A 144,179-nucleotide genomic window follows, 5' to 3' on the forward strand; every position below is an offset into this window, starting at 1 on the left:
AGGAGTCAGGAGGGCGCATGTACAAGCAATCAGCAACAAAGCTCGTGGGAGGAGGGGCAGGTAGGGAAGAGGGAGGGAGATACAGAAGGAACCCCATCCTATACAGCCACTCTCCAAGAGGACTCCATTGGACTCCTCTCCAAATACAGTCTTGCTACTTTCCTTTTGCAGGTTTTCTTTCACTTTCAAGTAAACTTGCTTGGTTGGCTTTAAACTCTTTCCCATCTTTTAATTCTTTCAGGAGTGGAGAAAATGATTTCATACCGCTAGACAGCATCAGTAACTAATTTATAAATTTAACTTTGTTACAGGTATATCTGTAAAGGTAAAATAACATATTATAGACCAGTAAGTATTACTCACATTTGTAGTATCTGTGGACTTGGAACTATAAGGGGGTGTGTGGTCCTGCCATGTGAGTAATGTCCGTCTTACATATCTGGGTCTCCATATCGTAACGTGTTACATGATACCCAAGTAGGTTTGCAGAAGCTCACCTTTGAAGGACTTTCTACAACTGTTCTTTCCCATCTCTTGATCTGAGCATTACACAGAAATCCATATGGGAAAAAGGTAACTGTATTGAGGACCCCAGCAATCTCAGCCTCTTCCTCTTCCTTTGGTGATATGTGAGGACCATAAAAGGTTAAGATGGCAGGAAGAGTCTGGCAGAGGCAAACAGTGGCAGTGCCAATGAAATCTGTTTCACAATAAAGCGAGTTTTATTTAACCACGCGATTTTAAAAATTGGCAAAGTTGAGTTAATGCGTGTACATAAAATGACAGCATAATTGCCTTTCAGAATGTAATAAGAAAAAAATTTTCATATGGAAGAAAGCATATCTAGCTTGAAAGTTTTTCAGAATCACACAACAGATTCCCCACAAGGTAAAACCATGCAAGCTTTGTTTTCCTAACTCCACATCATCTAACTTCATACATCTTAATAAAATTTGGTGTTGAGTGAAAACAAATCCCTAAAGTGTAACCAAATATATCTGCTCGGGCCAGACTTAAGCCTCAGCGGAAGGTTCGTAAGCTCTTGGAGTTGAGGTGATCTTTCTCTTCCTCCTGTCAGCATCTAAGGGCATCTGGGTCAGCAGAGCAGCAGCTAACAGACTGAGCTAGGGAAAGATACAAAGGGGCCCCAAGATACAAACCCTTAATCTTAATGCAAATGTTCTGGCCAGAGGCCATCATGTTTCTATTAGTTTGTGTATGGCCAGGGCCATGCACATAGTAGGCAGTTTGTAATTAGTTGTTGAAGGAATGAATACATTCTGTAGTATGACAGAGGACAGTGTGATTCAGTTCATTAAGTTGAACCCTAGTATTATATCACAAAACCATTATTTCTAATAACGTTATCATTGGGTTTCAAAACCAATTCAATTGTCACAGCATTGTTTAATGGAGGACAGAGACTATGAAAGAAAATGTTGAAGTCTCTCATATATCTTAAAAACAAACATTTTGCAAAGCTTTGTTTTATATACATACACGTATCCACAAGTCTCGAGGAGAGAAAGATGGGGGGGAGACAGAGAGAGACAGAGAGAGAGAGACAGAGACAGAAAGAGAGACAGAGAGTGTTCTTTTTTTTAATTAGTCATGGGGCTTGAACTCTGGGCCTGGGTGCTATCTCTGAGCTCTTCAGCTCAAGGTTAGCACTCTACTACTTGAGCTACAGTGCCACTTCTGGTTTTCTGGTGGTTAACTTGGGATAAGAGTCTCATGGACTTTCCTGCCCAGGCTGGCTTTGAACTGAGATCCTCAGATCTCAGCCTCCTGACTAGCTAGGATTAGAGGTGTGAGCTACCAGCTCATGGCTTGAGAGTGTATTTCTGTAAGATCATGATATAAGATTGATTTTCATGCCTGTTGAGAGAGACTGAAAGTTGTTGATGAAGAGGAAACTATTGGGGTTTGTAATCTGGATTTAATTCCATTACCATCACAAGTCCCTGAACATATTACTTCAATCTGGGTATAGGTATCACCCTTGTATTTAAAGTCTCTCACACTTTCTATTCTGCTCAGTGGGAAGATATAAAAAGTGCAGTATCTTATCTTTCTCTAGCACTTTAAGGATCTCTGCAACTGCTTGATGAGTAGACAGGCATTAGAGTCACAAGGGCTCTTGGAAAGCTCAATGCTGCCGCAGGCTCTTCAGTGTCCAGTGGGATCCAGTTTTATTCTTTCCTTTTGTTTCCTGTCTTCTGAAGAATGGTGTGCGTTCAATATCAAGTTCTCTTTGCAGGCATACAAGGAGATTAAGTTCCTCTCGTGTAAACTTGCAGACTCAGAAGAATGTCAAGAGCTCTGTCTGCTCTGTCCACTCATCCTAAGACACACAATATTCAGTTGACCAGTCAGGTCTTTTTGGGGGGCTATAAACATCATTGCTCTCTTCACACCTACCCAGGCATTTCTTGGCAACTCCTTGCAGACAATTGTAGACTAAATGAGCTGTGTGCTCCCTTGGTGTCTGCAGTGGATCTCTTTCTATTCCCGTTCCTTTTCTCACAACATCTCCATATTCACTCAGTGACACATACTCTCTACCAGCATTGCATTCCAAACCAACCAACATCCATCAGTGACAAGGACATGCATGAGTGTCATAGGAGGTGGTTCCATGTTCACAGTCTCTCTCCATAACAAAGGAAGGCTTTATCCCAGCAAAAGATATTTAATATGTTTTTGTTTACACTTGCAGGATACTTGGTGTGACAGAGCAGAGGCCTTTACGTGGCCTTTAATAAATCTCACCATGAGACGGATGAGGTCATAGTGAAGATGATATAGAATCAGAGTAGACCGTATGAGATTATGAGAGCATATACCATTTGCCAGAAAGAGGTGGAGGGTCATGGTGTAAAACACATACTAATGTAAACAAGCTTGTTCCCCTTTTGCTCCTCTATTAAGTATCAGTCCCTTGATGTGGAATCTTCTATCCCAGGGTCCTTTAAGTAGAATCATTCAGCCACTCACTCTGGAGCTCCGCCTACATGATATCCTTATACCCTAGGCTACTCCTCATCTCCTTCTCTGTATCACCAAAATTTGTTGTGTGTCCCATTCTATCTATAGCCTTTCCATTGCCACACTAAGGAAACTATACTTAAATCATTATATTTAAAGAGATTCTACTCCTAAGGACGTAGAGAGGATTGTAACTAAGTGCTAGGAAGCTCTGGGGAAATATAGGGTGGAAATTAGTTGGTAAAGCCTTTATTTTCCAGTTTTTTCCAGTGGTTCAGTGTTAGGTTTTCTTGAGGTAGACAATCCCTTGGCCTCAGGAGTTTATAATTAGGCAGTACAGGATTGGGAAGTCTCAGATGCCAGGCATTTTTGTGTATCACTTTAATTATACCCAATCATGGTAGATAATAATCCTACCTGTTTAGATAAGAAATCAAGATTCAGAAAGGCAAACTGGTTTCCCCAGGTCTGATACAGACAGAGACTGTGGCATCAGACTTTGAACTCAGGTATGATCTAGGTCTGAGATGAATGCTTTTTCTAGCACAGTGTACCTGTATGAAAATGGATGACAAAGGACCATGCATGTATAGATGCAGAGAACATGAAGACATGGGGTGGGCTCTGAGGAGTTTAGAGGAATCTAGAATCCCCAGAGGGCTCATAGGAAAAAGCTTTTCAGGAGATCTGAGGACTGGCCCTATGTTGAGGTCTATGGCCACGGGCAATGACTTATTTATTCCCCAGTAGCTGGAAGACATGAGATCTTCTAACCTAGACTATTTCAGGCAAAGGCTTGGGGGAGCTGAGCACAAATATATTGAAGACCAAAATGGTAGATACCCATGAAACAAAGGAATCCCTTGTGGGCCACCTGCTCTTGGATGTCCTCATGATTCAGCAGAGGGGTACATGAGCCAGAAGTAGGACAATGAGTCCTTTAAAGGGGACAGTGGCAAACTAGATCTCCTCACAATGCACCTGGAGCCATTGCCTTAGTAGGAAAGTGTTGACTCTCCAGCTCCTCAGGCTGGGGTCCTGCCTTCAAAAGTCTCCAGTGGGTACCAGCCTCTGTGGACTGAGTTTGGGTGTTACTGGCATCAGGTGATTCTTCCCTTTTAGGAATGCTGGCGAGTCTCAATTTACATAACATGGTTTAATCCATAGAAACGAGAGCTGAAAGGCAGGCTTTTTTTTTTTTTTCCTTCCCTTCTCCAAGACACGGAAACCTTTATTTTCTCCCTACACCACAAACCGGTGCTGTTAAATAATATTGGATAATTGCACCTGTCGCACTCCCCATATTGTGCTGAGGAAAAATAATTGCTGGTTTTCTGCTTTGCCGTTTAGCTGTGACTCTGTCATTTGACTCGGAGCATGTCATTTTCTCCCATTTTAGACTGTGTACAGTCAAACCGTGTGAAAGGACTCCCAGATAGCGGCCCTGCATGTGTGAGTGGGCGCAGGCCTCATTCAGCAACGATTTCTAATTTATACAGCATTGAAAATCCACGGCTATAAATAAACAGTTCTGACTGGCTTTGCTGCCTACTCAAATGCTTTATTAAAAAAAAAAAAAGGCACCAGTAACTGAATGAGAGAAAAAAGCAAGGCTGTCTGGTTAGGATTTCTGAGTCCTGGGATGAAGGAAGCTCTGGCCTCTTCTCCCTAGTCCTCGCTTAGCCACCCCTCCCTCCACCTTCCCCTTTTCCCCAGCTCCCCACATGTGAACGAACGTGTGTTTGAGGATTACAGCATATGAAACCGGCTTCCTGTTATGACAAATACTGTGAGTGAGTAGGCGCATCTGAGCTCAAAATAGCTTGGGGAATGTATGACCCTTTGGAGGGGAGGAAGAGGCGAAATGTATTGTTTAGATAATAGATACATCTTCTACACAAATTCAAAATTGATTTTACATGTGGGATAGTAGCCTAGGAATGGAGTTTTAATAGGAGCCAGACCTTGCTTTGGGAGAATGGAGGAGGTCTCTGGTATTGCTCCTCCCTCTGCCTGGATAGGGAAAAATGTCTACCAACTTGAAGATCCTTGATTAACTTTTCTTGCCCAGCTTTGCAGTATGTGCGTGCACATGTGTGTGTGTGTGTGTGTGTGTGTGTGTGTGTGTGTGTGTGCGTGTGTGTGTGTGTGTGTTAGTACTGGGGCTTGAATTCAGGGCTTGGGCTTTGTCACTTAGATTTTTGTTCAAGGTTGGCTCTTTACCACTTGAGCTACAGCTCTACTTCTGATTTTTTTGCTAATTGGAGATAAACGTTACAGGAACTTTTCTGAGACTGGCTTTGAACCTCAATCCTCAGATCTCAGCCTCTCATAGCTCATGCTATGGTCTACAATTCTGTTCTTAATAAAGGCTTTCCAGTGAGCACCTGTTTGCTCTGTAATGAAAAGGAAGGAAGTGAGTTGGGGAATCAACTTGTTGTGTGGACTTGAAACTGTCATTTCCCTGTTCTGAAACCAGAAGTGTGTTGGATAGAGTCTCTAGAGAACCAAAGGGTTGGTGTGTACATCTCTTCCCAACTCTGCATTTAGTAATGTGTTGGTGACTTGGAAAAAGCCTGTTTTGGAATGTTTACACCAAGGAAAAGGGCAAACACTGCTTGTAATTTAAGCTTAACTCCCCTTTCCCAAGTTGGTTGCTAAATATTGACCAGCACATCACCAGCAGGTCAATTTATTTATTGCAAAATGAAAATACCTTATTTTTGTGAAGCTAAAATAGATGAGTGATTGTAAATTACATGACACTATACACATGTCATTGCTATTATCATCATTTGGTTTCTACTACCATCATTTTTTAAACTACTTAACTACTTACAGTGCTACACAGGCAGCATATGTTATCAAATATTTGTGTGAATTGTTTATCCCATGTTCATTATAGGTGTTTTGTTGCACATTTATCTTAAGCCATGCACGTGTGTGTGTGTGTGTGTGTGTGTGTGTGTGTGTGTGTGTGTGTTATGTCTGTGTTTAATGGGAAAGTATTCTGAGGTGTTGGAATAGAATTTTGCAATGTCTGGTCGTGCTGGCAATCAAGGTTAAATTTGGTCCGTGGGAGAGTAAAACCACACGTATAAAACAACAGGATCATCTCAGCCAAGTGTATAAGTTGCATCTGAGAAGTATGTGGCTCCTATCATCTTCAGGGTATGGGAAATGTGGGTGATCCCCTATGGGCTTCACATCTGGGGAACTTCCTCTGTGACAACTACTTCGGGGCTTCTGCTGAGGCCAGATGTTCACATGAGTTAAGAGCTGCAGCAGGTGTGAGGAAGAAAGGGAGGTGTTCCCAGCTCAAGCCAAAAGAGACCCCCTGTTAGTGGGGAAGGAATAGGGCTGAGCAGGTCTGGTAACATCTGCTCTACCTTGGAACATGTCATGTTGGACTATGCTGTTCCTTTTCTGAACCTTGCTCTTGGTGTTCATTCTAACCAAATTTCTCCTGCATAATGTTAGATCCAATTAAAATTCACCATAGTATCTACACCCCAACCCACAAGCATAGTAGTGACACATTAGAGGCTCAGTCATGTTTTCCTGCCACTAGTCATTGGCCCATTTGTGTTCTTTTAAAAATAGGCCTATAAATAAAGTCTTGGAGTAAGCCACTTAGAAAATGGACAGTAGGTTCATGAGTTTTTGTTAATCACCTGAGCATCGGTTTGTAAAACTATATACTTTCTCAGCCAAGTAACTTGTACCATAGTAATCTCAGGAGCATCAAAATTATATCACTTTCCATGCAGAATTACTATTTGTTGTTTGTTTTTGTGCCCATTTTGGGACTTGAAGTCAGGGCCTGAGTACCTGTCCCTGACTTTTTGTGCTCAAGCATAGTGCTTTACCAGTTGAGCCATAGCTCTAGGCCTTTTTGGTGATCAGTTGGACATAAAGTCTCATAGACTTTCCTGCTTGGGCTAGCTTTAAACCATGATCCTCAGGTCTCAGTCTCTGAGTCGTAAGGATTACAGGCTAGAGCCAATAATTCTGGCCTAGCCAGAATTAGTATTTGAGTGGGAAAGATTTTAATAATGTCATTATGTTCGATGTTTGTATCAAACCCCAAATATTTGCTCTGCGAGAAACTTCCCAAGATTTGTTAGAAACTGTTTGCACCTTGTGCTGATTAATTTGTAATTGTACCAGGTAGACAGACAACTTGAATAGCATTCATTTCTTTACATTTCTAAAGCAAGAAAAGGAATAGACATCAAAAAAAACTGGCTTACTAAAACATGTATTTTTAGAGAACTGGAAATACTGGGCAATGGCTTAGATCTTGGAGTTAGGAAATCTGGGAAGCAGGAGTCAGGTCTGCATTTAGACCCCCATGACTGCTATCTGGTCCTCTCCATCATCTTCTGGAAGGTGAACTATTTCGATGATTCTAATTCCTCCATCCTCCTCTAAAACTTACTTATCATGCCAAATTCATAGGCATTTCAATATCCATGTTTGTTCAAGAGAACATTCCTGGTAGAGGTCATATAAAGATACAAATTCTGAGACAGCAGGAGTTGTTTCTAGACCAGGCTTTCCACCTTTCCAAAAATCTGCCTTCTAGTGAAGTTACCATTATAACCCTGTATTAGTTAAAGGCCACTCTCTGCCCTTTCTACTTATCTACCTTCCACCCCTCAGCAATAGAGATAATATTGGTTCTTAAGAGATTAAAGACTCTAGTTTTCTCTTCCTCCTTGGCTCTTAGGAAGTGGTGTACAATCACTTCTTCTTCATCCATGGCTGCATCATGCCACCTGTACAAAGAAGAACAGAAAGTCATCTCAGATTTCTTGTTAGTATATAGTTTTTCATTTTTCCTTCTTCTTTGTTTTTTCTTCCAGTACTGGGGATTAAACTTAGGGTCTGGCTTACACTAAGCTGACATTCTACCATTTGGACCACACCTTTAGACTGTTCATCTCAATTTGCTTTTCTTTTTGTGACAGGGGCTCACTAACTTTGCCAGTGCTTGCAATCCTTTCTCCCTCTACCTTCCTGAGTAGGTAGGATAATGGGTATGTGCTACCACATCCTATCTAACAGGTATTTTTATTTGATGCAGATTCTCCCTGAGAGGCAGTGGAAATAAAAGATACTCTTTTTTTCCCAAGGAGAGAAGAGTTCTGGGAAACAATCCTCACCCTGTGAGGACAGGGGATGCTCCGCTTAGCGAATGGTTAGCCCTGAGTTGATTGCCTTCAAGTCCCTCTCCAGATTACATTCTGAATGCTGTGAACTTCGCAGTGTTCACCGTCTTTATCTGAGACTTCTCAGATAAAGGCACAATGCCAAATGAGAGAGTAAATAGAAGGATGGATGTTGACTAATTGGGATCATTCTATGTACTCTCACCAAATCAATCTACACCAACCTCGGTTGGAGAAATACTGATATATGGATGTGTTTCGGGCAAGCTATTATAGGAGTAATCGTCTACTGAAATTATGGTGTTAAATTTATAGCATAACTTCCATTCCGCCAGGTTTGTACTTCCATATTTAATGATCACACACCTTTGCATAAGCTTTAAAAATGATAAAGTTTCATTCACTCATTATCTTTCTGTGAAGTTGCCAAATACTGCGAATCCTGCTTTAAAGCCTTTCTCAACTCAGTGTGTGTTCTCCTTCATGGTGGGAATGAATGAGAGACCCGAGAGTTAGGGTCTGGTAACATTGTTGCAATCTCATACTCCTACTTCCCGCCTGGATGCACCCTTAAGCCCCTGATACCTGTACCAATTCTGTTCTCAACAATAAACATAGTATAATCGTCTCATTTTATTTTTCTGATGCTTCCCGTCTCAGAAGTCATAGTGACTTGATGTTCTACTTTGTCTCTTCACTTTGATTTTCTCATACCACCATCTTCTGATCACACAGGCCTCGTATCCATCCCTGCAACATCTTTAAAGTCAGAACTCCCTCTTCTTCTACTGCTCATCAACCCAGCCTGTTAGTGTCTCCAGATAAGCCTTAGTATTTATCTAGCCTAGCAAGCTTCACATTGCTTCATATTCATTTATGCTTCTAGCTTAGGTGTGATAGGTGAATACCTACCCATTAAGTCTTCTCTATGTCAGTACCACCATCTAGGTGGTACTTCTTTCTTCTGCAGTGTTTGCTTTGAGTCTTTAATGACTTGTCAACTAAATAACTAAATGACAAGTCATTAAAGACTCAAAGTAACATACATGGGTTTATTTAATATAAACGTCTCCATTCTGTTTTGTCTTCAGTTTCCTCTGAGAGTTCCTGAAACTCTTTATCCATGGGGTTTACCAGCCACCAGACTTGAGTCCAACTGTAATCATAACCTCTTCCCTCAATTCCAAGAATCAGAGATTCCCTTCTCTACATAGAAAGCATAGTAGAAAACAAAGGCTCGAAGAGAAGCTGAAGTGATGGTATAATGTACTGTTGGGAGAAAGCCTTCTTCTGCTTCATCGATCTTCTTCCATCTTGATCCAATCAGCTACGTAGAATGGTTAAAAATATGACTCAGCCTTCTTCCATCTTGATCCAATCAGCTACGTAGAATGGGAAGGTGGCTCAGTGGTAGAGCGCTTGCCTTGCATGCATGAGACCCTGGGTTCGATTCCTCAACACCACATAAGCAAAAAGAAAAAAAGCCAGAAGTGGCACTGTGGCTCAAGTGGTAGAGCACTAGCCTTCAGCTGAAGAGCCGAGGGACAGTGCCCAGGCCCAGAGTTCAGGCCCCACTACCAGACCCCCTCCCCCCCAAAAAATGACTATGTAATCACTGCAGTGGCCTGGATGTGGTTTGAATGCTCCTCCACAGGAGTGTGTTGTAATTAATATCTTGGTCACAGCATGGCACTCTTGGGAGGTGGTGGAAGGTTGTGGAGGTGGAGCCTACTGGGAGGTCTTTAGGATGTTGCATCATGTCCTTCAAAGTTAGTTATTATGGGCCTTGTTGAATCTGGCCCCACTTAGACCATCCATCTCCTGGTTTGAGATATAATCGGTTGCTGGTTCCTACATTTCCACCACAAAATGCCATGATCTGCTATCTTCATTAGAGGCCAAACCGTTGGGGCCATGCAATCTTGCACTTCTACCACCAATACTATGAGGTAAGTAAAACATATTGCCTTGTAAAGTGCTGCCTCAGGTGGTTTATTACAGAGATGAAAAGCTCAGATACTCATCAATATACTACAGAGGGCACTGTTCCCAAACAGCTCTTCGTGATGAACAACTTTTTCTTTTTTCTTTTCCTGGTAGAGTCTTATATGGTAGGAAAGATCATGTTTTTCTTTATGCATCTAGTACATAGCATCATGAGGTGGCTGCTCATTTTTGAATTCTCACAGAATTGAGCAAATCTTAGGCTGTTTTGAGTCCCCAGAATTTGTCTTTGACTATGTTTCTAAAGTTCTTGGGAACTGTGACTTAGAAATAGATCATGTATCTTACCTAAACCAAATTCACACAATAGACTTCAAACTCTGATTGGGTTGTAATTGGTTTGTTATGTTTCTTGATTGAAGGGAATTTTTCTCCCAGTGGAAAGTTTGCTAATTGGCAGCTAGAGTTAGATACATGAGTGATTTATTTTTAGTATTTTCTTTATTCTCCTCAGATGTGCCAAGAACTGGAGAGATTTTGAGACAAACATTTACTGTTTATCTTGTGGCATATCAAAGAAGCCATTGTTTTATTCGATATCATTATAGATATCACATATTATATGCTTTATTATTCAGTAGTAAATAAAAATACAGTATTCACAAAGATTTATTCTTACATATATCTACAACAACAAAAGCTACTGCTAGACTTTGAAAGAAAAAATGTGGAGAATATTTGTTGTTTTAGTGGGCTGCCTTAGACAGGTAGACAGGTAGCTTTGGGTAGGGCCTTAGGTATTAGAACAATGCACCATGCGTAAATAGTAGGAAGGAGAAATTCTTGTAGAAGAAGAAACAATAAACCAGAGTATATGCTCTTTGAACTTAGGGAGTTAAAGGTTAGGAGAGTAAAGTGAAAGGAGTTATCTTTTGTTGCTCTAGTAGAATCATGATTATGTGGAATCACTTTATGATAAAATCATTTTGAGAAACATTAGTGATAATATGTACGACAGATAGGCTTATTTAAGTTCTTCATGGACAGAACCAAGGCGCTAGACCATAAGACCTCTATGCAACGTTCAACAATAAAATCTCTTTTCATAAAACTTGTACTATAATAAATAACATTAAGGCAATCTTTTGGTTTTGTTTAAAGAAAACTATAACGTTTTCTACCCAAGGTTCCCTCACAATATCACTTTGTCGGATTGTGATTTTTAGTTTGTAATTGTTCTTAAGAGATTATTTTCTTAGGCTAAGGCCTCAACAAAGGATTGTTTTCTAACAAGTGCCACTCATGAATCAATCATGAGTCCTGTGTGAGCCAACTGTCTCTTTAGCCACTTTCACATTTCAAGTACACTGCCATTTTGGCCTAGAAGGGCATAGTTTTTTTGTTGCCTTATGTCTCTTTCTGAAGGACTTGTGTCACCTGTCCGCATCCTTTTGTCCTCTCATCAAGGAAACAGAAGTAAAATTAAGCACTTAAGTGGCAAGGGTTGGCTTTCAGGTGGGAGGCTATGATAACCACCTCTGGAGAAGACTCTGCCTGGGACACCTGGACAGGGTCAGACATGGTGGACCAACTTGCTGTTGCCTGCTTCATTGTCTTCTGTTACCGTCAGACACCCATGGTCTAGTTCACTCTGCTTCAAAAGTAGAAATTGAATCTTTCTTGGTGTGTGGCTCATCCTGAAAAATGACCTAGTATTTAAAGCATTTGCTTTTCCCAATGCATGAAGCCAGATCCTTGCACCAGTGGGGCTTGGAGCACTTTATCACACACCTTCCAAGTTGCCATTGAATTCTGGTTAGCGTTTCTTATTAATACCCTTATTGCTGTCTGTTTTTTCTATTTACCTGGGTGGGACTCAGGGAGAGGAGGTCAGTAGACATTTAGCAACTGTGGCCATCTCCACTGACACCCTTCTCTAACCAACAGACATGGAAGCATACCACACTGCACAGGGATGCCTGTCACTAGAATGGTCTCTATTGGTAGAAGTCTATGATCCTGAGATATATGGAGTCTCAGACCATCAGTCTTGCACCCTCTCTGTGAACACTTTACAAAGGCAGAACCCATAGACACATCTGAAATCTACTGAATATTATTTTTATCAATCATGGGGTTTGTTTGCTTTCCTTTCTTTCTTTCTTTCCATTCTTTCTTTTTGCCAGTCCTCCTGGTCCTTGAACTCTATGCCTGGGCACCAGTTCCTCAGTTCCTTTTGATCAAGGCTAGTGCTCTGCCACTTGAGCCACAGTACCACTTCCTGGGGTATGAACTCAGAGCCCAGGCACTGTCCCTGAGCTTTTGTGCTCACTTTGGGTTAAGTGCCACTTCCAGTTTTCTGGTGTTCATTGGAGATAAGAGTCTCACAGACTTTCCTGTCTGCACTGGTTTCAAACCATGATCCTTAGATCTCAACCTTTTGAGCAGCCAGGATTACAAGTGTGAGCCACCAGTGCCCTGTGAGAATCTGTATTTTAAGAAGATCCATAGGCTTTCCAAGATGGTCATATGATTCATTAGCTTATCCATGCTTTAGCCACTGCTGTGTAACAGTGGCTGTTGACCCTGGCTACCAATGAAAATAATCATTAAATCTACATCTCCAAAGATAGAGAGGTAATTGGTCTGGGAATAACCATGTCTAAACCACCTTTAAAATTTCTATGATATAAAACTGGTCAAGAACTGTTGCTAGGAATGCACCTGCCCACTTAAGGGATCAGCTTGACCACTTGGGTGCCTGTCTGGTTATTCCCAAGCAGGCCACAGTCTGTTACAGGATTTCAGAAATGGAGATTCTAATGGATTCTGTGCTCACTTAGCATAATCTCATCTTTCACTGTAAGTTCTTGAGTGTATGTACCATCTTTGTCCATTTGCATTCAGTTAGGTAGTCATTACTTTTAATTGCTTTCAGCTGGGAAATTGGTAATTTATGCATAAAATTGAAGGGGAAGATGGGAATATCATACAGAGAAGAAAGGGGGCAATTTTGCTAGAGAAGAAAAAGATTACAGCAATGGAGACTAAAGACTCTGCTTCAGGCATGTGACTCTTAGCAAGTCATCTGAGGACCTCCATCATCCTAGGAAAAGGATAAGAGTACTGTTTCCACAGTGATAAGAGAAAATCCAGAGACCTTAAAAGGCTTTCTTGGGCTCACAGACTATAACTGTTAGGGCTAACATTTCCAACTGCCCCTTGGAAGCTCACCTTTGAGTTTCTACTCTGTCAAAGATTGCTCAGACTATGGAAGGAAGAGAGACAATAGAGTTAGCTAGCCACCTGCATGTTTCCACAAACCCAGAAGAGAAAATCTGGAGATGGGCTCACAGATAGAGAGCCTTACAATTGATTGGCCAAATGACAACGTTTAAGCTTCTGGTCACAGCAGGCCAGAACTGGGACTATCCTAGACAAACTGGTTTTCTTACTGAAATATTATCTTACATGAAGAGTTGAAGTGAATTGCCATAAGTTTGCACAGCTGTTTCGTGGCCAGGTGAAGCCACACTCCAGCTTTCTTGATCTTTATTTCAATGTCCTCCTCCTGTTTTATATCACCTACCCTAACCTGGGCCTATCCTTCAACAATTCCCCAGTACACCATGCCCTCACGCTGCAGTACTCTGAATTCCTAGTCCAATGCCCTATTCTACAGTTCTTAGAGTCAGCTTTTTGTCTATTGGAACAAGTTTGCTTCATACCTACATAGAAGTGCTCTCCCTCCCTTCCTCCCTTCTTCCATCCTTCCCTCCTCCTTTCATCTCTTCCTCCCTTCCTTCCTTCATCCTTCCCTCATTTGTTCTTTCCTTCCTTCCTTCTTTCCTTTCTTCCTTCCTTCCCTCCCTCCCTCCCTCCTTCCCTCCTTCCTTCCTTCCTTCTTTCCTTCCTTCCTTCCTTCCTTCCTTCCTTCCTTCCTTCCTTCCTTCCTTCCTTCCTTCCTTCCTTCCTTCCTACCTTCCTTCCTTCCTTTCTCCATTCCTTCCCTTCTTTCCATTCTTCCTTTTTTCTTTCTCTCTCTATTTCCTGTGTTCCTTTCTCTTTCCTTCTGTACCTCTCTCCTCTTCCCCTCATAGATTTGGGAAGGCATCATGAATTTCAAGGAAGGAGCCAAAAACAGATAGGTACACATCCAAATTATCAGCATTATCAGCATTTTTTCTAGATAATTTTCTGTGACATGAAATTCTGATTTAGGGCATCAATTATCATCACCATCCTTCTATTTGTATGTGTTTATTCTCATAGAGAATAATGCCTTTGAGGTTTTTCTTAATCAAATTCTCTGGGAGCAGAAAGCATGTGACAAATCCAGGTTGCATGCTTGCTTCTCCCATATCTCGGGGTCTCTTCAGAGGCACACTGTAGCCCTAAGCCTGCTGAAACAGAACAGTTTGCACACATGAGCTTATATTTCATACCTATTGGTGTAATAGGCAGAAGGTACTATTTCTAATCCTAATTTCTGGTGCCTGTAGTTACTTTTCTAACAAAGACATATTTTGGAAGTGAGATGAAGAGGGGTGCAACAAGGAGGAAAATGGAATCCTCTCTCTTATATGAACTAAACTGGGATTTTTTTTGGGGGGGGTCCGGTCGTGGGGCCTAAACTCTGGGCCTGGGCACTGTCCCTCAGCTCTTCAGCTCAAGGCTAGCACTCTACCACTTGAGCCACAGCACCACTTCCGGCTTTTTTCTTTTTGCTTATGTGGTGCTGAGGAATCGAACCCAGGGCCTCAGGCATGCAAGGCAAACACTCTACCACTGAGCCACCTTCCCAGCCCTAAACTGGGATTATTATTATAAAAAAAACCCCCATCATGCTTCTACCCAAGTGATCAAGAAAGCTGACATATGAACATTGCCTAGAACTCTGTGCTCAATGAAAATTTCTATCCCAAGCACAATGTGATTCTATCTGATAATTTGTTTATGAAGGTTGAGAAGCAGTCTGATGGATTGCAACTCGGTTACATTGGCACTCCTAAGAGGGTCAACTTGGATCCACTTCCTTCAAAAAGGAAATTGGGACATCTCTACAACTCATGTCCCTGAAGTCCTCACTTGGGCAAAGGATATGCACACACACACACACACACACACACACACACACACACACACACACACACACACACACGATGGACAGTCAGTATCTTATTCTCTTGATCTTGATCTCTCTAGACACAATTTAGCTTTTGTTTTAAATGAGATGTTGATTGAGGAGGAGAGAGGCGATTTGACAGTCTTGAGAAAAATCCAATGTACCCCAAGCTTTTCCTTTGACAACTTTGGTAGGACCTATCTGAGTCCTCTGGACAGAGTCATCAAGCACCATTGCCTTCAGTTTCTAGGAGGTGTGAAGAAAGGGTAAGAAAGCAGTGGCTTTGTGGATAAGAGGGACCACTGACCCCATTTCCAGTAGTTGAGCTTCTCTCCAAGCAGGTAGATGCTGGCACTCAAGATGTAGCTGAGAGAGAAGAAGGCTGCTATTCCCAGGGGGCTGAGTGTGGCAAACAAAGGATATACCCACGTACCGGTCTGAAAGTGGAGCCAGATGACCCTGCAGAGAGCAAGTCACAATCATTAGACAACAGACACAAGGCAGCCATTTCCCCACCTCAGGATCAATGCGGGTACCTACCCAGGTGAGTCTTTTCTTAGTAAATTTACTAAGACATTTTGTTCCATGGGGGTAGGCAGGGCTTCTACTTGTACTCCACTAAAATCCAGTAGTAGTTAAAGGACAGGCGAAACATACATCATTTATTTGCCAAGGAGAAGATGTGACTACACGAATACATTCTTCCTTTCTCTGAGATGGATGGCTTGCTAAGACATTAAACACAGTTAGTGGGGTTCATTTGTTGGTTCTCAGCCAAAGAAAGGAGACTTGCATGCTTTCTCCTTGCTTTGGTGCCCATGAGTGAGGGACAGCTTTCAAATAGTTTACCATGTCCTGTTGGAGGAGGAAGAGCAGAGATGGAGCCTCATTGATCTAAGATGGTATGCCTGGGGCTAACTAACTCTTGGCCTTGATTTTAGCAGATGCACTTACCTAGGAATAGAGTATTAATTGGGGCAGATAGATTTATGTGGAGGCTCAACTCTTGTGAGCCAAGAGAAGAAAAGGGGATTTTAGGAGGAAAGACATGATACTTTCATGAAGCTTTTCTGGAAGCCAACTGTATTAGATGCCGCCAAATTTTGAAATAATTAAAAAAGATAAAATATGAGGAAGACATCATATTAGCTATGGTTTGTATTCAGCTTTGGTGGTTCAAATCCTAGTTCTGCTACCTATTAGCTTTGTTACCATCAGCAATATATTCGACCTTGCTGCAGTTGATGAGATGGGGATCCATTAAATAGCACACACTTCTTAAGTCTGTCTCAAGAATTAACACACGGTAACTTCATGCACATGTTCTGTATAAGATATGCAGGACAGTCCCTGGCACATCACTGTCATTTAATAAACATTCCAACGTTTCTGTTTCTGCAGAGGGATGGCATGATGGAAGTATTTGCAGAAACCTTCCTTGGATGCTGCTGTTTTCTTGTAACAATGATGACAGGTCAGCCCAGGATTCCAAAACAACCTTTGGAAGGGGCTATCCCAAGTGGATAAAGGATTTCAGATGAAAAAGAAAATGAAGTGCTTAAACTTTCAGAAATCTAAGTGTGGAAGAGACCATATGTTTGTGACCCCTGTAGTACGAAACTCTAAGGTTTATTGGGGGCACTAAAGGACACATCTAAGACAATCAATGTGCAAAGGCTGACTATATTTGCAAGTCATGTATCTAATAAGGGGTAAGTAGGCAGATAACTGATATAACTGAACAAATCTTCTAAGAAGCCTAATTTAAAGCAGATAAGGAACTTGGATGTTGCTCACCAGAAAAGATAACCAAGTAACCAGCGAACACATTAAAAGACACTCAGCCTCACTGGGGATGGACTAGATTAATGTACATCAAAACCATAGCATGATACCACCTCATCTCATGCATTAGGATGGCTACTATCACACATATACACAGAAAATAACAAGTGTTAGTGAGGATGTGAAGAAATTTGATCCCTTCTGCACTGTTGGTGGGAAAGTAAAATGAGATATCCATTATGGAAAGGTGTAGTGGTCGTGACTCACTATTACCATAGGATCTAGCCACCTCACCTCTGGTTACATACCCAGAAGGTTTGAAAGCAGGGAAAAAGAAAGGCTGTTTGTGTTTCTATCAACATGATTTACAACAGGCAAAAGATGCAAACACCCCAAGGGTCCACTGATGGATAAATGGATACATTTCAAATGTGCCATAAAACATTAAAATATAATTGGACAGATGCTACCACAGATGTGTAAATCTTGAGATTAGTATTAAAAGAGAAACAAGAAAGTCATAAAAAGGACGTAAGCTATATAATTCTATGAGGAGTAAGTGGTGACTGATTCATGGAGAGAAAAATTAGTGAATGGTAGCTTTAAGAGGTGGGAACTGGGGAATGGCATTATCAATGGACTCAGTGTTTCTGTTATAAAGAAACAAGTTGTGGGGATGGATGGTGGTGATGGATATACACCATGAATGTACCTGATGCCACTGAATGTACTAACAGCACTTATAGTTGAGAAATTACATGTTGCGTACATTCTATCACAATTAAATTTCAGGAGGCATCACTCTCAGAGTCATAGAAGTAGAGAGTCAAAGTTTGGTCCCTAATCCTAGACCTGATGGTGTCACTATTTGAAATCTGTCTAGAGAGTCTTCTCTGATTGATGATAATATGACTAAAAGAGAACTAATCATCATCATCTTTATTACTACTATCAGAATTCTTTAAGATGCTAATCATAAGGATGCATTCCAGAAAGATCTCCACAGTATTTCTTGCCTGAATGACTGCCTCTCATGAAGAGGCAGGAGAAGTTACAAGGGGCAGAAAGTAAATGCCACTGGATAGAAGTAGAAGCAGTGGTGTGGGGCCAGTGAGATCCAAGTACACTTCAAACAGGTTGTAGTAACTAGTTTCTCTTGTCTACTTAATATGCTTGAAATTAGGGTTTCCTAATTCCCATGCACATTTATATAAGATAGTCTACAAATAAGGACACCCTACCCCTGGAGGCCCGGACTGTTTCCATTTATTTCAACATAAGACTTGTAAAGGGAAGTTCCCAAGTTTGAGTTAATGACTTGCGTATCTTCTCAGAGAAAGTGTTGACTGTGTTAGTTAGATGTGTTAGCTGACAGTAAGAAGAGTAATAAAGACACACATAGACAGAGAGGCCAGATTGCTATGCTTTAATGAGAATCATTCAGCAGAGAGTGTGAGGGGTAGAGGAACGGAAGAAAGAAAGAAAAGGAAGAGAGAGAGAGAGAGTAAAGCAAGTAGGCAGAACAGTGGACAGAGGAAGGGAAGTTGTTACTCAGTCACTTGCAATCTCGGGCAAAGCCAGGTCGTCCGCCACTCGACTCTGCATTCAATCTTTTGAAAATTAGCAAAATGTCCTTTCAGTGCACACATTTCACATATACTCCATTTCCCCTGTTCTTCTGTCCTTGTCTCTCAGCTGTTTCTCATCCTCCAATCCACTTTCCACACTACAAGCAGCCAGGAATCTAAGTGTCTCTCTGGAGACACTGTTCATAAGCCCTTTTTCTTTTGTGCATCTTCACTGCACCAGGAAAGCACCTCAACTCTGGAACCTTGCAAGCATCCTTGGTCCTGCCTGTCCACTGCCCACCCCCACTGTTCACCCATAGTGGACTCTTTCTGGTTTTGAATGAACCATGCTCTACAGTTTCTGGCTCTTTACCCTTGTGGTTGTCTCTGCCTGGATCACCTTGAGCCTTGTTTCCTGGAGGATGCTTCTCCTTGCTCTGTGCCTGGCTGAATCTTATCCATGCTCTGAGTATCAATTTAACCCCTACCCCTCTCTGGTTCTTAAAATTAATGACAAGCATGTAAACCAGGTTCTGTTTGGGGTAGAAGAGAGAAAGGAGAAGGTAAGGGAGAATTAAGTATGGTTGAAGTGCATTATATGCATGGATAAAATAGAACAATGAAACCTACTGATGTTGTTTAAGAAGTGGGGGTAGGTATGAAGGAGAGGTTTATAAAGTGAGTGAATTTGATTAGGATGCATTATTTGCATGTATGAATATATCACAAAGAACCCCTCCTGGGCTTGAACTTGGGGCCTGGGTACTGTTCCTAAGCTTGCTTCTTTTTTTTGGTCATCGGTCCTGAACTCTGGGCCTGGGTGCTGTCCCTGAGCTCTTCAGCTCAAGGCAAGCACTCTACCACTTGAGCCACAATACCACTTCCTGTTTTCTGGTGGTTAATTGGAGATAAGAGTCTCATGGATGTTCCTGCACAGGCTGGCTTTGAATAACCATTCTCAGATCTCAGCCTCCCAGGTAGGTAGGACTACAGGCATCAGCCACCAGCCCCTGGCTTGTCCCTAAGCTTTTGTGCTCAAGGCTACCACTTTGAGCCATTGTGCCCCTTCCAGTGTTCTATGAGTAATTGGATATGAGTCTCATGCACATTACTGCCTGGGCTGACTTTGAACCATGATTCTCAGGTCTCAGCCTCCTGAGTATTACAGGTGTGAGCCACCTGTGTCTGGCTGAAGAAACCTTTTTGTATAACAAATATATGCCACAAATGGAAACAAACAAAAACCTACTTCTCTAGAAAAGACTTCCCCTGGCATTTCCCCTGTAGCACAGAAGCCCGCAAGGGTAGCAATGGTGTCTATAGAACATCTCAGTTTCCAAGTATCCAGGACACAATCAGCTCTATTTTTAAACAAACAGCTGTCTAGTGGATATGCTAGGATTCATGGCTTTCTTTAAATCATTCACTATACAGACAACTCTCAGCTGCTGGACCTATGCCGTGCTTGAAAAATTGGTCAATGTACCAGTTGTCTTCCAAGTTTGGATTTCATCTGATGCTCATTGCAAATACTTTAAAGAGATCAGGTATACTGCCTCTCCATTCACGGAATAAAGGGCAGTGTATGTACTCAAGCTGTCTGCTATAGGGATTTAAAGGCAGACATCAAATGGGAGTCTCAGAGTAGTCCTTCAGATTCTTGTCATTCTAACTATCACAGGATCCATATGGCAGAAGTGAAATGTGGATCTTCTATCCTTATCATTGGGGAAATGATGCAAAGCTGTTGTGGTTAGCAGATTATCTAGTTAGAATGGAGTTTGTGGGCTTTGACACATCATTCTTGAGCCTTGTTCCATATTTATAGCCCTACACAATGGCTCAAATGAAAGGAGTGAAGATAGGTATGGCTTTGAATATGCAGGAGTTTAATCCCTGATGTCTTACATAAATGAGTTTAGGAGTGTAGACAATCTGACTGTGGTGTTTAGCGTGAGAAATATTGGGAAGTGATTAGAGTAGGTTGGACTGTTAAAGGACAGCCCCTCTGTTTGAATCCTGGTGATTTTTATATATGGAGAGATATACCTGCTATGATATAATGAATCCAAGGGAGGTCCTGGTGAGATTAGGATATCCCTAAAAGCGGTGAGATGCATAAACTTATTTTCTTTGTAAAGTAGACTTCCTCAGGCATTTTGTTACAGTAATTAACTATGGAGCAAGACTGTCAGCAGATAATTTTCCTGGATATTGACAGTATCAGTAATGATGAGAGTTGTTGAGGTAACCACTTTGGCATAACATTTATATGCATGGTTGCCCTCTCCCTGACACCCTCTCTCTCTCTCTCTCTCTCTCTCTCTCTCTGGTGTGGAGCTTTACTCTCCCTTAGACATTGGGTTCTTGTCTATCTGACCAATTCTCTGCAGCCTCATAGCCAGCCCTTCCCCTCTCTCAGATGAGGCTATTTCTCCAACTCCTTACCTCATGTTTCTACACATAACCTGGAATGAATTTCCAGACAGGAGTTCTCTAGTCAGGTGCTTCTTAACTGTGGCTTAAAATCTTTTAGAAATTGCTTGGGATTTAAAAAAATGCTCAGGATGTATCTTGAACTAATTAAACTAGCAGTGTGTGTGTGTGTGTGTGTGTGTGTGTGAATAAGTTCTAGATATGGGGTTTAAAACTGTTGTGTGTGCTGTGCTCTGTGTGTGTGTGTGTATGTGTGTGTGTGTGTGAGTATTGGGTCTTGAATTTAGGATCTCTGCACTCTCATTTGGCTTTTTCTACTCTAGGCTACTCTCTTCCAGCTGGGCCACACCTCCACTTTAGACTTTCTGCTGGTTAATTGGGGATAAGAGTGTCACAGATTTGTCTGCCCTGGCTGGCTTCGAACTGAGATCCTCAGATCTCAGCCTCCTGAATAGCTAGAATTACAGGCTTGAGCTACTTGTGCCTAGCTCTGACTTTATTTATTTACTACACTACTCAAAATGATTTCTTTCATAATTCCTGTTCATTCTATTAATAGAATCACTGGATTAAACTTCTTAGCATTTTAATTTTCCCTTTTGTATTTTTCCACTACATGTCAATCCACCAATTCTGTTACTTCAATGGTGTCTCTCAGGTATGTGTCTTATTTCTAATTGTATCAATGCTACCTGTTTCAAGCTGCCGTTATTTCTAATTTGTATTACAAGCATTGTGGTTAGACAGAAGCTGGGACTTGAGCAAGAAGGATGACACACTTCATTTTTGCCTCCCAGTCAGCTGGACCCCAAACATTGGTAATAAAAATATGTGGCTTGACATCCTTGTATTTATTTTTGCATATTAATTTACACCAGGTCTAATGAGTATTTCTTTAGAGGATGAAATATTTCTTTAGAGAAAGAATGCACGTCTTTAGAGAATAAAAGTGAAGTTGGATTCCAATCCTCACTGAAATTTGAGGTTATAAAAAAATGTGGCTGACTTTGATGAAGATGTCATTGAGGTTAGCAGTGTCTCTGAGCGGGAGCTCACCAGGAGACATTAACTGTTGGTTCTGGGTATGATCTAGAATCAACCCCCTGCAGTTTTTAAAGTATTCTCAGGGCAAGATGTTTAAGCATATATGTGTAAATGGGGCATAAATGGAAAGATTCTTACACTTGAGGGTATCAAGGAAGCTTTGCTTAGAGACCTCACCCAAAGAACAGAAGAAAAGGATCCCGTTTCTAAGGAAATGGCTCTGCAAACATCTTCACCAAGCTGGGTGATAGCTGCATGCCTTTGGGACATTTGTTCTTGGCCTGCAATATCTTACACACTAGCAGAGTCCATCAAGAGCAGAGTGAGGTTTGCCTGGGCTACCTGGGGCTGTTGGTATGACCAGTAGCCTCCTGCATTGTTGGCCACTCTGGCAGTGGGATCAGCCTGGTGCCAGGGAGAGGTGTCCTATGCAGGAGCCTCAGGATTATGACTTTCTCATTTGTATGAAAGAGGGATCCTCAGGACAGTGTACACCAGGGACATGTGAGAGATCACTGGGATTCTTTAGGGATGGAGATCTTGGAAGACCAGAACATCCAGGCCAGTAGAAAAAAATACACCCCTTAGCACTGGTAAGTGGGATGTTGCTAGAACTATGAAATAACCATGGATAAAGAACAGGACATTGTGTTATGATTAAATTAAGTAACTTAATATCTGGCTTTTTTTGTTGTTGTTATTGGTCTTGGGGCTTGAACTCTGGGCTTGGGTGCTGTCCCTGAGCTCTTCAGCTCAAGGTGAATGCTCTACCACTTGAGCTACAGCACCACTTTTGGTTTTCTGGTGCTTTATTGGAGATAAGAGTCTCACGGACTTTCCTGCCCGGGCTGGCTTTGAATCGTGATCCTCAGATCTCAACTTCCTGAGTAGCTAGGATTACAGGCGTGAGCCACCGGTGCCCGGCAATATCTGACATTGATTTAGGCAGTTGGGGCAGAGGGTTCCCTGCCCCCTGGGAGTCCCAGAATTCTGGGTCTCACACTTTCAAGACAGGCACTTTTACTGCTGAGGCACACCCCCAGGTTTGTTTTCTGCTGGTTATTTTTTTCCTGATCCACCTCTATTATTTTTCTCATTGTAGCTAGGATGACAAGTATATGCCACTGCACCCAGCTCTCCGCTAAGAAGGATGGCCAAGAAAGATGTCCATATTGGTCTCAAATTGTAATCCTCTCAATCTCGACCTCCAAAGTAGCTAGGATTGTAGGTGTGAGCCATTAGCACCTGGCTAACATTTTGTTTTATATTATTCTGTATCTCCTGTCCCTCCAATTCATAGTATTATTGTCAAGAGCAACTTTTAAACAATTTTTTGACCAAGTTATCAATATTTCTTGCTGTTATCTTCACCCCCACAGAAACAAACTTCCTTTGTGCATAGAGGGTCCCTTGCCATGTTTCAACTTTAAGATTTCCTTGACTTTTCAATAATAGCAATCAGCTTTCAGTAGAATGTGTGCTTGGAATTTGGAATTTAGAGCTCTTTCCAAAGATCTGGCAAGAGAGAGCCGTGTGCACAAGATGGGGAATAACTCACACTCTGCAGTGACGCTAACCTATGATGTCCAGTAGGGTAGATGCATTTTCAACTTACAGTAGGTTTACTTTGAGAAGGATTTAGTGGGACTAACCCTGCTAAAAGTTAGGGGGTGTCTATTACATGTCTCCCCTCCTCTAGATGCCAACTGTATGCCTCTGTCAGTGGGTATTTCTAGAACTATTTCCTGTTAGTCTCCTCTTTTAACAGGTCCAGCAGAAGAGAATTGCTGACCTCTATTTTCACATTATCTTGAGCTAGATATGGTGCTCCTGTTGCAGCTCCAGGCTTTGCTGGTTCTTCAGGGCTTAGGCCCAATGCATGCATTCCCACACCATATAGCTGGTGAGCCCCTCCCTTCACTGTGTTCCTATGGCTCCTTGTATTTTTAATGACATGTCATCACTTTCTAGCCCACATTCCTACAATATGTATGCACGGCTCATTTCCACCTATTAAGGATAAACCTCCATGTAGGCTGTAGTTTGGCCTTATATGACTTTGCTTTTCCCATCAGGACCAGCCCTGCCTTAGGGGAAATATGTGTCTAATAAAAGAAGGAATAAGAACCAGCATAAGAAACATTTAGATTTTTCCAGCTCCTCACCACACACACACACACACACACACACACACACACACACACACAGATGAGGTGTTTGGGGTGAGAGCAGGGAGGAGTGAATGAACTACCATATTTATAGGTGACTAATGCTTTCCAAAGGAAATGAAAGATTTGGAGTCATTACTACTCAGTAAAGCGTTGTTTTCCCACTCTGGGGCCAGCCCTTCAATTTTGCAATCTGAAAAATAACAAAAAGTAAGCAGTACATGGTAGACAGTCCCCAGGGGCCCCTTGCCTATTTTTAGGTCATCGTTAACATGGTTTCAGCAGAGAAATGTTTCTTCAGCTCAGAGGTACTGAGTGGTTTGAGTGACTCATGTTTCTCTCTAACACTCATTCTGGCCTGAGCCCATTTCTTTACCTAATTCCTGCCATGCCATCTCCCCATCGGCCTATCTAATTTAGCACATCTGGCAGCTGACCTATGGCTACTTCCCTATGATCTGTATGTGGATACCTACCATTTGTGAAACTCATATGACCGTCTGTATTTCAGGAAGGTCTGTTGGTCCTAGCATGTTGTGAAAGAGTCTCAGGGCCACTAACCATGGAATAGACCAAAATTTGGAAGCTTCGACCAATGGAATAACAGGAAATGTCATCAAATGCACTTGTGTCCAATGTGTTCTAGCAAAAACCATCTGTAAGTCCTCAGTTTAAGCCTGTTCTCTAAAAGTGTCCTTTGTTGAAATGCAAAGGCCCCAGAGACTGGGAAACACCGTAGAGCATTGAAGTCTTGGGGTAACTGTACTGAGCAAAGGCTTTCTTCAAGGAAGATCTTGGGAGCTCAGGGATAAGGGTGAGGAAAAGTAGGGAGCAGCAGATACATGCTGTAAAAGGCCAGGGAGGAGCCAGTATCTGGGCTGTATGCGTAAAGCTTTTGCACAAAGGCCAGCGACATCCATGACACAGGTACTACTGTTTCCCCATTCTGTCCTCCACCCTCAATCCTTGCTGGAATCCAGGATACAGGGCTACAGAATACAACGGTAGAAGATGACCCAGAGTGTAATACAGGAACAAATGGCTTGTGAGAGTCTAGAGCAGAAACAATGACTGCTTTCTAGGCTTTAGATCTTGTGCTCAGCAGGGCCCTCTCTGTAGAAGCAGAGGCACTGTGCTTCCTGGGAGGCTGGAGAAAAGAAAGGAACGTTCCAGGACCTTGGTAGAGATCAACAGCGTGGCTGCAGCTGAGAATTAGTGTCCCCAGGTGATTGAATTAGGAAATCTAGACCAGCTGTTGATTCAGCGCCTAACACTTCCCATGAGACTATTCTGTTTTCCCCAAGGCAATCACCCTAAAGACCCAGCAGAGCTCTAAAGCCAGATGAGAATGCAAATAGACCCATAGTAATTCAGGCTTCAAGAGTGGGCACCTCCTGCCATGTGCCTTTTTAGATGGAATATACTTTCAGCCATCCCAACAGCTTATTTGTAAATGGAAGAATCAAAGATCAACATTTTCTTGGGAGAGCAGAATGTGTGAAGAAGTTGTATGGAGTGTGTGTGTGTGTGTGTGTGTGTGTGCATTGTGCACGCACATGCATGCACACATGCACACACAGGAGACAGGAGTATTAAAATCAAGCCATAAGAAACTTTCTTACTGGGTCATTTAAGGATGGTTAAATCCCCATTAGCCCAATGTGAAGGACTCTGTCAGGATAGGCTTTTCTAGAATATTCCTCAGGCTCCAAAATAACAAGCATCCATTCAGTTTCTTCTTTGCAATTCTTACCTGGTTATGTAACTGAAAACACCAGCAGCCAACAAGATGAGTCCTGTACTTTTCGTTGGATAGTGATGTGGTCTCAGGATGACTTCAACCAATGAGAAAGGCAATATGCAGGTGTGCTGTAGGAGACAAGATGGCAAGTCATAAGGGCAGGGGCCCTGGCTACCCATAATTCCCTCTTCATACTCCAGTCTATCTATATACCGCTATATAGAACTTGCCAGAATTAGGCTTGGATCATACTTCCTGGGTGCCTGAGGCCTTACAATGGTTATTATTCATGATGTTGATCTAAACTTCTCTGTATAAGTAGTGAAGCTCTTGGAAATGGGCTGCCACCCTTGCCAGTCCTGCCTCCTGCACACTGCTTTCCTGTCCTCACATTCATTCACACGCACACACGAATACATGCACATGTACACTAATAATCATATGCACACACATATACAACATGAACACCTATGTAAGCATGCACTCACACACTCTCCAATAAAAACTCTCGCACGTGCACACACTTTCTCATTCTTTCTCGTCTCCTTCTGCCCCCTCTTCCTCTCGATACATAGCTGTGGACACTTTATCCTTTGTATTCCCTGGGCAGCCCTTACTTCCTTGCTAGTTTCCATACATCTCTCCTCTCCTCTCCTCTCCTCTCCTCTCCTCTCCTCTCGTCTCCTCTCCTCTCTGTATTCTGATCAGTCTTCCATGATGTGATCTCTAAATTTTCCTCTTGCTAGTTTCTCTCCCTCACTTCATTGTTATTACACCTGGGGCAATGGAGTCTAGCACCATGCTGTACATCCACAAGACTGTCCCACTGCCTCTGTGTCGCTACACATGCTGTACCACGTGACAGAGCTCAGGCTCTATTGGGGGAGAGTGTTCACCTCCCTTTGAAGCCCTCCATCCCTTCTTTTCCGAAACACCCCCTCCTTATAACCATCTGTTCTATCACATCTTCCAAGTCCTTAAAATTAGATTTTTTTTTTTAAAAAAAGAATGCCATCAAAGAAATTCACCTTTAGGGATAGTAATGTTCATAGATGTGAAAAATACCTTGCTCACTTTTTGGGTAAAGAAGCTGGCCTGAAAAAAGTCCCTGGTGGGGGAGAGGGCTTTCATTTCCTCAAGGCATTCCTGCAACTCTGCATTACTGATACTGTCCAATAAGTGGTCGTGTCTTGTTGTTCTGATCACAGCTCTCATTCCTCCTTCATTCCTGAACTCTTGCAGAACTCTTGACAGATGCTGGAACCCAGAACCTTCACTTTCAAGCTCCATCCAACCTCTAATTCTGAGCCTTCAAGTAGCTGTCAACACTTCGGGGATGATGGTCCCTAGAGCTTGGGAATGCTGTTCCTAGAGCAGCCTGGGTGACTGGAACTCCCCAGTCCCTGACTCCAGAGATCTTTACTCTTAGTCCCATAATTCCAATGCTCAGGAGTCCCCACTAGCAGCTTCCCACTCTCAGTTACAGTAATTAGGGCATGGTGAGGAGACCAAGAAGACCCTCACAATGGGGCCGGGGTTGGGTACGGTAAACCAAGTGTTTAGGACAAGGGTGGGGACCATTGCTGGGTGAATGTTTCCTGGTTGTCCAACCAAGGCCACAGCTCGATGACACTAAACAACTTGCATTCTTCTAAGGGCCCTCATGATCCCATGTCTTAGCAGCAAAACATGAATGACACTGAAGACAAATCACAGTTTTTACAAGACTCCCCAAGCTTGGTGCCGTACATGCTGACTAGTTGGATGTGCAAATGGAAACCTTCCAGGTCCACCCTCATATTCTGTGCCTTTCTTTGATTTGAGGCCGCTGCTTCTATGTCTCTCATTCTAGTACTTCTGAGTCACACTTTGGGGTAGTGGCTAACAATATGTGAATTTCAGCTTTTCTACTCTCAAAAGGGTACAAAGCTGGGTCTGGTGGCTCATGTCTGTAATTCTAGCTACTCGGGAGGCTGAGATTTGGAGGATCTAGTGAGACTCACCAAGGCAAAAGAGTTAAATAAACTCCATCTCCAACAACAACCAGCAATAAGCATGGCTGGCAGCATGTTTGAAGTGCTAAAGCACTAGTCTAATCAAGCAAGAGGCCTTGAGTTCAAATCCCAGTACCACTAACCCATCAGGTAAAGTGCATATGAAATCCACAGAAGCTCCCAGTTAACCTCTGTTGTGGTTGTCATTATTATCAGTGTGATTGTCATCGTGTTGGTTCCTCAGAGTGGGAGGAGGGCAAGGGTCTGAGAAGCCTCCAGGTCCTCTGGCCTGTGATTTGTGAGAGGCAGTGGCATGTACACCACTTGAGTGTTGGAGCATAGCCCTCTTGGGTCATCCTGGGGCTTCTGTCTCCAGTCACCATGAGTCCTGGAACTCCTGGTCATCAATATCTCAGAACCCCAAAGAGGCCACCTCAGGAGGCAAAAGATGGAGCTGTCTGCCCAGCAGAACCACCTGCCTCTCTGCTTGCCTTCCCTCTGCTTGCAGCCAGGAAAGTCCAAGTTCTATTAAGAGCCATTAACAGGCCCATTATGCTGGCCATTGATCTGACAGATTTTATTAACCTTGCCCACAATCAGCAGCTCCCTGTTCTCTACATTAATGATCATTTGGAACAGAATTCCTGTGGTATAATATACTGTGTCTGCTTTAGGACTAAATGAGTTCATGGTGATTAATGCTTTTGCAATAAACAACTTGGAATGCATGACTGGTCGCCTCTACAAGGTGCCTACTCTTTGCCAGTGACATTCAATTGGATTTCCAAATGAACTCTCCCTATGGCTTCTGGGAAATTCACTTCCATGATGTCATTAGTGATGGGCCATAGATTGTGGCTCTGTATGAGCAAAGCGGTCTTTAAAAAAATCACAATTTTCTAGTTGAGGCTGGGGAAGGCAAGAATGAAAGGGGAAGACTACAGCCTATGTGCTTTCTAAACATTGAGTTGTGTATAGCCAAGAGTGACGCGATAAACTAAACGTACGGGCATTTCAAATGCACTGGCATTTCACCTCACATTGACACAAGTGATATAAACTTTGTCAGACAGAGGATATTCCGAAAAAAGGAGACAAAATCAGTAAGAGAAAAAAAAATCCAATATGTTTTCTGCTTCCAAAAAAATCTAATAATTAGGCTGGGATTGACACAAATTAGAATGTTGCCAACAATTACTGAAAACAGTGACTCATTCTGTATTTCAATTAACAGTTTCTCAGTTTCCCTTATAAACACTGAAGCTGACAAAAATTAATTATCTCCAAGGGGGTAAAATATTTCCTTCCAAAGTAAACAAAGCATCACGGGCTGAAACAGTAGCATGCATAGACAGAGGGCACAGGGTACAGTGATCTTCCCTTGCTGTGGAAGACATCATCTGGGTGCATCTGCCTTTCAAAGTCTCTCACCAAATACCTTGACCATAAAGATTGTGCTGTTCTTTTCCCATCCTTTATTCCTCCTCCATTGGCTCTTCCTCTCCTGTCCTTCCTATAACGCCATCTTCTGTCAATCTCTTCGCGATGGAAGAATAATCAGGAAATACCAATTCAAGTATTAGGACAATCATTGCACTTTAGATTCTCTGGTTGCAAGATAGCCTTGTAGATAATCATTCCAATAACTATGTAGGAAAATCTATTTACCCCACATCAGTGGTATGAAACTATGATAGACAATTTCCCTGCACTTTGTGTTTGGCTTAAGAAAGGCAAGCCTTATCTTGGGAGAACCTGTGGAGACCTATGTTGTCAGATAAGCCAATGACACTTACACTTGAAGGTTCTAGGGGGCTGATTTTAAAATCAGATAGTAACATTATAGAATACAAATTTTGCCTTTGCCCTTTTTCTTCCTAAACACTGTTGGGTTGATCAAGTTTAATAAGCCAACTTCTATGTCCCTGGACTCTAATCAAGGGGTTTGGTCCTTCAGATGGCCTGTCTAGTAATGAGCTAACATAGGGTGAGCCACTTTAATGCACCTTGGTTTTGTATTTTGAGGGGTTTTTTTTTGTCCTCTCTCTGTTCAGGAAACACTTGGACCTGAGACTTCATTCTTGTTATTGGCTTTTCTAAAAGTGAGATCCTTTCCTTTAAGTCAGAAAGATAATGCCTTTGATTTGATCATGGATTTAATGGACAGATACTTTTAAGTGAAGTTTTAGTGTATTAATATGATCTCCTTTCTGGATATATGGAGGATCTGCATGCTTATGATATAGAGATATATCATCTTTTATTTAAAAAGCGGAGACCTTGACAACAGCTCCTCAGGGAAAATCATATGGTCAAAACATCAGTTATAGTTTTAAACATGAATGTAAGAAGCAGAGAAGTGGAGAGAAAACAACCTTAATAGGATGTCAGCATATGCAAGCTTGTTGTGATGTTGCTGGATCATATTCCTTAAGCTGGAAAATTACAAGCAGTAAAGACTGGAAGTAGTAGTTTTGTAAATCCTGATAAGGCAACCCTGGTTTTTCTAATAATCATTTCATTTGCCGGCTACCCATGTAAACCCCCTTTTCTCTCAAATTTCCTGGTTGTCTAACTCCTTATGGTGAAAGTCTTGCACATACTTCCCACTTTGGTGGAAAGCTTTTATCCAAAAGCAGTATCCGTTGTAATTCTCTATACAATTTCTTTGTCAAAAGAGTAGTTCTACTTTAAGTAATTCTGATACAGAGAGATTCAGAAATGTGTGTATAGGTGATAGAGTTTGTATTTCCAGTGGCCTTTTTTTTAAAATTTGTCTACCTAAGTTACCTTCAGGAATGTTTGTCAGTCTCAGATATTAAGTTTTCAAAGAGATTTGTATTTGGGGGAAAAAATTCTTTTCACTTTCTAAGAAACCACCCAAAAGATTCCAGTGTAATTAAAGAGTCAATGTTAACACGGCCTGGGGGAAAAAGGGGGAGGAGAATGGAGTGATAAACCATTCGCAGACAGGGCTCCAGCCTTCTCTTTGATCCTTACAAACACCCAAGTTGCAAACAGAAGTCCAAACTCTTGGTTACTGTACCAAATACAAGGTGAGCTAATATGTGGCTAGATGGACAGATTTATGCTAAGGCAAAAAAGATCCAATTATTCACCATGGACTGTATGTATGAGAGACACAGGTGTTCAGTGTAGACGTCTTTTAGTCTTGTTTTATGTTGAAAAATGGTCACAACAAAACATTGAGGGAAAGTGAATAGTTTTTAACTGACCTGGAAAGAGAAATAAATCATCCATTGGGTGAAGGGGGAAAAAAGAACATAACAGTATTTGCATCTTGAACAGATGGTTAAATGATAACATTCCAGAACTTCTAAAGGGTTTCTGAGTGATCTTTAACTTGCTGCCATCTTGTCTTGTGTGTGGATATGTAGCTCAATCAGAGCATCATTCTTTCAATAGAAACCTAGTTGGTATGGGAAGGGTCTAACTTGATGAACAAGAGGTCATTAGGATTCAGTCTAGTTAAAGAAGTGGCAAAAGAACTTGGGATCTTAGAACCCTACAACCTGGAATATATTTACCTCCTCCTGACTTTTTCCTCTTTTCCTTCCTTTTTACTCATTGCAAGTATCCAAATTCCTTTCTTTAATCCATCTCTGTCTGCATTAAAAGCCATCCTTCACCTTCATAGCTTCCACACCCTCCCTCCCAGTCAGGTGCGCTGCACTCAGACCAAGATAGAACAAATTTTATCAAAATCCTTCTGTGTGGGCCTGCGTTGCCTCTGCTTAGTCTCTCCATTCTTACCCTAATCTCATTCTTCACATCTCTATGGTTCCTTCTTTTCTGTTCAAAACAATCTCTTTTTTTATTACCTTGCTGTTACCATCTCTTTCCTTACTGACTCTTTCGCTTTTCAGTCTTTTAATCTTTCTCTCTCCACTAGCACTACTCATCTTTCAGAAAAAGTTTGTGTAACATGAGAAGACAGATTGAAAACCAGGGTAACATGAAAACACAGATCTACCAGTCAGAAGGCTACCTATGCTGCTATCATTATTGAGACTCAAGGTTGGCCATGTGCTCAGACAGCCAACATAAAAACAAACAAAAAAAACCATGGAATTGAAAGAATTACCTTCTTCCCCTCTTTTTAGAGAAAACAAGTTTTTCTGTAGTAAGAATGTTGAAAAGAATTTTCTACCATTGAACTTCACTTAGGAGTATGGACCATCACAGTTACTTTCACCTATACAGTGCTTTCACCTAATAAGGACCAAAGTCTCCCAGAGGCAGAAGCAGCTCCAGGCTCAGGCCACTTAATATTAGTGACATTAATGAATGAGTCTGTGAAATGATAAAGTGGAGTCACAGAGGAGGGGGAAGTTTTTATCATAGCTTTGGAAGCTATGAAAACTTATGAAAAATGGAAGCCAGCCCAGATCAGCATCCATAGACACCTGTAGCCGTATATCAAATCATGTCCAGGATGGCTGGGTGACAGAATCTCACTCCAAAATATTCACCTTTCTTCATTCTCAAGGCTAAATATAACATCTAAGTGTTAGAAATTGGCTTCAGAGGATTATAAGGAAGCTTGTGAGCAAGTATGACTTCTGGAAACAATACAATAGCAAGTCAATGATAGACTCAAAGAAGGCCACCAACAAGGAAGAGGCACAGATCTGCAAGAAGCTACAAGGCATGGATGCATCCTGCATAGGTGCCCTTTGGCCATCTTGGGACCCCTTGTTATAAAACCCTCCATCTGCAGCTGGGGTAGAACTCTCTTGCTCTCCCCTCTGGCTTTCTTTGTTTCTCATTTTTATTTTTTTTATTGTAAAGATACTGTACAGAGGGATTACAGTTACATGAGTAATGAGTACATTTCCTATCGAGCATTGTTACCTCCTTCTTTGTTTTTCCCCTACCATCCCTTCCCTCCCACCTCCCCAACTCCCTGCCCCGCCCCAAGTTGTAAAGTTCGTTTTCAACATAGTGTCTTATACGTCTCATTGTTACAATGGCTTTCTTGAATACCTCGTCAAGAGCCCCTCCTCATTATCAATCTGCTATCCTCTCTCCTTCTGAACATTGCCTGGCTCCACATGGTACGCACAGAGACATTTTACAGACAGACAGATGGGCAACTCTCTAGAAAGCTGCTCCAAGTTGGAGATAGAAGACTGTTCTTTTCAACACACAGGAAGTTTAGGAAGCACTGGGATTTGTTTTTCTTGGGAGGCCCTGTGTCTCAGGGCTTCCTCCTAGATATAGAGAGGACACAGAATGCACCTGACACTGGTTTAGCTTAGAGATGAGGATTCAGGAAAGCATGTCTTAAATGCAAGCTCCAGGGTCAACTTCCAATCTCTCCACAAGACAGTGGTCACAGGGACGTTTTTGCACTTTCTCCTTCCTGCCTTTGCCATCCCTTGTGTACCCAACACCCAACTCATTAGAGTCCAGCAGAATGGTTGGTTCACTATTGGTTTTCCTAAATTCACATGATCAGTTGATATAGACTTAGGCTGTGTGTGTGTGTGTGTGTGTGTGTGTGTGTGTGTGTGTGTGTGTGTGTGTGTTAGGGGATACATGCTCAACTGTGGGTGTCTTGCCTGTGGAGAAGGGGATGGCTGATAGTGAGGTCTAGAAGTAAAAGAAAGATGTTTTCCTCAGAAACAACCACATTCAGTATCCATCAAGTATCTCCAAAGACACAGTTCTATTTCAGCGTAGAAGATAGAGTCTTTGCACTCAAAGAAATATCAGTGAGCTTAAGCATATTTATTGCAACCCTACAGTGTCTTCCTAGAATAAAGCCAGTTCTAAATCATGGTGTGGTAGTCTGTAAATGATGCGCAGCAATAGGTAGTCCAAGTTGAACATTTGGAGTCTATAATGGAAGATAACAAGTCCTTGCTTAACTCAAAGAGCTTTATCACCTCTCATGGCTCCCTGGATTAAAATCTTTCCATCCTAAAAGACTCAAAGAAATCTTTCCAAGAGTTTTTGTTGGTCTCTCAAGCCAGGTACAATTATCTCACAGTGTATCATCAACTTGTGCTGTGTTATTTTGAAATAAAAGATAATTCTAGATAACTACATATAAGAAGTATTTTTATGAGCACTATTTTTTCTTGCAGAATCCCTAAACAAAATAAAGGTACAAAAAGATCTATCCATAGGATTTCATACTGAAGCTGTCCAGTCAGACCATAGATTTTGTATGTGAGTTTAGTATTTAGAAAAGAAATCTAGCTGAAGACAGAAACTGGGGAACCATCAGATTATAGATGGACTTTGTATGTATATGTATCAGTGCTGGGGCTTGAACTAAGGGCCTCTGGATCCTAACTGCCTTTTTCTGCTCATGGCTGGTATTCTAACATTTGGCCCATATCTTATTTTTAGGCTTTTACTAGTTAGTTGGAGATAAGAGTCTTATGAGTTTTTCTGCTCCTAACCATGATTCTTATATCTCAGGCTCCCAAATAGCTAAGGTTGTGCATATGAGTTATTTCTGACCAGCTAGAGATATTTAATAACTAGTAAATGTGTAGGACAAGCAGAAAAGGCCAAAAGCTATGTACATATGACCATATAAGTTGATGTTAAGCGAAATGAATCCCAAGATAGGGACACAAGTATATTTTTTCTTTCTTGCTATTGTTTCTAACATATTTATAATGTACCATGTGATTTTTTTTGTTGCTTTGTATGTTCCTCCCCCATGATATAACCCCTGTTTTCTATGTCAATGCCCTGCATCGACATCATATATATATATATATATATATATATATACATATATATATATATATACACACATATATATATATATATATATATATATATATTTCTCTAATTCAGGAAGGGGAAGGGAAAAAACAAAATGCTTAAATAAGGATACAGGTTGACTCACTGTAATAATGAGATATACAAAACACTATGTTGAAAACAAACTTTACAACTTTGGTGGGGGAGGGGGGATAGGTGTGGAGGTGGGAGGGAAGGTAGGGGGAAAACAAAGGAGGAGGCAACAATGTTCAATAGGAAATGTACTCATTACCTTGCTCGTGTAACTGTAACCCCTCTGTACAGCATTTTTTGAAATAAAAAACATACAAAAAAAGCAGTGATAAAGGAAAGACCCAAAGAGAGTGTGGAATGAGAAGAAGAATAAAGGAATTGGGAGAAACACTGTGGAAGCACACAGTCAAGTTAGAATTTCTAAATGTCTACCTTGCTGACATTTTAGAATGGACCATTCCTAGGCTGAGAGTGTGTGGCTCAAGTGGTAGAGCACCTGCCCAGCAAGCATAAGATCCTGAGTTCAAACCCCAGTGCCATCAAGGAAAAAAAGGTTTTTGCCTAGAATAGACCATTTTTGATGTTGAAGGACTGGTTGTAAATTATAGGATACTTAACATCATCCTTGGCTTTTATCTAATAGATATAGAAACCAGCACTCCAGCCACATCCCCTAGATAAGACAGGACAATAAAAACTGTCTCCAGACATTGTGAAGTGTCTTCCTAGAGAGGAAAATCCACCTTGGTGAGACTCTGATTTAAATGATAAAAGAAGATCATTTTGTAAAGGAAATCGTCAGGAATGGTCACAAAGTCTGTAAATACAAGAAAGAAATTATTTCAAGGAAGATGTGGGCAAATGTACCCAGAGTTGATAACAGTTAAAACACCACATCTGATCCAGAGTACAGAGACAAGAGGACTATGTAAGCTCACTCCTATTGCCACATTGTCTTCCTTCCTCCCTCCTTCCCTCCCTCCCTCCTTCCCTCCATCCCTCCCTCCCTCCCTCCCTCCCTTCCTTCTTTCCTCCCTCCCTCCCTCCCTCCCTCCCTCCCTCCCTCCCTCCCTCCCTTCCTTCCTTCCTTCCTTCCTTCCTTCCTTCCTTGCTTCCTTCCTTCCTTCCTTCCTTCCTTCCTTCCTTCCTTCCTTCCTTCTTTCCTTCCTTCCTTTCTTCCACACTCCTTCCTTCCTTCTTTCCACACTCCTGTGGAAGTGTTTTAACTTCTTGTTCACAGTATTCTTAGACATGGACCTTGAGCCTTAGGCAGTGGGAAGGATAACACAGAAACATGCCCATAGCTGCTATTGGCTATCTGTTCTACAAACACAAAGCGTGGACAGAAATTGTATGTTTTCTAGGGAGAAGTTTGGGAACCTACATGGAGGCCATGTTGGTAGCAAGCCACTTGCTCAGAATCCTTCACACTACTCCCAATAACACATTCCTGGGGCATTAAGAGAAACTTCCCCATTGCCTAGAAACTTAGTTCACTCTCTTATAGTTTTCTTAGGGAGAATAAAACCAAAATTTCTCCAAAGATCTCCAAATTCCCTCCCATCCCTTCGTCATAAAACATAGCTTTGAGGAGATGGCAAGTGTATCTGGATACACACAAGCCAGAAATATACAAGCCTTTATTTCTCACCAATTCATAGTAGAGGAGGGCTCTGAAATATCCCCTTCTCAAATACTGTGTGGTTTTATTTTTGGTTTCCAAACTCAGAAAAGAACAAGATAAAACAGAAAAAAATCCCTCTTGTGTATATGTCTATGTTGGAGTGTGAGTGTTTGTGTTTTAGCTTGCAAATCTGAGTTCTTACCGGTAGCATCCATTCCTATCAAGGGAAGAGTCGTGCTAAAAGGTCCTTTACCTTTCTGAGACTTGTTTTTGAATTCTGCCCTCAAACTAAGAGGCTCAATGGTTACTATTGGATGGTTCCATGGCAGCCACCAAAGAACTGATTCTAATTTGACACATGAAAGGATTCACTTTTCACATGCACACCTCATGAGCCCATTACCCAGCCTGTCAATGGGAACTACAGGTTTGGGTGCCATCAACTATCTCTCCTAGGGCTGGCAACAAGGAAGGAAAATGGCCTTTCAACATGTTTGGATAGACAGAAAGAGGCTGTTCCTATCTTCACCCATTTCTCCACTGATTTCCCTTGGCCGCTTCTCTTTCATCTGGTTATCTCCTTTATGATTCTGTTGCTCTTCTTAAGTTCAGCCTCTTCCACACTTCCTCCCTGATTCAATGGCTTTTTGAACTCTCTTTGGTTACACAAATACACAGTTAGCTAATTAGCACCTGGCAAAAGTGGAAACCAAGGACAATGTAAAACCTGGAAAAGCCTGCCAGAGAGCATCAATCTTTGAGTGACAGCCAGAATCACAACAAACATTATTTCTCCTTTGACAAAACAGATGTAATTACTATGTCTCTGAGCTCCTCTTTGAACATAAATCACTATCCAAAATAGCTTAAAAAAAACCAAAGTTCTGTAGATACTTCAAGCTGCCAGGGAACTTTCTAGAATTTTTCTTATAACTCTCTGAACATCGTCAGATTTCAAAGCATTTAAGTTGTCCACAACAGACTCTAACAGGTGTCTGCCTTCAATGGCCCTTTGACCTATACAACACTAAAGAGAACCGTGAGGTCAGCCAAGGAACAATGAGAACAGCAGCGAAAACTTTCATTCACTCTCTCATGTAATAACATTCATTAAGTGAATACTGGATGTGAAGTGTTGAGTAGGGTGTTTATGATGAAAAGGGAAACACATGGGGTCTCTGTCCATGCAGACTTCTCTGACTGATGGGCAATAGGAACATGAAATCATACTATGTGTTCTGATGGAAAACACACAAGAAACTGTGCATCAGAGTATGAGGGTGGGGAGTGTAATTCATGGAAGTAGGCTGTTCTGAGAAATTTATGCTTAAGCTAAGTCCTGAAGAGTAATAGTGTACCATGAAATCGTGAATGGGGAAGCATTCCAGGCAAGAAGTCAAATGTGTGGAAGTCCTGATGTAAGAAAGAGCTTCATAGATTTGCAGAAAAATGGAAGAGCCAAGAATATCTAAAATAAAGCATACTTGGAAGAGAGTGGTTCAATCCGAGTTTGCAGCATTAAGTCTGGTGAAGCAAGGTTTATCCATCCAGGTTGGCCAGCAAGTTTGAGTTTTATTCTGAGTGAAACAGGAAGGCTCTAGAGGGGTGGTGGCAGGGTGGGGGTGGGGGGGGGACGGGGGCAGTAGTTTCCAAACTGTTCTGCTGCTATGGAGAAGAGATTGAGAATAGAAACAGGAAGATGATCTTAGAGTTCAGGTGAGCAGTGAATTTGGCCACCAGGGTACTTGGTGGTAGTGATAAAAAATGAATGGACAAGATTGGACGGAGAGTATGGATAGAAGTAACAAGGTCAATGCTGGCTTCTATCTTGAGCAATTAGGAGGAGAGTGACTCCATTTCCCAAGAAGTCCAAAATAAGTTTGGAAGAGAGAATATATATATATATATATATATATATATATATATATATAAAATAAAAGTCTAGTTTTGAATATGTCAACTACTTATAGATCTGTTTGAAATAGCCAGGTTAGGCAATCTGGAACTCAGAGAATATCTGAGTTAAACATGGAAGATGGAAAGACTGGAAATCATGGAAATGGATGGCTATGTTCCTCAGAAAAGAGCCCTGGAAAAGAAGAAGCCGAGCTGGGTGCTGGTGGCTCACACCTGTGATTGAGATCTGAAGGTTATGGTTTGAAGCCACCCCAGGCAGGAAAATCTGTGAGATTCTTTCCTTTACTTTACCACCAGAAAGCTGGAAGCAGAGAGCTATGGTTCAAAGTGGTGGAGCACAGAGAAGCTCAGAGACAGAGCCCAGGCCCTGAGTTGAAGCCCCACAAGTGACAAAAACAAAAGCAGCAGTAGTCTAGCGCAGGCCAAGATTACCATAGTTTGAGGGTATGTAGTAAAGGCAGACGGTGACCAAGACATGAGGAAAACAAAGAGAGGAGGGTTGGCTAAAGAAACCTAGGAAATAAAACTGGAGGAAAGGAACAGTGTGCACTGTTCAATGCTACTGAGTAAGGAGGGGACAAAAACAGGAGCTTTGGTTTAGGCAGTGTGGAGGTAGCTGTGAGAGGAATGGGCAGGATACAAATAGTATGAACAGGTTTAAGGAAGTGCCTTGGAATCTGTTTCACTTGGAAAGGTTGGTTCTTGGTTCTTTCCCCTTTACCTTGAACAGCAGCAGCCTCCCTGAGGAAACTCTAAATAGCCCCAACTCTGCTTCTTGTGAGTCCTTATGAGAATCGGGAACATAAAATGGTGACTTCAGATGGTAAGAAGAAATACTGGTTATACTTTTTACCTTTATCTTCTCAATGAAGATAAAAATGAGCTGAATTCAGCTGGACATAGTAGCTCACATCTTTAATCCTAGTGACTTGGGAGTCAGAAATGGGGAGAATCAGGATCAAGGCCAGTCTAGGCTAAAGTTCATGAAACTATATTTCCACCAACTTGAAACTATAGTTAAGGCACTGCAGGTTATAAAAATTATTTATTTATCTGAAATTCAACTTAATTGGATCTTTTTTTAGTGTAAAGTACCTGCAGTGACACATATGGAATTGCTTTTCTTTATTTCTTGAATCTGGAGACTCATCTCTCTGAAACTCTGGGACATAGTGATGATCTGTAAACATTGCCTTTACCTCAACTGGGTTTTTGTTGTTGTTGTTGTTATTGTTGTTGTTATCTCTCCTGTTTTATTTTAGCTTTTGGGAATTTCCATTGCTTCCTTGTCTATAAGCCGAACATTCTACATTCAACATTTTCAATATCCTTTTCATATAATGAAACATTTCCCTCCCACACTCTGTATTTCACCATATGGCCAGAAATGCACGACACATAAGACCTTGCTATCTTTGAAAATGGATAATGTTTTGCCTCTTGCCAAAGGTTGCAGGTATGATTTAGAAGATAGCATGAAATTTATGCTTATGAATTTTATCACCAGGGTTCACTCAAAACAAAACAAGCAGTCTGGACAGGAAAGGTTCCAAAGCTTTGGGCTGGGAAGGTGGCTCAGTGGTAGAGCGCTTGCCTTGTATGCATGAGGCCCTGGGTTCGATTCCTCAGCACCACATATGCAGAAAAAGCCAGAAGTGGCTCTGTGGCTCAAGTGGTAGAGCGCTAGCTTTGAGCTGAAGAGCTGAGGGACAGAGCCCAGGCCCAGAGTTCAGGCCCCATGATTGGAAAACAAAAATGGTTCCAAAGCTTAGGCAGCTGCTGGGAAGTACAGGGTTGTGGTGATTGAGCCACTTGTACTGCAAGGGGATGGATGATTGGCAGGACCTCACCAGAAAGACACGGCTAATTAGTGCCCAGGTTTCCATGAATGCCTGCCATTGATCCTGTGCTGTTCATGGGATGAAGTGTGAGATTTCCTGAAGCCTCTGCTATCCTCCTGTCTGTAACCTTCCCATACTATCCACTACTTCCTACAACTACCACTAGAGAATAGTGACCCCCCCCCCTTCTCTTCTACATCTCCTTAGGGGCCTCTGTTGGAAGACTCTTATCTCAACCATTATGGAGAAAAAGATTCCACAGACTACGTGTTGTTCCCAGATTCACCCCTGCAAAGCAGAGGAGGATGGAGAAGGAGGTGATAGTGAGTCCAAGCTGATGACATTTTGGCATCCGTGATTATGTATCACTGGTTGTATGTATCACAAGGTGTAGTGCACATATTTTATTTTTCCCCTAGTAACAAGGCTTAAGGAAAATAAATGTTTTTCTTACTCTATGGAACCCAAGACCCAGGTTTATTAATTTTTCCAAAATCAACAGCAAGATGATGTCAGAAATGGGGCCACCAAAGCAAATTTAACTTGTAGAAAATAGGTGATTTTAATTACTTTTTAAAACTTGGGCATGTTTACACTCACCCCAATCTGACTTCTAAGGATAGAGCTACACAACTTTATTCCTAGTGATTAGCCCAGGAAGATGCTTAAAATATATGAAAGGAAATTTCTGGAGACAGATTTGATAAGTGATTAATTTCCTAATGATGGTTTAATTGTATGGTGCTCTAAAAATCATTACGTCAAAAAAAGTTGGCTGTGATGGCTCATTTCCTAGAACCCTAGCTACTTGAGAGTGGGAAAGCAGAATGCCAGCCCAGGCAAAAAGTTGGAGGGATCCCATCTCAATAAATATGCTTGTATGCTGGCGAGAACCTATAATCCCAGCTAGAGAGGAAGTATAGATAGGAAGATCACAATCAGAGGCAGACCTGGAAGGCCTTATCTGAAGAAGCACTAAAGCCAAAAGGAGCGAAGGTTTGGCTCAAGGGGTAGAGCAAGATCCTAAGGAGTTCAAACCCAATACTATCACATATCAAAGGCTATTTGAATGAGTATCATGCTGATGAATCTCAGGTGTCACTATGTCCCTCCCCCACGGTATAACCCCTGCTTTCATTGTATTTGATGCTGGTATAATTTGTGGAGGGGAAGGGCAAAAACAAATCGTTTAAATAGGGATACAGGTGGACCCATTGCAACAATGAAATGAACAAGTCATTATGTTGAAAAATGAACTTTACAACTTTGGCGGGGGGGTGAGGATTGGGGGTGGGGAGGGAGGAAGATGGGAAGGGGAAACAAAGGAGGAGGCAACAATGCTTGATAAGAAATTTACTCATTATCTTGCCCATAGTAACCCCCTGTATGGTATTTTCACAATAAACACACACGCGCACACGCGCACACACACACACACACACACACACACACACACACACACACACACACACACACACACAAAACCCACAATTCTTTCTTACAGCTTCTGTGATCACAGTGATATTTTAATGCTAGCAATTCTGACATTAGGTTAGTGAACTACTATTTTAAAATATGTCAGTAAGAGTATGCATATTAATTAAAATGTTCCTATATAGGAGCCTTAAGCTAGACTTTCTGTGACAAATGGAGACAAAAGGCCTTTATTAAATACTATTTGATAGGTTAAGTATTTTAATATCTCTGCCAATCATTCGTACAAAATGTTCATTGTTGAGCACAAAATGAGTGAAAGGAAATCTCATGAATCAAATTAAAGCTCATATCCTAAGACAGTTCTCTAACTACCTGTGTAGCAATGGCCACACCCTCCCTCCCTCATCAGATTTGCATCCTGTTTTAATACATAATTAGATGGCCTAGGCTTTGAGTAGATAGAGGGTGTGTTCTTAAACACACTTGGAGATTTTATTGTGCTAAGAGACACATTCTCTGTAATGTCATCTGAGGATTTTTAGTTGTCAACCAGTGTTGAAATATTCCAAATGTACACAGGGCGTTCAGTACAGAATCACTGAGCATAAGAACAAAATCTCAAATTTGAACACATATTTTACTCATGTTTCCCTTAGACTCTGGCCGAGACTCCTGTCTCTCACATAGTTTAACATGCCTGAGCTTCCTGGATAAATACCTTGCCTGTCCACTTTCCCTCACTCCTTTTTACCTTTTCTTTTTGGAGGCTATGGATTAGCCCAGAAAACACATGAAGATGGTAGAAAGGAATAAAGCCAAGTGTCATCATCTGTTTAGTGGCTCCATAACAGAATATTACAGACTGAGTGACTTATAAAGGATGGAGACATGTTCTTCTTATAGTTCCGGAGAGTGGGAAGTCCAAGATTGAAGTATCTGCATCTAGTGAGGGCTTCCTGATGGCAGAAGGTGGAAGGACAAGCCGAAGAAAGTCGAGAGGAACAAGGACAGGGAAAAGCCACTCTTTTATCAGGAACCCACTCACACTTCATTTAATTAAACTTTCATTAGATCTAATTAATCTCTTGAGGGAGTGCTTGTGCTCAGCTCACCTATCAATACTAATTCTATTGAGAATTTTTCCCAACAGAGGTACTTTGGAAGACATTAAACCAGAGCACCAGGGATAAGTAAGGCTAGTATTGTTTTAAAGTGTTGGTGAGATTCAGAAAGGAGAGGGCAAAGCAAGACCTTATCTGTAAATGACTTAACCCATGCATTAGATGAGGTAATTCTAAAGATGATCTGATCATTCAGAAACTCAGCACAAAAGCACCTGAGAACTAAGAATCCGTGTGAGGGATGTGTAACTGTGGCATCAAGAAGATGCCTAGATAACATTCTGCAGAGTTATTCGACTAGTTCGTAATCCAAGGACCCATAGGAAGCAGAATTCCCAGTTAGGCACCAGTAGCTGCTAGGCGGGTAGAGGAGAAAAGGCCAGGGAGGAGCGATGTAGGGGCCCGTGGAAAGGCTATCTACTCCAGGCCAGGGTGAGACTCCACAGATGTCTGAATGTCTGCCTGACAAAACCACCAGAGCTGCAATGAGGGCTTTTCTGGGCTCCGTATCTAATCAGGAGGGGGGCTGGGTGTTCAAGCAAATGTGGCAGAGAATTCTCCCCTACCTACTCATCGTTCTGCGGTTGGACATTTTCACTTCTCTCTCAAGATAAGGGGACTATAGGTTTTTCCGACCTACTTTGGTTTTACCTAAGGTTAAAGTTCTTCTGTTCGGTGTTTCTGCCTCTTGGTGTTCTCCAGCATAAAGTCATCTTTCCCACCCACTGGCGTATTATACATGGTTGTCATGGAAGTGAAGATTAGTTGATTGGCACAGCATGGGGGGACCATTGGTAGATCCTCACAGGCTCTCGACAGCTTCAGATACTTGAATTCCCCCAGTAACTTCTCAGAAGCCAGCCTGATCACCGTTGAAAACCTTTGAACTTGATTAGAAAATGAGATGCACTTTTTTCCCCCCTAACTATTGCTCTTCTGTTTTAAACACAGCCTTTCTGATAAACCACAAGGCATCCGTGAGCAATGGAATTTTGAAAGGAGGTTACTTTTGAGCACACATGGGGAATGCTCTGAATTGGGATGAAAAGGGAAGACAAAACAGGCCTACTTGTGTTTTCCTGCTTCTTGCACTGCAGAGATGAGGAAGGCAGGCACAGTGAATGCTTGATTGATTCTGGTTATATAAAACCTTAAAATGGACCTGTAATCCTTTGGCAGTTCATTGTTAGTCTCTCTTCTGTTTACCTGAAGACTTCCTGTGGGGCAAGAAGGCTTCAGTGTTTTTATTTATTTTATTTTTATTTATTTTTTTTTTCAGGCTACTCTACTGCCTAATCCCAGGTTAGCTTCTGATTTCACTCTGAGTTTCAGGTATTCATTTAACCTTATTCGTTTCCCAGGTGACGTCTGGAGAACAGTCCAACCTACCTTTGGTTGGCAAATGAGTGAAATGAAAAACAAGATGGCTGGAAAGTGTGCCCAAACAGTGGGTTAACTCTTAACACCTTAACCTCTCACTTACCCTGAAAGTCTATCCAGGTAAACACAAGGAGTGGTGAGTAGTTCCCTCCGTTTTTTAATTGTTATTATTATTAAGGGATCATACAGAGTTGTAAATTGTGGTTACAATTCCCATAAGTCAGATGAGTGGTTCCCTTTTCATTCCTGCTCAGAAGCTTTAGTACATATTCTGCAATGCTCTGAACAAAGATCTCTGTGGTGTGGCCTGCCCTGGCTTAATACTCTCCTCTCCCTAGATCACAAGACAAGTTATTTTTCAACATTTTCAGGTTCCAGGAGACATTTTTCTCTTTCCCAGGTAGATCCAGGTGCTACGATTTGAAAATGATTTTTTTTCTTCACCAAAAATCATGTTGAAATGTGGTTGTTAATAAAGCAGGAGGTGGGCCCATTAGCTGGTGGCTCACATCTGTAATCCTAGCTACTCAGGAGGTTGAGATCTGAGGATCACGGTTCAAAGCCAGCTTGGGCAGGAAAGTCCGTGAGACTCATCTCCAATTAACCACCAGAAAACTGGAAGTGGCGCTGTGGCTCAAGTGGTAGAGCACTAGCCTTCAGTTGAAGGGCTGAAGGACAACCCAGGCCCAGAGTTCAAGCCCCATGACCAACAAAAAAGAAAAGAAAAATTAATGTCTTTCTCAGATGACTAGATTTGTTCTCCTGGGAGTGGGCTGATTCTTTTGTGTGCTCACTGATTCCCTCTCTCTTTGACGTGCCTGTTACTATTCTAATACATACCTCCACTTTTGGATGCCATCCACAGGTGATGGGCTAAGAGCATGAAGGCTCTAAGGTACGATCACTTACTCTTGAACATCCCCTGCTAAAGAAACCTCTTTTGTTTATGAATTTCCTAGTCTCAAGGATCCTTTGATAGCAACAGAAATGAACTAAACATTAGTCTAGAGAAGAAAATGGGCAGAGCAGCTTTTAGAGTTTCATGGTACAACAGAGAGAGGTCAGAGAAAACCAAGTGTAAGATGGCTACATTTGAGAATGTGACTCAGAAGTATTTCCCACATCCTATGGAAGGTATTACACTGAGCCTCAGTTTCCCCTTTTGGAAGATGATTTGTTTGTGGAGATGAAAGCATGCTAGCTCTCTGATTTTAGCTTTGTTTGTTGTTGTTGGTCGTGGGGCTTGAACTCTGCGCTTGGGAGCTGTCCTTGTGCTCTTCAGCTCAAGGCGAGCGCTCTACCACTTGAGCCATAGCGCCACTTCCCGTTTATTGGAGATAAGAGTCTCATGGACTTTCCTGCTCCGGCTGGCTTTGAACCGTGGTCCTCAGATCTCAGCCTCCTGAATAGCTAGGATTACAGCCATGAGCCACTAGTGCCTGGGTTTTAGCTTCATTTTTTTTCTTTAGAAAGAAACTCAAGGGAAAATGGTTTTGGGCTGTAAGACAGCAACTAGAACACTAACTTGGACTAGTGGGACACAGAATATTGGCAAATACAATGAAAACAGATATTTTAACTATGTGATAGACTTTTTTGTCCCTTGTTCTTGTCCTGAAAAACAGGACTTAATGAAGGAAATGTAATCAATCTTTCCTGAATTTCTACTTAGAACCTTAAATTCAGGAAGAGCTCCTAATTTTCCTTGTAAATTGTCTTTCTCTTTTATTTACCGTTACAGTTACAGTTACATAAGTCAGGTAATGAGTACATTTCCTTTCAAACAGTGTTACCCCTTTCCTATTCCCCCTCACTCCCTGCCCCCATGACTCCTTCCCCCCCCCCCCCATCAAGTTGCAAAGTTCATTTCCAGCATATTATCTAGAGAGTGTCACTGTTGCATTGGTTCACCCTTTGACCCACCATTTCTGTGAGTCCCCTTCCCTTCCCCAAATCAGATAAATATATATACAAGATAAAGGGTATAGAAATAAAAAAACAGTGACAGCAAGGAATAAACCAAAGTGTGTGTGAGGGAGAGAAAGAAATAACTGCAAAGAGTGTACTAGAAAACCTCTTGTTTCCATTTCCTGGAGTTCATTTTGAGAAGCATCATTTCATATGGTCAATCTACATACTTATTGAGCTATTGTTAGCCTCTGCTACAATTCACCACACATACTGCCACCTTCTAAATCCTCCCATGTTTCACTCTCTAGTTTTTTTTTTAAATTATTAACACTTGTAGCCAAAAACAACTCCAAGTTCAAAACCCTCTGCCAATGTCCCAAATACTTAACATTCACGTTATTCTACCTCTTCCCTCTGTATTTATCGCCTGTTCTTTCTCTCTTTGATATCATCCCTGCTCTTGCCAAATTGAGTGTACTAGGTTGAATAGTGTTCTATTTAAACCTCATGTTCATTTCAAAATCTCAGAATACCACCTTATTTGGAAACACGCAAATGTAATTAATAGAGGAGATCCTAAACTGGTGTCCTTATGAGGAAGAGAGATACTGAGGTACGTGCACATAGAGATGTCGGTACAAAGACAGACTCACATGGGGAGAAAATTCCATGGGATAACAGAGGCAGCGAGTGGTGTGATAAGCTAATAAGCCAAGGATTTCTGGTCACACTAGAAGCTAAGAGAAAGGCATGGAACAGATTTTCTTCAAAGACAGAATGGTTTGAGAGAGCATGGTTCCCCTAGAAAACTTGATTTCAGAGTGTCTGAAATTAAGACTAGTTTACAGATTATGTTTCTGCTGATTTAAACCATTCAATGTGCACTTTGGAACCGCATCCCTGGCAAACTAATATACTCATCTTGTCATGTTTGATGTCCTCAGCTGACCTGGGCTGGGCCACTTCTCTGCTTCTACTTATACATCACTTGCTTCTTTTCCACCTATTTGTAGAAATCTGGTTCCACTCTCTACCTCATCATTCTTTTCTACTCTTTGCAGCAGGAAGTGGTCTTTTCCTCTAAAATGAATGCCCATCCATTTATTAGAACCTTTCTGGAACTTGTTGGCCCACGGTGGTTTCTTTTTTTGACTTTTTATTGTTTGTAGGATGGGAATCTTTGATTTTTTCAACATGATTTATGATTAGTGATTAGAATATAAATGTTATAAGATGGTAAAATAATAACAAAAATCAACATAATGAAAATAGGAGTTTGGGGTAGAGAAATTTAAGAAGTTTAATTTCCTGATTTTTTTTTCTGTTGTTTAAGTAACAACTATACTAGGATCTGAACTCAGGGCCTGAGCTACACTCATGCTCTCCTGCTAACTTCCTGAGTTTTACACTTAGCTTCTCCATGTAGCAACATATAAAATTTAACTTAGGCATTAAAAAGAGATTCTATATTGTTTTGTCCTTTCCTGTTTTAAATTAGTGTGTGTGTGTGTGTGTGTGTGTGTGTGTGTGTGTGTGTGTGTGTGTATTTGTGAATCCTGGGGCTTGAACTTAGGGCCTGGGCACTGTCCCTTAGCTTTATTGCTCAAGGTGACTACTCTAGTTGAGCCACAGCTCCACATCTAGGTTTTTTTGGTAGTTAACTGGAGATGAATCTCATAGATTTTCCTTCCTTGAGCTGGCTTTGAATCTAGATCCTCAGAACTCAGCTTCTTGAGTGGTTAGGATTATAGGCATGAGCCACAGATACCCAACTTTGAATGGTTTCTATTTCAATATAACTTAAATGCTTAGGCTTCTGCTCTTGTTCAGTTGATTTTGTAGCTGGCATAAAGAAATGGGCCCAACAAGATGGGAATCTGTCTTATCCTCTACCACCCTACCTAGTGCCTAGTCTGTGCTTGGTACATTCCTTAAGTTTAATGACTATTGGTTGTTGGATTGTCTTCTTTTTCAATGGAAATGCAGCATCATTCTTTAAAATAAAAGCTCTAGAGCTAGCCATGATAGCTAAGGCCTTCAATCTTAACTACTTCTAGCTGTTTGATAGAGATGGAAGGATAATATCTTGAGGCCAGCTGGAGCCAAAAATAAAAAAGTACACAAGACTCCATCTTGATCAATGGGCTAGGTCAAGTAGCACACATCTATCACCTCAACCTATGGGGAAAGCACATTGGGGGCATCTACCATCTAAGCCATATGGGAAAACAAAAAGAGGATGGCAGTCCTGGGTTCTTGGGCATAAAACCCATGTGATTATTTTCTCTTGAAAACAACCAACAAAGGATTGTCTGGGGTGTGTTGCTCAAGGGGTAAAGCACCTGCCTGGCAAGTGAGAGATACTGAGTTCAAACCTCAGTACTGCAAAGGAAAAAGAAGCAAATATTTACTTTTACTATGTAAGTTTAGTCCATAGTGCACTCGGCCTATGGTGAGGCAGAACACCATAGTGGGATGGTGTGGAGAGCAAAGCTATCAAACCTCATGGCAGCCAGGAAGCAGAGAGACAAGAGAGGAAGAGTCTAGGGACAAATAACATCCTTCAACGGCATGCCTCAGTGACCTGCTTTGTCTTCTAATAGTCCATTCAACCTTGAGCTCATCAATACAACACTCTGATGATCCAATCAGCCATCAATAATACCACCAACTATTGGTCAAGTCTTCAACACATAGTTCTTTGGGGGATACTTCTTACCAAACTACAGCAATGTCATACATGGTGGTGCTTTGCAATCATTCTCCAAGTGAATTAATGACAAACATATTCAGAAACTAAGTAACTGTATTTGGTACTTTTTCATTTAAAGAACCAGGAAAGACTATCCCTAGACAGCAGATAATTTTGAAGCCCCCATTAATATCAGTAATGCATTTTTGTTTCTCTGCCTCTTATTCTGAAAAGAGAGCAGGACAATGGATCCTGGCTGGGAATTCTTACATTTGTTCATGATAATGATTTATACTTAATGCAGTCCTTGGCAGCTTGTAAGGCGCGTGGGCACACATTCTTAATAACTATGCACCATTTTCAAGTGCAAAGGGGCTCTGAAGGGCAGTTCTGATCTATTTCACTCCTCTATTTGGGGATGCAGGGCACCTGAACAATTTAGGTTGATTCCCTAGAGAAATGATTTCTACTGGTCCCCTCAGTTAGGATCTGATACTTTTTTTCAGTTACTAAGAGTTCTCTTCCTCTTATTTAAATCTGTCTGCTCTGGTGCTATCTTTAGCAAGCATTTAGATAAGACCTGAGGAGTTAATGTTTTCCTGGCAAAACCTGGAGGAATACTTTGCTGTTCCTTCCCTTCTTTTATGAAGACTGGAGAATTGCTTAGCAATAAAACAGTCAGGTTGATCTACTTTAGCTAAGGCAGCCAGGCCCAAATGGGAACTCCTCAGTCAGAGAAGACAGCTTTGTTCATGGTAGATGCACGTGTCCCATTCATGTTACTATTTTGGCTGAAACATGTAAGGGTGGGGAAATGTCCACTAGACAGAACAGCCAGTTTTGAAGCATTCTGTTGCAATGATGTGCTCCCAATGAGTTAGAAAAGTTGGGCTAAGTGGATTCCAAAAATGGGTTAGTCATGAAGTGTCTAGAACCACACTGTGTCAAAGGGGAAAGTTCTATTTCTGAACTTGATGACAGCTGCTCATAAAATCCAGGCAGCATTATAAATGGCGCGCACACACACACACACACACACACACACACACACACACACACACACACACACACACACACACACAATTCCAGAACTACAGCTAGAATAGCAAACATAATGAGTATCATGAATGGAAGGACCTTTCAAGCACTGAATGATCCTTGCAATATAAGGAAATAATTATATTGTGAATTGGAACAGTATAGGAACTTATTCCCTTGAAGAGCAGCCCTGGCCTCACACAGAAGCAACTGGTAACAAATGTCCAGTGAGACAGCCCACTGTCACGCTGGATACACATCCTATCCACTCTGTTTGGTTACCATGAAGGGCACAGGTAAGGGAAGAGTTAACAATCTAACCCAATCACCATTTCTTTTTCTGAGAATACTTGAAATAATCAATTTACAGGGAGAAAAGCTTTATTGTGGCTCAGAGTTTCAGACATTCCAGTCTATGATCGATGGCCCCATCATTTTAAGCCTAGGAAGAAGCGGTGCATCGTGGCAGGAATGTAAGGTAGAGCAAAATCTCACATTTCATAATGGCAAGGAAAGAAGCAAAGAGGAAGAAAAGGATGCTGGGATCCCACTAACCTCTCCAGGGGCTCACTGTCAATGATCTAAAGGCTTCCCACTAAGCCTTGCCTCTTAAACTTTCTACCATCTGACAAGAGCATCATTTTTGGAACCAAACTGTTAATACATACACTTTTGGAGAAACACTTTACATTCAAACTATAGTGCCCAGCAGTGATCATAATACAGTAGTTGACACTAATATGTGAGAAACTGGAAAAGAGCATTCCTGAAGGAAGAGAGAATTCAAAAGTGAAGAACAGAGGATGTCCAGAGTAAGGAAGAATCTGCAAGAGAAGCACGACATGCAGCTACAATGATACACAATTTGGAGCAGACACCAAAGGAAAGCAGGAAGTTTGGGGATGACTGCATTAGGGACACCACAAGCCAGTTTTGCTGATACTGATGTTTTCTCCCTCTAGAAATGGCTCTTTGGGGAATTTCTCCAATTAAGTTAAGAGAAATACTGAAGCACTGGTGTCTGACCCAAAGCAGGCTGCTTCCTCTTCTCCTTGAGTCTTAATTAGCCCTACCCCAGCTCCTGCCCCTTCTCCCTAGGTGAGTTGTTTGACCAAAGGGCAATGGACAGAAAGACTCTTTCCATGGTATAAGATATGCTTTGATAATTATTTCATGGACATGCTACATTATCCAGTTCTGTGCTTCAAAAATGATCAACAATCCATATGGTTGTTTATTTAGCAAGGTCACAAATACTGGGCATCACATTCATAACTATTTGGAAGAAATCCAACCATACATCAATGTAAAAACATGGATCCCCAAAGAGGCAGCTCATAGTCATAGCAAGAAAACCACTAGATGAGCTCACAAAGCCTTGAGAATATGCTTGATATAAGGGTTTAGCCCAAATAAAAGGCATTTTCAAGACTCTGCCTTTTAGTTATTTTACTTAATATGTAGCGCAGCGAAATATTTCTAATTACTACACTTTCTCAGAAGCTGACTTATTAACATACAGATGGGAATTTTGGACTTTTTAAAATAAAAATTCTCACTTGACTATGCTAATTTATCAAGCAAAATAACATCCTATTGATTGGTCAATGGTGAACGGAGATGAAACCACAAATTCTGGACTAAACTATGTACCAATGGCAACAAAGAGAGAATTAATCTCTGATTACAGTCCTAGCTGCGTCTTGGATGCATGAGCTAAGTGGATGCAGGCAAGTCACTTGCCCTCACAACTATTTTATTTATAAAAATCAAGATTGTAGTAATTGCTAAAGAAAGGCACATGAATGAAATGAACTCATCACTTAGGGACTTACCTACTTTCTATAGTATGGCATGACATCAAAAAGTAGAAATAGGGGCAGGGAAGGTGGCTCAGTGGGAGAGCGCTTGCCTTGCATGCCTGAGGCCCTGGGTTCGATTCCTCAGCACCACATAAGCAAAAAGAAAAAAGCTCAAAGTGGCACTGTGGCTCAAGTGGTAGAGCGCTAGCCTTGAGCTGAAGAGCTGAGGGGCAGCGCCCAGGCCCAGAATTCAGACCCCATGACTGGACACCCCCCCCCCCAAAAAAAAGTAGAAATAAATGTGGGTATCTCACATTAATATTAATGAGGAATTTGGAAGATGAAGTGGATAAGAGGGGATTCCTGAGAGGTAGGGCTTAGTTAGTGCATAGATTTTGGTCATGAAAACTGAATTAGATTGTAACTAAAGCATTTTATTTGGTCAATGATCAGTAGAAAAAGGAGAAACATATTTAAACTGAAGTAAGTTTGTATTTTTTTCTGGATTGGAGGACATGGGAAAAGTGTTAATGGGCTAAATTACTATTCAGCTTTGGTAATCATGTAAATTTTAAGATGGGCAGAGGAAAGTCTCTGCGTGAACTTGGAACCTTAAAGTACTAATGTCTTGTGATTCTTCTTGCTTTTAAAACACCTTTCTTCCTAGAATCTAAAACCTTCTTTCAAACTCCAGAATAATGTGAATGTATACTTGTTGAATATTGAAAAAACTGAGTTCAGATTTCAAATCAAAATCTGGTGTATTTAGTGCTCAAGAGTTAACCCTAGTCTTCTGATGGAGACCCGAAGAGCCCTCCAACCATGATTGTCTGGATCATTGTTACTGGTCTTAGGATTCCAGTGGCCTAGACATCTCAGAACAGATTCTGTTTACTATTTAACTCATCAAAGCACATGAGTGAATAACTAATACATAACTGAGTAAATGTAAATATATGGCACAGCCCTGAAGAAGAGTCAGTTAAGGAGCCCCTTGCTAAGTGTTGAGATTCTCTTTCTGTATTGGGTTGGGTTTTATTTGATGTGTGCTTTATTTTCCTTCCTAGGTGGAGTTTAATTATTTGTTAAAGGCGGCAGGCACTTCCTTTTCAGGGTTCCAACTACCAAAAGATGGTCTGTCCTTTTGGTTGCATGTCTTTACAATGACCTCCTAAGCCACATGACAGTAATCTGGACATCTCCTCTGCTCTCAGTGGGCTCCCCAGCTATAATAGCAGGTTCTGTTTGTTTTATACCTTCAATGTGTTCTTAAAATAGTGGCAGGTTGAGGAGGAGGAGGAATAGATGGGATATTTGGAGCGGAAGACCACTTTAGAAACATGAATAAGGTACTTCAGAGTTTCAAGTAGAGATGCCATTGGCTCTCTATGTTCCCCTAATTTGTCTTTCACTCACCATTGCATGATTCAGCCATACTGGAAAGATGTTATCCAGGGCCTTGGGGTAAATGAGATTTCGATCATAAAAAAAGAGGCTCCAGAATGCCAAAAATACGAACTGGAAAGTGAAACACAAAAAAAAAATTGCATCATTAGTTCTGTTTTCCAGTCATAGCTTTCTAAGATCACCAAGAAAACATAGCAAAATGAGTACCTGTTTTAAGGCTTGTTGTACACACCTCATAGAAATGTAAGATACAGAGGCAAATGATTATTGTAGAATTGCTCTGTCTGTTCTCTTTGGGAATTCTGGTAGCTACAAGCCTGCTTGACTGCTTGAGCTCTGATTGTAGGAGTCTGAGATTACTGTTACTTGGTCTGAGGATTCCAGAGGGCTAAACATCTCAGAATAGATTCTGTTTACTATTTAAACCATCAAAGTACATAAGTAAATAAATAATACAGGATTGACATGAGTAAATAAAGAATACAATGTTCTGGTGAGTTAGGGGTCCACTTTTTTCCTGGCAGACTTGCTTCTTGCTCCTTCAAGTCTGTACCAAGGATGCTGAGAATGAGGCCCCTGGAATCGCTTGGGTCTTACAATTCTTTGCCAAGTCTCTCTCCGATTTTATTTTATTTTTTTGTATGGCAATCCTGAGGTTCAAATTCATGGCCTGGGCTCTGTAACTAGCACTCTACTACTTGAGCCACAGCTCCACTTCTGACTTTTTTTTGCTAGTTAATTGAAGATAAGAGTCTCACAGATTTTGTTACCCAGGCTGACTTCAAACCATGATCCTTGGATATCATCCTCCTGAGTAGCTAGGATTACAAGCATGAGATACCACTGCTCAGCTTTTAAAGTAGGCACAACAGGGAAAACAAAGGAGAGAGGCTCCTAATGACAAGCTCCTAGAATCATTCACCATCTAGGTAACTGAGGGTTAGATTTCTTCAAGGCTCAGACCTTTGCACTCACCTCCAGCCATGGTACTCCTTGAGAATCCTGTCAAAGCATCTCTACCCTGTGCTAATAAAGCCAATAACATGTTTGCGATGGGGAACTAATAAACCTCTGATCTTACCATTTCTGGAAACTTCATAGGCCTAATTTTTCAGATTTAAAAATGAACAAATTATGTTGTTCCCTTAAAAAACTTGATCTTTAGGAAACTTTCTGTGTATGGAGGTGGAGGTATTCTGCAAAGGAAACTAGATTGCAAGTATTTGCTTTACCTGAGAACTCATTAGTGTTTGGAGTTTCATTCTGCATTTAGTTTTGAGCTCTCAGTGTCAACCAGAGGAGGACAATGGAAAAAGGTAGTCATTTCGAATCACAGGCTCTGCAGGGTAGCCAGAATGCCGGCTGTCTGTCTGTTTCCCTTGTAGCTAACGAATGGGAACACAAACAATGCCATAACTCTGTGGACAACACGAGCTAATAAGCTTACAGTGCCTAGCATCTATCTGATGCCAGCTCAGTCAGCATAGTGAATGAGGGATTTGCTGTCTGCTCTTCACTAGACCATCTTTCTCTCCTACGTTGTCTTTTCCACATGCCAAGTCTGAATGCTTCACATCTTTAATATTCCACTTGATGGCTTTCCACTTGTACAAGTAAGATATGTTTATGGTTGCAAATAAAACAGAATGTATAAAAGGGAAATAAATCACTTCTCTACCCAGAGGCCTCCATTCTCATCACCCTGACAAAATTCAAAGTTGTCTCAGTTGTACAGTCAACCCTCAGTATCTGTGGGGCATTGGCTCCAAGAACCCTCATGAGGGCTCAAGCCCCTCATCTAAAATGGCATAATATTTCCATTAAGTTATTATAGTATGTTGTATTATTACATCATATTACTCTATTCTATTCTTAGTCCTTAAAAATTACCTCAAATTATATTATATATTATTTATAATATTTATCATTATATATATATTTTTATAATATATTATATTATAAATATACCTCTGATTATATTACTCTATTCTATTATTATTATATAAAATAGCATGATATTGCCATTATAACCTTAATAACCTTCTAGAATTTAAAATACCTAATATAACTATTATAGTGTTTTAACTATATTTTTATTGTTGTATTGTTTTATGTTTGTATATTTTGGGTTCACAGTAAGTACGGATTGCTGATTATATTGTGATTAAGGAAGTTCCTTCAAGCCTTCTTATTACACAGCCATAAGGACCTGGCATCAAGATTTCACCAAGATACATGATTAATGATAAAGCTGATGAGAAATAGATTCCTCCAAACCCTGGCCAATGTGGTGGCAGTCCTCATACAAGACACCTATGCCAATGCAGTTGGTCTGGCTGACAGCAATGGGTTTCTATAGCTGCCCTGGAAGAGAGACTGTCCATTTGTACATGTCTATTCAACTCTATGCACATCCTGGTAACTTACGGTGGACAGTGGAAAAGCCAGCGTGGTAAAAAGCAGATCTCTGAAGGCAGTTATGAACTTAATGTCTTTTCTTCCTTGAATTCGTTTCAGCACATCATCCAAGCAGGCGACCCCAAAGAAAATGGCCTGCAAGAGCTAAGTTCATTACAACAAATGAGGACATTTTCATTTGCTTTAATTAATACGTTCTTTGCTGATAGAAACCCGCATTCCTCCGGGAGCAATGTTGGTTTGGGAAAGAGGAGGCTACTGGGCTGTTTTGGTTGAGAGCCAATTCAAGAGCTGGGCTTCCAGCTCATTGGGCCTTGACCTTGCTCACTAAAACTGATTGAGGTAATTTGTTAGGGGATAATAATGTGTACAGTATTTTGTGTAATGGATTTGAGCTGAAGTGAAAAACCAAACAAAGAGTTAGCTTCAAAGGAGGATGTAATGAGATAAGACATCGGTAGGACAAACTCTGTCAACAGTATGTGGGCAAAGCGCCAGCTACAATGCTAGCATGGCCAGGTGTCTGGCTAGAAAGAAAAAAAGCCTATGGCTGAAATCTCACTAGGAAAACATGAGCAAGGGTCAAGGGCATTGGGATGGAGCTGTATGGTGGAAAGTGCACACAATTGTTTCTGGCTTAGCTAGATGAAGAGCCACATTTCCTCGTTCCATAAAGTTGCTGCTTAAAGGCCTTGATGAGCTTTTAAATCCTGTGGATTTAAGTCCACAAGATAGAGCTAGGAAGCTATGATCTCTGATGTGCTAGTCAAAGTTCTGGAAGATCTGTTTAGGCCAAAGGAAGTACGGGTTTACTGTCCTTTTCTGAAGTACTTGGGACAAGAGGTATTCCAGAATTAGAAAATTGTTTTTCAGATTTTGGGTTATTTACATTTACATATACATAAGGTATCTTGGGAAGGAGGTCCAAATCACAAATTTCATTATGGTTTATAGTCTGAAGTTAAGTTTGTACAATAATTTTAATAATTCTGTACATGAAACGATATTTCATGATGTGAAGTCTTCCACTTACGCTGGTCGTGATGTTTGGATTTTGGAGCATTGCAGATGTCACATCTTAAAACCACAGTGTGTGACATGGAAAGCAAAACTCTGCTGATGTTTAGTGTTTTTCACAATCTCATGACTTCTACCTTGAGGCCTACAGAGCTGCAAATATGTAGCATGTGTTGGTTTTGAGTTCTACTCATGTCTGAAGCCATGTAATCTTTAGAAGTTCTGCATGGATATACAAGGGATGGTCTGGGCTCTGTTCTTAGGGAACAAGTCAAGAAAGTGGTAGAACTTACAGGAATCTGGGTGACCCATCAAACTGGCTGTTGGGGAACAATGTCTGAGGTCTGAAATCTATGAAAGATCTTATAGAGTTGGCCTCGTGAAAACAGGGCTGAGGAGCAGGCAGGAGAGGTTAGAGATGGGAAATCAGTTACTCCTTTCAGATGGATCCTAACACCTACAGCAACCACATTACCTGAGAGATTTTCAGAAAGGCAGGACTTTCCCTTTCTCTCTCCCTCCCTGTTCCCCAAATGGGAATTTCACTCTCTGAAATGAGGGTCCAAGATAGTTCAAATTCTCTGGGGGATGATATATAAGCAAAAATCCTAGAACCACTGGATTAGACATAAAATTATCACTGAAACATCTTACTGACTACTTAAAACTTTAATAATTGACTTCTGTTCATCATGTGTTATGTGTCAGACACTGAACTAAGGGTGTGTGTGTGTGTGTGCGTGCGTGCGTGAATACTTGGGCTTGAACTTAGGGCCTAGGCAATGTCCCTTCACTTTTTTGCTCCAGGCCAGTGCTCTACCATTTGAGCCACATGTCTCCTGGCTTTTTTTGCTTGCAGACAAGTCTTTTCTGCATGAGTTGACTTCAAACCACAATTCTCAGATATCTAACCTGGTTAGTAGCTAAGTTTTTAATTCTCATCATAACCTACTAAAGATATGCTATTATCAACCTACTGCATCTACTACCATTTTACAGACAAGGAGACTGAGGTGCAGGAATAGGAACAAGCTTGCTTAAGGTTGCATAGTTTGCATCTGGTTCTTGAACCAGACTTTCATACATGATTGCATGTCTAAGAACAAGTCACAAAAAAGCACTGTAGGAGGTCAGAAGAGAAACAATTACTGCGAGGTGGAAAATTTAACAACTTAAAAAACAGTGATGCTTGATTTTTACTCCCCAAGATTCTTCTTGGTCCTGGGAGTACGGCCTCAACGTCTGGATTTTTAAAAATCAGTACTAGAGTTTGAACACAGGGCTTCATACTTGCTCAGCTGGTGCTCTACCAATTGAGCCACACCTTCATTTTAGCTCCTTCGTGGTTATTTTGGAGATGAAATCTGCAGACATTTCTGCTCAAGGTTGCTTTCAAATGTAATTCTTCAGATCTCAGTTTCCTGAGTAGCTAGGATTATAGTAACAGCAGAACCTTTAAAAACTCATCTGAGGTTATTCTAGTCCTAAAGAGGTGAAATCCACCTGCCTAAAGAAAGCTTGTATTTGGAAATTTATGCCATCAGGTGGGACCAAGTAGATGTAGGGGTTGAACCTTCATTTGGAGTAAGATTAATGAGAAAGAGGGGGAGAAAAGGAGAGGAGGAGGAGGAGGAGGAGGAGGAGAGGAAGAGGAAGAGGAGGAGGAAGAAGAAGAAGAGGAAGAGGAAGAGGAAGAGGAAGAAGAAGAGGAAGAGGAAGAGGAAGAGGAAGAGGAAGAAGAAGAAGAAGAAGAAGAAGAAGAAGAAGAAGAAGAAGAAGAAGGAGGAGGAGGAGGAGGAGGAGGAGGAGGAGGAGGAGGAGGAGGAGGAGAGGAAGAGGAAGAGGAAGAGGAAGAAGAAGAAGAAGAAGAAGAAGAAGAAGAAGAAGAAGAAGAAGAAGAAGAAGAAGAAGAAGAAGAAGAAGAAGAGGAAGAGGAAGAGGAAGAGGAAGAGGAAGAAGAAGAAGAAGAAGAAGAAGAAGAAGAAGAAGAAGAAGAAGAAGAAGAAGAAGAAGAAGAAGAAGAAGAAGAAGAAGAAGAAGAGGAAGAGGAGGAGGAGGAAGAAGAAGAAGAGGAGAAGGAGGAAGAAGAAGAAGGCGACGAGGAGGAGAGGAGGAGGAGGAGGAGGAAAAGGAGGGAAGAGGAGAGAGGAAGAGGAGGAACAAGAACAAGAACAAGAGAAGGAGGAGGAGAGCAGGAGGGAGAGGGGAGGAAAGAGAAGGAGGAGAAAGAAGAAAGGGAGGTGTAGAAAAGAGAGAAGAGAAAAGAGCAGAATAAAAGTTCTTGGAAAATATTCTCATCTAAAAGATGGAAGGGAGCAAGAAAACAGCCAAGAAAGCAGAAAACAGTCAGGTGGAAGAAAACAAAGATTGGACAAGAATCCCATAGACCATAAGGGAAGAAGCAGCTTCACACCAGAAAAAGGTATGAAAAGGCCATGGTTTTAACTGTTGGTTATTGTTGTTGGGACTTTCAATATTCAGCCAAGAAGGACTGTATAATTTGGCTGTGGAGTCATTGGCATAAGAGTGTTGGAACAAGTTCCCCCACCCCATCTCCACCCCCCCAGCTCTCATCCAGCTCACCCCTAGTTTCACTTCTATGTGCTCAGCCACAGAGGCAGCTGCCTTACTCTGGAGTAGAGGCCACAGGACTGGGCCTGGGGAAAGGGGCCTCCTCAGTAGTTCATCATACCCTGATCATCTGCCAGCTCTTCCCTCTTTGGAGGCAAGAGGCAAGTACACGTGACTGGCTGAGGCTAGAGCTCCCTGCAGCCACTGGGAATCAAGAGCATTCTTTTTCTTGCTTTTCCCAGTCAACCTATAGAAATCAGATCAGGGACACACACACACACACACACACACACACACACACACACACATTCCTCTGGCCCTCTGGGGTTTCTCCATCAATAAAACTGGTTCTCTAGTGTGAACTTGCCTCCACCCCTCGGCTCTCCATTGGACCCCCAGGCACCTGCCACATCTTCTGGGGCCAACAGTGTATTGGAAGGTTCACAGCTAAGGCTGACCCATCATCATCTGAACCAAAACAAGCTATATTTTGAGAGCCCCACATCCATGCTCTAGAGAGAGGCATCGGGGTGTTGTAAGTTAGAGCTTACAGCAGCTACTAACACCAGGTAGAGTGAGCTGGAGGATACAGAGGGTGAGATGCCATGAACTCTAAGAGAGACTTCAGTGGACTGGGATTGAGGACAAGTTTAGTTTATCCAGGTCATCACCGGCTTGCTTGTTCTCCAAAACCAATGCAATACAATCCAACACAATCGTAGTGTTTATAAAATGCACAGAGAAAGCCAGGCACCAGTGGCTCATATCTGTAATCCTAGCTACACAGGACGCTGAGATCTGAAGATCAAGGCCCTGATTTCAAGCCCCAGTACCAGCACAGGAAACAAAAACACAAACCAACAGATCAATTTTGAGAGAAAGCTGCCAGAGACTCACAAATTTGGAATCCTAATGCCTTATCAATCACTCAGAATGTAACTCTGTTTAGAGGTAGAGTCTTTTCTTCTCTTTAGTACTTGGTATTGAATTCAGGTCTTTGCTCTTGCTAGGCAAGTGCTCTACTACTTAGACTATGCTCTCCTTTTGCTTTTAGTTTATTTTGCAGATAGGGTCTTGGTGCTTTATCCCAGGAACTGTAACCTTCCTATTCCCCATCCGGCCAATAGCTGAGACCACGCATCTGTACTACCATGCTTGCTCTGAGGCAGGGTTGTTAAAGAGGTAATCAAATAAAATGAATACATATGGGAGGCCCTAACCCGATAGGATTGGTTCTCATAGGACACATAGAGGGAGACCATTAGAAGACATATTCACAAGGGTAGGATTCAGAAGGAACTAGCCTTACTGGGTCATTGATTTCAGACTTGTAGTCTCCAGAGCTGTGAGCATTTTTGAGCTACCTAGCCTGTGGCAGTTAGTTACTGTATTCCTAGCAGTCTACAGTAGCATTGAGTGATAGAAACAATTAGTCTTCTTTTAAAATATCCCTACAAAATTACTATCATCTCCATTTCTCAACTATTTTGATTGCCTGAGGAAGTGGATTTCAGTATATCTCCCTGTTTAAATTTTATTCAGACCTGCCATTCTGATTCACTTTTTCTCCTGATCCTTCCCTAATTCTGCTCCAATGGAGTGTTCTATGCCTTTTCCTGAAATGCTGCTCTTCTAAGTTTGTTCATTTCTGTTGTCGCCTGACATACATACATAACTGCCAGTGACAGAGATGAATTTACATTAAAAAAATTAATGCAATTTAAGGAACTGCAGCTAAGGGCTATATTGGTTCTACATCCTGAGTCTTCATCCTCCACAAAATCTTAAAATTATCATAGCAACATAGCCTTTTTTAGTTTATTAAGTTCATTATTTTTAAGTTTATTATTATTGTGATCCTTGCCTTAAAGCCAAAGCCCTCTTAAACTATCCCAGGACATGTGAACTCCTTCTAATTGCAAAATGATTCTGGAGAGGGAGGTTCCAGAAGTTCTTTGTGCAAGACATTACAATTCTTCGTAAGTGAGTCAACTAATCCAACACCCAGCACAAGGCTCTGTGCCTGACTCCACTTGGCTGGGACTTTCTTTTCCCTTCCTTCAGCATGATGCAATCCTGCAGTGTAAGGCTACTCCAGAACAAAAGAGCAACCAGGGCTGGCAGAGATAAATGGTTCATCTCTCTGTGGTGTTGAAGGAGATGTTTGCTACAGAGGATAGAGGTCTATCTGAATTAATACCTAAAATACTATTTCACTGCTCATTCATGTGCATTTAGAATGAGAAAAAAATGAAATTAAGAAGGCAGGAGGAGAAATAATGTGAAGGACACTCTCTGGAAAGAGGCAAAAACAAATGAGAACAAAAACATCATGAGGAGGGGCACTGGTAGCTCACGCCTGTAATCCTAACTACTCAGGAAACTGAGATCTCAGTATCATGGTTCAAAGCCAGCCCAGGAAAGGAAAATCCATAAGACTTATCTCCAATTAACCACCAGGAAACTGGAAGTGGCTTAAAGTGGTAGAGTGTTAGCTTTGAGTACAAAATCTCAGGGACAGTACCCACAACTGACAGCCCACAACTGACAAAACAAAACAAGTAAAAAATACATATATATATATATAAAATGAATGACAAAAATATATCATGACTATATATATATATATATATATATATATATCATGACAAAAATAAGTATAATGAGGTAGCTTAAGAAGAAATATTAGAATGCTTGGCCAATGTGAATAACTGATGGTAACTGGCTTTGATAAAGTGTCTTGAGACAGAGTAGCTTACAGATGTGGTGGGGCTTTCTAGAAAGTGACTCATACCTATTAGAATCATGCTCTGGCCATCAATTCCCTCAATTAACTTAAATACTCTAATTTCTATTACACACAATCTAGTCCGGGACCAGCTGGGTGTTGATATGCCTTTATTAGAAATGAGGGAATGACAAAGAGGAAGAATAAGGAAAGCAGGAGGAGGTGAAGGAGAAGTGAGAAAGGGATATTTTTGTACATGTACTACTGATATGATTAATTCTCTGGAAAAACAGAGTCAGGGATTCTGAGACACACCTGTGCAGATCTCACTGAGGTTGCTCTGGTAACATCTAGAGAGGGAGAGAGGAAGGGTTAAGCAGGCCAGAGGAAGCTGATGGTAGCAGACATCTGGAATCAGCTGGCCCCTTGGGAAATTCTGGTGCGGAGTGGGCCCTTCAAAATTGTCCTGGAGCATCTGGGTTGATTCCATGTCTTGGCTATGGTAAACAATGCTGCAGTGAACATGGTGGTGCTGGTAGTTTTAGTGTAGTCTGGTTGTGGTCATTTGGTTAGATGCCCAGGATTGGGATTGCTGGGTCATAAGGAAGGCCATTTTACCCCTTATCAATCAGCCATTGGATGCAGCTGCCCAATGAGAACTCTGCATCTTGGCAGAGGTGCTACCATCTGTCTGGGCAATTCTGGGAGGGAAGGTCACTATGAGCCCTCAGGGGCCCCGTGCTCTTTGTCCTAGGAGCTGTGGGATAAATACCTCTGCTCTGGGAAGAAAGGAGGATACAGACTTCTTCAGGCACAGAGAAATGATGTAATTGCTTAAAATCACACAGTAAAAGAACAGAGACTCATGTTCTGCTTCCAGAAGCTAGGCTGTCATTCACTGATGTCTCAGTTATGTGTAAAGACTCAACCACAGTGCTGTCTGTCATGGTTGCTCAATAAACGATAGCTACTTTAGGAAGCCAGGGTGATTATTACTGTTGACCAATCAATCTTAACCCTTCATCTCTGTCTGAGAGTTCTCACATTAGCCATAAACCATTAGTCAATGTGTTTGACAGTCGTGTTTAAATGTCTGATGAATGCATTAACTTGATGGTAGAAATTATGGGTTCCTTCAAATGTCAACGTAGGTGCTATCATATAAATGGAACCCCATCTTCTCACTACTTACAGGCTGCCTTGAAGTTTGATCTATAAAAGGATGTCTTTGGATCATTTCTTCCCCAATCCTTGTTTCTGAGGACCTCTATGACAGACAATGTCATCTTGGGAGCTTGAGGAAAAGGGGTCAGAGCTGCTGACCTTTAAAGGGCAGTCTTTAAATGAGGAGCGGAAGGTCTTATCTCTGTTCCCAAAGGGAGACATTCAGGGGAGATGGGAACTGAAGGGATCACCCCAAAATTTTCCTGGAGATGCCAGTTTATATGATGCCACCTCTGACAAAGTTTCAGAATGAAGTTTAGTTTCAACAGGGGAAATATCAGCAAGCCCAGGAACCTGTAGGTCAAGTTGTTGTGGCTAAACAACCTCCTTGAGTCCTTTACACCTACCATTGTGGCAAACACAAAGGGAGAAATGTCAGCTAATAAGGGTTAGCAAGAACCCAGAAAGTAAAATTCCTGGTTTTGATCAAATTAAGAGTTGAAGACTCTTAATATGGAGAAGGAAATGGATTAGATAATGCTAAACATAAGCAGAGACAGAGATCCTGAGAGGAGAGAGAGAGAGACAGAGATGAGAGAGAGAGAGAGAGACAGACAGAGACAGACAGACAGAGAGAGACAGAGAGAGAGAGAAACTTGGCCTGAAGTTGGTCAGCAAGGACTTTTAGAAAGACTATGAGATTTCAAGGAAAAGAAATGAGGGCAGGAGTCTATGGACCAACACTGGTGATACAGAGAGCTTTCTGGATCAGCCTTCTTGGAGAAGGGGACCTGAGGCTGGGTCATTAGGTGAGCTACTAAATACAGAGTCTAGGACTGATTCTTAAAAGCAGGGAAACCATTTTCTGATCAGCACAGCATAGGTTTCAAAGAGGTCATTAAAACAAATCAACACTGAATAGCGCTTTGGAAAGACTCTGGAGTCTGAGTGATGAATGAATAGGAAGAGAGTGAGTTCAACCAGATAGACATACAGGAGTCTGGAATGGGAAAAACAGAAAGATCAGAGGAGGAGGGATACACCTGCACCTGGCAGAAGGAAGAACTAATGCAATTTGGCAGCTGATTAGATAGGGCAAAAAACTAGGTCAACACCCAGATATGATTGTATCATTGACAAGATCTTAGGGGATGAAGAGCCTTGAGCACTTACGTGAGCTAGAATTAAGACATCAGGGAACTGGCTTACAGTAGAATTAATCTATCACCAAAGCCATATATTTTTTTAAACAATATTAGTAGCCAAGTTTGAACGGGGGGCCTAATGCTTGGCGTTTTTACTTGGATAACACTATCACCTGAACCACACCTCCATCCTGGATTTTACTGGTTATTTTGGAGAAAGACTCTCATGGATTTTTCTGCCTGGCATTGACTTTGAACCTCAGAACTCTGGATCTCAGCCTCCTAGGCTTAGTCACAGTTCTATGAGGTTGAACATTTGTATTGGATTTTTCTACAGCATCAATACCAGCCCTCTTCCATTTAGTTGGTGTGTTTTTGTTGTTGTTGTTGTTTGTGGGTTGTGTGTGTGTATGTGTGTGTGTGTGTGTGTGTGTGTGTGTGCGCTGATCCTGGGGCTTTAACTCTGGGTCCAGATGCTGTCCCTGAGCTTTTATGCTCAAGTAAGATGGGTGTTCTTACACATGAGCCATAACTTCACTTCTAGCTTTTTGGTAGTTAATTGAATAAAAGGGAATCATGGACTTTCCTGTCCAGGCTGGCTTTAATATGGATGTTAAAATCTCAGCCTCCTCCTGAGTAGGTACGATTATAGCCACCCAGATTTTTTAATATAAAGCCAATGAGAGATACAAACTTCATTTAAAACTAAAGGACTCAGCATTCCATAAACATGGGATTTTTTGTTTTATATTCTGTTTATTTTTCTCATAAAATTCTAGATTGGCAGCAAGCAATCATCTTGTATTTTCTAACACCCTGGAGCTATGTTCAGAGCTCAAAGTTTGCAGGGTGAAAGAATGGCATCACCCCATTTGTTAGGAGATGGAAAGACTTGGAAAAAATCATAGTAAGTGAAGTAAGCCAGGCCCAAAGAAACATAGGTCCCATGGTCTCCCTTATTTGCAATAACTAGTATATGTCTGGGACAAGCAGAAAAGGTCAAAAGCTAGGTACATATGGCCAGATAAGATAATAAGCAAAATGAACCCCAAGATAGGAACACAAGTGGTTTTTTCTTTCTTGCTATTGTTTCTAACATATTTATAATGTACCATGTGATTTTTTTGTTTCTTTTTTAAATTTTTATTTATTTATTTTTTTATTGTAAAAATACTGTACAGAGGGGTTACAATTACATGGACAAGATAATGAGTACATTTCTTATCAAGCATTGCTGCCTCCTCCTTTGTTTCCCCTTCCCATACCCCCCAACCCTCCCTACCCTATCCTCCCCACCCCCAAAGTTGGAAAGTTCGTTTTTCAAAATAACGACTTGTACATCTCATTGTTGCAATGGGTCCACCTGTATCCCTATTTGAACGATTTGTTTTTTCCCTTCCCCTCCACAAATTATACCAACATCAAATACAGTGAAAACAGGGGTTATACCATGGGTGAGGGACATACAAAGCAACAAAAAATCATCTTATAAATATGTTAGAAACAATTGCATAAAATAAAAAAACACCTGAATACTTACCTTGGGGTTCATTTCCCTAACATCAACGTATCTGACCTTTTCTGCTTGACTCAGACATACACTGGTTATTGCAAATAAGGGAAACCATGGGACCTATGTTTCTTTGGGCCTGGCTTACTTCACTTAATATAATTTTTTCCAAGCCTTTCCATTTCCTAACAAATGAGGCAATGTCATTCTTTCTGATGGAGGCATAGAATTCCATTTTTTGTTTCTCTGTATGTTCCTCCCCCACCGTATAACCAGTTTTCACTATATTTGATGTTAGTGCCCTGCATCTTGCATATACACTTCTCCAACTTGGTGAGGGGAAGGGTAAAACAAAATGCTTAAATAGGGATACATGTTGACTCATTGGAACAATGAGATGTACAAGACACTATGTTGAAAAAGGAACTTCACAATGTAGTATTTTTACAATAAAAAACGTATTTTAAAATATCATTCGATTTGACCATGAGAAGAAGAGCAATACCTCTAGGCCTCTTTAGTTTGAGCTCTCAGTATTTTTTCTCCTTTGCATTTCAGTATCTTTTTCTGACCCACAGATAAACTCTCCCTGTCAAATGAGGAAGGATTATGATACAAAAGGCCTGACATATTCTGTCCAGTTTCTGAAATCAGGTTAATTCAACAGTATGTGGTCAGCGAGGTTAAGAAGACAAGAAAAGATTGCATTCTAAAATTGGTGTTTAAATGGTTGGAACTTTGTGTTTGCTACTCAGTGGGGGTGATTTGTCCTTTCAGATGGAACTTGAGCTTATAAAAAATTGAAGTGGGGGCTGAGCATGGAAAAAATGTGTTTGCTTTTCTTAGATAAATCTGTTAGTCTGTGTGTGTTGTTAAGATGGCATTATTCTTCCATTGGAAATCACACTTCCTACACAACATGCTGCCTTCTGCCTCTCTGCCTTCTCCTCACAGACTTTCTTGTGTAAGGTTCAAAATCTTTTGTATTTGTAGTCAAGCCAATGGTGAAACTATTACTTTGGTCCCCTATCTGGTTTCCCAGATGAGATTCTTTTCAAAAGAGCATTAACAAGTAGCCAGGGCTAGGGATGTAGCTAGGTGGTAGAATACTTGCTTAGCCTGTAGGAAGCTCTGTGCTGGGTCCCCAGCATTGGCATAAAAATAAGCCACTCCTCAGGCTCCCAAAATCCTATACCAAGTATCAACAGAACACAGGCAAACAAGTCACATAACCCAATCAGCCCAGTAGCTTCAGATAACTTCCAAACTGGATTTTCAGAGGAAAAATAAATAAAAGACAAAATTTACCAACAAGGGAAGCAACAGACAAACAATAGAATTCTGTATTTAGTAAAAATCCAAACATGATATAAGGAGAAGAAAAGTATACCATGGATCAATAAATTGATTCCTGATATGAGAATATAGACTTACCAGATTCAGGAGTGTCAAGTATTTGGACTGTATACCACCTTGAAAGAGTTGTGATCTCTCATGATCTGTTCCATGTTGTGGGATGTAGTAATTGAGAAAAATATACCAGTTTAAGACGAGAAAGTGGTATATGCATGTTGATGTCTTCGTCATGGAGGCCTCTGACCAGGACGCTGTGATACCTGGAGTCTTTTGTGGTGTCCTCTGTGTTCAAGCCTAATGTCTTATGTGGGCTGGAGAGCTGAAAAACACACCCATCTGAGACTGAGTTCCACAACAGTCTGGAGTTTGGTTCTCTCTAAAGCAATTGTCCTGATGAACTTCAAGGCAATTTCCGATACGTGTATTTACATAATGATAGAAAATCTGTAGATTAGGCTTCAAGGAAGAATGAAGCAAATGCTGCCCTTTGTCCTGGGGTTGGTGGCATAATTAGATGACTTTATTATGAAATACCAACAGATTCTGATCATAGAAATGTTCCCTTTTACCTGTTGTTAAGAAACATAGGGTACCTAGGACAGCGAGGATGCTAAGAAGAAAGGAAAAATTGTATTTTGTTCTTGAGATCTCTGAGGCTCTCAAAAGACTGAAACAACCTTTGACCCTCCAGGGAACAAAACCAAGGATCCACCTCTGTTTCTCTGTCTCTATGTCTCGGTCTGTCTTTGATTCCTTCTCTCTCTTGCTCTTATTCTCATATCTTTACATTAGAAAACGAAGAGTTCTCAGATGCTGCATTTATATTTACAGTTCTGTACTCAGAAGGAAGAAGCCTATAGGAAAGTAGCCATGGCACAAATACCTGAGTGTAGGCATTGCTGAGAGGGCATCAGAATGTCTGTGCTGCCCTGGAGATGACAAGGCATGATTTGGCCGGGCAGAGTGCAGGACTCTGCTCCTGCCTCTGGTCTCAGCAGCCTCAGCAGAAGGGGACCAGGAGCACTGTGAGGCCTTGTGACATCATTCACTGGTTGCCCTGGGCAACTGACTCAGCCAGTTGAACAAATTCCTCAGAGAGCTGTTCCCAGAACTGTTCTGTAAGTCTCTACTTGGTGTTGGTGTTATTGGCGATTTCGCCAAGTCTTTTAAGAACTTGGAGAAAGAACTACAGAGGGAACATAGAGGGCTAAAACCAAAACCAAACCCACCTAGTAAATGCCAAACATCAGGAACTGCTCATGAGTTTCTAGGTCTTCATCTGTCAGGGCTGCTATAGCAAAACACACAGTTGGAGGCTTATAAATATTTTATGACAGGCCTGAGGGCTAGAAGTCAAAGATTGAGGTGCTGGCAGATTCCGTGTCTGGTGATAGATAATTTTGGGTTTGTAGATGGGGCTTTTCACTGTATTCTCACATGGAGGAATGAGAAAAACTGCCTGAAGGATCCAATCACTTCTCCCCAATCCTAGCATCTCTTACCATCACCTTAGGAGTGAAGGTTTCAACACAGACATGTTAAGCAGACACATTCAGATCATAATCATTCCCAAAGGAAAGAATGATCCAAAACACAGGTGACATAATAACCTTATGCAAAACACAGCTTGGGCTAAAACTGCAAATGATAATGGTAACAAGTACTTAAAAAAAGGCTTATGACTTGCCAAGCATTGTTGACACATTAATCGCTTTAAGTCAGTACTATGAACTTACCACTGAAAGCATGTGTTTCACGACCAATGAGGATGAGAGCTGAGGTATAGACTCTAATCAGTGTATCTGACTGTCACAAAAAATAATAATAATGGGCACATTGCCTATGCTCTAACTCAATATGCCCTTTTCTGTCCAGTCCCTTTTATTCCTTTATTCTCATCAGAAAAATTCAAGAAAAGGTCAGAGATGTTTTTTGAAACAGGGTACCTATGAGTTATTATGCTGTGTCCTTTAGCATAATTTGTTTTCATTGAGACACAATAGATTTACTGATTTTATCCTTTTCTGTAATAACCTTGAGCATAAGTTTACACGAATAGGTAAAGATTGAGGCAAACATGAAAAAGGAGGGGAGATAAAGACCAAAATCTCTGATATTGTGTCCAATCATGAAGACTGGCCTTTTACTATCAGACAATTTTCTTGTCATTTCTCACAAAGGCAACAGATGAAACCTCTCATTAATTTTGATATGGTTATTCCAAGGTATTTGTAAGAGATCAAATGTTTGACATCAGTTAATTGTCGGCATTTTAATAAATAGTAACATAAAATATACACATAGAATGGCATATAAACATTATACAATATAAACTCAGTATCCATATTTCCTTATAAACCCTTCTATAAAAGTTCTGCCTAAAAGAGAGCTCTAAAATGTGACCATCTTCACATCTATTGTATCCCAGTTGAGTTACCAGATACATTTTTATGAAGAAGTCTGCCCAGCTCTCCAACCAAGAAACCAGGTAGAGTTTTGGGAGGCATACAATATTTAAACTAATACATGTGAAAACCTGCCCATTACCTACCTTTCTCCTTTCTTCAAGAATTTGGAAGACTTGTGTCATATTGAGGAATAATTGGAGTGAAGTGAGCATTGTTCACAGACAAATTTTAAAAAAAGCCTGACACAAATTTAATTATTTTTGTACAGGAAATATTTTAAAATATAAGCCTAAGCATTTTTCCCATTTTGATTTGAACACTTGTAGGTAATTTCCTTAATAAATGTGACTTTCTTTACCATGGCTTACCCTCAAGAGTAAGGAAGACCGGACTTGCTTAAAGGCACTAACGAGGCCAGAAAGATGACCTGGGGTGTAAGAACAATCTAATCCCTAATCTTACGATGTTTATTTTATATTGTGACAGAGGACACAGATAACAAACAAGAAGAATATCAGAAGCTGTTTTGTAATGATGGAAATTTCTGTGCAGAAAAAAAACCCAAACACATAGATGTGTTTGGAGGAAAAAGAGGAGCGGAGGTGGTTGGGAGGTAAGGGAGCCAACCCTTGGGAAGCCTCTTGTGAGCAAGAGAGGCTTTCCATGTACTCCTGACACAGCTAGTCTTGAAGACTTTTCAGTGAGCTCTTTTACTACTTGCTCCTCTATGTTGATAGTTCTCAGGGAACTGATCTAGCTCCAGGCCCTCATGCTACGTATTTGCCTGAGCAGTTGATTCACAGTCATGGTTTCTACCATTCGTTTTTATACCATTCAAATTATAACCCCTAGATCCATCCCCTCCAAGCTTCAAATATACCTTCAGCTGCCTGTAATTGTGAAACTTCATGAATGAGTCAATGCATCTCAAATTGAACATTTCTAAAATGAGTTCATTTCCACCCAATCTGGCTTTCTGTTCTGTCTTGAGGATGGCTCCACCAACCCTTTTGTCTCGTCTCCTCTCTCTTTTGTGTGCCTCAAGTCCAACCAATGACTAAATTCTGACGCTTCATCTCCCATAAGACACGTTGACGGAGCTGGCTAGGTCTTCCATACCTGGCTAGGTCTTCCCCAGTGACTGTACTCTTCCTGCTTCTTCCCCTCTCTCAGCATGTCTGCCTCTCTATCTCAGAATCGTCTTCTAAGATGAAGCTCAGCAGTTTTGTTCTCCAGGAATCCTTCCTCAAACACTTCCTCAATCAGACCATGCATGCTAAACTGGCTCCTCTGTCTTCTCTATAACCCTAAATTGTGTGAAGAGTATGAATCAAACTTTTAAAATCTGCCTTGACGTCTTAGAGTTCATAGATACTGTGTTGAATTCCTAGAACATAGCAGAGTCCTGATCACACAGTATTTCATAAATACTTTGTTGAATAATAAATAAATAACCTGATTTGAAAAAGTGCCAAGGACCCACAAAGAGGCTTCTCAAAAGAAGACATACAAATGGCCAACAAATATATAAAAATTCCTGCACATTACTAACCACCAGCGAAGGGCACACTGAAGCCACAATAAGATATCACCTCAATTCTGTCAGAAAGGCTATTATTTCTCACAAAGATTTTAAAAAGTGATGGTGAGGTTGTAGAGAAAAGGGAGCCTTGGATACTTGTTGGTGGAAATGCAATATTACAGAAAATAGGATAGAAGCTCCTGAAAAAATTAAAAGTAGAGCCATTAGATACCCTAGCAGCCCCAAATACAGGACATAAATCCTACAAAAAGGAAATAAGCATGTCATCGTGACATTCATACTCCCATATTTGTTGTAACATTTATTCACAACAGCCATGATCTAGATTCATGCTAAGTAGCAAGCTAAGTAAATGTGTATGTGTTGCCTATACAATGGAATGAATAGTAGTGAACCTTTATATAGGAAGAAATCCTGCCATTTGAAACAACATGAATAAACCTGGAGGATTTATATTAAGTGACATAAAGCAGACACAGAAAGGCAAATACTACATGGTCTTATCTGAAACATCTATAAAAGCTATAGAAGTAGAGGGTGGAATGATAGTAAAGGCTGAGAGGAGGGATGGAAAGTAGCTGGGAAAGTCGGCTAAATGGCATGAAATTTCATTTCAAAATGAGAAACAAATTCAATAGAGCTATTGTACATTATGATGCCCATAGTTAATAAAATATACACTTGGAAGCTGTTAAGGCAGTAGATTTTTAATCCTCACCACTAAATATATGAAGTAATGCATATGTTAATTATCTTGGTTTAGCCATTCTACAATCTAGTCATATTTCAGAACATCACATCATAAATACATACAATTTTTGTTCATAAATTCAAGAAATAATTATAATGCAGTATCTGTTCAAGAAATGAATCTGTGACTATCAGGTATACCTGTTTACCCAGCTTTACTACAAAGATGGCTCATTCATTAAATGCCTCTTAAGTTCAAAGCGTTCAGCTGTTGGGGGTGGAGGAAGAGGTGGAATATTAAGATGAGTTAAGTCATAACCTAAACCCTAGAGGAACTCAAAGTCAAGTGGTAGAGACAGATATGTAAATAAAAAAATTATAGGATGATGTAGTAAGTACTGTAATAAAGGTATGCATGAAACACTAATGGAGCCTAAATTATCCTGAACATTATTCTGTCATTTTAAAAGTACAGACAATTGAGCTAAGAGTGAATGCACTGAGGAATCAGAGGAAACTTCAGATATCACACAGGAAAAGATAAAGTGATCTAACTGTGTATAGTAGTCATGGCTATGAACAGAACAGTTTTGTCTGGAAGTGGTGCTGTGGCTCAAGTGAGAGAGTGCTAGCCTTGAGCTGAAGAGCTGAAGGACAGCACCGACTAGGCCCAGAGTTCAAACCCCACGACCCACCAAAAATAAAAAGAATGCTTACGTAGTATATTTTTTTCATTGTATTGTCAATCTACCTACTTGGCTAAAATTAAAATGAGTTTCTTTTTTAATTTTTTTATATTTTTTTATTGTGAAAATACTGTACAGAGGGGTTACAATTACATGGGCAAGATAATGAGTACATTTCTTATCAAGCATTGTAGCCTCCTCCTTTGTTTCCCCTACCCATCCCTTCCCATCTTCCCCCTGCTAAAATGAGTTTCTTATATGCAGGATGTAGTGGGAAAATGTGCTTTGTGTTGTTTTTCTGAACAGTCTGGCAATATCTATCCTGTAATTGGTATATTTAGACCATTAATATGTAAGTACTTGTTGGTAAGTTAGTACTCAAACACTTCTATTTGATTGTTTTCTCTGTCTCCTCTGTTTTATACCCTGTTCCTCCTTTCTTTTCTTCCTGTGTATTACTAGAATTAATTTTAGGATTTAATTTAAAATTTTTATAGTGTTATTGATAATATCTTTTGTGTAGTTTTATTAGTAGCTGACCTGGATATGACAATAAATACATGATCTTTTTCTTATTCTACTGCTAAAATTATTCTACGAGTAAAGTTTTGCTGTCTCAAAGTATGATGAAATATGAATTCCTTAGTTTCATTTTAATCCCTTTACTTTTCCCATTTTAAAATATCATAGTCTTGAATCTCAAATGGTGCTATAATTTTTGTATTTATTATTAATCATAATTTAAAAATCATGAGAATTAGTCTATTCCATTCTATTCTAATCTATACCCTATTTCTTCCCTAGACAGTGCTTTGTCTTCCTTGATTCTTCAAGTTTCCTGCTTTCAGTTTGAATTACTTCTTTTGATTATTGTTTCTTTTTATTCTTTTTCTTTTTTCTTTTTTTTCTTTTTTGTCATCAGTCACAGAGCTTGAACTCAGGGCCAGGGGCTGTCCCCGAGGCTTTCTGCTGAAGGCTAGCACTCTATCACATTAAGCCACAGCACCATTTCCAGTTCTTTGGTGGCTAATTGGAGATATGAGTCTCATGGAATTTCCTGCCTGGTCTGGTTTTGAACTGTGATCCTCAGATCTTAGCCTCCTGAGTAGCTAGCATTATAGGTGTGAGCCACCAGCGCTTGGCTGATTATTGTTTCTTTTACCCTTCAATTATTTGTTTGTGACAAAGAATTGCCCTGCAGCCCAGGCATACCTCAAACTTGCAATTGCTATGAGTGTTGGGATTGCAGGCATGTTCCACATTACCTAGCTCCTCTGGAGATAATTTATTGGTGGGTCTGCTAGCAACACATCCTTTCAATTTTCCTTCATGTGAGAAGATCTTTACTCCGCTTTTGTTTCTGAAGAGTAGTTATGTAAGAATAATGCAGCCAGGCGTCGGTGGCTCACTGAGATCTGAGGATCGCAGTTCAAACCAGCCTGGGCATGAAAGTCCGTGAGACACTTATCTCCAATAAACCACTAGAAAACCAGAAGTGGTGCTATGGCTCAAGAGGTAGAGCACTCGCCTTGAGCTGAAGAGTGCAAGGACAATGCCCAAGCTCAGAGTTAAAACTCCACGACCAACAACAACAACAAAAAAAATAGAAGAAGAATGCAGTATTATCTCTTGGTTCAGCATTTGCTATATGCTGTGCCATTTCCTGTTGGTCTGGTGCTTTCAGCTATTCATACTTGTGTGATTTTTCTTTCACTGTTTTCATGACTTTGTTTTTAGTTCTCAGAAGTTTAATTACAGTGAAGTCTTCTTTGGTCTTATCATACATGGATATTTTTTCAGTTTCTTAAATCTCTCTTTAGCCAAATTTGGAGAATTTTTAATAATTATTTTCTCAATCCTACCATTTTTCTATTATCTTAATGGAACTCAAATAACATGATTCTTTATAAAAAAAATGTTATTGTCTGGCTGTCTCCTAAATGCCCATGAATTTTTTCTCAATCTATTTTTCTCTGGTTTTCAGACAAGGAGCATTCCATTGATATGCCTTGAGATTTGTTGATTCTATTTGCTGCCCTTGCCATTCATTTATTTTATTTCATATTTTTCAGTTCTATAATTTCCATATAGTTTCTATTTCTTTACTGATATTTTCTATTTTTATTTGCTTCAAGTGAATTTGTATTTAACTCATTGACTTTTTGAGGATAATAATTCCCTTAAAAGTTTCATCAGATAATTCTGGTGTCTGATTCATCTCTGTTTTGTTAGTGTTTTCTTTTTCTCATTCAACATGTGATTTTTTCCTCCTAGTTTTTAGCATGATTAGGACATTGTAATTACATCCTGGGCATTTTTATTATTATCTATGAATCTCAAGTCCTCCCTACATCTTTTAGTTTAGCAGCCCATTGTCCTGCTTACATTTGGCACATCAATCCTAGCCTGACTTACTAATTTTCTGTACTATTTTCTATGCTATTTTAATATGCTTGGTTTCTCTGATGCCACTTGGACATACCGTGTTATAACCAAATTGTCTTTAGACATTACCAGAGATTCTCTGTGGAGGAAAGTCATCCCCAGTTGAAGACCATTTCTCTCCAGAAGCCAGAAGAGTATCCCCAGTGTGGGCCCAGGGATGGGCCTTCCTCCAAAGCTTGCGTGTACATGGTGGGAATCCATTCTATTGTGTACCAACATGCACAAGGAGTAGAGCCTCATCTTCCTCTTTTCACATCTACCCATACTGTAGATGTAGACTTACCAAGGATGCTAACAATGGACCAGGATTTAATTTACTGTAAAACCCAGATCAAGATTAATCTATCCCTGGAAAAACAAGTGGCTTTTATTAAGAAAGTAGAGTTACCAAATTTCAAAATGAAGTCTTTCTACAATTACATATATTGGTTGCATTTAGCTTTAAGATATGCTGCCAAAGATCATTATCAGCTACATCTTTTTTATTTTTTAGCTTGTTAGTTGGTTTTCTGCTTATTTTTTTTACATTGCTGAAATGATAATCACATGACATTTTGAAAGTTTTTGGTTTTCTGCTTGGAAACATGGGGCAGTGTTTTATAAACACAAGGAAAAGGTTGCTGCACTTGAAAAAATCCCCTTATTTAAAAAAAACGCAAGAGGAAAAGCATAAACAGCTAGACTGCTCATTGCAGTGTTGTTCTCATTAATTTGGTCAAAGGAGTTTTGGTTTATCATTTACCACTCTGTGAGTAAAAGTGCCTTCAGAAAGCTGTTTGAAAGCAGAATGAAATGTCATAGAACATTTGTTTACAAAACAGCTGAAGTTGAAGGTCACACCTATTGGACTGTGGCATTTTTCTGCCTTCCCATTAAAACTGTATTATGCATGTTAGTTATGCATCTGAGATTGTTTCCCCATTGTTAGGTTAGTTGACACCCCTTCATACTAAGCATTTTCCATCAGCTTCCTCTAGCGTATTAATGGTATTTTGAGACTACCCAAAGTGATCTTAATTTGTTTCATTGGTGTCCCAAGCCATAAATTATATAAAATAAAATCAACCTCTTTCTTACCTTCAACAAAAGTATATTTCTTTGGCATCTGTCCACCTAAAGATAAGAATTCCTTATAGAGTATGAATGTCAGGCTGAAATTAAGCTGGTCATTGGCTTGTTAGGCCCTTGATCTCTGGTGCTCAGCTCTGGAGGTCTGTTGTTTGAGGCTCTGTGTCTGCCATCCGTGACATCATTGTGTGGAGCCTAAGAGTAAGCCAGCAAAGGAATGCCAAAGAATGTCTGCAAGCTACTGGGTACATTGAGGGGCTCTCTGTTTACTTCCTATTCATTTGGGGGTGCTGCTGGCCTACAGTGGTTGGACTTCTGAAGAAGTTTGTGTTCCAAAATGAGGGAGAAAATATTTTCATAAGTGGTGAACAGTGTAAGCTTCAAAGTCAGGGTTTTCTACAGCAAATCTTGGGTTCAGCTTTTTTGCACTTGTGTAGCCATGGATGAGTTAATAAACATTTGTGGTTTCAGTTTCCCCAATGGAGATACTAATAACACCAAACTCATAGCATTGCTGCTCCCATTAAATGACAATAGATGTGGGTGCTGTGGACAGAACCAAGACTTACTTGTTTGTTTGTTTGTTTCTTTCTGTGTGTGTGAGGGGGGGGGGGGAGAGAGAGAGAGAGAGAGAGAAAGGGGGAGAGAGAGAGTGTTGGGGGTCTTGAAATCAAGGAGAGCCTTTTGCTCTCTCCCATTACAATTATTGTTCTAGGCTGGTGCTTTACCACTTGAGCCAAAGCTCTGCTTCTGGTTTTTACTGATTCATTGGAGATGGGTAATTAGAGATCACAGACTTTCCTGCCCTGGCTGACTTTGAATTGAAATCTTCAGATCTTAGCCTTCCTAGTAGCTATGATTACAAGTATGAGCCACTAACATCTGGAGCCAAGAAGGATTTAAGTACTCAAAAACACACTGACTTAATGAAAAGATAAACTTATAGAACATTTGTCCCTTACAACCATGCCCTGGACAGAGTATTCATATGGCCCAGAAGTGAGGGTGGGCGTTTCCAGGAGCAACCTTCCAGTGTGTGTGCTGGGAACAGCATGGTGGAGGTCCTAAATCTAACACTAGTCTCTCCACTGTTAACAGCCCGAACTTTTTCCAGAAAGCAGTTGGTGGGAACAATCTCCAAGCATATTTCACAGCTGTCTTGAGGCCAACATTAGCTTTCAAACTGAAGAAAAGTCTTTATTGACATTGGGGCTTTCCATGAAGATTGTAATGACCCAGAATTTCCCACTAGCCCCAGTTAAGTTTCTTAGGAATTGAAAAGGGCAACTGAAATTGACCTAAAGTATAATAACTTATCATCAACTCTCTTTGAGTGTGTGTGTGTGTGTGTGTGTGTGTGTGTGTGTGTGTGTGTGAGTGAGTGCATGTATACCAATTCCTTTCTCCTCTGTGTCTTTATGTAAGGAAAACCTTGATATCATAAGACAAAAAGATGGTGAATCCACATAGCTTGGTATGGAGAGAGTTTGAATGAAATTTAACACTATAAATTGCAACTACTTGAGAAAAAGAATGGAATAAGGAAGGGAATTGAACTTAGCCTCTGTCATTGTTAGACTTTGGGCATTTAAAATTATTGCAATATATTACTTTCATTAATCTGTTGAAATAAATATGCTATTCATACAAATAAAAATGAAGCTTTTGAAATACACCACATGGTTTACTCAGCACTTTCCACAATTCTCTCATCTTCCTTTCTTATAGCAGTCTAAGAGGTCCCTTGTTGTACCTGTCAGCATTTGATGAAGCCACATCTGAGGCTATGGGTGGTTGAATAACTTGAGGACACAAGTAATGGATGATCTGAGGCTTGATGCCACTCTTACCATTCAAAACCCATTGTCCTATACGGATTCTGTATTATATTTACAGCTCTTCCAAAGAGCCTGTTTTTTAACAGTTATTTTAATAGTTATTTTTAGCCGGGTGCCGGTGGCTCATGCCTGTAATCCTAGATACTCAGGAGGCTGAGATCTGAAGATCGCAGTTCAAAGCCAGCCTGGGCATGAAAGAGCATGAAACTCATCTCCAATAAACCACCAGAAAACCGGAAGTGGTGTTGTCGTTCAAGTGGTAGAGCGCTAGCCTTAAGCTGGAGAGCTGAGGGACAGCGCTCAGGCCCAGATTTCAAGCCCACGACCGATGTCGGTGCCCTGCATCAAGTATATACACTTCTTTAATTTGGGGAGGGGAAGGGAAAAAACAAAATCTTTAAATAACGATACAGGTTGACCCATTGTAACAATGAGATGTACCCAGACACTATGTTGAAAATGAACTTTACAACTTTGGCTGGAGGGGGGCGGGGGGGGGGGGGGGGGGGGGGGGGGGCGGAGTTGTGGAGGTGGGAGGGAAGGGATGGTAGGGGGAAAACAAAGGAGGAGGCAACAATGCTCAATAGGAAATGTACTCATTACCTTGTTCATGTAACTGTAACCCCTCTGTGCAGCATTTTTTGCAATAAAAAACCATACAAAAATAGTTATTTTTACAAAATAAGATTCACTGTCTATATTGCTCTACTAAGCTTTCTTGTCCAATACTTTATGAGGGTTTTGCTTTACAAATCTTAAAAAAAAGTGTCATAGTTTTCATTTGAGAATCCTCTCAGCACAAATACTGCCTTATATTTTTCTTCATGAAGTTCTTAGAATGGAGCTTGCCATGGGAAAAGTTCCTGGGAAATGTGGTCCATGATTATCACTCTCCATATGACCATGGTCAAGAGTATTATTTCATACATCATTTGTGTAATAACAGTGAATATGCTACATCCACATTGGACTGTCCAGGAGCAGGGAATGTTACATATTGAGTAACAAATTACTGTGTTCATAGTGATGTTTTTAGCAACAAATCTATAGGTAGGCGTTTTGTCTCTCTTTTCTTACTTTCATTTTTGTGGTGGGGTTTGAACTCAGGGACTCAAACTCTTGCTTAGCTTTTTCATACAAGATTCTCAAGTGGTTCTCTACCACTTAGGCCACAGCTCTACTTCCAGCTTTTTGCTGGTTAGTTGAAGTCAAGAGTCTCAAAGGTTTGTTTGCCCATGTCTGAACCTTAACCATGATCCTCAGATCTCAGCCTCCTGAGTGGCTAGAATTACAAGCATGAATCACTGACAGCCAGCTAAGCTCAGTGTTTTAAAGAATATTAGTTGTAGGTAAATTGAAGAAATATTCTTGGAGGTCAGTACTATCCAATAAGACTTTCTGTAATAATAAAAACACCTATTTCACTATTCTGAGCATATCACCAACCATATATTGCTATTGAGTCGTTAAAAGGTAGCTGCTATGAATAAGGAACTGAATTTCTATTTTATTGTATTTTAATTGATTGCAACGTAGGTATCCCCATGTGGGCAGTAGCTTGCTGGACAGGATAGCATTAGGAGGACCAAGCATCTTCCCTTTCCTGGGATGTGGGACTTTCATTGATCAAGATCTTTAGTAAATTAGGAGAGTTAGGCAAGGTAAGGTGAATTACTTTTGAAAATATATTTGGTAATTTTGGAAATAGGAATTAAGACATCTGGCAGTTACAGTATAGAATAAAAGGGAAGAGATATCCAGAACAGGTTACAGAACTGAGATTTCCTCCTTCAAGAAAAGCACAGATCAGTGTTTTCAGAGGAAAGAGTTGGTGACACATGATTCTGGTAGCTGCAGTTGTCTATGTAAAATTTAGTGGAAGTATGAATGAAAATCACACAGGCAAGGGTATTCTCAAGCCACTTGCAGAACTCAACAGTGACTGTCCTGACTGCATTTCAAACATCATAGGAGGGTGAAAGACTGCTGTTGATGGCTTCACTGAGATATTCGGACTGCCTTGACTTCTTGATCCCAGCCAAAAGTATGGTTAAGAATGACTACAATGTTCCTATGGGGTGATCATTTGCCTGTAAAACGCTTTGTATTCCAACCTTCTATCTACCTGCCAATCAGAAGCTAAAGCTTTCCACTTAAGATTTAAAGATTGTTTTCTATTAAAACAAAACATTTAAGCTGAGCCTCAGTGGTTCATGCCTGTAATCCTAGCTATTCAGGAGGCTGAAATCTGAGGCTTACAGTTCGTAGTTACCTAGTGCAGGAAAGTCTGTGAGCCTCTTATATATATCCAATTGAGCACCAACAAAGCCAGTTGAGGATCTTAACTGTTAAGTCTTGAAGGGGAGAACTAGAGCTATTTGTCTCCAACTAGAGCTATTTGATTACACATTCTTATCGATAAATGTTTTTGAACTGTGTTTCACATATGTGCATACTTATCGGTTATTATGATCAATCCATACATTAATATATTTTGAAAAGACTACTATCATTTTTTAATTTTGTATCATGTTGTTTTACTTTGCTATTCTCACATCTCTGCATCATTCAACTCAAGTTAGCAACCATATGAAAATCCAAGTTGAGTGTCCTTTATCCAAAATGCTTAGAACCAGGTGTGTTTCACAACTGAAGTTTTCCAACTTGGTACTATTTGATAGACTTCACTGGTTGGACAGTTACAGTTCAAATAACTCAGTTTTAAGTCTTATGTTATCATTCAAAAAGCTTCAAATTTTAGAGCATTTTCAACTGGAATTCAGTAATACTGGACACATTGAAATGGAAATGCAGTCATCTGTGTCATGAAAGTTCTACAGCAGCAGGGGTTTAGGGAAACACATATCTTCATTTTAAGTAATGCTTATGCTCAAATGTAAATATATTATTTGTTGCTCATCAAAACCTGAATGTGTGGGATTGGGTGTGTGGTTCAGGTGGTAGAGCCCTTGCCTAGTTAGTGTGAGGTGCTGAGTTCAATTCCCAGTATGAAAAAACAACAAATCTCATTGTACCACAAGAACAGAATCATGAAGATTATTCCAAACACAATCAACAGGACTTTAGACCTAGGATCCAGAGGATTTTCTTCTTTGATTCAATAGGAAAATCTATCAGCAAGAGCATCCCTAAAAATGTCCTAGCATGAGTTGTTGACATGAAGTAGCTCTTCCCTGCTGCCTTTTTCCTTCTAGGATCCCCAAACACTCCACTAAAACTTATCATTTCTTTCACTATACTCACCTCACAGTCTTCAGTGTTTGCCAGGTACCTATGAGCTAGTTTTCTTAAAATTTTATTTTATTGTAAAGATGCTGTACAGAGGGGTTACAGTTACACGAGTATGGTAATGAGTATAGTTTTTGTCAAACATTGTTACCCCCTCCTTTGTTTTACTCTTATTATCCCTTCCCTTCTCCACCTCCCCCACTTCTCCCCCCCACAAAGTTGTAAAGTTCATTTCCAACTTAGTGTCTTGTGAGTCTCATCTTTGCAATGAGTCATCCTGTGTCCTTGTTTCACAGTTTTATTATTCCTCTTCCCATCCCCAAATTAAATAAATGTATATACAAGATGCAAGATACCAAAATCAAATACAGTTACAACAGGGGATATACTATAGGGGGAAGAACATACAAAAGAAACAAAAAAATTGTTACAGTGGATCAACCTGTATCCTTATTTCAGCATTTTGTTATTTATTTTCCCCTCCCCAAATTAGAAAAATGTATATACAAGACCCATTGTAACAATGAGATGTACTAGACACTATGTTGAAAACGAACTTTACAACTTGGGGTGGGGGAAGTTGGGGAGGTGAGGAGGGAAGGTATGGTAGGGGAAAACAAAGGAGAAGGTAACAATGCTCGATAGGAAATGTACTCATTACCTTACTCATGTAACTGTAACACCTCTGTACAGTATTTTTACAATAAAAAGTATATACAAAAAAAGAAACAGCCGGGTGCCAGTGGCTCACACCTGTAATCCTTGCTACTCAGGAGGCTGAGATCTGAGGATGATGGTTTAAAGCCAGCCTGGGCAAGAAAGTCTATGAGACTCTTATCTCCAATAAACCACTAGAAAACCGGAAGCGGAGCAGTGGCTCAAGCCGTAGAGCGCTCGCCTTGAACTGAAGAGCTGAGGAACAGTGCCCAGGCCCAGAGTTCAAGCCCCACGACCAACAACAACAAAAAAAAAATCACATAGTACATTAAAGACAACAACAAAGAAAAACCTCTAGTGTCCATATCTTGGGATTCATTTCACTTAGCATCATCTTGTATGGTCATATGTACATAGCTTTTGAGCTTTGCTGCTCATCGACTTGCCATATCAGCTAGTTTTTCCTACAGGTGGTTGGAGAATCTAAAGAGCTGTGGCTTGAGTAACTGACATGGTAGAACAGCCAGCAATGTCTTTGTTAGCATGTAATTAGGAACCCTTCTCTAGACCCCTTGAACCTGTCAACCCCAGCAAGGCCACACACACACACCTAAAAGACTAGGCACTGTGGAAATATCTGAGTTGATAGGTACACTGGCTGTACCAAATCTCAGGGGATAGGGAAGATTTTCTGATTGCAAAGAAGAGAATAAAAAATAAAGGTATTACAACGTGGAAAGGGAGAAGGATAGGGGAAGAGCATTTTCTGAACTTCAAGACACCTGACTTCCCATGGAGAGCTCATTGTATACACTGAGCATTGCTGTTGCCACTCTTGCTGTTCTGGACAGGTGAGCTGGGCATAGCCCTGTGGCAATGTGTGCTAAGGCTGCAGGTGACAGGACACACCCAGGCTGGCTTTGACCTGCATCTCACTGGATTCCTGTGTTCTAGGTCATCCAGAGTGGACCCTTGGCAGATGTATTTTACCAAGAGCCTTTTGTGCATCAGCCCCGTTTTGGCTGGTCAGTCCACTTGTGACTTCAATAGCTAGAAGTTTAGAAGAGTTTAGGCTGGATTAGTGAAGAGGAGTAGTGTCCAGGCACGTCACTGGGAAAGGTTGGGAAAGTCTGTCCTGCTGCCACCTGCCGTTGCTACTTGCAGGTTGTGTGGTCCTTACTGCAGGGATCTGTAACTTAGCAGAAAGAGGGGAAGCCCTCTCTATCCAAGAGCTTTTCACACATACTCGGTCATCTGAGCAATCTTGAGGCATGGAATGAGAGAGAGAAATGCTTTCTGGTCTTGGATCCCATCTTACCTAATAGACAGGAGGGCCTGTCCAGTCCCCTTTCCCCTCTCCCACCCCAAAGCAGTCAAGGGCGTTCAACCTTTTTTCATGAGATCTTAGACTGGAACTATGTATGGGCAGACATGAGGCAACAATGTATTGGCACAGAGGAGAAATAGTCAGAGAAACCAACTTCTGAGAAGCTACACAGAGACACCACACACATACACACACACACACACACACACACACTTCAAAGCCTATTGCCTATTCAGCACCCATTCACCCTCATGCACTGCACACCTCACACACACACCTGTACTGACACGGGTGGAGCAGACCCTGCCACCAGACTCTATACCAGAGCTGAAGAACGAGCTCAACTTCCAGTAGACAGGGAGATTTCCAGGCTTACAGATCTGAGACAAGCTCTGTTTGGGAGATCAGAACAGTTCTGTAGGAAGGGGTGACTGCATTATCTCCACTCCCAGGTCACATAGCCACCTCTTCATCCAAGCCAGTAACCAGGCTGGAAGGAGGGACACTCACCTGTGAGCTGTGTGAGATTTTGTCTGGCCTTATAGGATATATCTCTTCCTGGATACCATCATCCTGATGACCGAGGAGGAGGAAGCTTTAAGTAAGGTCTTCTATTTTGTTGACAAAATAGAAAAAACAAAAACAACAGAGGCAGCTCTGCTCGGGATGCCGATTGGCTGCTAAGAAGGCTGTCAAGGCTGATTGGACAGCATCCTTTACTAATGATGGTAGCAGCCAGGCTTGCTGGGAAGTGTGGGTGTAGTCCCTAGCAAGACATGCCTCTTTTTTTTTTTCTGGGGAGTGGAGTTTTGAGGCAACACCCTCAGAGTTGGCCTGGCTTCCTGGAGTAGGAGGGGCAGGAATGAAGGGAGGGTGTGGGAGTGTGGGAATAACTGTATGGATGTGGGCGGTGCAATCGTGGTATCAGCTTCTATCTGTCTACAAATTTAGACCTTTTTTTTTTTTTTCAATGAACTTTTTTGTATGTGCATGTATTGGGGCTCAGGCCCTCAGAGACTTGCTTGGTTTTTTTCCCCTCAGAGTTGGTGCTCTGCCACTTGAGCCATGACTCCAGTTCCAGCTTTCATTTGCTAGTTAATGGAAAAAAATAAAAGTCTCTTGGATTTATCTGCCCAGTTCTGGATCTGAATGGTGATCCTTGGATCTCAGTCTCCTGAATAGCTTAGATTATAGGCATGAGCCCCTGGCAACTAGCTTTATAATGAGACATTCATTCAGTGAGAACTTCTAAGAGACTTGGGATTTTTTTTTCCAGAAAGTGATATGAGTTAGCTGGAGATTTCAAATATGCTTTTTGAAAGTATTGACTCCTACCTTCTTCACCTGGACTTGAACAAAATTTAGACCTGAATTATAGGAGATGAAAATAGAATTGCTCTTGTTGGACTGTGTACTGGTTCCAGAGGCCACACCGTTTACAGACACTTCTTCCCAGGTAAAGAAAAGCCCAGGTGAGTTGGTAAAAGTCTGATTTTCAAGTGAGATGGATCTGGGTTGGGATCCTGACTCTGCTGTATGAGAGCAGAAAGACCTTCAGGCATCCCTTACCTTATTACCCCTGTTTGAAATCATTGCAGCCACAGGACAAAGAACTATGCCAGAATATGGGGCACCAGGCCATGGGGCACCAGGCCTGGCATGCCACTTACAGTTGCTGTAATTATTTCAGCAAAGTGTTACAGTATGAGCTGCTTATGGAAGGCCAGGAGGAAAAAAACACAAGGAGATGCCTCCTTGCTCAAAACCTTCATGCCTCCCTTAGTCTGCTTCCCCAACAGCATGAATGCTTTGGTTATTTTCTGCTCTTTAAAAACAAAATGATCGAGGCAGCAAAATACACAGCACACATAACTGGAAAGCATATTGGTAAATCATACTCTGATGAGTGTCTGGCATCCAGAATAGGTAAAGAACTTCTACAACTCAACAGTCAAGAGATAAAATGGGTCACGACCTTGAAAATTCATTTATTCAAAGAAAATACACCAATGGCCAACAGTACATAAAGAGCGTAGCTCAGCACCCTTAGTAATTAGGGAAATGGAAGTCAAATCCATTCTAAGATAACACTTGGAATCCGTGAGGATGGTGGGAGCCACAGTAACAACAGTGCAATAGCAGCAAATGTTGGTGGAGCCTTCATAGCTTGCAACTGAGAACAGAATAAAGTGCAGGTTCTATGAAAAGCAGTTTGGTCGTCCATTAGTAAACAGAAATAGTACAGAGCCCAGTAATTCCACTCCTAGGTCTATACCTAAAGAATTCCAAAGAAGAGTCCAAGTAATGGGAAAAATTGTACATAAATGCTCCTAATAACTTTACTTGCAGTATTCAAAAGACAGATACAATCCAAACATCAACTGAATGATGAATGGGTAATCATGGACTATTATTCAGCAAATATTCATCTATACTTTCCATGTAGCTGAGATTACAGAAATGTATATTATCAGTCGAGATAGTGCCTCACCAATCTTACTTTTTTTTGGCCTGGGCTGTCCTTAAACCACAACCTTCCTGATCTCTACCTCCCTCATGACTAGAGTTATAGGCATTTACTAGTATGCCTAATTCTAGTTTGTACATTTTTAACATATTCTGTTGTTGCTGTTGTTTAAAGTGCTGAGGATCAGATCCCAAGTCTTATACATATGATAAAAATGATTTTGTTTGTTTTCTTGGAGTTTCTTTTGGGGTGTATGCTTGTTTTGGAATTTGAACTCATGGTCTTGTGCTCTTACTTGGCTTTCTTGCTCATGGCTGATACTCTATCACTTGAGCCATGCCACTAGTCCAGTATTTTTTTTAATTAAATAGGGATGGAGTCTCATAGACTTTTCTGCCCAGGTTAGCTTTGAGCTCACATCCTTCAAGTCTCAGCCATCTATGTAGCTAGAATTAGAAGAGTAAGCCAGTGTGCTCAGGTAAAGGTGCTTTTGAAGGCTTGCTTCTCTTTTTTGATTTTCCTAAATGACTTCAGCAGAGCTCAGTCCTGTAATGCCAAGACGTTCGTGCCAAGAGATCTCATTCTGTACAGAGACTGACCTCCTTTGTAAGGCTAAAGAAAAATTGCTGTGAGGATCCAAGTGCCACAGTTTCCTCAAATGCTAAGTGAAAAGGGGATTTCTTCTAGTAATGCCATCCTAGGGGTATAGATTCGTTTTCTCCACAAATGAAAGAATCTAAACGCAGGAAATATTTAAAGTAGACAGAGCAAGTGTATTTGAAAGTGAGAGGAAGACCACAAAAATAGAGAGAGGGCTCCCCAAAAAAGTCTAAAGGAGTTCGCTTGGAGGACAGTTTTTATAGCATGTTGTGCCTTCCATATCTCCTCCCCTGATTGCTTGATGGCTTGGGCATGTGTGCTGTCCTAGCTCTTTTCATTGGTTGGAAGGGCACCAGTGCATTATGGGAAGAAGAAACATTTGCACAGGAACCTGAGGCACCATGGGAAGAAGAAGAAGAAATATGGTGGGACACATGTTATCTGCCACATGTTATGTCCACCACTTTTCATCCCTATCTTCCTAACAGTTCCTCTTTCTTCACTAGGAGCAAGGCACAGAGCTTCCTGCCCTGACCCTGAGCCTATTCCCTAGCACATTTCTTTGGTCCTCACTCCTCTCAACTTAGAGGATCTGCCTCATTTCAGGCCTCCGCTTGCTCTGTTTCCCTATTTCACCCCAAACCCTTTCTTTCACCTATTCCTTTGCTCAGAAGGGACATGACCAGAACTGTGATTTTAGGGATACTGAATGTGACTTAGCTCTTGGGAAGGTTGTGGAATCCTGTGGACTATGTTTGGCTCAGATACTACCCCTGTGGCCATGATTATCTTTAATGATGCATCTTTTTGTACAGCTTTCATCTGAAAAAAAACTTCAAATTCTTCACACACTCCCCTCTTTCCATACCATCATAGGGCACACCTCAGGGAAGGAGCACCTACCCAACAACAAGATGACCTTGCTTCACCTTCACCTGTTATGCACAAATACCTATCCAATTCTGTGGCAGTCTCCTACATCCTAAGCTCCTCTCTTTAAAGGCAGAGTTCACTTGTTTTGTATTTCTGTTTTCAACTACCTTCTACTTGCACCTAGTTTCAGTTCAACACTCACTCCATCTTTGCAGTATGGATTTCCAAAGTATCTCGTCAAAGGCAGAAGTCACCACGGGTGGGACACAGTGGAGAGGAATTGGGAGGGGGAGCTCATGAGGGCTAGTAGGGAGAGAAGGGTTCACTCTGTTCATAGAGCAGGATTGTGATCATCACAGCACATCAGAGCACAACAGAATGTAGTACCTCTAGGTACCTCTGATCCAACTGAAGGGAAGGAAAGGACCCACGGATGAAACAAGTTAGTGCTTTCCTTTCTCCCTCCACTTAGCAGAGTGGTGTGCTGGCATAGCCCACAGGCACAGTACTTGTTAATTCCTCTAGAGGAAGAAAGAGCCACTCATTCTGATTAGCTGTCAGAACTAATTTTAAGCTGTGTTATTAGATGGGAAAAGAGGAAAAAGAAAATCTAAGGAAACTGTTCTTAAGGTGGGTGCTTAATCACATTGTTCTCCCCCCCCCCCAACCCATTTGTTTCGTTACAAAAGCTGCCTAGAATTTCTGGTGTGAGCCATTTCACTCCCCTCTTCAAGTGTTAATTAAATGTGATATTTTAAAATCTCCACTCTTCTTTTCAGGTAGAACCAACTGAGCCTTTTATAAATGGCTCAGTGCCCACTGGTTTCCCTAGAACAGTTCAGCCTCCTTTCCTGGTACCTCCTGTAGCCCTGTTGGTCCACAACTCCAGCAGCAATAAGTACAGAGTAATTATTTCTTCCAGAAACATTCCTCCTAAAGGGGGTTTGCTTTATTTCAGTGTGTGTATGTGCCTACTTGAAAGAAAAAGAAATACATTATAAAATCAGGCCTCGGAGTTTTCCCTTGTTTAATACCCACAGCGTTTCCACAATGTCATTGGCAAACACAACGCCATTTGCTTTTGTTCCCGTTACAAGGATTTTCCACTTAACTTAAAACTGCTGAGTGGCTCACCGTGGAAAGCAACTGTTCTCAAGGAGTAGGCTCAGCTTGTGCAGTTTCGATTTAGGAAATATTTACTAAGATTTTTGGTCTGCAACTCCTCAGAGTCTGGAGCAGCTTGAAGTCTCTTGAATCCTTGAAGGCAACTTGAATGGCAGATATGTGCATGGAAGGTGGAACCTGGGGACAATCGGGGCTGCAGGGGGAGTCTGGAAATTCAATGAATCTGTCATGTCTTCTCCAATCACATAATAATCCATGCAACAAATAACTGCTGAGTACTTACTGTGCAGTTGCTGGGCAAGTGGGGACCTCCTGGGGCAGTCTGCCAAACCTAAGGAGAGTGCTTATGATAATGAATTCCTCACACAAGAACTGAACAGTCTGTAACATGATTTGAAGATCTTAGTGGACTACAGAGAAATAATTTGATCTGTCTGTGGGCATACAATACACTCCCCCTTATTCCCAGGGGATATGTTCTCAGATGCCCAGTAATGCCTGAAACCACAGATATACTAGGCTCTCTATATAACACTATATATATTCATGTATGTATGTATATACACACATACGATACTTTTTTCTACATGTGCATACTTTCACATAATAGCTTGTTTTGGCATATCTGAATGGCCAGTACCACTTTTTGTACCTTTGTGCAATAGATTTAACTACAATGAGAGTTACTGAACAGAAGTACTGTTACACTGCAGCATTCAACCTGATGGTCACTAGTTTGGTAGCACATACAGGCTAGATATAGGAATGATTTCAATCCCAGACAGGATGGAGTAGCACAGAATCAGATTACAATGTCCAATTTATAACCTATTTGTTCCTAAACATTTCCAGTTCATGTTTTCAGACCATCGGTGAGCTTAGGTAACTGAACACACAGCAAGTAAAACTACTGCAAATGAAATGTGATTCATTTAATAAAGATGATTTACATAGGTACAGGACTTACAATGAGGTTCTTCAGAGACAGGAACATAGAGGTTTCTGGAGTTCTAGAGAGCCCTTGCTTAGCCATTTTGAGTAGAGTCTCTACACAAGTTTTCCATTTGGGTTGAATCTCTATCTTTGGTGGGCACAACTTGCCCAAGTATAAGAAGGTTGAGAAAGTTGCTTTTAGATCCATATAGGAGATATTCCTGGGATGGCTAGAGATTCACAGCATGAAATCCAAGTGCAACGACAAGTTATGAATAGTGCAATGAAGCAATCGCATTCAGATTTATGAGCTAGCTAAGAGGGAATAGAGTCAACACAGACTATAGCAGGAAATACTATATTTGTTTAAGAACAGAAGAGGTGAAATAATATACCTGGGCCTCAAAGTTCTGTATAACTGACCTGAGGAAGCATGTACAGTACAGGAAAGATTTCACTAAAACTTTACTATGCTCTTACCTTTCAATAGTAGAGGCTAAGAGTCATGCCTGTGAATGTACCTTGTGGCTACCTGTACGAAAAGAATCACACCTGCACACTAGACAGCATATCATTAATATTCAGGGTACTCACCATGGAAAGTATCAGCTGGCTTCCCTGTCTTGGAGAATCTAGATTTCTAGGTCTCAGTTCAGTGTTCAAACTATATGAGTTAAAGTTGAGGACCAGAATTGAGCACTTCCCCAAAGCATCCCCAATGTTTAGGAAGGCTTGTGTTTCTTAACCAATCACCCAAAGAATATCAAGGAGCATTCCTTGAGCCAAAACACAGCCCTACTGATATGCCTGATATTGAAAAGTGGTTTATGGTTGGTCTTTGGTTGCATTTTGGATAACTGCCCTTCTCCAATCTCTGAAATCATGCAGGTTGGTATGACTAGTTACATCTGAAATTTAGAAGCATGGAAGATGAGGAATACCTAGACCTATCTTTATTTGAATAATGACAACGATAAGCTTGGGGTGTGGGTGGGAGCTATGCAACACTCACTGTGGAAGATGCTCAGGAGCAAAGGGATAAAGTTAAAGACAGATTATCTCCTATAGGTCTCTGTAGCCATCTCCTTCCCTCCCTTTCCCCATTCCTTACAACTGCCAGTTACCTTAGGAATCCAAATCTGCTTTCATTCAAGCAAAAAATTGATAGTGCTTATCTATAAATATGCACAATAGTACTCAAGCTAAATTAGCTGTCTCCAAATCCCTATCAGCTATGATTTTCTCATTAACAGAAAGAAGGAGCCCAAATTCATTAGAGACCTTCACAAAGATACCCATGAATACATTGATCCTCTTCCCCCTCCCAAAAGATATACTGGGAAGATAGTGAAATTATATTTCACTAGACTTGGAAAAGTTGGGGAAATTAGCATCTTAGTATTCAGTTTTCTTTTATGCTTATATTAGGGACCATTAGGTCGCCTTGTATTTCAGCTCCTTAGGTGAACATCTCCTTGGCTAGAGTCCATTATTTTTGGGAACAGTACTGCTCATGCTTTAATGTCCACAAGTTTCCTGGAGTTTACTTTGAATATAGATTCAGAAGGTCTAAGGAATGCCCAAGTTCTACATCTCTTACCAACTCTCAGATAGTGAAGATGCTGAACAGATCTTGAATAGCAATGATGTTGCGGATTCACTCTATTGTGAGCCGACAGATGTGTTTCAATTTAGGTTCTTGTAGACTTCGTGTAAATCCTGTAATCTCACTGAAATTCTGATGTTTGCATCTTTTTTTCAGATTTTTTTTTATTGTGAAAATACCATACAGAGGGGTTACAATTACATGGACAAGATAATGAGGACATTTCTTATCAAGTATTGTTGCCTCCTTCTTTGTTTCCCCTTCCCATCCCTTCCCATCTCCCTCCCTTCCCCCCTTCCCCCGCCAAAGTTGTAAAGTTCATTTTTCACATAACAATTTGTACATCTCATTGTTGCAATGGGTCCACCTGTATCCCTATTTAAATGATTTGTTTTTTCTTCTCTTCCACAAATTATACCAACATCAAATACAGTGAAAGCAGGGGTTATACCGTGGGGGAGGGACATACAAAGCAACAAAGAAATCATCTTATAAATATGTTAGAAACAATCGCATGAAAGGAAAAAACATTTGAATACTTATCTTGGAGTTCATTTCCCTAACATCAACTTATCTGACCATTTCTCCTTTTCTCAGACATATACTAGTTATTGCAAATAAGGGAAACCATGCGACTTATGTATCTTTGGGCCTGGCTTACTACACTTAATATAATTTTTTCCAAGTCTTTCCATTTCCTAACAAATGGGGCAATGTCATTCTTTCTGATGGAGGCATAGAATTCCATTGTGTATATATACCACATTTTCTTGATCCATTCATCTACTGAGGGGCATCTGGGTTGGTTCCATATCTTAGCTATGGTAAATAAATGTTTGCATCTTTAAAATGACCAGTAATTATCACCATCTGCCCCAAAGTATTGTTTTAAGTTTAGTGGAACATCCCAAACAGCGCTGTATCGCTTTTGACAGTGGCTGGGGATCCTCAGATCTTTGAGAGGCTGAGGAGCAGGACAGCTACTAGGCAACTGGTCTCTCGTAGGCTTTCCCAGCAACAGTGAGAAGGGGACGAAGAGAGGGCAGCCCGGTTTCTCGGTGAGTTGCAACCCTCTATCAGTTCTCCTTTGAGTCTCAGTAGACTCAAAGCTCATGCCTTTGGCCCTAGCTACCTAAGAGGATCACAGCTCAAAGACTGGGCAGGAAAGTCCCTGAGACTCTATTCCCAATTAACCACCAAAAAAACTGGAAATGGAGCCATGGCTCAAGTAGTAGAGTGCTAGCCTTGAGTGAGAAGGCTTAGGGACAATGTCCAGGCCATGAGTTCAAACACACACACACACACACACACACACACACACAGTGATTGGAATGCTTCATTGGGAGTCAGTGGAGACCTCAGTACTCTGTTATGTGGAGCAGCACATATTTCTCTTTTTGTTCCTGAACAAAAGCTAAGCAGATATGCAGAATGTATATGTGTATGGATATGCCTTTTGTTTCTGTTTCTTTTGGATGAGAAAGCATAGAGAACAGGAAATGACGCTTTAACTGAGATGTTAACCAATTCAATGAATTTATGGGACAGATGGAGCTGTGTCCTTCTAAGGTCAAAAGTAATAACTCATGTAAAAAGTCTTTGAGATCTAAGACCCTATTATTGTTTAGTACTATTATTGAAAAAGACCTCCCAGATCACATGCTGATTGCGTCCAATTGTTGAGTCTTATAATGCATCCAAATGGATATGGCTGACCTAAGTCTTAGCTGCTTTGAACTGGGTTAGTGCTAAGTGTGGGTGCTGTAGAATTGCTTGGGTAAAGAGTTAACAAAAATCTCATTTGTTTGAATGATCGTTAAGCTTTTCAACCAAATTCATACTAAGCTGCTTAGGATATTCTGTAAGGTTTCTCTGAATCCTATTTTACTTTGGTTTGCTGCCAGGAATGGATGTAGATGCATCAGCTACCTCAGAAGGAAAACCTGTTCTCACAAGTTTTATCGCACCACTTGGCAGAGAAAAAGGCTTGGGTAGAGGCTGAGAACTTTCACATACATCCAGAGAGCTTGGGAACACAGCCATCTTGACTTACCGCCCACCATCACCAAGAAACTTCGGCGAAGTCTGAGAGCCAGAATCTAAAGATTCCTCTCCTAATCAGAAAAGGGGAAAAATATCATAGATGTTTTACGAAGCCAGGCCATTTTAGGATTTCCCAGTGAGGGAGCTCAGAGACCACATGCCACAGTTGTCTACTCACATATACTTTCACTCATCTCCAAATTTCCATTGGCATGAGACAAGTTCTCCCAGGAGAGGAACCCTTAGGGAAATGCCAAAATGAGGGATAAGGGCTCAGATAGAAAGGGGATTTGGAAGGGCAATTGTTTTTGTTGGGCCATTCTGTGTTTTGGCCAGACCACAAGAAATATGAGAAGGGCTCCCTTCTAAAGGGTAAACAATGAAGATTTGGGGCTATGTAACTGGGAATCTACTGCAAATGTTTACACATTGCTCTCAATTTAATAATTTCCCTAGGAGCGGGAGAGTCTTGAGGATGTTGGGAAATTATTTTTAAGCCATTTAGAGCTTAGTAATAACACTCCTTTCCTATTTTCATGATGTTCAGAGATTTCAGGTATTTTAGAACTCACCCACCTTTGACAGATATAGGGAAATTAGTTAGAAACACACAGGGACTGCTCACACTCCTATAATTTACATGTGAATTACATAGATATTCTATACCTCTTTGTCTTCCTGCGTGTATAAGTGTATATGTTGATTTCCACGTATGTTTTCAATGGTAATATGACCGTTGTATATATCCTCTGTTCTAGCAGTGACCCCACCGAGCATCACTGCTTATACTAAGACACTTTTCACAACCAGGGCTGTGAAATATATGTGTACAAGTCAAGGCATATTTGCTATGAACATGCCAGGTCGATACCACTGTGTGGGGACTGGAAAGGGAATCTACCTCCAGATTTGACTCTCCCCAACTGGTCAAACAGGTTTATGAGAAGTAACAAAGGGAGATTAAAAAAAAACCCAAAGGTGAATCTACATCTCAATCAGATCTGCCCACATTCCCAGGTTACCCAAAGTGGGGGGCGGAGACCATTGACCTTACTTACCATTCATTGATTTCAGAGATTATTTTTTTAATTTTTTATTGTAAAGATACCGTAAACACCAAAGTTGTAAAGTTAGTTTTCAACATAACGACTTGTACATCTCATTGTTGCAATGGGTTCACCTGTATCCCTATTTAAACGATTTGTTTTTTCCCTTCCCCTCCACAAATTATACCAACATCAAATACAGTGAAAGCAGGGGTTATACTGTGGGGGAGGGACATACAAAGCAACATAGAAATAATCTTATAACTTTGGTGTGTGGGGGGGAGTATTGGGGGGACGGGGAGAAGATGGGAAGGGATGGGAAGGGGAAACAAAGGAGGAGGCTACAATGCTTGATAAGAAATGTACTCATTATCTTGCCCATGTAATTGTAACCCCTCTGTACAGTATTTTCACACACACACACACAAAAGATACTGTAGACAGGTTACAGTTTTTTCCAAATATTAGTAGACTTAATAGACAAACAAAAGTGAGAGCAATGTGATTACTGGAGTCAGAATCACATGGAGCCCCCTATGACCCAGCAATCTCACTTCTGGGCATTTACCCAAACAACCATAAACAAGGCCACACTAAAGCTACCAGCACAACCATGTTTATTGCAGCATTATTCACCATAGCTAAGATATGGAACCAACCCAGATCCATTCAGTAGATGAATGGATCAAGAAAATGTGTATATATACACAATGGAATTCTATACCTCCATCAGAAAGAATGACATTGCCCCATTTGTTAGGAAATGGAAAGACTTGAAAAAATTATATTAAGTGAAGTAAGCCAGGCCCAAAGAAACATAGATCCCATGGTTTCCCTTATTTGCAATAACTAGTATACGTCTATGATAATCCTACCAGACAAGTAGCAAAGGTCAAAAACTGTGTACATATGACCATGTAAGATGATGCTAAGTGAAATGAACCCCAAGATATAGACACAGAGGTTTTTCTTTGTTGCTATTGTTTTTAAAGTACTATATGATTTTTTTGTTTGTTTTTTTATATGTTCTCCCCCCCATGGTTTAACCCCTGTTGTTACTGTATTTGATTCCGGTGCCCTGAATCTTTTATATACAATTTTCTAATTTGGGGAAGGGAAGGAAAATAACAAAAAACAATGCTCCCTAGTAGTCATTACCTTACTGATGTAACTGTAACCTCTCTGTACAGTATCTTTACAATAAAAAAATAAAGCCAGTGAAGAATAAGCACATGAAACTATTGTCATGGTTTGTATCTGAAATGTTTCTGAAGGCCCATGTTAAAGATTATAGCTGACAGGCTACAATGCTGTTGGCAGACAGCAAAACAATTAGGAGGTAAGGCATAGTGAGGGGAAGTTAGGCTAATGGGAATTTGCCATTGAAGGGGTACTGGGATTCTAGTACCTTCCTGTCTCTTTGGCTTCCAGGCTACCATGAGGCAAAAAGGCCTTCATTTCACATGTCTCACCATGATGTGCTGTGTCAGCACAGGTCCAAAACATCAAGGTAAAGTGGCCATGGACTAAAACCTCCAAAACAAGGAACCGAAGTAAGTCCTTGCTCCCTGTAAGTTGATTGCCTCTGGCATTTTGTTTCAGGAACAGACGGCTAGTATAGAAATGTTGGTTTCTACTGTCACTTTATCATTATCCTTATCATTTTTTTTTTTTTTTTTGGGTCCGGTCGTGGGGCCTGAACTCTGGGTCTGGGCGCTGTCCCTCAGCTCTTCAGCTCAAGGCTAGCGCTCTACCACTTGAGCCACAGCACCACTTCCGGCTTTTTTCTTTTTGCTTATATGGTGCTGAGGAATCGAACCCAGGGCCTCGAGCATGCAAGGCAAGCACTCTACCACTGAGCCACCTTCCCAGCCCCTATCCTTATCATTTCTGCAAGCAAAGGCATCTAAATCTTGTAGAATAAATGATACCTGTCTGAAACAGAAGACATAAAATATTCAGAAAACTTACGGATATAAATAAAATTCTGTGCAAGTTCAGATAAAGAAAAAATGAAGATAATAATGAAGCACATGTTTTAATAGGAGAGTTCAATACCTTCACCTCCCCAGTACTGTGTGTCTGAGGAGGCCCCACAAGCAAGAAAATATGGGGATTTGCTCTTCAATATGAAAATACAGTGTTCCTGAATTCCTTAACAATGCATTGTATCTATGCATGATGAATTGATACTAACCGTCCACAATCTATTTATATATTTAGTGATAGGATCATTAGACAAAGGATTTTCCAAGCCATTGTTTGCTACCTGTCTTTGGGTTATAGTATTATAATACTTGATAAGTAATTCTGTAATTCCCTTATTTTTCTCTTCATGATTTTTAAGCTTTGCATGTCTTATCAGCCTTTCTGTAGTCTGAATAAAGTCTTTGATTATGTCACTTATTTAACCTAATTTGTCCAATCATTTTGCTCTTTGAAATGCCTTTGAGAAGATCTCTCAGTTTTCACTTGAATAAAGTCTTGAATTTCTCATGCAAATATTTTTAGGTTATAGTCAAGAAGGTGATAATACTTCCATCTTAATTCAAAAAGCTATCCTCTGTTTGCATGAGTTAAGGACCAGCTTCAGGCTACAAGAGAACTGTCTGTATTACTGGCTGTAGAATGTTGTCTGTTATCTAGGTTACAAAAAAGAAGTCAGTCATACTCGGTTATAAATTGATAGTAGCTGCTTGCATAGCTGCTTGAAAATAAAAATGACCTAATATCCCACGTGACTTTTTACTTCTTTGTCAGTCACATTATTAATTAAACATCACTTGTGCACGTAGCTTTGTGTTGGGCGCTATAAAAATTACCAGAAAGCATATGGTAGGTTCCTGGTCCTTGAGATTTAAATCTACTAGAAATAAAATGAATTATCAGAGGGAGTCAAAGGACTCAATACAATATACATAAGGAATGCTCCAAAGTTAATATCAGACAAAACAGATTTTTTAACAGTGCAGAGGGGAGAGAAATCAATGTTGGCCAAAGTAGTAAGGTTAGAGGCCCATTTAAGGGCTGAAGGGAGCTCTTTCAGTCTTCACTAGAGAGCAGAAATGGTCTTTTGTCACAGGACTAAGTATCCTAGGGCCTTCAGTGATAAAAATTACAAGTGGGCTCCTTGTCTAATGAAGAACACCATGTGCACTCTTCACGAGTTTTCAAAGGGGCAGATATAAAAGCTAGAGATCTGTGAGTGCTTTCATATACTCCATGTTATTCTTGAGCAGAACCAAATGATCAATCGCCTTTCCCTGAGGAAAACATCTGAGTTATCTTGTCAAGGAAGATGAAAGTTGCTGTCATTCTCATCCTTGCCACAAAAGAGAGGGAGTTATCTCTCAGCTGAAAGGGAACCAGTCTGGTCAGACTCTCCACATTAGTGCTTTAAAAATGATTATATTTCCCCTCCTGTTGAGAACATGCTTTGATAGAATGGCATGGAGAGATTCACATGAGGATGCACTGTGTTTTCTCTTTTCACAAATTAGCTTGCACGACCAGGCAAATGAGAGTTACCAGAGCCAGGGTGCATTTGGTCAGGCTGATATGAGGACTGCCATCTTGGATTTAAATCTGTGTCTGTCAATAAGACAGTCTGAAGAGACTTCAGTGGTCACAGATACCACTGACAGATGACTGCTATCTGTGGGAGAGGGTGTATGACTGAAAAGATGCAACCTGTACGACAAACATTTCATATGTGTAGCAGATGCTGGGCTGTAGGACTGTCTATAATCAGCAAAAAGATGCTTGGATCAAAGCCTTATACTGAGCAGCGGCCTCATTCCCACTGACTCCATAGGTTCATTCATCTCACAGCTGTAATCTGGGACCCAACCATGAGTAAAGTTCTAAGTTTGAGAAAATGGAAATTGATGCACAGATTGTGCTATGGGAAGAATGGCAGAAGAGTTATAATCAAAGTGTCACTGATCTTGGGTGTGACTAAGTGCAAAAGCACTAGGACAGTCTAGACAACTTGTGAGATATGATGTTTTAAAGGGTAATTTGGAGTCCAGGTAGAAAAAGGAGGAGGGTTCTGGAGATTGTAGGGGACCCCATATAGATAGACTGTAGCTAGAGCCTGGCATTAGGAAGCTTAGTGGTCAGAGATGGACATAAGGTTGAAAAGTTGGGCTGCAAAGGAAACTCTTAGAGAAGCTGTGGATACTAAACTCCAGAGTGATATAGAAGATCTTTAGGCGTTTGTCATTGTAGAATAACATGATGAATGAGGTCTTTGTTTTAGACACTTCAGTGTATGATAAGGGATTATTGGGAAGAGAAAATTCAGGCTAGAAGAGTAGTTTTAGGCTACTATCAGTGGATCTGGTATGTGCCTGAGGAGTGACAGCAATCTGGAATTAAAGGGCCACCTACATCAGCAACCGAAAACTTATCAGCTGTTATTCCCAGGTGGTTCTTATCCTTCACCCACCCAATGACTCACACACTCCAATGTTTGCTAATCAGATCTTCATTGAGCAATTACCACGTTTAGATGCTGAAGATAAAAACAAAGTTCTACCCTCTTGGAGTTTGGACTCTAAGATAGTAGATGACCACAAATTCAGCATATAACTGATCTTAATTCACTTGGGTCTACTGAAGAACCAAAATCCTATGGCTGATCCTATCGTATGTTACGACGTCACTTTTGAGATCTTCAGGATTTATGAAACTCTTAACCCCTCTCTTGTTTTCACAATGGCAGAACCCCTTGAGAGTCTAGCATATTTATTGGTAGCAAATAAGTTATTTACTGACTATAATAATTCATAAAGGAAAGAATGTCAGAAGATTTCAGCTTCTCTGAGTTGCGTGCTCTTGGAATCTTGAAAACCTAGTTAGATGTTGGCAATTACACCCCATTATTTGAGGAAAGTAGAGCCCATTAGATGGGACTTCAATTTCCTTTACTTAAAATGAGAGAGGATAAAACCTACCAGGACAGGAAAAGAATATGAAGACTTAAGAGATTTAAGAATAAGGATGAAGTAAAATGATATGTTTCTGTGCTAGACTTAAAATAACACGGTTTGGAATGAGTGATAAGACTCTGTTGGGTTCGCTTTCTCCTTCCTACAATCAGAGAGAATTAAAGAATTTCAGAGTAAACCCTATATCATCATTCATCTTTTTACAAAAAAAAAAAAAACTTGGAAAGCCTCCCCATTGCCTTTCTTTTAATATAACATTTAAGGTCTTTGATAAAGGGGGATGTATGATTTGAAGTCTTAGTTCCCAAGGTGGTAATCTGGATAGATTATAGATCTTTTGGGAGGTAGGATTATGGCCTGGAAGGAGTTCACTAAGTTATTGGCGATGTGCTTTTGCAGGGGATTATAAAACCATATCTTCTTCCTCTTCCTCTTTTGTTTATTGGACAAGAAGTAAGCTATTTTTGCTCAGCACATGCTCCTGCCATGATGTGCTGTTCCATGATTGGCCCAAGCAACAGGCTAACTGGTCATGAACCTCCCAAACAGTGAGTTATAGTAAACCTTTTCTCTTTATGAAGTTTATGTCAGGCATATTTTACTGTAAGAGAAAGCTGACTAACGCAGATAGCTCTGCTGTCCTAGTCTGTCTTGCTAATCTTATGTCCCTCTGGCAGTGACAATTTGGCTTTACTACTGTCTAGCCCAGAGCTACCACTGCACTACAGAGAAGCCAGGGATTACATTTTCTCAAGTTCCTTCCCCTTTGGTCCCCTGGGATAGAATTTGCCAATGTGAAGCATTGCGCATGATTTGGAAGGAAAATAAAAAGTCATTTTGTAGAGGCTGCTGTGCTCCTGTGACCTGTGGTAACTGGGTCATTGGGTCACACAGTCAGCAGCGATTTCTCAAAAACAGAAGAGTTAATGGAGAAGAGGATACAGCTATGTGTCCAGATCCTAAACGTCTGCATAATGATTATCCTATCAAGGTTCGAGAAAACTCATGTGATGTCATCCTCCATCCTATTTGACTTAAAAGTATGCAGTTGGTATTGCTGCTTATATAGTATCCTGGATGTATTGCAGATCCATCTCTAGCTCCTGAAAACAGCTGGGCTCAAAGATAACTTGGTCCAAAGGTGACAACAACAGGCCTGTCTATGGCATCTGCTGCTTCTAAAACTTGCACACTTTTCCCAGCTGTTGTGACTCTTTCTTCGTGGCAGAGCCACAAAGTTGGCTTCATTTCCAAGTCTGTATTCATTCTCCAGGCCTCTTGGACCCCATAAACTTTCCCATAGACTTGTCTTCTACTGTGTGCTGTAAAAGGAGGGGCTCCTAAGTTGAGGCTGCTCCTCCTACCTCATTCTATGATGGAGAAGAACTGGAGCAGAGACAGTGAAAACTTCAGACACCAGCAGATCTGTGAGTAGGTCATAAGTCTATGCTCCTAAGACATAGAAATCATTTATTTACTTTTATAAGCCATTTATCTTTTTAATGTTGTTATTGTAAAGGCGATGTATACAGGGGTTGCAGTTCTTTTTGGACAACATTACCTCTTCCCTTGCTTTCTCCCAGTTTTTCCCTCTCATCCCACCTACAAGTTGTTCATTTTCAACATAGTGTCTAGTATCACCGCTGCATTTGTTCATTCTTTGCCTCACCATTTCTACACTCTTCCCGTATCCTGCCCCAAACAGATAAACATACAAGCAAGACAAAACAGCAAGAAATGAAAAAAAACACATCTTGTAAGAGACAAAAAAATAATTGGACATAATAAATTATACAGCACTCTATACATTCACACAGTGATACCAAAGGAGAATAATCTTAAGAGAGGATCACAAAGACACAACAGCTACGTGCATAAGATCATCTAAAATGATATTTATCAGAATGAACTCCATGAAATGAAACAAGAGGAAATCGTTCATCAGCACAAAAAAAGCTTAGAAAAATAAAACGAAACTAATCAACACACTTTCACATCCTGTATCTCAGCCAAATGGTTTCTGAAACTTTACATGACTTTGTATATGCCACATTCTTTCCCTGTGTCATTCTCTATTAGTAAATCAAAGGGCTCTTGTCCGTCTTTCTGTGCTGAGTATACTCTTCCATTCCTCAAAGCTGAAAGCCCAAGACACTTTGTTATGTCTGGATTCTGGTTCATTCCTTCCTAACTTCATGGTTTTTTTGTTTTTTTTTTTAACATGCCTGTTGTAGCTATTGTGGTTAACTTCCCAGTATTTATTCTATCAGAAATAACCAGTGTATGCTGAACATTCTAATTCTAACTTGTTATTCATGTTAGTTTTAGCAATGGACTTAGAAGCAATGAGAAAATAGGAGACGGCTGGGGGTGTAGGTCATGTTAGGAGGCTTTCCTGGTATCTGTGGGCTCTGGGTTTGATTTCCATCACTGGAAAAAGATTTTAAGAAATAAAAAGTAGGAGAAGGATCTGAAGGTTGTTAAAAACCTTTCACTCCTTATACCCTCCTTCCCTCTCTCTAACACACACACACACACACACACACACACACACACACACACACACACACACACACAGAACAAAAACCAAAACAGAGGCAGCCTCAATCTACCATTCTCTGATGGAAGCCAGTGTCTTGTATCACCTGGAGCTCTGGGTCTGCATCACCTATACGCATGCTCCATAACATATGGAGCATGTTTTGCCTAAGTAGACCTTCAAATAAGCAAAACAAGTAAGTAAATAAATAAATAAAGCCTTTCAAATCATTTGAGATTCAAGAAGTCTGAGTGGAGTGTGAGATAATCACGATTAATGGAACCTGGAATGTTACTGAGGAAATTACCTAATCAAAATTCTCATGTAGTCTTTTTATTTTTAAAAAATTGAGCAAACAAATGAAGATTTTTGAGGGAATAAGAACCAAGAACCATGAAGAGGAAAATAAAAGAAATGGAGAAAACTTTCTGTAGCTAAAATTGCATAATCCTGGCTTTTTTTGAAGTAAAAAAAGAAACCCAGGTTTCTGTTAACTAGGTTAAAGATTACATAGATTTTCATCTGCGCAGGAAGTCTAGGTTTAATTTTGCCATAAGATTCCAGTGAGTGTAGCCAAACCAAACAAGAATGGAAACCGGAATGATTAACCAAAGGTCGATATATATATATATACATATATATATGTATGAATGTATATATATAGATATATATCTATATATATATATATGTATATGTAACTGAGTGTGTGAAATCGAATGGCAGATGTTTGTGGTATTCACTTAACATCTGTGTGCAGCCACTTCAGATCAAGTCCTATAGAGAACATAGTATAACATTTCGTCACCATTGTTAGAGGAGTCAGGTTCCTCTTCTTCAAAGGGTGGCACAAAGTCAGACTACTATCTCCAAGCCAAGTTTCAACCATTACCAAACTAAACAAATAGCAGATGTCACTTCTTTGGGGCCTTTTTAGGACTTTAGGTTTATGATCTTGAAGTTCCAGTAGAGGAAATAGTCTTGGGGGGTTGTTTTAACTAGACTGAATTGCTCAACCTCTTAGCATGGGGTATTTACAAGTTCTGGCCAATGGATATTTTTATTTTTCTTTCTTTCTTTTTGTCAGTCATATGGTTTGAACTCGGGGCCTGGTCTCTGTCCCTGAGTTTTTCTGTTCAAGGCTAGTGCTCTACTACTTTGAGCCATAGCACCACTTCTGGTTTTTTGGTGGTTAATTGCATTTGAACTGTGATCCTCAGGTTTCAACCTTCTAAGTGGCTAGGATTACAGGTGTGAGCCACTGGTGCCTGGCAATGAATAATTTCTTAAAGCAAATTGAAGTTAGCACAATTTTGTCACCAAAAGAGTAAAATGCGTTACTTAGGTTCCATGGAAATAGAGGCAGTTGAGCTTACAAGCCTGGGGTGAGAGGAATGATTATTAACTCCACCATACATATATTAACTCTTTGTCTCCTTCATATTTGAAAAGAAGGAACGCTTAGTATTTTCTTTTCATGGGGCCTACTTTTGTTCTTACTGCAAATTCTAAGTGCATAGTTACTAGGAAAGAGAACATAGAGTCAAGAGGAATATGATGACTGGCAATTTTTTTAAATACTTTTTTATTGTAAAAACACTATACAGAGGGGTTACAGTTACATGATCAAGGTAATAGGTACATTTCCTATCAAGCATTGTTACCTCCTCTTTGTTTTTCCCCTACCATCCCTTCCCTCCCACCTCCACAATTACACTCCCCCCTATGCTCCCCCGCTGCCTAAATTATAAAGTTCATTTTTCAACATAGTATCTTGTACATCTCATTGTTACAATGGGTCAATCTGTATCCCTATTTAAGTATTTTGTTTTTTTTCCTTCTCCTTCCCAAAGTTAGAGAAGTATATATACAAGATGCAGGGCACTGACATCAAATACAGTGAAAACAGGGGTTATACCATGGGAGAGGAATATATAAAGAAACAAAAAATCATGTGGTCCATTATAAATATGTTGAGAGCAATAGTAAGAAAGAAAAAACCACTTGTGTCCCTATCTTGGGGTTCATTTCACTTAGCATCATCTTATCTGGTCATATGTACATAGCTTTTGACCTTTTCTGCTTTTCCCAGACATATACTAGTTATTGCAAATAAGGGAAACCATAAGACCTACGTTTCTTTGGCCTGGCTTACTTCATTTAATATAATTTTTTCCAAGTCTTTCCATTTTCTAACAAATGGGGCAACATCATTCTGATGGCAAATTTAAAATAGAAGTTCTCAGGTAAATAACTAATATAGTAGGAGGTAAAAAAAACCTAGATTACAGCTGTTGATTTTCTCTCTGCAATACTGAAAAATCCTTTTGTTCCAAAGAAATGGTATTGGCTAATATACTAGCTTATTAAATAATCAATATTCAGTTGCAAAAGCTATTGAATTTTCTTTTATAGACGCTGTACAAATGATTCTGAAGTATCAATGTGCTCAGCTTGTGAAAGTAGTACCACCTCATCTTGCTCAGGTTGGTGCAGGATTAGAAATTTTTATATAACGTTTCTGACTTTGGTATCAATTCACAAGGAAATGCGAGCACAAAAGCATTTGTGGGGCACTGATTGCTCACTCCTATAGTCCTAGCTACTCAGGAGGCTGAGACCTGAGGATCATAATTTGAAGCTAATCCTGGGCAGAAATTTCATGAGACTGGTATTTCCAATTACCCATCAAAAAGCCCCAAGTAGAGCTGTAGCTGAAGTGGTAGAATGCTAGCCTTGATCAAATACACTTAAGGGACAGTGCCCAGGCCCTGAATTTAAGTCCCAGGACCAGCACCACAAAACAAAAAACATTCTTTTTCTGTAACTTTGAAAATGAATACGCAAAATCCTGTTCAAGGAATAATAACGAGCGAAATCCTATCTTTTGTAGCAATGTGGATGGAACTGGACGTCATGCTGTTGGGTGATATAACCCAGATATTGAAGGACAGATGGTGCAAATCCTTACAAATCTGTTGAAACTTGAAAATCATTTTCATAAAGAACAGAATGGAATGATGGTCACTAGTGACTAAGGGGGTTGGAACAAGTTGGGTAGGGGCTTTTGAAATGCAACAGCATATGAGGAATTTAGTTCTGGTTTTCTGTAGCACAATAGAGTGACTACTAGTTATTATGATCTATGGTGTATTTCCAAGTAACTGGAGAAATAGGAAGGCTCCTGGCACATGGAAGCGGTTAGTGCTTCAGATACAGAGGTGTTGATTACCTTGATTTAATCATCCCCATAGTATATGGATTCAGCTATTATACTGTACCTGGAAAAATGGTACAAATATTATGCTTCCATTTTTAAAAAAAGAAGTAAATGAATACATGATATTGTCAGTCTGAGCACCAGGCCTTGAGGATACCAGATCAGTTGTTTTGTTGCTTTCCTTAGAAAACCATGGAGTGTTTTTATCTATCTGTCTGTCTATCTATCTATCTATCTATCTATCTATCTATCTATCTATCTATCTATCTATCTGTCTGTCTGTCTGTCTGTCTGTCTGTCTGTCTGTCTGTCTGTCTGTCTGTCTATCTGTGTGTATGTGTGTGTACTGTACATTCACACACTCACATGTGTTGGTACTGGTGCTACTGCCAGTTGAACCACACCCCCACTTCCAGATTTTTTCTGGGCATTTGGAGGTAAGCGTCTCTCAGATATATCTGCCTGCACTGGTTTCCAACCATGATCCTTAGATCTCAGCCTCCTCAGTAGCTAGGATTACAGATAGAAACTACGAGTGCCCAGCAAAAACAAAAAGTAAAAAACAACAATGACAAAAACAAACAACAACTGTATTTACTATTTTGCAAATCACATGGTCTCACTATATAATTCTCTAATTGTCCAATCATATCTTTATAAAAATGTGTGCATTTATGTGTGGAAGGGAGTTTTTGAACAAAAACATTAAAATAAGTGGCTTTGTGTTTGACTTATGGAATAGATGATAAAAAAAAACAACCTAAGGAAAAACTCCTATTGAGGAGAGGACCTGGCTATGAAGCTATGAAGTGGGGAAAGAGAGCTGGGGCTGGTAGGGGGAAAGTAAAAGAGGAGGCAACAATGCTCAATAGGAAATGTACTCATTACCTTGCTTGTGTAACTGTTACCCCTCTGTACAGCATTTTTACAATAAAAAACGTACCAAAAAACCCCTCATAACTGAAGAGATCATTGGGAGTCAGGACATCAGAGTTCTCTTTGTCTTTTTCCTTTGTCTTCTCCCATCTATCAAAAAAATACTATATCATCAGGAGGTGGTCAAGGATGTTTTATGACAGACTGAAAATATTTTAAACATTTATGACCAAAGATGAATCCGTCACCAGTTAATTCCAAGTTACTTAAATTATACTTTACTACTATTGGCTGGTTTCTTCAACTGAGTACAAATATGGCTATTTAGGTAGTTGACCAAAAACAACAGATTATCTGAGCTCCATTTTCTTTCACACACTTCCATATATACAACAAAGTAACAAGCCTCAAATAGACATGGACTATAGGGTGGATGGGATAATATGACTTTCAAATGTGGGCTGCAAATGGCCTGATTGGCCAGCTGCTTCGTGGTTACACCTTGAAATGTACCACAAAGTCAGTGCCAATACTGTGCTCTAGGAAGGACCCTACACCCCAAAGCCCAGGGTTCTGCTGCAATGATGATGTCCTGATCCTGACCAAGTATGGCAGGAATATAAGATGCCCCCCCCCCCTTCCTGGAAGATAAGGTCCTTTCTGAGGCTTCTAGACTTCCTGTTGGCTTTGCCAGTGCTCTTTTAGAGATATACTTCAACTGAAGCTTCATCCATCCCACAATCCTTCCTTTTTCTTTTAAGGTCCAATGGCTTTCCCAGCTTCCTCTTTTCCATTCTGCCTTTCTCCCCAAATCCATTTCCCCTAATAAGTATCTTACATGACTGATCTCATCTTGGAATCTTCTTAAAGGGTCCCAATAAATACAGGTAGAGAACGACTGCTAGCCATTAGTCAATCCAAGTTCTTACAACAGTTCTCCAAAGTCAATAATCTGGACCCCAAACCTCAGGTGTAGGGTGGGTGAGTGTTAGAATGACCTTAATCGTATACAGTTAAAGCCTGCTCCACGTCCTGAAAGATGCTTCTTTTCTCCATGGATGCCAACCTGGTGGTCATTTTCTTGGATAGCAATATCAAAATACCCTTTGTTCTTGCCTCTCAACCTCTTGTTTTTATTTTTAACTTAGACAATATTTCTTTGGTTTGTAGATCCTTTCTCAATCTATGTCTACATCATTGGTTGACATTAGAGACATGTAAATCTTGGATATGTTATTTACCCTGAGTTTTTATTGGAATAAACTAAATTGGAAATAATAGTACCTGTTTTGGAGGTATCATTCATTATTCATTCAGTAACTGTCTATTGAAAAACAGATAGATTCCAAGTATTAATCTTTAAAGATGAAATTTGATAAAATATATAAAGCCTAAAAAGTTACCAATAGGCATATATTACTTGTCCAATAAATTAATTACTAATGATTTCCCATTATTTTTATTCTTCTTGACATGACTGCATGGTAACTGCTATTAATCAGCAATATTTTGTCATTGTAAGGTGATTTTTGCATAAATTACCCCATTTGTTATTTGCTAGTTTTCAAATTTAATTTTAATGATCTTGAAACTCCACATATTCCTCAGCTTGTCATCCTTCTTTAGCACTGTATTCAAATTTCTTGTCTTTCTTCGAAGGGTTAGGTGCATACCCTGTCTCCTATTATTTTTTGTTTTTAGTTTATCTGTATTCCTTCCTCAACATGCTCCAATTCAGCTTTCTACTCTCATCATCTTCTGAAAACTTATCAGCAATCATCTATGACTCTTTATGGTGTGTTTAGTTTTCCAGGGTTGCCATAACAAACTATTACACTCTGGATGACTTGCATGAGAGAAATGTATTTTATCAGAGATCTAAAGGCTGGGAGTCCAAGATCAAGGTATAAGAAGGGTTGGTTTCTCCTGAGGCCTATCTGGTGGGCTTGCATATGGCTTTCACATGGTTTTCCCTCTATATAGTCTGTGTTCTAATCTCCTCCTCCTAAAAGGGCACCAGACCTACTGGATGAGTGCCCATCCTTATGGTTTTCCATTACCTTTTAATGGGATGCCCATCTCCAAACACAGATACAGTGGAAGTTGGTGATTTAATATTTGAGTTGAAGGCAATTATTCAAACCATATCATGCTACGTAACTGCTTCCTTTGCTAATTTTACTTGACTCTACAGGATAATTCAAGAGTACTATCTGTGCTCACCTTCCTGAAACTCTCTTCTCTAAGTTTCTACAACCCTCACATGCTTTAGCTTTGGTTCCTGTTCCTCTGACTTATTCTTGGAATTTCTTTACAAGCGCATCTTTCACTTTCTAACGAATATTGGCAGTCCTCCAGACTTTGCCCCTGATGAAGTTGATCTTTCTGTACCATCTCATCCATCAATGTGGCTTTAGTCCATGGATGCAAACAAAACCCAGGGTGTTGGTCTTCTTTCTTGTAGTCCAGAACTATTGACTTGACCTCTCTGGGCATCTGCCCCTGCCATGAGAAAAACAGATTTTTTTTCCCCTGTTCAGAATGGTTGTTCTGTTGAAATATATTTACCCTACAAAATCACCTCTCATTCCGTTGTACCAACATACTCATAGGAGGGAATTTCCAGGGTAATCTCAGATGAACTTGTGGGGCCCTATATAGAGCTGACCCACTTGTACAGCAGCTCTTGAGATCAAGGTGGCAGGGGAAGAAGGGAAATTCCAATGTGCAGAGTGCATAAAAATAATTTTGAAAAGTAGCCTGATAAGCATCTAACCTTGCAAGCATTCTGTGACTCTGACATGTTGACTGAGGACTCAGTTGCTACTGACACACACTGTCAATGGGAAAGAGAGGGACTTTTTAGTATGAGCTGAGCTGCTTCATTTGCTAGGGGATGGTGAACAGGTTCAGGATTTAGAATGCTTCAAATTTCACAGGTAATTACGTAGTTCCAGAGATAATACACTCCAAATTATTACTAGTGAATGAGTCCAGTCATTCACAGAGAGCACATACTTCTAGGTTGAATGCCAAACACTGAGTTTCAGCAAGAGAGACAAAGATAACAGATAACGGACAGGTTGCAGGTCATGATGTTCTTCCTCCCTGATGTAAGGACTGCAGTGGAGGCAGCCCTAATCAGTGCAATTGGAACCACTGTGTGCATCACGGACAAAGCATTATCTTGCCAACTTCAAGAAGAGTTCCTACCCAAGGAAACTTCCCCTTGGGGCAGTCTAACTTCCTCTCTAATTTAGCTCTGCAGGTCTGGTTGAAGCTGCTTTTCCTGGGATCCATGGAATTACATGATTTCCATGTTTGTCTTGAAGTAAATTAGCCTAAGTGATCATTGCATAAAAGCTTCCAACTGAATTTTGCTCAAGGGCATTTAACTATCCAATTGTCATATAAATGAGCATCCTCATGAATGTACAGATATTCTTTCATAGACTGACTCAAAATATGGTTGACTGGTCTTTGTAATGTTTTTTCTTTCTTTTTGCCTAGCAGCTTTCATTTTACATAAAAGCAAAACCAAAAACTTCCACAGTACTTAAGAACTGCCCTTTCCATAGGAAAGGAAGTGAGTAAGCTCCATCTACTCCCTGGGAGGCAGCCCTACCCACCGTGTCTAAAGACTGTGATAGGGCCTGGCTTAATTCACTTAATATGATTTTTTCCAAGACTTTCCATTTCCTAACAAATGGGGCAATGTCATTCTTTCTAATGGAGGCATAGAATTCCATTGTGTATATATACCACATTTTCTTTTCTTTTTTTTAATTGTGAAAATACTGTACAGAGGGGTTACAATTACCTGAGCACCCCCCCATCTCCATCCCCCCACTGCACTGCCCCCCTTACCCCGCTCCACAGTTTTAAAGTTCGTTTTTCCACATAACATCTTGTACATCTCATTGTTGCAATGGGTCCACCTGTATCCCTATTTTAACAATTGTTTTTTTTCCCTTCCACTCCACAAATTATACCAATATCAAATACTACATTTTCTTGATCCATTCATCTACTGAGGGGCATCTAGGTTCGTTACATATCTTAGCTATGGTGAATAATGCTGCAATAAACATAGTTGTGCTGATAGCTTTAGTATGATCTTGTTCGTGATCCTTTGGGTAAATGCCCAAAAGTGGGATTGCTGGGTCATAGGGGAGCTCTATGTGGAGTCTTTTGAGGAACCTCCATACTGCTTTCCAAAGTGGTTGAACAAGTTTACACTCCCACCAACAATGCAGTAGGGTTCCCTTCTGTCCACATCCCCTCCAGCATCTGTTGTTATTAGTGTTCTTGATTATAGCCATTCTAACTGGAGTGAGGTGGAATCTCAATGTTGTTTTGATTTACATTTCTTTTATGGCTAGAGAGGTTGAGCATTTCTTCATGTGTCTATTGGCCATCCTTCTTTCCTCTTCAGAGAAGTTTCTCTTTAAGTCTTTAGCCCACTTATTTATTGGGCAATTGTTTCTTTGAGGATTTGTTATTGGGGGACTTAATTTTTTGAGTTCCAGGTATATTTTAGATACGAGACCCTTGTCCATTGTATGGCTAGTGAAGATCTTCTCCCAATCTGTGGGCTTTCTATTGATCTTGCTAGCTATGTCCTTTGCCATGCAGAAGCTCTGCAATTTCATGCAATCCCATGTGTCCAACCTTTCTTTGATTTGTTGTGTTTCTGGGTCTCTATTAAGAAAATTCTCTTATTCCATCCTGTAGTGTTTTCAGGGTGTCTGCTTTGACTCCAAGGTCTTTGATCCATTTGGAGTTGATTCTGTGCAAGGTGATATACAAGTATCTAGCTTTAGTTTTCTACAAGTGATTAACCAATTTTGCCAGCACCATTTACTGAAGAGGCTGTCTTTCTTCCATTCTATTTTTTTAGCTCCCTTATCGAAGATTAGATGGCTATAGTGAAGTAAGCCAGGCCCAAAGAAACATAGGTCCCATGGTTTCCCTTATTTACAATAACTAGTATATGTCTGAGACAAGCAGAAATGGTTAGATAAGTTGATGTTAGGCGAAATGAACCCCAAGATAAGGACCCAAATTGTTTTTTTCTTTCTTGCTATTGTTTCTAACATATTTATAAGATGATTTTTTGTTGTTTTGTATGTTCCTCCCCCATGGTATAATTCCTGCTTTCACTGTATTTGATGTTGGTATAATTTGTGGAGGGGAAGGGAAAAAAACAATTGTTCAAATAGGGATACAGGTGGACCCATTGCAACAATGAGATGAACAAGATCTTATGTCAAAAAACGAACTTTACAACTTTGGCGGGGGGCGGGGGGAGGAGAGGCATTGGCGGGGGGAGATTGGAGGGCAGGGATGGGAAGGGGAAACAAAGGAGGAGGCAACAATGCTTGATAAGAAATGTACTCATTTCCTTGCTCATGTAATTGTAATCCCTCTATATGGTATTTTCACAATAAAAAAAAACTTATTAATAGAAAAAAGACTTAGGGATAAAGTTTGAATGACTGTATACACATCAGGATTCCTAGCACAAGGTGTAATAGTTACTTTTCCGTAAAGAAAAAAAAAAATCTAACAGAAAAAACAGCTGTACCCTATTTTCTATGAAGTAAGTAGCAGAAAGTGGAGTTTAATGGTGCTGAACTGACGTTAACTTGCCCTTTGGTCCATAGCCACCTGGCTATTTTTCCGGTATAAGGGGCTCTCAGTGAATTCAGAAAGTAGTTTTAAGGGGAAGTAAGGACTTCCAAAAAAGAGGAAATGAGAGCGAGTTGAAAACTGAACTCCTACTAATTTCAGCTGACTTTACACAGATAATAGAGGCAGGGTGGTGGTGGTGGTGGTGGCAATTCTGACCTTAGAAAGCAGAATCATAGTTAAAAAGAAAAGCCATCATGTGCTCAACTCCAATTTCCTCTTGGATGGCTAAAAAAATGTTTGTAAATAATTCTCAATGATTAGGGTTGGAATGGGATGGTACAGAAAGAACGGAAAAAGAGGCTAACTATTCTGTATAAATAGCCAGCCTGTCAGGCACTAGCCAAATTTTATAAACTCCTTGAGGAGCTGCGTGAGGGATAGTTTATGATGTTACCATGGCAGGGCTGCCATTTTTTTGACAAAATATTGTGACACTGAAGCAGTTGCACTATGGGGAATGAGGCACAGCAGCTGGGACAAGCATGAAGGAATTTAAGACCCTCACTAAATATTTCAGAGAAGAATGCCCCAGCCAAACGTCCCTGGATTTAATTAGCTGTAACTCGAAAGGGAAGGGTTAATCCGAGGTCATTGTGGGGGAAACTGAAGTTTGTGACACATGCAGCCACACAAGAGTTGAATTAAATAGTGGAGTGGCCCAGCTTGGGGGAAAAATAGGCATGTAGTTTCTTTAAATCAGTTTTATAAGACATGGTTCAATTATTTGATTACTATATGTACTTTCTAAGACTCTCTCAATTCAAGCTTTCCTTCTGAGGTGTTGAAAGTGATCACCAGCTTGACTAAGAAGCAGTCTCCAGTGTTCAAATGAAGAAACAACTTGATCAAACTCAATTAAACCCAATTGAACTTTGTGTAGTAATGCTGTGTGCTCATATTTGCTTGTTTACATTTCATTGGGTTTTTTTTCTTTCACACATGAGGGGAGTGTGTCTGTGTGTGGGTGTGTGCATGTACATGTGTATGTGTGATCTTTTTCTTCCCAAAGAACTTGGAACAGGCTTATTTGTGTGGATAGAACAACCCTGCAATTCTGTCTAAAAGAGGGGACAATGTGGCAGGCACATCGACCAGCTGCATGACTCATTCATCCACTCAACAAACATGCCTCCAGTAGCTACTATAGGTCAGACACATTCAACACAAGGTGCTCATGATAATCACGATAGAGGGTCCTGCTCTGCCCACACAGCCAGCTACCTTAGTATAACCAGTCAAGCAGAACAATGCTTTCTATTCTCTAGTTGAGCCCCTAGACAGAGTCTCCATAGTACTTTGCATAGAAATTCTACCCTAGGCACTTTTAATATTTTATATTTAATAACTATTGATTGTATTAATTCTTAACATTAAATAATACTTTGGGCATAGTTGACTTCTCTCATTTTTCTAGAATGTGTACTAATAACAAAGCTTCACAATGACACTAAAAAGTGAGTATTTGTCCAGCCTGAGTGATGCAAAGGAGCGAATACCTCCTATGCAGCACTAATCTGGTAGAGGAAAGAAAAGTTACCTAATTTCAGAGAACTCATAGAACAGTAATTCACCAGAGGATCCTGAGTAAAAATCAGGTGCAAAGGCTCCACGGAAGAATAATATGGCGTCCCCTGTGTGTGTGTGTGTGTGTGTGTGTGTGTGTGTGTGTGTGTGTGTGGTATTCCAGTATCGGGGCTTGTGTGTGGTATTCCAGTATTGGGGCTTGAACTCAGAGCCTCGTGGCTCTTGCATAGCTTGTTCTGCTCAAAGATGGCACTCTACCATTTGAGCCATGCATTCATTTTCAGCGTTTTTCTTTTCTTTTTTATTCTGGTTAATTTAAAATAAGGGTCCCTCAAATTTGTCTCCCTGGGCTGGTTTTGAACCATGATCCTCATATCTCAGTCTCCTGAATAATTAGAAACACAAGTATAAGCCACTAGAGTCTAGCTCTTAAGATGGTGCCTTTTGTACCATGTTTACTACATTCAACCTACTGTCTACCAGGTCATCCATGTTTATGCCACCAACTATGGAATTGTCTTCTTTTAAGGCTGAATAAAATATTATCCTATTGTGTATATAGGACATCCATCTACTGATGTAGTCCAAATCTCATCTATTGTTAAATAGCTAATGTTGTAATTAGAGCAGAGGGAAGGAGAGATGGGGAAAGGCTGATCAACAGATACAAAGCTCTACCTACACAGGAGGAATGAGTTCTTGTGGGTTATTGAACAATAGAGTGATTATAGTGAATAATATTTTGTTGTATATTTCAAAATAGCTACACAAAGGAATTTGAATTCTTGTACCACAAAGAAATGATTCATATTCAGGGTGATAGATGTGCTATTTTGATGTGATCATTACACTATGTATATGTGTTTCAAAGTTCATGGTGTACTCCATAAAGATGGGACAATTATTATGTAAATTCAAAATGAAATTTAAAAATGGTGAGCTGTCCTGTAACCATGTTCCCATATAAGGCATAGACCATAACTTCAAGCCAAACTATACTCTAGTCCTAGACAAGAAACAGTGTCCTTAACAATTCTAAACATCCTAGGCAATTCTAACCACACTGATATCCTCAGATAATCTTAAGGGAGTTCCACTCAGCTTCAGGCTTAGAAGGAATGGTATAAGATTACACATAAGGCTGGGTGACTATGAAAGCCTTTACCAGCTGCCTTTCCAGGCTGACTATGAGGATTAAGGGCCAGACAGCTGAGAAGGAACGTCAGCAGATGAAGAAACAAGACAATGCAATTACTTGACTCTCACTTCAATGGCTCGTGCAACTCATCCAGGGACAATCTACTTGCTGAATGCATTTTTATAATTGACATTGCTCTGAGTGCTAATGTGATCCTAGAGAGGAAAGACCTCATCTCATGTAGTTGGTGATCTAAACTTTCATCCAGTTGACTGTTTACCTACATGGAATTGAGTGAACCTCTCTCTGATTCCACAGTAGACCTTTTCACAAAAGGACAAAGACATCCACTTCAGAGAGGTTAGATATGACTGACACAAAGAACAAAGGTGTCTCCAATGTGGCAGAAAGTCACAGAGGATGTGCCCTGAGCAATCTTTGTACTTGGAGTTTCTGCATCACTCACCACAGCCATTTAGAGCTGTAAAATGAGAGAAGTTGATTTGGCGATTATATTTGCATTTTATATCCTTCAGTAAGTCAAAGCCAAACACTCTGGGTGACTAGTAAAAAACCCAGTAATGCATGTCTGGGTCAGGAAGAGACATTTGGAAGAAGACCAGATGACATGGTGTTCCCATGGTTTAGTGACATATATTTTCATAGGAATTTTGGTTGGCTGCTTCCTAAATGTACACACCTCACTGACAATAACTACTCTTACTTATTCATGAGTACATCTTCCTGGGTACTGGTACTGACCTCAGGTTCAATGGAGAAAACTAGGATGGGGACGAAACACACAAAATTAAAAGTCTTAAGTCACAGGTATGGCCCAGTTGACCATTGTGTGTGTGTGTGTGTGTGTGTGTGTGTGTGCGCGCACGTGTGTGTGTGTGTGTGTGCACGTGTGTGTGTGTGTGTGTGTGTGTGTGTGTGTGTGTTTCTTTACTCATTTATTGATCTACTGATGGATATCTGGGAGAACAACTTTAAGCCTCTTAGGGTCCTTCATGTGTCTGGGTAAATGTGAAGACCAAGGATAGCTGGTCCATAATGTAGTCCTTGCACATCCCTCCATATCTAGCATCCTAGGAAGCTTCATGCCCATGCATATGTGAAACAAGTCCACATATCCAATTCTTTATTTGTATCTAATCAGCAAAATCTACAAGTTTATTATTTGTCTCCAACCACATAGGGCCTCACTGATATGTCTCATGAGCTGTCAGTCAGTCTTTCCTGTGTTTCTTCGACAATGGCTACATACCTCAGGCTAGCAAGTAAAATAGTTCATCTTCTTGGAGTAATCATTTGGTTCCTATTGGAACCATTCTCCAAGCCATTCTCCAGAATCTATATGGATGCTGGAGGAATGAAAGAAATGTCTTCTTCCCTTCTCCCAAGGAGTAAGAGATCAGCCACCACTGGTATAACTTTCATTACCCATACCCAGTTTCCATTCTTCATAACCAGAGCACTTGCCTATGTGTTTTTGAGGCACACACGTTTGATGGCATCCGTGATTGCTACACTAATCCAGTTTCACATTTCTGTTGTCTTTCTTGAGTTGAAGTCTTTCAGAGCAGAAATGAACTACTTTTCTTCCAGGAACAACAGTACCACGGTTGCTACAGCCTCCATTGTTCAGTGAAAATTCTTCCCAGAGGTCACCTTCACTGGACCAATGAGAACAGTCCTTTTTCCCATAGCAGAGTATTTCTGGCTCCAACAAAATGAAGAATCCTTAGCACAGGGGTTCTTGAGTAGTTCACACAAGAAACTGTCTCCATCTGACTGATCTTCATGTCTCCTAGAGACATGATGATTATCCTGGCATATAATTTGGCAGTCATGATGGTTATGGTGGACTGAGCAGAATCAGAGGACAAGGGTGACAAGAAAAGATGATATAATTCTTATGACTTGATATACAATGATCAAACCTTAGTCTCAGAAGCAGAGTAATAGCATTTCTGTCTGAGTTCTCTCATCTACATATATCCATATTGGGAGAAATGGTGCCAGTCAAAGCCAATTGAATGAAATATTGACAGATTTTTAAACTAGCCACTGAATGTCCACTCCTGATCAAGTGATGAAATAAAAGATTTATTTCAGTCAACTTTTTATGTCGGTCGTGGGGTCTGTATTCTGGGCCTGGGTGCTGTCCTCAGCTCTTCAGCTCAAGGCTAGCAATCTACCACTTGAGCCACAGAACCACGTCTGGCTTTTTCTGCTTATGTGGTGCTAAGGAATCGAACCCAGGGCCTCATGCATACAAGGCAAGCACTCTACCACTGAGCCACCTTCTCAGACCCTATTTTAGTCAATTTTTAAAAGAATGTTTTTTTAACTGACTTTTGAAAGAACTATTAAAACAACAGCATGAGTTCCACTTGGATTTGAGTGCTTGCCACTATTGTTGTTAATGTCAGCCTCAAGGCAGAATTCATTTATATCACAGTTTTTTAAAAGATTGTTTTCCTATATTTTCTTTTTAAAAAAATTATTGCAAGGGTGATATACAGAGGGATTACAGTTATATTAGTGAAGTAATGAGTACATTTCTTGTCAAACATTGTTACCCCCTCCCTCTTTTTCTCCTGCCTTCCTCCACTCCCCTGGGTCCCCTCCTCACCAATTTGTAAAATTCATTTCCAACATAGTGTCTTGTGAGTTTCATCGTTGCACTGGTTCACCCTTTGTCCTTTGTCTTACCATTTTGTAATTTCCCTTCCCTTTCCAAGATCAGACAAACATATATACAAGATGCAGTGTACCAAAATCAAAACCAGTGACAACAGGGGATAAACCTAAGGGAAGAAAAAAATGAAGGAAAAAAAGAAATAACTTCACAAAGTACATTACAAACAAAAACAAAAAGATGACCACAAAAAGATCCAAAACTCTTGTTTCCATGTGTTGGAGTTCATTTCAATTAACATCATTTTATTTTGTCATATATACATAGCTATTGAGCTATTGTGCCTTCTGCTAGGACTAGTCTAGACATATACTAATGATTACAAATGAGGGAAACCATTTAAGCTTATGTTTCTTTGTGTCTGGCTTACTTCACTTAACACAGTTTTTTTCCAACTCTTTCCATTTCCGAACAAATAGGGCAATGCCATTCTTTCTGATGGAGGCATAGAATTCCATGGTGTATATATACCACATTCATCTACTGAGGGATATCTGGGTTGGTTCCATATCTTAGCTATGGTAAATAATGCTGCAATGAACATAATTGTGCTGGTAGCTTTAGTGTGGCCCTGTTTGCATTGATTTGGATAAATGCCCAGACATGGGATTGTTGGATCATAGCGTAGTTCTATGTTTAGTTTTGTTTTTTTTTTACATTTTTTATTGTATTTATTTTATTATATTTATTGTATTTATTCTTGCTCAGTTACAGTGACATGAGCAAGATAATGAGTACATTTCTTATCAAGCATTGTTACCTTCTCCTTTGTGTTTCCCCTACCATTCCTTCCCTCCCCCCAGTCCACCTCAACATAGTGTCTTGTAAATGCCTATGTTTAGTCTTTTAGGGAATTTCCATACAGATTTCCAGAGTAATTGAGCTAGTTTACATTTCCACCAGCAGTTCAGTAGTGCTCCCTTTTGGCCATATCCCTGCCAGCACCTATTATTATTTGTTTTCTTGATAATAGCCATTCTAACTGGGATTAGGTGGAATCTCAATGTGGTTTTGTTTATAACAGTTTTGAATGGCTTGAATTTTCTCTGGCTCTGGGTAAGATGGCTATGACATCTGAAACCTGAGCACATGTGTACATATTTACCACATAAGTATCCATTTTCTGAGATGTTGAGCTCTTCTTGGGAAGACAAAAGTCATTGATTGGAAGACAGAAGCTTGTGAGTCAAGAAAAAATTAGACTGGAGAAAGCCATAGAATCCACATTGGATAAGAAGAATCATTATGAGGATGTTGGCCAAATTTCTACTATCAAACTTGGGAGATCGAAGGTGAAAATGGTCATGGGAGCTTCTGGAATAGCTCACATGTGGGCAGGTTTCGTTATTGCATTGATGCAAATACCCTGACATGGTAACCATGATTATTTGCGTTTTTTCCTCCCTTTCAACCAGGGAAAGTTCTTTGAGGTTAGTAGCAGCTGGGGCGGGGGGGGGGGGAGGGGGGTCGGAGGCTGGGAAGGGATGTGAAGGGTAAACAAAGGAGGAGGCTGCAATGCTTGATAAGAAATGTATGCATTATCCTGCCCATGTAATTGTAACCCCTCTGTACAGTGTGTTCACAAAAAATAAAATAAAATAAAATAAAAAAGAAATAAAATGAACCTCAATACAAGAATATGTATGACATCTCTGTGGCTCTAGAGAGAATGGTTACTGGAGACATCTCCAAAATCAAGGTCACAATTAGAAGTATGACAAGTCAGGGTGAATATTAGGACTTTGATGTACAGGTTATTTACAACAGCTCCAGTTGTTGTTCCAAGAATCTCCCTTCTTAATATAACCAACAGGTGGATAACCTGGCTTTGTAACATATCACATCAGAGCCTGAATGGGCTATGCTACTGCTTCTTTCTCTTCTTGCTTCGATATTGCCACATTTTCCTCTTCGTAGGACCACTTAGCTTTTGGAATTCAGAAAACTTTATTTTAAAAAAACTAATAGAACAATGCCTTGTATATAGATCTTTAAGAAATGTCTGCTTATTGATTGGTTCAAAAGCCCTAAAAAAATATGTGTGTGTATACACACACGCACGTGTGTACTGGTTCTTGGAGATTATGTTTTTGAACTATCTTTGTTTCATGTAGATCAATATGATCATCCATTTTTCTTTTTTTCTTTTTCTTATTTATTGACCTTTACTGTAATGTATGTAACCAAAGTACTTGCTGCTGCTGTTTCTTAAGAGAATGCAAAACACAACCACATTTCTTTCCTCTCGTAGAGAATGAAGATGAGGATTCCTTTTCTGAAAATCATTTTGGTTAAAGTCTGTGTCCTGCACAGGTTTTTTAAAGGGGGTACAGCAGAATTAATCTTTCTTTTTCAGGTTTGGACTATTTTCTAGTTAAGAGGATGGAGCTGGAGCTCAAGGTTACTGGACAGGCCATCTAGCACTCTTGTCTGCCATGCCCTCTCCAGAGCAGAGAAATATTAAAAGCACTTGGCACAGGCCCCAATCCCACTAAAGGCATTACCAACTTGGCACAGAAGCCTGTCTCTGGATTTGACAGCTCTTCTGATGGTTCTAGCATTTGTTACACAATGATAATGTTCAACCTCAAGAAACATATGAGAACACAAAAATAATGTATGGTGAATAAGCAAGTCCCCTAGCTGGTATTCAGCAGTTCTTCTGTCTTTCAAACTCAGATGCAATTGGTTAACAACAGAAACACTTAAAAATCAGGCCTAAAGAAAGGAGCATTCTCAGAGGCCAAGAGCAGCAGTCTTCTAGCAAGAAATCCTCATGAAATAAATGTGATTGATCTGAAGCTATGGTGGTCAATTGAAATATGGGTAAGAGAATCCTCTTCCTCTCTTGAGGTGAGACTCCAAGGGAAACAAGGATCTCTGAAATAGTTACAATCTAAAGACAGAACATAAAGACAGCAAGGTAAAGGGGAATCAGCCCCAGAGGCTGCAAATAAAAAATCAGAGTTCTGATCTTGGCCTGCTTTCCCCCAGCTGTGGGTTTTGGGCCAATAATTTATCTGATATGAGTCTCAATTTCCTTCTCTGTATAGGGTTTGGATCAAATGACTTCTAAAGTGCTTTTCAATTTTCATACTTATGTACCTGAGAGAAGTTTTCTGTTGGGGTCTTGATAATAAGAAATATTTGAATGACAAACTCTGTTCATCTCACTTAAAATTACTTTCTTCTGCATCATCCTCTAACAGCTTCACCTCACATATGTGCAAATCTTTATAAAGACATTATCATGTATTTAATAAGAGGTTTGAATCATTACCCCATCCTAAAATTGAAGCCCCAGAGCGAGGACATTCTTTTATCCCTTGGTCCAGCTGACCACAGTTCCCTTTCCATTCCTATAATTATCAACTGCTAACATTGTTATCTTTGTTATACAAGAGGATTTACAGGCTTCATTTGCAGAACTGTGAATGCTCAATGGTCTATCAGATGTTGACCAAGATGTCTAAAATAGACTTGGTCAAAACCCTACAGTCTACCCAGTTTTCTGGTGGTTAATTAGAGATAAAAAGTCTCATGGCCAGGCGCTGGTGGCTCACACCTGTAATCCTAGCTACTCAAGAAGCTGAGATCTGAGGATCGAGGTTGAAAGTCAGCCCGGGCAGGAAAGTCCGTGAGACTCTTATGTCCAATTAACTACCAGAAAACCAGAGTGACTCTGTGACTCAAGTGGTAGATGCTAGCCTTGAGATAAGAGCTGAGGGACAGCACCCAGGCCCAGAGTTTAAGCTCCACAACTGACAAAAAAAAAAAGAAGAAAAAGAAAAAGAACCTTACCACTAAGCAAATTGTTAAGTTTGTGGCTGTTGTTTTCAGATACTTCTGCATGTTACTCTAGTCTGCCTTGACCTACATTACTTGTGACAGATTGTACAATTGCCATCATTTTATCTAAACAAGCTGTTAGTTTTAAATGTGAAGTCCTGTGATGAATTTATCACCATCAATTCCTTTCATCCCCCACCCCCAAACCATGCAATAGATGAAAGCTATTATAAAAGGTTAAAAGATGGACAGAGTTGAAAACAGCTTTTCCTCGAAGATATTTTTTTTCAAGATCAAAATCAGAACCCAACCTTTTAAGGAACAGCTCTGAATTTAATTTCCTTTCCTTTGTTCTCAGTTTTAATTTTACCCCAAACTCTACTTGAGTTTCCAATATTCTTTCCCATTTAATGCCAATGATTTGCACTTCTGTCATCTCTTTCATCCAAGGAACCACAAGGGCATCTGAAGTTTTCTCGGAGGAACTTCAGAGAGGTGCTCTAACAGGTGAGTCCTTTGATTGCCTTCCTTTCAGAACATACAAGCATAGACTTTGCAATGATAGAAATCCCTTCTAGGGGTGGGGCTTATGTGCTTTTACATAGTGGCTGAACTTGGTGCATGGAGATGTTCTTTGGAGGAGAAGATGGGGTTACCCCGCTGGAAGCTGTCATGACATCTTATGTGCCGACAATGAGACAATTCCTTTCTACAGAAAAATGCTTTTGAACTTTGTTCTTCTTCAGTAATTCACATGGAATGCCTGTTGAGGGGTAAAATCTTATGCAGGACATAGTTGCTTAAAATTGGATGAGAATTGGCCAATGTCACTAGGGTTAAGAGAGCTCTATCACTTTAGAGATAGGGAGTATGATCAAGTAGTCAATGAACGATTCTTTGTTAACACAATGATTGTTTATTTTGTACATTTTAAAATAAGGTGAAAATAACACTCAAAATCCATTCACTGGAGTTCACTTACAGAGGAACTCAGGAGACATTTTCTTAGTGAAATCTAAAATAGGCCACAGCCTCCAGGGTTGATGGTGAGATAGAGAATTATCATTCTGTCTCATATTTCATAAATACTTAGGACCAGGTTGTGTGTGTGTGTGTGTGTGTGGGGGGGGGGGGGGGGGGGGGGTGTGGTGTGTGTACTGGTCCTGTGGCTTGAACTCAAGGCCTAAGTGCTGCCTCTGAGCTTTTTCACTCAGGGCTAGTGTTCTACTACTTTGAGCCACAACTCTATTTTTGGCTTTTTGGTGGTTAATGGGAGATGAGTCTCAAGAAATTTCCTGCCTAGGCTGGCTTTGAACCTTTATCCTCAGATCTCCATTTCTTGATTAGCTAGGATTACAGGTGTAACCAGAGCCCAGCAAGCACCTCTTGTTGTTTTTTTGTTATTGTTCTTTTTCTTTTTCTTTTTTTTGGTTGGTTGTGGGGTTTAAATGCAGAACCTGGGAACTGTCCCTGAGCTCTTTTGCTCAAGGCTAGTGGTCTGCTATTTTGAGCCACAACTCCACTTTCGGTTTTTGAGTGGTTAATTAGAAACTGGTGTCTTATAGGGACTTTTCTGTTGGGACAGGCTTTGAACCACGATCCTCAGGCCTCAGCCTCCTAATTCGTTAGGATTACAGATGTGAGCCAATGAAGCCTGGCAAGAACCAATGTTTTTGTGATACTCCATGGGAGCATTGTCTCCACAGGCTGGTAAAACCATTTTATTAAGAAAGCAATTGGGTGTGACCTTTGCAGTTCAGATTAGTGAACATAGACTTGTGGCAGCCTACTGAAGGATTCCAGTGCTCTTCCAAGATTAAGGTAACTCTGAAGTAATAGCATGCCAATATGGATGCTGTTAGAAACTAGTTTATTTATTTATTTATTGGCAGGTGTTCAACCACTACCTGAGTCATAACCTCAGCTCTTTTTACTTTAATTTATTTTTCACATAGAGTCTCATGATTTTTCTTGGGCTGGCATTGGACTGAGATTTCCTGCCTCCACCTTCCAAGTAGCTGGGATTATAAGCATGCACCACCAGCTCGCAGCATATTATGTCTATTGATAAAAACTAAAATGCCATTATGAGGCAGAGGCTGAAAAATATGCATGTTTTTGTTCAAAAGGGAAAATGTACATATTCATATATTTTATTTAAAAAAAAACATGTTATGCTTCAACATTTTATCAGTGACACTGGAGACTTCTGACATCTGTTCCCAGGTTTGTGGCTATTCCCGAAGGCTGGGGATCATCAGCGGAATAGGAAATACTATGTGAGCTTCTTAACTTCCACCTCTCTTAATACCAAATCATGTGCAGTGAGAACATCCTTGGTTAATAATCAAGATGAGAGTGGAGAGAGCATAATAGAGGTCCTACACTCTTCTGAAATGAACAGCTCTTCATACGAGAGAAGCAAGCTTGCTCTACTTCGGTTGTCCTAAGGGAGTAAAACAAGAAGTGAAAATGCAGTGGTTGAGGCCTGTTCTGCTGAAGCATGTGGAAATGATGATACATTCGTAGTGTTGATTGGTCCTACAAGAATATACCAATAACCCAGAGAGAAACACAGGACCACCTATATCTTAGCCAGCTTCCCATTACTGTAATGAAATACCTGAAACAACATGTGCTCCTTAGAAAGAGCACACATTTATTTAGCTCAGTTTTTGAGGTAAAAGAATCCCTTTAACATGATTCTGGCAAGGGTGGCAGATGGCAGTGACTGGAGCACATGTGAAATAAATAGTCACCTCCCAAACTAGGAAGAGAGAAAGAGATTGAGACACTGGAGTCACACAATGACAAAAGGGCTTTCCACGAGATGATATCTCTCAGAAGTCCATAGCTCCCCATAATACCACCACTCTGAGAACTAAGCTTTTACATCTGGACCATTGAAAGCACTCAAATTATATCCAAGTCATACCTATTGGAAGATTCCCTGGTACCATACCCTCTGGTTCTGTTCTCATGGAATCCTGATGGCATATTTCCTCCAGTGGTATCCCCAGTGCACAGCTCTGCCCTAGGAGTCAATTACAAGACTCCCTTCAGGCAAAGGGCATGACATATTCTCCAAAGTGTCTCTATCTGTTCAGGAACAGGTCCTGGTAGCTATCCTAATTAGCAGTGATAGAACTCTTGTGACGGCACTTGGACTACAAGTGGGTAAAGGCCAGAGTGTGGCACTTGGGTCATCCTGTGACTCACCCCATTTGTTCCTAGCTCAGTGACTACAGGCAAGAGTCTTGTTAGGCCCAAGGACTGTGTACCCTTCTAGAACAAAACACCTCTCCCTGTGTTGGAATGTTTTTCCTTTCATCTTATTTTGTCCTTACTTTTAGATCTATTAAGAATTCTTTACAGGGAGCAGTTATGAAGGGGATTTTCTGGAATTTTACAGACCACAAAGAAGTGACTCAGATCAGACAGAGATGAGCAAGAAAAACAAGCTGGGCTTGGTTAGATGTCATTTTTATTTATTTATTTATTTGATGTAGGTTTCCTGCTGGACTCAATAAGACACTATAAAAGGGAATAAGCGACACAGCCCCATGTTGTCATCATGGGGTTTCCCAGAACTCTGGCCGGTCATTGGCTCAACCCTTAAGGAATAAGGAAGCTATAAGATTAAAGGCTCGAAGACTTTCAGGCTCTATAAGCTGAGGGACAGAGTTGGAGCTACATTAGAACTCAAGAGTCTACTTATTACTGTACAAGGCCATCTTTCACAGCACCACAGTTGTACACATCCATGTTAGATTTACAGTGTATCATTGGTTCCTGCAACTCAAAGTAGAATGCTTTAAATGCCTTACTTTATTCCTCATATCTGCCTTCTTACCAAAGGTAAAACACAATACAACGTTTGGTTAAAAGTCGGAAGACGTGATAGTCATGGGCTCCCTCCCTAAACAAGTGTGCCATTTTAACCCATCTTACCCAAGTCATATCACCTCTTAGGATGTTGGTTTTCTTGCCTATAAACTGCACAGCAGATAGACTCCAAGGTTTCTTCTAGGCCCATCATTCTACAGGCTGGTCGTTCTACAAGCATGATCCTGTGTGCCCTTCCCCCCAAAATATATAACTGATTAGGTTCTAACCCCTAGATCTCTTGCCCAGATGTAAAAAAAGGGTGATGTATTTTGAAATAAACCATAAAGCTGGAACACAAGCCAGGAATGTAAATAAGTAAGTGATCAAGATACCAGTTCTAAATCTCACTTAGAGAAACAGTAGAGCACCTGAGAAATTCTAGACCAATTGCCAATTGATTGTATTAGACCCTAAATGATAAAAGTCTTTTTTTTTTAATTTAAGAGTACTTTACTAGTATGTGAACTCTATTGGAATTTCAGGAGGAAATAAATTCTTCATATTCAGTGAGGATGGTGACACAAGGTCAAGTGTCAGAGAAACTTCACAAATCCTAAGGAAAATAGTAAGGTATCCCAACTGAATGGAATATTAGAGGGGCAAAGAGTTGTCCTAGATTATAATTTCTTATTCCCATCCTAACCAATCAGTCATTCCATGGTTCAGTGATCTCATGTTCATCTCTGATGTCTTTGCCTTGAGTTCTTTATTTTGTATCCCTTAGTTCACTCTAGGACTAAGTGCCTAACTTTCTCTCTTGCATCTTCCAAACTATTTTTTAGAAGATATGCTTAATAAATTTCATCATGTCATTTTTCTATTGAAACTGGTCATCATATCCTACTGTGTAGAAAATTCAAACTTGCACGAATGGCCTAAAATGGAATTTTTTTGTCCTTTCTTGGAATGTTCATGTACACATGGCCCTCTAGCTAGCAAAAACCATTTTAAAAATTCCTACAGGCACCATCTAAAGATCCTGACCTCATGGGTTGACTTCCATATCTTTCTTTAGGCATTGGCTAATCTTTGAAGACTTCCTGAACATCCACTCTAAGCCAGGTGTCTCTCTTAGTTCCCACAGAACTAAAGCATCTGGCCACATCGCTAAAGCATTGTTTTACTGCAAATATAAATTGGATTATTTTTGCCTCTTTAACTTAAATTCTAGGATGAAGCTATCAAAGTTAGGCCACCTGTAAATAAGTCAGGCATAGAAAAATAAATACAGCATGATTCCTGTGATACTAGTACATGTTGTACATGGAAACTAAACAAGTTGAACTCAAAGAAGTAGAATGTGGTTGTTACAGACTGGAAGTGGGAAGGAATTGAGGAGATGTTGGTCAAAGGGTACAGAAAGTTAAGCAGGAAGGATAAGTTCAAGATACCTGTTGTTCAACATGGTGACTAAAATTAATAACAATGAAAATAGTTGTGAGTGTATTTTCAGCATTTCTACCACAAAATAAAATGATGAGTATGTAGAGTAATACAGGTATTAATGAGTCATCTTATCCATCTGAAAGGCTGTGGCATAAGCAGGAGATCTGGCTTGGTCTGTAGAACAGGTAAAATCAGTAAGTAGAACTCACATTTTATTATAAGGAAAGACTTCATAGTGATCACAGCACGATTGATGAACCAATTAATGATAGATTATTGATTAAATCTTTTGATAAAGTGCTTTGCCTGAGTAAACTTCTATTTTAAAAATATGCCACTAGCCATGAATGGTAGATTATAAGTGGCCCAAGCATTCTTTTACATTTTCCTTCATGTATACTCCTTTGCAATGTGACTTGGAAGAATCTCCCATCTGTTTATCTTCAAATTTTTTAGATCTGAGCTTGACCACGGGCTTTCCTTCAACTAGAGGGGCATTAACAAATGTCACCCAAAGGAGAGTGACTTTGGGTCAAGGCTTTTTCTACTGAGGTCTTGGCAATCCTGAAACTGCCAGGAGCTGACACCAGCTGGCTGGAGTTTGTTGACCTGTCAGCCTTCTTACCTCAGCTAACAAGTAGCTAAATATCTGTGTAAGGCCATCCTAGACAAGCAAACCTTAACGTGTCCCCGGACTGCAGGTGGATTAGTGAGCCCAGGAATGACCAGTAGAAGTTCTGCTAGGCCAGGTCTAAATGCTAAGTTACTATCTCATCAGGAATTGCTATTTAATTCTACTAAGTTTGGGGATGGTTTATAACACAGCAAAACGTTGTCTGTAATGTTCTATAGCATAGTAGGGTAACTATGGTCAACAACAATTAACCGGTTTTATCAAAATAACTTGTAGAGAAGATTTCAAATGTTCCCAACCCAAAGAAAGGGTAAATTAAATGTTTGAAATGTTGGGTATACCAATTATGCTGATCATATATCTTGTATATATGTATTGAAATACCACACTGCCTCCCATAAATACAAACAATTATTTTGCATGAATTTAAAACTTAAAAACATTTTAAGCTGCTGACTAAAATGTATAGGAGATTAAAAAAAAACACTTATAGGTTTTATGTAATATATTATCATGCCCCTAAATATGTCCCATTTGTTTTCTAGGTAGTGTTTTTTAGTTATTATTTTAATAGTTTTTTTGGCAAACTCTTTTCGAGATAGAATCCTTTCTGACTGAAGATAGAATTTGTAGTACAGGAAGTCAATATAATGGGTTCAGAAGGGCTGGAGGTCATAGAAAACATGGCAAGATCAGAGAGAATCTTGTTAGCCTAAAGACTTTTTGAATACTTTACAAACATGGACACTGATTACATGCTCAATTCTCCAAATGCCTACAAGAATGTAAGTGATCACCAAAGGCAGGAAAAAACAGCGTATGTCATCACCCGTCTGGATTTCCTTGAGAAATGTTCCCCCAATCACAGCAGAGGCCCAGTGAAACTTCTGATTCTTCGGTTTTTGCATGTGTTATTTTTTCCTGATATTAATAACTCCACTTGGCATCGCACATTTTGGTTTTAAAACATTTTTGCATCCGTTCTTTCAGGTATTTATAGTTAGGATTCCACACTCAGAATATTGGAGGTATGTTTAACAGATGCCTTTTAACTTCAGGGAGGGGGATGCGGAGTCAAGTGCTTTCTTCTAGTTGGCTGCAGCAGGGTAGGTGGGGTAGTGGAAGTGCAGGCAGCAGAGGTACCAGGTCCTTTAGCAATCCCTCCTGCTGGAAATTGAGTGGGTCCCCTGTTGCATTGTTTGCACAGGCAGCTTCCAGAGAGAGGTGAGCAACCAACACTTCTGGTTCCTCTATTGCTTCCTTCTGTGCATGTGCAGGATATATTATTTGTTTACCTACTGATTTCTAGAGACAGGGCCTGATGTGAAGATACTCTAAGTATTATGAAAGAAGCCACGTAACCTTTGCTGTGGCTTCATTTCAAGCTTTCCTTTCAGCTTTCTACCTTCTGAGCAGGGAGGAAGGAAAAGGTCACTCTTTCTCTCTGTAACAGGTTAGGCCAGGTAGAGGCCTGGAAATGCTTTCCTTGGATTTTTATTTAACTTTGGACTCTGGCAGGCACCTCAGCCATACTCTTTATTTTGTTTGTTTCATTTAATGCTGACTTTCTTCTTGGTGTTGCTCCTCATCTTTTTTTTCCTCTGTTGTTATAAAGATGCTTCTTTTGCATCTTCACCGCTCAGAGGAGAAATAAATATATATCTTGTTTATTCCTCTACATTGGAAATTCAGGTCAAACAAGCAATTTGGAGTTATAGTGCTTAGGTGGAAAGGATTAAAAGAGCTTTTGGGCTGTATTTTTTCAGAAAGCTGGAAGTCTTTTCCTGCTTCAGATGAACACATCCTTGGATGCCAACTGGTGAAGTAATTAATGGATAGCCTGGCTGACCTGGCAAGTGTCAGAATGCAAGTGTGATTGCAACACTGAAAACCAGCGAGAACAATTTTACCTACACCCTTCTCACACCACAAACCAAACAAGGTTTGTTTTCCCTGGGGTTCTATAATGTTGGTTTCCAAGACAATGTAGTTAAAGAGATAAAGTACATGTACATATATGTGTATGTTTATGCATATATATGTATGTGTATATATAAATAAACATATTTAGACTTCACATAGAACTCCCCTATGACCCAGCAATCCCACTTTTGGGCATTTACCCAAATGTTTACAAACAAGACCACACTAAAGCTACCAGCACAACAATGTTTATTGCAGCATTATTTACCATAACTAAGATATGGAACCAATCCAGATGCCCCACAGTAGATGAATGGATCAAGAAAATGTGGTATATATACACAATGGAATTCTATGCCTCCATCAGAAAGAATGACATTGCCCCATTTGTTAGGAAATGGAAAAACTTGGAAAAAATTATATTAAGTGAAGTAAGCCAGGCCCAAAGAAACATAGGTCCCATGGTTTCCCTTATTTGCAATATCTAGTATATGTATGAGTCAAGCGGAAAACGTCAGATAATGTGATGTCAGGAAAATGAACCCTTAGATATGTATTTTAATGTTTTTTTTCTTTCATGCATGTGTTTCTAACGCATTTATAAGATTATCTCTTTGTTGCTTTGTATGTCCCTCCCCCACAGTATAACCCCTGCTTTCACTATATTTGATGTCAGTATAACTTGTGGAGGAGATGGGGAAAAACCAGTTGTTTAAGGATACAGGTGGACCTGTTGCAACGATGAGAAGTACAAGTTGTCATGTCCAAAACGAGCTTTACAACGTCAGTGCAGGGGGGGGGGGGAAGGGGGGGAAGGGGGGGAAGGAGAAGGATTGGGATTGGGGGGGAGGGGGGAGGCTGGGAAGGGATGCGAAGGGTAAACCAAAGGAGGAGGCTGCAATGCTTGGTAAGAAATGTACGCATTATCCTGCCCATGTAATTGTAACCCCTCTGTACAGTATGTTCACAAATAAAATAAAATTAAAATAAATAAATAAACATATTTCTACACATACACACACTTCAGCCTTCTGTATGCATGTGTTCTGAATCCATATATTCAACCAAGTATAGATTAACTTTTTTAAGAAAACAAAATAATACTTGTGTTTTATTATTATTCCCCAACAAGGAAGTGTGGTAACTATTTCCATGGCATTGCACTCAGTGGGATGAATTATCCTGAGAGGATCTAAAGTACACAGGAGAATGCGCACAGATTATATACAAATAGTTGTTGTTTTACATAAGGGATATATATTTGAACATCTTAAGCCAATAGAGCCAACCCAACCCTCTTGTAGATACCACAGGGCAACTGTACATATAGATGTGTCTGAAGATCTAACCCACTTAAAAAGCTTAACATAGAACAACACTTGGAACCTGCAAACCAGCCATTTTCACATAGAGATTCTCTTTCATTTAAAATAATTTTGCATTTTGTGATTCCCCCTTCCCACCAACCTCCTCCACCACCATCCTTACTTCAACCTGCCTGTGTAAGACAGTGTCTGAGTAATGGAAAATTCCTTTTAAAGGCAACTTAGGCCACATTCCATCATCAATATAGTAACCGGAAGTCAGAAATGTCAGAATTAGGCAACACTCAAAAACTAAATAATTTTCTGGAAATGGTTGTATTTCAGCCTCATAAGCAGACTGAGCAATTCCTTCATTCACCTTCCAAATACTTGGCCTGAGATTATCTCTCAGGGCCCAAGTTATGACCATTAAGCAAATTTATCCAGGCAAAAAATAATGTGTAATAGAAGAGATTTAACATAATTCAAGGCTCAGTGTCTCTTTTTACAGCAGCGTCTTTCAGCAAAAAATCAGACCCAGGGAGAGCCAAGGGACCATCCTGCTGACCGAACCAGCTTTACAAACAATTGTTCTATTTTCAAAGTAAGAATATACATTTTTTCAGTCATGTTTAGACATCATGTAGCTTAAAGGCATGCACAGGGCAGTTAATTGTCATGTTTGTGGCCATTAGGAGCAAAGACCCATCATAAATAATTTGTTCAGAGATTTAGTTCTTGTGCCACACACAGAATTCTATTTTCTGTATTGCTCTCTGATCAGTCTCAAGGGTTTGCTGTATTTATATAAAGATTCCTTGCCTCTTTCCAAAGCCTGGAATGTTTATGTTTTAACACACCAGCTTTAAGTCTCCAATGTGAAAAGTAGAATAGGTTTTATAAAATCTGCTATTTATGTATATGTATACATTTATACACAGATGTAACAGTTATTTAATTTTTAAAAACACTTTATCTAAAAAAATATGTGAGAAGGTTTGCCTCTGTCCTGTTGTCCCTGCAGGGGTCATTTGTCAAAATCTGAAGAGATGTGTGGTTATCATGACTAGTATCCAGTAAGCAGTGGCTAAGGACGCTTCAAAACACCTCCAATGTAGAGACAGCCCCACAGCAAAGCCCAAGCTGGACCAGTGTGTTGGTTATGTATCATAACACTACAGCTATAGTCCATCCACTATTGTTCTCCTGGATGAGATACCAGAACAGCTAGCAATGGCCTTAGGAGTTGTGATCCTTTCTGAGTGTACACATGCCTTGCTACAGATTTGTCATTGTTGAGCACAAAGCTGGAAGTGAGGCTCTAGCTCACTGTTCTAATGGATTAAATAGCTCAATATGTTACAGGAAGGTAGTGCTTTCCTTGTGAATGATGGCAACTTTCCTGACTGCCTGTGGAGAAAAGTGGCAGGGAACTATGGGCTCAACCCATACCATGGGAAAATAATTTGATATCTTTAAAAAATGTTCAACATTTACTCTAGCACTGCTTTGTAACATGACCTTAGGGAACTCCCTAGCTTAAAAAACATTATGACTCATAAATTCTTGATGATCTGTGACATATTGAGAGCACATGGGCTTGGATCTATTAGCTTCTTATCCAATTTGTTAAAAAAAAAATCAATGATAGACATGTATGTGTCCATACATATTTTAGTCTATCTTTTTGCCTTCCTCCATAAGGGAGAACTCAATTAGAATTAGACCTAAGTCTCGTACTGCTAACTCCAATAGATCATTTCTGCAATCCTATCATATCTTCTCCCATTTAGGGTACTTGAAAAGCAATGACTTGCTGGAGCATAGTCAAGGAAAGGGTCATGGGAATGTAACTAGTCAAGCATTTCTTCACTTTTTTGCAGTCCATAGAACTGACAAATACAAATGTACCAACCTAGTATTAATCACTACTATCATAAACATCAAAATTTCAAGCCAGTCACTGTTCAATTTTTAAAACAAACCAAAGTGGTTGATACACTGCACCAAGCACAATCTTGGGTTTTTGTTGTTATAGTTTGTTGGTTTGGAGGAAGATACACTGCACCAAGCACAATCTTGGGTTTTTGCTGTTATAGTTTGTTGGTTTGGAGGAACTGGCGTTTGAACTCAGGACTTTGAACTTACTAAATAATTGCTTTACCACTGGAGCTATCCATCAGTCCTATGTCTTTTAGTTTGTTTTTCAGATAGGGTCTTATTCTTTTACCGGGGCTGGCCCTGGATCACGATCTTCCTACCTTGTCTCCCAAAGAGCTGGGACCACAAGCATGCACTGTCATAACTGGCTAATTTTTGAGAGAACAGAGTCTCACTAACATTCTTCCTCAGATTAGGCCTGAAGCCATGGTCTTTCCATCCCCACCCCTCAAGTAGCTGGGACTAGAGAGTGTACCACCCTGCCTAGCCCTCCAAACATAGTCTTAGTAATGGATTTCTATAATGTATTTTTGTCACAACTACCTTAACACAATGGAAACACTAGTTTGTGTTCTACATTTGTACCTTTTCTGTAATTGTAGCTAATCATTTTGGTTGACAGAGGTGCTTTGAGTTGAAACAAAATCTTCATATTAAAAATATTAAGGTTAAGCAAGAGCATGGGGAAAAAACATGGACTGATTAAACATCAGAATTCCAAAGAATAAATAGGAAACCCCACATCTTGCCAAAAACAGGATAATTGTCCACTGACCAGGATGAAAATCATATTGGCATCAGACTTTCCACTAGCAGCAGTTGATGACAGAAGACAAGATGGCAAAGCCTTTAAATTTCTAAGGGAAAATGAATTCTTGAATTCTGTACATAGCCAAAAAATGTCCAGGGGTGAAAAAGTGATGCCTTGAAATGCAATCACACAAAACATACTCCTGTAGCCCATGTGCAAGTTGTGGCCTGAAGGACTTACTACAGAAATAAAAGGCTTTCAGTAGAGACTAGCACAGGACAGAAGGAAATCTCACAACAAAATATGACCAAAAGAAGAGATGAACAAGGCTGGAAACTAATTGTGGAAGAATCAAAGAGATCTTAATTGGATCTTCCCCTTGGAGCAGCAATGACCAGCATAGGAGAACATATTACACTTATATGGATGCCTTTATGAATAAGATTTATGTAAGTATAATAGTCACACTGAGTTTTAGAATAACATCTAGGGACAAAGCATGGAAGCCTTAGTTAATGAGAGGCTGCTAATTAAGTTTAAATGCTGTAAATCTTACCAATATGAGATAACAGTACTAAACCAAACTGGAAAATAGAGAGAGTAAGAGAGCAGAAATAGTGTGTTCAAGTGAAAGTCTTAACTTTCCATACTGGAAGGCAAGAGATCATGTCTAAAATAGACAATTTAAGAGTATAGAACCTGAAACAGATGCTCTTTATAAATAACCCTTAACATTTCCTGGAAGTATTAAGCAATGAGATTTGATAAGACAAATAAATTAGAAGCATAAAATTGGAAAGGAATGGAATAGAATGAGTACTGTTTGTAGATAATACATTTATGTAATTGTAAAACCACAGCGAATCCTCTTAAAAATGATTGCAGGGAGTAAATTAGCTCTATAAATTAGTACACCATATCAGAAATTGATAGCCTTCATAAAGTGCAAAAAAAGTATACCATTTGCAACAATAGCAAAAGATAAATTACCAAGAAGAAACTTGCACTGCATATTTGTACAACCTTTCTGAAGAATATGAAGGAATGCATATCAAGAGGATGTCAAATTCACCTATTACTTTACAAATGTAGCATCATTCAGATAGAAATATCAGATGGTCATAAATGTTCTGGTAAAGAGATGCAATTATTCATAATGGAAATTAACATGCACTACAAAAGCACAATAATTAACACAACGTGGTCTTGTGCCATAAATACACATGGAAAAGGAAAATAACTGAGCCCTTAAACTCCTAGATAGTCTACACCACTTCCTGTAGTGGGAAGATGGCAAAGATGCAAAGGTACTGACAGAGGTGTGTGTGTGTGTGTGTGTGTGTGTGTGTGTGTGTGTGTGTGTGTGTGTGTGTGTGTGTGTGTGTAAGCCCTGAGGCTTGAACTCAGAGCCTCAGCAATGTTGCTGAGCTTTTGTGCTTAAGGTTAGCACTTTACCATTTGAGCCACAGCACCATTTCTGGTGGGGGTGGGAGGTGCTGATAGTTAATTGGAAATAAGAGTTGCCATGAGGCTTTCCCTTCCATAGGTAGGATTACAGGAATAACCCACTGGTGCCCAGCTAAGAGGCTTTTTAAACTTTTATTTCTAATCATTGTTTCAGTCTTCTTTAAAAAAAACTCTTACCACATGCATATATCATAAAAGCATATAGGTAAGCCAGGTATAAATATGTAATTTTTAAATACATAATTTTAGATATATAATTTTTAAATATGTAATTTTTTTACAGGATCCCATCTGTAATCCTAGCTATTTGGGAGGTTGAGATCTGAAGATTACAGCTCAAAGCCTGCCCAGGCAGGTAGTTCTCTAATATATATTTAAGTGACCCTGTGTTACCTTTCCATTCGTGTGTGTGTGTGTGTGTGTGTGTGTGTGTTCATAGGGCTTGAACTCAGGATCTAGGCTTTTTAACTCAAGACTAGTGCTCTACCACTTTGAACCACAACACCATTTCTGGTTTTCTATCCAGGCTGGCTTTGAACCGCAGTCCTCAGATCTCAGCCTTCTGAGTAGCTAGGATTACAGATTTAAGCTACAGAGGCTTGGCTTGTTTCCATTCTTTATATGCATTATATAACAAACAAGTGAAGTTTATTTATACATTCATTGCCCCACACGTTTATCTTTTCTCTAGAATGAGTTCATTCAGAATCTTCTCTTCTGTGTATTAGGGGTAGGTAGGTAGTAGCATGAATGTACTGTGTTAGGGACCAGCAAGTCACTATTTGAAATGAGATCAAAGAGGGCCTCCCTGTACTTCACACAAGCTTCAGAAAGTATTGAGGAAAGGTTTTTTTTAATATAAGCTGGGTATTGGTGACCCACATCTGTAGTTTTAGCTATTCCAGAGGCTGAGATTTGAGGATCATGCTTTGAAGTCAGTACCAGCAGGAAAGTCAGTGAGAGTTTTATCAGCAGTTAACTAGCAAAAAGCCAGAAATGGGTCAAGGCTCAACTCTGAGCAGAAAAAACTAAAGGACAGCAACACACACCCTAAGTTCAAGCCCCAATACTTACATCACACACACACACACACACACACACACACACACACACACACACACAGAATACTAATCAAACTCCGTCATGATATCTTTTAAAATTCAGATGCCTTTTCCAACTATGACTCAAAATCTCGATAACAAAAAAAAAAAAATGAAAGATGGATCCTGGTAGCCATGTGAAATCAGTTTTTTCTGGGCATGACATTATGAGCAAAGTCATAAGACAGATGACAAAATGGGAAAAATATTTCTAACTCATTTCACAGAAAAACAGCTCATCGCCCAAATGAATAGAGTTCCTAGAGGGTAGTTAGAAAATGGCCAGTGATTTGTAGAGAATTGAGCAAATGACATTAACAGAAAGTTCCAGAAGAGTGAGACAACATGGGAACATGAAAAGTTGCTGTGCCTTACTCATCATCAAAGAAATGCAGTTTAATGATTCTGTGATATCAGATGCCAATCAAGCCTGTTAGCCAACTGGTCACAATAAATTGGTGAGAGGAGAAAGACTCCTGAATTGCCAGTCAGGAGACATTTCACACACCTGAGTACAACTTAACAACATCCTCCAGAATTACAATGCATTTACTTTTTCAGCTACTGATCCAGTTTTAGGATTCTGTCCTATCCGTACATTTCACATTTACATAATCATATATGAATTATATCTGTGTTATGGTAAGAAATTAAAACGATGATAATCAAAACAGAACCTGTTAGGTAAGCTACAGCAGTCACTCGATGGAATAATATACAACTACCAAAAAAAGAAAACAGAGTGAGGAGATTCTCTGTGCATGACACAGAAATATCTTCAGAAAATGTTTTCACTAGTGCACCAATCCATTATGCTTATTTTCATATAAAAAGATGAAACAAGTACTTATGTTTGGCTATTCCACAAAGAAACATCATAAACACAAAGAAACAAGCCAATTGACTGTCTATGTACAAGAAGCTATAACAAACAAGAAACTAACAAACATGGTGGCATACACCCTTAAAAGAGTTGTAACCATGAAAGTAGCATAAAATCCAACAATTCTAGGTATGCACACAAAAAAATACTGAACGTGTCTCAAATAAATGCTTCTATACTAATGTCCACATTTACATTATTTGTAGTAGTCAAAAGGTAGACACAGCACAAATATCCACCAATGGATAAATAGATACAGAAACATGGAGCGCACACACACACACACACACACACACACACACACACACACACACACACACAGTATGAAAGCCCATTATTCAGCCTTGAAGAGGAAGAAGATTCTGCTATATTCTAGAGCATAGATGAATCCTCCAGACATTATGCTGAGTGAAACAAACCACACAAATGGTTTCGTTCATACAAAGAATCTGCAATAGTCAAATTCAGGGAGGAGGAAAGTAGGAGAGGACTGTTAGTCAAAAGGCATGGGAAAAAGGGATGTTATTCTTTCAAGATTTTCAGCCTGGAAAATGAAATGGTTCTGGGGACAGAGGGGAATGAATTACTTAATGCTCCTGAACTATATACCTAAAATAGTTTAAATTGTATACTTCATGTACTTTTGTTTGTTTTGTTGTCTTGAGACAAGTACTCACTGTGTAGCCCGGGCTGGTCTGAAACTCATAATCCTCCTGCTTCTACCTCCTAAATGCTGGGAGTACAGGCATGTAGCACCATGCTTGGCTATTAAGAATATTTATCACAATAAAGAAAATTGAAACTAGGTACTAGTGGCTTATGCCTGTAATCTGCGTTAGTCAAGAGGCTGAGACCTGGAGACTGTGGTTTGAAGCCAGCCCAGGCAGAAAAATCCACGAATGCTTATCTCCAATAAAACTACTAAGAAAAAGCTGGAACACTCACTGTTTTTCTGATAATTATGATATAATATCTCTTTGGAGTTTTGATTCTGCATTTTTCTAATGATCAGTGATGTTGAACATCTTTTATGTGCTTTTAGCACTCAAATGGTAGAACATTGGCCTGGAACAAAAGAAGCTTGGAGACAGTACTTACACTCTGAGTTCAAGCTTCAGAACCAGCACCAAAAAAAAAAAGAAGATTGGCTAAGAATAGGGTCAGGAGTATAAGTTAGAAGATACAAGACTGAAAGTGATACTCATCAACATATGCCTCTAGACCTATGTAAGTCCATTGCCTAATTTCCTAACAAATGAATAAATCAGTACTTCAGGAAGCATTTCCTACCCCACGGAAAGTGAAGAGCCAGTAAATTTGTAAGCAGTCTTATAGTCAGTAATGGATAATTAACACTTGCTAGGGATGGAGATAAATAGTAAAGAGTACCATGACCCACTTGGATCACGTGAGTCATCAGCACTGCCACAGAACACTGAAGATTACCTTCCTGCCCTACTCCTTCTCCACAGATAGCAAGGACGGTTCCCCAGTCCTCCCATTTGGATTGTAGTTTCAGGAACATAGAAACCAGCTTCGAGACAATTCTTATATACAACCACACCGACACTTCCTGTCTTTCTTATAGAGGGCAAAAAACTCTTTGTAGTTTTGATCCTGCATTTTTCTGATGAGTAGTGACGCTGAGCATGTTTTATGTGCTGTTAGCCATATGTAGGCCCTCTCTGGAGAAATATCTATTCCGACCTTTTGCCCATTTGTGGTGTTGAACCACAGGCACTCTTTACACATTTCTTGATAAAGTATACAACTTGCAAATATTTTCTCTATTCTAAAAGCTCCCCTTTCAGTCTATTGATTTGTGTGTGCACGTGCATGCATGTGTGCACCTCTGTGTTAGCATATGTACATTTCTTGGACATGACAGCAAAAGGATAGACAACAAAAGAAAAACTCAAATGGGACTCAGATTGTTTATTTGCCAGTTATCAATCTGTACACATTACCTCTTGAAAATCTCTCTCACTAAGCCAGGCACTGGTGGCTCACACCTGTAATTCTAGCTACTCAGGAGGCTGAGATCTGAAGATCATGGTTTGAAGCTAGTCTGGGCAGAAAAGTCCCTCTGAATCTCTTATCACACAAAAACTGGAAGTGGTGCTATGGCTCAAATGGTGGAATGCTAGCCTTGAGCACAAAGAGGCTCAGGGATAGCACCCAGGCTCTGAGTTCAAGCCCCACAACCGACAATTAAAACGAGTCTCATTCACTCTCTCTCCTTCTCCCTTACCCACCTCTTCTCTCTTTCTCTCTCTTTGTCTCTATCTCTCTTGCATGCCTGTCTCTGTAACTGCCTCTGTCTCTCCATTTGTGTTCTTCTCTCTCTTTCACACACACACACACACACACATACACACACACACACACAAATACATTGACACACATTCACTCCATTGATTACCAGAGTCATAGTACCTTCTACCCTTTCAACAGCTATCTGATTAACAACTCCTTTTTTTCCATTGCTAGCCTATGTGAACTTGATTTCTCTGGGTCAGATTTGGAGGTAGTTCCCACAATAATACTTTGTCTAGGTTATTTTGTCCTAACCCCCATGTCCCTTCCAAGAACCCAGAATCATCTTCTTTCATCCAGAGACACAATGTGCTCACATTGTCTGAAATGTAACAACTTATGTGTGTCTCCTCACTTTTAGTACAAAACATTTGCTTACTTCACTGGTATGAAGAGACACATTCATTTAATATTGAAATTTATGTTGCACTTAGGAGACAACACAGTGAATTTTTGGATCATTTTAAGCTTTTCCTCTTCAAGCATTGGCGTCAGCAGGTCTTTGTTAGCATTTAAATTAATGTTCAACATTCTATTCGAAAATGAATTATCTCTTCTGACATTTTCTTAAATTTATCAAACATACCAAAATGTAACTTCAGCAACAACAAATGTTGCATTCTAGTTCCTGGATCCCCATACTTGTTAGAAATCGTAAGTGTTATCAAAGTAATACAGGCTGTACCCCCATTCCTATCTGCTGTAGAAGTAATACAGGATGTACACCCAGTTCTACTTGACATAAAAGAAATATAGACTGTTCTCCAGGCCTATCTGCTGTGGAAGTTTTATAGAAGGAATTCAGGATGTACTCAACTCCTAACTCCTATCTGCTAGAGAGGAACTAACAAGGTTGCCCCTTGTTAGAGAGATGACACAGGCCATACTCCCAATCCCATAGACTATAGAAGTAATACAAGGTGTACGCCCCTCCTATCTTCTCTAGCTATAACGAAGCATATACCCCCACTCCTCTGCCCATACTCTGAGCCCTTTTTCTCCTCTCACCTCTCTCTTTTTTTCAGTGACTAACTCATCTAAGAACTTTTTGGCACCTTCAGTTCCCATTCTCACATTTGTAGACCCTAGCCCGACAAATAGAAGTTCACATACCAGATGACCAAATGTTTAAAATTATAAATCAAACTAACAAACTACTATATTAAATATGCATTGACACCTTATTGTGCAATCTGCAATTGCTGATTTATATACTAGGTATAATTTATCTGTAACCAAAAAAAATTCAGTTCTATTTTGGTTGTTTGTTTTTGACTGGAGCTTGAACGGATGGCTTCATGCTTGTTCAGCTTTCCTGACTGGCAGTCTACCTTGTGAGTCATGTCTCTAACTACAGTTAGTTAGTTAGTTTGAAGATGAAGTCTGGGGACTGTTCTACCAAGATTGGCTTCAAAACACACCTGTCCAGGCATCTAAGTAGCTAGGATTGATCACAGGCATGAGCCATCAGGTCCTGGCCCCAAAATCTGTTGAGCATTTCAAGGACATTCACATGCACACAAAGAGAGAAAGTTCATGTCCAACACCTACCTTCTCAGCCAAGACTCAACAAGGCCCTGCTCTGCCTTGTTTCGGCTCTCATGAGTCAAATAGCTGATCCCTTTAGTGCCATTTTTTATATTTACGTGTTTGTTGACAATTTCACTGTTGAGAATGGCCCCAAGCAGAGTGGTAGAGGTCTCTCTAGGATTCTTAGGTACAGGAAGACTGTGATGTGCTTATAGAGCACATAGTCCTATTGAATAAGCTTCATTCAGTCATGAGTTATAATGCAGCCACGAGTACAATGTCAAAGAATCCATTCTATATGTGTTATTTCCCTCTTATCATGGAAATTATCTTCCAGAATCTGTAGTGGGATGCAGAACTCCAAATACCACTGGACCTTACATACATTGGTGTTTTTAAAAAATACTAAATGCCAACACTAAACTTTCATCTTTTCTCTTAAAGAAAGTATTACTGTACAACTTCTCTGTAGCATATATGAATTGCCAGTACCACCAGTTTATGATTTTAGACCATTATTAAATAAAATGACCTGAATGCAAGCATTGCAATATACAGACAGCGGATCTGATAACTGGTTTGGCTACTAAGTATGTACATACAACACTAGTATACTGGGTAGGAAGTGCATTGGATTTTATGACTGTATTCTCCTCCCTTTCTTTTTTAATTTGTCTATCTCCCTCCCCTTAATCCCACCTCTACCCTTTCAAGTATCCAATTCCTGGTGTTTGTTTTGGAGTGTGAGTTAGCCTATCTAAGGAATTACACCATTTGAGTTCTCCCCTGAATCTGCCATATTTTGCTTAACATATTCATGTACACTTGAATACTACCCTAAAGTGCTTACTTATATGTTCATAAATTAATTTTAGGTTCCACATATGAGAGAAAACATGCAGTCTTTGTTTCTATCAGCCTGGCTTACTTAACAGATTTTTTTTCCGGGTACTGCCATTTCTTTGCAAATGATAGAGTATCGTTCTTTCTAATGCAAGAGTTAAATTTCATTGTGTGTATATACTATATTTTCTTGACCCATTCATCCATTGAGGAGCATCTAGGCTGCTTTCATACCTTGACTACGATGAACAATACTGCAATGGACATGGTTGTACAGGTGGCTTTACTATATTCTAATCTTTTGGATAAAAGCCCAAGAGTGGGATTGCTGGATTATAAGGTAGTTCCATGTTTAATGTTTTTTTTTTTTTTTTCTTTGGTCCGGTCGTGGGGCCTGAACTCTGGGCCTGGGCGCTGTCCCTCAGCTCTTCAGCTCAAGGCTAGCACTCTACCACTTGAGCCACAGCGCCATTTCTGGCACTTTTTTTTTTTTCTTATGTGGTGCTGAGGAATCGAACCCAGGGCCTCAGGCATGCAAGGCAAGCACTCTACCACTGAGCCACCTTCCCAGCCCCATGTTTAATGTTTTAAAGAACCTCCTTACTGCTTTCCAGACTGGTTGAACAAGTTTGTTTTCTTGGTGATGGCCTTTGTAACTGGAGTGAAATGGAATCTCGTTGTTGTTTTGATGTACATTTCCTTTATGGCCATAGATATTGAGTGTTTCTTTATATTCTGTTGGCCATTTTTACTTTTTCTTCTGAGAAGTCTCTACCTCATTTGGGATGTTATTTGAGGGGTCAGTTTCTTAAGCTCTCTATAATTTAGATATTAAGCCTTTTTCTGATCTATAGCTGGCAAAGATCTCTCATTATGATAGCTGTCCTTTTAGTTTGTATGCAGAAACTTACTAGTTTGATGCAATTCCATTTATCAATTTTTTCTTCAAGTTGCATTGTTTCTGGATTAACCCATATTTGCAACAATTGAAAAGCTTTGTGAATTCCTAAATACCTCCAGAACCACAAGCTAAAATAAAGAGAAAACAAGAAATTGATGGCAAACTGCACTAGGAATTAATACTGTGTTGTGCAAAGATTGACAAGTTAATTTCTCTTTTCTTTCCCCTAAATAATTCTACCACCGAAGTATTTCTCACACTCAGAGCACTGTTTACATCACTGATACAGACTTTGATCTTCATAACATTCAGATGCAGCCATCTACTGTCTCGAGGACCTTGGGAAAAGATATCAGGAAGCATTTGCTGGGGGCTGTGTCAGCTCTGAGCATTCACTCAAGGCCTGTGTCTATGATACATTGGTCAGTTCTATGGAAGGGCAAGAGCAACTCTATTGAGCAGGAGAGGCATAAAACCATCTGCTGGCCTGGAGCACAGTTAGCCATTGGTTCAATGTAGCTTCTAAGAAGTGTGGTAGCCTTGGGCACAGTACACTGCAGCAAAGGTAACCACCTTATTTGACCACAGCCCTGGTCTGAATGAAATCTTTTCTCCTGGTCAAAACTGCATGTCCTGCTTTTACCTTAGTAGGAGACAGGTGCTGCTGGGGGTATAAAATTGTCACATTGTGAAATGTTTAATATTGTCCATATGATTCCTGGAGGGCATCTCCACACAGATTACTGTTAATATTGATATTGGCTAAGATCTTTTGCCTCTTCCAACCTTCCTCTGAAGCAAAGCAGTACTTTTGTATTGTACAAACAACTTTTTTATTCCATCTACTTTGAACTTCCAGTTCATTTGTTTTCTAAACATATCATCTTTTTATGGCTGATCTGGTTAATAGTAACAAAAACAACTGCAATAAAGATAAGCACTTCTTTTTTTAGCAAAAGAGTTTTCTAAAAGATAACTGAGGAAGAGAGAAATTAAGCAATCCAACAAAATATGCTTACACAGGCAATCTAACTCTAATCCAAATTCTTACCCTGCTCACTATCGGATATAACAGGAGATTAAGATTTAATTGTGCCATAAACCTACTTCACTTATTTTATAAGAAAAACAGATCTTCTTATAAATTGAATGAAAATGACACCTACAAAGAAAAGCTTTGTGTGTTCTTTCTGGGGGAATGATGCTATCACCTAACACCAAAAATATCCTTGTTAGCATTGCTTTTTAAAAGAGAGAGAGAGAGAGAGAGAGAGAGAGAGAAGGGAGAGAGGGAGAGAGAGAGTCTAAGATGCTTATGCAAGTAAGTGGGTCCAGGAAAACACAAAGCACTTTTAGCAACATATCATCACTTGTCAAAAATATGTAAGGACCTTACAAACCTCAAGGATGTACTTGCAATGCACCCAGTGGGGAAGAATCAGTGAAATCATTTCCCCCAGGTCACCTTGAATGTCAGTGGAAGACCTGGGCATGGAGCCTGGGCCTCTGGCTCCTCTCCCTGAGTTTCAGGAAGCAAACCACTTGGTGACATTTAATCGGTGAGATATTTTGTTTGTGTTAAGCATTCCCTCTCAATATTTGCAACCCAAATCCTGTAGCATGCGGTCAATACCTAAGAAAATCTTATCTGAGGCCAAAGTAAGTCCCAGAGTCCCAGATGCAGGAGTGTTCAGTGAGACTGGCTTCCTAAGACATCATCTTCCAAACGTTTTTCTGCCTGAATTCACCCACACTCCCAGTGCGAACCCAGATCCAATAACATTGCCATAGATATTCTTATCATAACAAGATTCTAATCTTCAGCCTCTGGCCCTCTCATTTGTTATAACCAAATTCTAGGCTAATCTTGAAATTTCCGCAATGGCTTTGTTTATTCTTTACAAGGTACAATTACACACCTTACATGGCTGAAGGCATACAATAAATAGTGACCATCTATGAATAACAAGGAAACTGTCTTTTCCAGAACTCTGAGGGCTAAGCCAAGTGCAAAGCAAGAGAATTGTTATTTTGAAGAATTAATGTTTGGGAAAGTGTCAGGCATGGTGAGGCATTCCTGTGGTTCCAGCTACTTGAGAAGTAGAGGTAGAACCATAATACCTCAATGCCAGTTCAGGCGAAGTCAGTCCAAGACTCAATCTGAAAAACAAACCTGAAGCAAAAGGGCCTAGGATGTGGCTCAAGTGTAGAACAAGATGTCCTGAGTTCCTTCTCCAGTACCATTAGAGAAAAAAGACGGTATTTTGAGCTTGGGCTGTGTCTACTTCAGCTTCACACAGATATGGAAAGTTCTATATGTCAGTTGTTTGGAGACTGAATGGAAACATGTTACATACCTTCAGAAGACACTGAATTTCCCTCTCATTTCTGTTGCTTCCTTGCCTGCACCTTGAAGATGATCTTGTCGATCTGGTTTTCTCTCCTCCATTCTGGCCAGGGATTGGGTCTCTCTACCTCTACAGTCAGGGTCCATCTGGACCACTGAGACCATAAGGAGATAGAGACACCAGAAAATCCCAGTCAGGCTTGTTAGAATCTGGCTTTAGATCCCTTTGTTTCCACCCACCAGGTTCCATACTCCACACATCCCAGGAACTCTGTCTCTGTCTTCTATCACATCCCAAATAGCCTTTGGGGACCAGACTGTGCCTCCTTTAATGTATGCAAACAACCTTTTCCTTCCCCAACACTGAAAGATTCCTTGGGCCTTATCACCCATCTGATTCCATGGATACATGTCACCTGTATGAAGTTCCAGCCTGGGTCACCCCTTGACATATCTTGTTTAATTTTAGCAGAGTAATGGTAAGGAGGAACTTGGCATAACTGCAAATTCTGTGGTGGACGCATGGTTACACTATCCCACATCAGGCAGCCTGATGTACAGTGGCCACCTGTCTCTCATCCTCACCCATTGTAGAGGATAGGTGCTGTGTTCTTCCTATAGAACGCTTCATAGTCCTTGGAGAGATAGTAATCAATTCACTTAATTCAATTTTCTTTGCATTCTTTGCTGGATGTCAAGGTCAGTCTGTAAGTCTCCAGAAAGTAGATGATTTCTTTCACTTGACTAGTCAACTAACAATAAAATCCAGACAATTTGATGCCCTAAAATGATGGAATTAGGTAGGAGCTTTATGTTTTCCATTAGCCATGCAAATTGCTTCTCATATTAAGCAAGATAGCCAAATTGTTCATTCTGGAATGCTTGCTTGGGTTCCTTCCTTCCCTCCCTCACTCCATCCCTCCTTCCCTTCCTCCCTCGTTTCTTCCTTCCTTCCTTCCTTCCTTCCTTCCTTCCTTCCTTCCTTCCTTCCTTCCTTCCTTCTTTCCTTCCTTCCTTTCTTCTTTCCTTCCTTCCTTTCTTCCTTCCCTCCTTCCTTCCTTCTTTCCTTTCTCTTCACAATTGAACAGATATTCATGAG

General features: G+C 40.3%; 1 protein-coding gene across 2 annotated transcripts; it reads right to left on the reverse strand.

The window, feature by feature from the left end:
* Nucleotides 1–7,278: 7,278 nt before the first annotated feature.
* Nucleotides 7,279–67,779, reverse strand: LOC122107001 (androgen dependent TFPI regulating protein). Of its 2 annotated transcripts, XM_042678551.1 has the most exons (7): nucleotides 67,710–67,779; nucleotides 66,905–67,145; nucleotides 55,345–55,479; nucleotides 52,927–53,028; nucleotides 25,986–26,101; nucleotides 15,539–15,690; nucleotides 7,279–7,769 (listed from the first exon to the last, which is right to left on the reverse strand). In XM_042678551.1, the coding sequence occupies exons 2-7, from the start codon at nucleotides 67,055–67,057 to the stop codon at nucleotides 7,735–7,737; spliced, it is 693 nt and encodes a 230-aa protein (XP_042534485.1). In that variant the 5' UTR covers nucleotides 67,058–67,145; nucleotides 67,710–67,779; the 3' UTR covers nucleotides 7,279–7,734. The 2 variants fall into 2 exon arrangements, with proteins under 2 accessions (XP_042534485.1, XP_042534486.1); XM_042678552.1 differs by lacking the exon at nucleotides 55,345–55,479.
* Nucleotides 67,780–144,179: the final 76,400 nt, after the last annotated feature.

Source organism: Dipodomys spectabilis, unplaced genomic scaffold (genome assembly GCF_019054845.1).
Source record: "Dipodomys spectabilis isolate Male_0828 unplaced genomic scaffold, ASM1905484v1 ptg000045l, whole genome shotgun sequence".
Taxonomy (NCBI): Eukaryota; Metazoa; Chordata; class Mammalia; order Rodentia; family Heteromyidae; genus Dipodomys; species Dipodomys spectabilis.

What these genes read in the sequence shown, in the direction of transcription:
- LOC122107001 (XM_042678551.1), bottom strand. Translation starts at nt 67,057, where the DNA reads ATGACGAAGACATCAACATGCATATACCACTTTCTCGTCTTAAACTGG. An exon ending in TGGCTTTTCCACTGTCCACC is followed by an intron (nt 53,029 to 55,344) that starts GTAAGTTACCAG and finishes TTCACTTTCCAG; the next exon opens with TTCGTATTTTTGGCATTCTG. An exon ending in TATGGCTGAATCATGCAATG is followed by an intron (nt 26,102 to 52,926) that starts GTGAGTGAAAGA and finishes TGTCTCCTACAG; the next exon opens with CACACCTGCATATTGCCTTT.